Below are 121,896 nucleotides of genomic sequence, written 5' to 3' on the forward strand. Positions count from 1 at the left end.
TTCTTTTAGGCATTCGTTTCCACAAAAGTCCTGCTTCATCTATGTTATAAACTTGTTGAGAAGTATAACACATAATCCCTCTTCAATCTCTCTTTTGAAAGTTTTGGCTCCTTGATCTCCACTTGTGGCTTCTCACTGGATTTTAAATCTATTCAACCAGCCCTTACTAGTTTTAAATGGTTCCACATTTTTTTTTTTTAGGTGAGTTTTCTTCAGATCATCATATTGGCTAATCTTTCTCTCTCTCTTTTTTAAAAATAATATTTAACTTAACTGAATTCTGCACTAGATATTATCTTCAATAAAATTAGTTAATAAAGTCTTTCCATTTCAATCCTAATAGCCGGGCTAGACCTAGTTGCTTGCAGTGGAACAGCTATCTTTCCCACTGCTAAAATTAATTCTTTATTTTTTTTTTTTATAATTGTTCTTACAGTTAAACTTGCAAGTCTTAAATTACAGCACACATCCGCTTGTCTTTGACCGGAATCGATTTGCTTCAAAATGTCTAATTTGATTTTCAAATTCAGTCCTTTTCTTACATTTATAGTCTTCGTACTGCGCTCAGACCTTGTTGCTTTTTCATTCTTATCGGCCATTATTAACTCTTCGAAAATGTAACTGCGTTGGTTGCATTAATTATGATACAATGTTCAAGTAAACTGTCTGTTTTGCAAGATGTCTTATGCGGTATTGAGTGATGACTAGACTTCGGATAAATGCATATAACGCAAATATTACAAGCAATATACTTGATCATTTTTTAAAATGTTGATCTTGGAACTACGTAACAAGTCACTGTATTGCAATTAAATTAGCGTGCAAGAAAATTTCACTGAGCGCGGGAAACATTTTAATGCTGTTTTGCTATTCATTTTCAAGCTATTGACTCCATCAAATGAAACGATTTTGTTAAATATGCCAAAAATGCAATCTGTAAAAGAGCGTTATAGTGATCTGTGACAGCGTTATAGTCAGATAGGGGTTTTTGGTTTGGTTTTTTTTTTTTTAGGAGCATTAGCAACTAAGGCCATATTGCTCCAGGATATGCGGTGGTCATTCCCTGACCTTTCCGCATCCTCCGTATTTGGTGGTGACTGGCTCGAACCCCGGTCTAATCAAGAAGCGTGTGCTACGCATTGCTGCTCCTTCCCACCTGGCTACGGAGGTGCCTTCAGATAGGGGTTATAATATAAGAACAGCATTATAGCGAATCAGCGTAATAATGGGGGCCTGCTGTACTTAATTTATTGGTAAAATCTGTCAAAAAAAAAAAAAAGCCAGATTACACAACCACTCTCTATCTTGCAGCTGCTGATAATCATCTCCCCTTTGTTAAACAAATTTTTTAATTATATTCAGCAAATTTCGAAATCTCTGTAGAACCTTACTCCGACTCAGCCACCTTACATCTATGTGTAATGATCTGGTTCATTTTCATTGAGGTGCATTTTGAAAAGTCTCCTTTGAAGAGATTGTCCTCTGATGGAATTTGCGATTTTGAAAGCTATGTCCATAACACTTTTAGTATTTAATCTTTTGCTGGCTAACACTTGTTGGTGGATGATACAGTGGTAACTCAAAATATCTGGGAATTCATTATCCTTTTGGTACAATGCGATGAATCCGTTAAGATGCCACGTCATTGTTTTAGCTCCATCTGTTATTACTGATACAAGCTTAATAGTGGTAGTTTAATTTTTTTCAATAAAAGTTTTGAATACATTAAATATATCAAGACCTTCAGTTCTTCTTTGAACGAAATCCATACGAATAAAAAACGAGCAATTGAGCTGTATCACTGACGTCTGTAGATTCATCCAGTTGTAAAGAAAAGGACATACCATTAGCAATATGAACATGCAACTGTTCACTCACATTTTTACTCATTTTTTCAATGCGTCACGTCACAGTATTTCCCTCCATAGCCAGGTGGGCAGGAGCAGTAGTGCGTAGCACACGCTTCTTGATTAGACCGGGGTTCGAGCCCGTGACCACCAAATATGGAGGATGCAGAAAGGTCAAATATTGACCACCGCATATCCCTGGAGCAACATGGCCTTAGTTGCTAATGCTCCTAAAAAGCAAATAACAACAACAACACAGTATTTCAAGATAATTGCAGATCTTGAAGAGCACTTTTAATTTCATTTTTGTTCTTAAAATTTTCAAAAAGAGAATCTTTTTTTTTTCTAGAAATGCATCTTTGATGAATTGAATATCAGAAAATGGTTTGTATTTTTTTTCAAGAAGATGACTCACTTTAAATGATGCTACAGTTACTGCTTTAGATTGTAAATTAGGTGTCACAAAATTTTGTTGTGCGAATAATCTGGATTTAAGTTCTTTTAATTTATTTTTTCTAAGGTCACTATTAGGCAGAAAATCCGATTGGCATTTGCCATGGAGTGCGTTGAAGTGCCTTTCTAAATTTTCTTTTTTTTGGGTATAGCCACAGAAGCATTGCAAATCAAACATTTTTCTTTTATCATTACAAAAAAGTATTCTAGTTCCCACTCTTGATGAAAATGATACGTTTTACTCTTTTTTGTAGTATTAATTTTAAATCAAATCAAATTAATGTATAAGTACTGTTCAGTTATTAATATTAAGTAAGCTAAATAAGAATTCCACACATACGCTATGCTCTCCACAACGAACTGTGTGAATTTTCACTAGACAAGCCTAGTGGCTGCACAGCAACAAGAGTAGTCATGTGGTTCAACGGATTGGTGATAATCTTATGCAGTGGGGCCCTTAATAATAATAAAACATTTAGATTTTGATTAATCTAATTATTATTATTATTATCCATATGGTGCAAGGAAGCCTGAGGCTTCTGCTGCACCAGGCAAAAAAGAAAAACTTTCTGATGAATTACCCTGAGAGAAAAACGAGTCAGAAGTAAAAGGGAATCACCAAGAAATAGAAGAATGATGATATCCAGCTCAGGATCCTGGGTGTGCCAAGCTCATACTCACTAGATGTAAGGCCCTGGGGATCTTTTTTTATATATATTTAAAATTCATTGTGATTGAACGAAATTAAAGTTGCGATCGACTTGTTGGCCTCCCCTGCTATATACTATACTAAACTAACGCTATTTAGTATGGGATATAACATTATATTGTATAACAATGGCGGCAAGTTACGAACGGTAAACGGTTAATTAATACTTAGAACGGTTTTGGAACGGTTAATTAATACTTAGTGTCCGTAGATAAACCTACGGACACTAAGTATTAATTAACCTTTCCAAAATCTTGCTATCTAAATTCAGAATAAACAAAGCATCTTAACTAGGTCTATAAGCTACTTATAGAAAATAATTTAATATAACAATTAAGTCTAAATATAGTTAAAAACTTTGCATTCACTGGAGCTGCAAAAACTTGTAAAACACATGGATTGGATACCCTTATTGATTTTAATGTAATAATAAATAGAAACAAGCTGCATGAAATGAGGTTGTTTATGTTGTGCATCATGTAACATGGCTTCAGTTTCCCCATTCCTAATTTAAAGAAATCACTGGCCACTACTTTGAATCTTAACCAGTTTTAATAATTCTAAGTGCTAATTAACCTGTAATGATTAGTTATTAATTAATCACTTCTGTGGTTGCTTATGGTTACTATATTTCTGACATGCACTAAATATATTTCATGGATACTGAACCACCACAGGCACTCTCTTGCTTCTTAAAAGTAGAAAGAGATTGCTTTTGTGTCATAAAAATCTCAAGAAGCTTAGTGCATGATTAAAGCTGTAGTATAAAAAAATATTTTACACTTTTTTTTTTTCTTACTGTTTAATAATTTCTTCAAAAATTGCATATCTACAACTAATTAACTTATTTTTTATATCATAAATTGCCCCCAGCTACTAATGATATAAAAAATAAGTTAAGGCTTAAACAATAAAAAAAACAAAAATATACTGAAACAATTAAGAGTATAATAAATGATTTTATTAAATGAACACTTTATATATCATAAATTGTCTGTAAAGAAAAGCAGCATTAATTGCTTTTTTGTATCATCTGGACAAGTAACTGAATGCCCAATTGTGCGAGAATCCATATATATTTCATAATCATTTCCCCCAAGAGATGTTTTATCACCAAAAAAATGAATTGTTTCAAATCCATCATCTTTCAACTGTTTTAAACAGTATGTTTTGTCCCATCCATGTGGAAAAGCATCAAAACTAATCTGACCACCTAAAGGAAAAATACAGAGGTTTTATTTCAAGTAAAGGAAATTAAACATAATGAACAAATGTCAAACATAATTAAACATAATGAAAAAATGTTTTCATAAAAATATCTAAATAAATGCTATACAATTTACACAATACCCTACAATATAATAAATAAAAATTCATTTTGTGAAAATATAACACAAAATTACTTTATGTTATGGGATTCTTGCCAATTCCTTAATCACATGCACATCATAATGAGCATGGAAATTTGCAATAATTTATCTTATAGCTTTCATTGTGATCATCACACATCTCTTGACCAGTGTTCTGAAACCTGTGTGCCTTGAACTTTGCTGAAGCTGTATACCTTTAGTTATGCAAATTGCAGCACCCGGAGACTAGTCACCTGCAAGGAGATCTGAGTTAGGTGTTTAAGGCTTTGAATGGACTGAGTAAGATAAATGCCGAAGGCATCCTTCCTCTTGTTCAGACTACAGACATGAGTGGTGCATAATTTCAAATTAAGGATGGATGCAGGATAGATATATGGAAATTTGTCTTCAGCCAGCAGATAACTGATTGTTGGAACTAACTTTCATCTGGTTTTGTGGAAGTGGTAAGCTTGAATATATTCAAGAAAGAACTGGTCTTTTATTTTTTTTTGTGGCTGATGCTGGAACAAATGAGAAGTAGTTATAATGTTTACAAAGTTCTCATAAAAAACAGACACATTAATAAATTGCAAACATTATCGGATAGGTCAAGACATGTTCATGCGAATTCTAACACACTGTTGCGGGCCTTCAACCAAGTACATACGAGTTGGGTGAAACCCCCCCCCCACAGACACACAACGTGCTACCACAGAATACGTCAGCTAGTTCACAAACACCTCCTCACCCAGTATTCAACGAATCGACATATCAACAGGTTACAAATCTTTCCTCGTGTATGCTATCGCAGGACCAGATTTCACTTTTATCCAAAGGACTAATTATAATTTACCACTTCGAAAACTACCTAAAAAACAATGCGTAATTGATATTGAATTTGGACTTCGTAATGTTCCACAAAAAGATTTATTTATTCAACAAGTTAACCAAGTAGTGAATAACATAAAAGAAATGCGACTTCCTAAATTGAATACACATGACAGTTCAGCTTTACGAGAACTTCGGGGAAATAAGGACATTATTGTACAGAGAGCAGATAAAGGAGATACAATGGTAATACTAGATCAACCTGATTATATTAATAAGTTATATTCAGTTGTTTTAGATACCTCCACTTATCTTGAAGTAGACCCGGCACTGTTTACCAATTTGGTCAATCAATACAATAAAACATTAACCACGTATTGAAAAAACGACTACATTACTATGGCCCAGTTAAAGGAATTCAAGGCCAGAACATACAATATTCCTGCACTTTCCGGTCAGGTAAAATTACATGAGACTGGATTACCTATTCGATCTATTGTTTCCTACAGGAATTTGGCATTTTCATCCTTAGCCACACATGTATATAGCATTATAAAACCCTTTAGACAGGTAATACAACTTGGGATTAAGAACTATGATACATTATTTAATACAGTAAACCCCTGCTATTCGCGGGGGTTACGTTCCTGAGAAATGTCGCGAATACCGAAAACACGAATACTGAGTTATGGCTCTCATAGTAATAAAGGGGTTCCGTTCCAAAGTATGAAATATAGAAGAAAAACTAGTCTAAAATTTTGTCTATGTATGTATTATATGTACCTTCATAATGACTATGTACATAGACAGTACATAGTGAAATGCAAGCATATGGCATCGAAATGAAAATAAGAAACAATTTAATTTTAAATGTAATATTTATTAGAAATTTCAAACCAGCGGCTTTGCTAGCTAAAAAACTTATCCCGCCAGTGCTATCACCAGTTTCCCTAAAGTGCTGATAAAGGAGTTTTGCCTTTTCACGAATGATGAGTGAACTTAACAGAATTTTATTTTGAGTTCGGTCTTCTATTCACAGATTTAACGCTTTTCCATTTTTCTAATTTAACATCACGAGTTACAGAACAAATTTTTGAAGGAATTAGCACGTTTTCACGGACACTACGGCGGATTTTTTCTTCCGATTTCTTGACTGATCGTACCGTTGACTCATTGATTTTATAATGTTTTGCCACTGAGGAGACACTTTCACCATTAGAAATTTTGTCTAATAACTCAATTTTATTCGCTAACGTCATCACCTTCTTTGTTATTTTCAATTTCCCTTGTTATTCGTAGCCATATTTTTGTACGGGTTAGAAAGAACTTGTCCACAATAAAGTCACTTTCTTCCGTTAATACACTCGAAAAAGTCTGTTTTACACTGCAAAATGGTAGATTTATCACTTTTGTAAGCATATCAATTTATAAATTGATAAATTTATTCAATTTATAAGCATATAAATTAAAAGCAAATGATGAAACCTTCCATGACAAGCGCATAACACATACTGAACAAGGATTAGCGAGAAGCATCCACGCTCGCGATTTTGTCATCCCTCTCCCCCCACACCCACTGAGCACTGTTTTGACTGGGAAAGATAATTTTAGCCAAGCCCATCTTTTTTTTATGGCGGAAAATGTTCACAGCACTTTAAAATTCACGTTTTTTTTAGGTTTCATTTTATATTAAATCAGCGACCGCGAATATGCGAAACCGTGAATACAGATACCGCGAATGGAGGGGGTTTACTGTAATCTTAAAGACTGTAGACTTGGCGATAATGACAATTTATTCTCACTAGATGTTACCTCGTTATATATGAATGTAAATATTAGATATTTTTTGGGATATGTTAAATAAAAACTCGATACTGATTAATTATACGACGCTACCTATTAAGGAAATTTTTCACTTAATTAATCTGTTAGTTGAGGCCAACTATATCACCTTTCGAGACAAGGTGTACAAACAAATGTTTGGATTGCCAATGGGTTTGAGCCTGAGCGGTTTAATGTCAGAGATCTATCTCTCAACGATTGAGCATATACATCTGACACCTTTTCAACCCCCGTATCACATACTATGGGAGGTATTTAGACGATGTTCTAGTTATTACTGATAGTAGTACTATCCAAGACATTCACATTCGTTTAATAATATTCATTCTAGACTCAAATTTACATTGGAAAGGGAGGATACGGATACAAAGTCATTAAACTTTCTAAATTTCACGCTTACTCGGGACTCGAATAAAATCCAATTTAGCATCTATTGAAAACCTACAAACACCAGTATGCTTCTACATTATAATAGCTATCACCCGTTCACCTACAAAAGATCGATTATCTTTAATCAATTTCTAAATGCCTATAAATATTCAACGATGGAATCTGCTTTAGACTCAGAAATACAAATATTAACTAGCAGGTTCTTAAACGGGTTATCCCCTTGCCACAATAAACCGAATTAGGGTACAGGCTAAGGATAGGATACAAAATACTATACCAACCAACAGTAATATCAAAAAATACTTTATTTCTGTCCCATAGGTTGAACAGTGGCACAAACAGCTTAATAGATTCTTTAAAGATACCGAATTTAAAATTGTGGCCAGGCCAATACGGAAATTACACACTATACGAATCGCTCGGTTCTTTCCGCGTTCACAACACAAATTAATGATCTGGTATGCAACATTTCTTGCAGTGATTGCGACTCGTCTTACCAAGGTTCGATGCGATTTTCTCTGACTATTTGTGTAAATCAACATGATGCCTCAGTTCATGCTTCTCATTCAGCAGCGTCAGAATTAGCCTTTCATGCCATTAACGAAAAACATACCAGTACTTTTTTATTTAATGAGGCCAAAATACTTAATGTTCAATGTAATTATACGTGACTATTAATTGCAGAAACCGTAGAAATTAAATTACACAAGAATTCTGTTAATGTTCGGCAGCCATATTTGATCTCCAATCCGTGGACCTTTACGTGCATGCGCGAAGACAAGTAATCACTATTTAAGTTTCAGGTTCAACCCTATTCGGCAATTTTCATTCCTGTGATCACGACATACGGTCGAAAAGCGTTGTCAGCTTCAGGAAGGAAAATCATTTTGAATATTTTCATTAGATTCTTTTTAATTGCATTAAATTGATTTTTAATTGTGTTAAATTGATTTGAATTGTGTTAAATTGGTTTTTAATTATTTATTTTTTACTCTAATGTAAGTTTTTGATTTTTTCATTTTAATTTCTGGAGAGTATCATACGGAAGTGTTCTACGTACTATATTGAGGTAAACTCCTGTTATTATTTTACAAATATTAATATCAATGTAGAACGTATTGAGATTACAGCTCTGATTCATACTATCTAATATAAGATTATATATATTAGATATAATTAACTAATTATATTGGAAGATATAATTACAATATTATCTAATAGTATAAAAGACACCTAGCTTTTATCTTTGTATTCCAGTAACAATTTTTGTGTGGTATAAGATTATTTTTTAAGTTAGACATAATTAGTTGATCAAATTGTTTTTACTTGTTTTTAGGGGCATCGGTATTTAGACTACATTGCTCCATTGCATATTGTGTCTGTACATGGGCCAATTTGCATGTTGTGTGGGCTGAAAAATGTGGAATAACTCATGGAAGAAAAGTCTACTCCCAGAACAGGAGACCATATTTAACTCTAGGGGCTCACATCTGGTGAGTATGGGCTTGGCACACCCAGGGTCCCGAGCTGGATATCATCGTTCTTCTCTTTCTTGGTGATTCCTTTCTACTTCTGTCTCTCTCTTTCTCACTCTGAGGGTAACTCGGGATTTTTTTTTGGCTGGTGCAGCATAAGCCTCAGGCTTCCTTGCACCATGTGGCTAATAATAATAATAATAATCTCACTACAGTACTGACTGAAGAGATCTTTAATTCCTTCAGTCATCAATGGGATTCAAACAAGTAACTAGTGGCAAAACTACTGATAAATTCAGTTGATAAATTCATGTTTATTTTATACATTGAGTTTTAACTATTGTTCTTTTATGTGGGGCAGTACACTGTTGTTAAAAAATCTCAAGCAGTACCTGACTTTTTAATTTTGGTTGGAGCTATTTTAAGTTAAAGCTGGGTGTAATTTAATTTCTGCTGTTGCTGTACCAAAAACAGATATTAAATTTTAAATTTTTATTCCTGTATGCAGGATATCCCAGTGGTGTGCTGGTGCACGCTTGCACCAGCTTGTGCAAGCTGATAGTTAAATTTTCACGAATTTTGTGAGACAGCTGTTAAACCAACAATGGCTATAAACTTTAGAGTGGAATGCACTTCAATCCACAATGGCTAGTGGCATTTGGGCGATAAGCTTGTATATGGTGACATGGAAAATCCAGCCAGGGCATGCTTTTGGCACCCTCTTTGCTTTCTTCCCCAGCCCCTTCCCTATATGGCAACCTGTGTAGGAATTATCTCCAATAGCAATTTTACAGGAATATTATTTCCAACATCTGCTTAATTTTGTCTAGGCTGCTTCTTAAGGTAATGATATTCCCATGCTCAACAATTTAACCCAGGGGCTCACATCTGGTGAGTATGGGCTTGGCACATCCAAGGTCTTGAGCTGGATATCATCATTCTTCTCTTTCTTGGCGATGCCCTTCTACTTCTGACTCTCTCTCTCTCTCTCTCTCTCTCTCTCTCTCAGGGTAACTCGGGAATTTTTTTTGGCTGGTGCAGCATAAGCCTCAGGCTTCCTTGCACCATATGACTAATAATAATAATAATAAATAACAATAATCTGTTAAAGATTTTGTGTTTCTAGAATTGCTGTGAACCTGATATGGTCATTACCCTAAGAAGAAGCGGCCCAGGTAAAATTAAGTGAATGTTTGCTGATCATGGAATTTGTTTATACTTTCGGGCAGTTGTAATTCTCACAAATCTTAACAACCAACCTGACAGTCATCTGGATGTGAGGAGCGAGCCACAAAAATACTATCCAGCAAATATCAAATATAAAAAAATGACTATTTTATTATTATTGTTTGAAATTTTTGTATCCCTAATCGTTGTAAATCAGTAAAACATACAATAAATATATACAGTTGATTCCGGTTATTTGGGATACATTGGGACTAGTGCATTTTGGCCCGATTAAGCGGCTGCCCCAATTATCCGAAGTTTCACGTAAATAGTTAAAAATACAATGAACCCCCCCCCTTTACAACTGGTTCAGTGTACAATCAAATCACGTTATGACGAACTCACCATAGTAAAGTACCGTTCACTATACGATGTGCAGTAAGCGCCGGTCATTGTGATCATGTTTGTGAATTGAATTTTAATTCTATTAAACAGCGATTGTAATTAGCAAAAATAGGAGGAAGAATATTATCCACAGGCTATAAAAGCAAAGATATATTAAGCACAAATTTACCCTTTATTACCTTACCAATTAAAAAATTAAATGATACGTGAAATTCGGAAGAATATACGTGATAATTAATATGTACTGTAATATGTACATACTAACTAAATTAGTTCACATTTCTGTACACTGACATTCGTGGGTGGGGGTTAAAATTTAAAACAGTAAAAAGATAAGCAATCAATAACAAAGAACACGGCACACACAAATTGCAAGTAACACGATACGCACAAGTGAGAACGGAGTAACAAATTACGAAGCTTTAAAAATAGGAATGAAGAGAAGATTCTGAAAATTATAATTTTTTTTATATGATTCAAGATTCCATGGAAGTGTAAACACATTTCAGTATAACAACTCACAGAATTCCAACTGTCGGTGTTATCGCAAATTCAGTAAGATCGAGTTTACTATCAGTTTATGACAGATTTCACTAACAGAAAAGCCCAATAAACAGGTGACTGCTAATTGTTTTATGGTTGTGACCTCCAAAAATCCGACCAAACTACGTGGTACGGTCAGAGAAAATCTTAGGGTAATCTCCAGTGGTGCGGTCTCCTGCCCCGATTAAACGCATTTTGACCCAATTAAGCGAAGTAAAATCTGGCTATTTTCTCGACTGGGTTCTGTTTTTTAAGATTTGCCCCAATAAACCGGTGGCCCAAATAACCGGAATCCACTGTATATACATATTCTTGGTCTTGTTTTTTTTTTTTTTTTAAAGAGCCGGTTGTTAAAAATTTACCAGCACACCACTGGGATATCCCCCGAGGCTGTTGTGAAAAAAATTTTGCAAGTAGTATGTGACTATAACGGAGCTCTTTTATATGTGAAAGTTGTGCATTTTTGCTGGTGAACAACAATCAAATTGTCACCATGGTGATTTGTGATCACTGCCAGTATAAGAAGATACCTGTCTATTATGGAATACAATGCTATAATTTTATGCTGCAGACTTGTAAATGTGCAATTTACTGATACGAACTGCATTTATTTGCTATCAGAGGCTTTCTTCATCTGGTGTAAATTTTCAAATGGCAAAGTGGTTACAAACGTTCTCACTGACAACTGGTTATATTGATTATTGGTGACCATTTAAAATTATAATATTTCAAACATTTAAAAATATAGCCACTCTCTGATTTACTTAATACTCAACTAACGAAAATTCGACTTTACATAAGTTTTTGCTGACCAGTACAAACTTTAAAAAATCAGGAAACGTATTTTGCATCTGTAAAAATAAATGGAAGTATCGTAATGTGAACCCAATGACACTTTTTTTTTTTTTTTTTTGCTAATTCGTTCCAAGACCTTGGAAGCTGAAATTTTTGCTATATAACTAAGCTATCTCTCTACAAGGTAATTTTTATAATGGAAATGCACTATGCTTTCATTATTATCATATGTTCCGTTATAAGGATCAATTTGGATGCCTTTGTTATATTTTTCTAAAACACACTTTTAGAGGTCACTACCATAAAACATTAAAAACAATTTGCGCTTTCCGGTTTATTGGGCTTTTCTGTTAATGCAATCTATTATAAACAGGTAGTAAACTCGATCTTATTGCATTTGCGATAATACCGATAACTGGAATTCTGTGGGTTTTTATGTTACAGTATTATGGTGAAATGAGTTCCCCTTCACTGAAATCTTCAATCATATAAAAAACAAATAAATTTTCAGAATCTTTTCTTCATTTCTGTTTACTTAATACAGTGGTGAAGGGAAAACGACCAACAGAAAGTGCAAGTGGTGGCAGTGCTAGGAACCGAAAAAAAATTGATTTAGAAATGAAGATGATTAATTGAGAATGACGAAGCAGGACAAAGTTTGTCATCTATTGCACGGAATTGGGTCTTGCTGCTTTAATAGTGAATACTATTTTAAGGGACAGTGTGCGTATAAAAGAACATGTTAAAGGATCAACGCATTTAAGATCAACGGTGATAACAAAACAGTGTTTGGGTACTATATCGAAGATAGAAAAGCTATTAATAATATGGATGGACAATCAGATTCAGAAGCGAGTGTCCCTGAATCTAATGGCCATTCAAGCAAGAAGTATTTATGAAGATAATGCAAACCCCAAGCCAAGTTCGTGACAAGCAACAGATGGTTTAATAGATTCAAGCATCACACTGGTTTCCATGACATTAAAACATACAGTGAGATTGCCAGTGACAATTCCACAACTGCAGAAAAATTTTGTGATGTGTTGGAAAAAACCCCTTCTAAATCTCCACGGCGGTGTATTTTTCAGCTGGAGAGTTATTTTGGCAACGATGCTCGAAAGGTTAAACTTGCTGATGTTATGCCCATCTCTTCTCTCTTTTTGTAATTTTATAATTTTCAAATTTTGTACACTTTTGTAATTTTTCCTGTGCATGAGATAAAAAAATTGCACAAATAATTCCATTTACATGTTCATCGAACATTTCTTTTTTGCTTCAATCAAATTTGCGAGTGCTGCATAAGCATTTAGGGAAATTCCTACTTACGTAGCGTTCTGTGGAGCACAAACCTTACGTAAGTTGAGGAGTGGCTGTATAACATTAATTAAGACAGGTTAAACAAATCTGCAAAATGGTCAGTTAGTAGATCATATTCAAATTTTGTATCAAACCAGTTTCGTTGTTGCTTACATTAATGTTCATACTCATTATGGGACTGCTCGCAATCAACTGCTTTTTGTTGTTGTATACAATGTTACGCTGGTGAACAAGCTAACACACTCTTCTGTTATGCTACATTACTGAATGAATGTCTTCGTTCAAGTGGGAAATCTTACATAAAGGGAAACAAGGTTTCCTCTATGTAAAGTTTCCCACTCAAATACATAAGCATGCATATTTGAAAATGGCAATCAGTTCAACAAAGGTTTAGAAATACACCACAAAAATTCTACTGGCAACTTATTTTCCTGCTATGTGTTCATTGGCCAGAATTGCTCTATCAGTCAGTTGGTTTAATGTGTGATGTTTACCAATTATTGTCAATCAAGCAATATGACAAAATCTATATGGCTGTTAGGATATGTGGCCCTATTTTATACTGAAAATCCATGTGCAATCTATCAATGAAAGCTAAAACTTTTGTCACCAGAGCTCTTCTTTGTTTCATATACAACAGCAGGTAGCTGGTATAAACATTCCCATTTTGGCAACTTAACCATATCACCCACCAGCCAGTACTCTGTGAGTCAAACTACTGTTGTTAGCATCAGGAACTGCATTTGCTTCACAGCATAATATTCAGAAATTGTAGTCATTAATATATTATGATGGTCCAAGAGAATATCGTACATAAGTCTTTTCAAAATTGTTTAATAATGCTGCGAGATGTTGCCCACAGGCCACTGTCAATAATTTAAAAGCTGTATCAGAATGAGAAAACGAGTTCTTAAACAAATGTGAAGCATTGGTTTAAGAACCACATGGCAAAAATTATGATTTTTTAAAATTATTATGTTTTAATATATATATATATATATATATATATATATATATATATATCTGGAGGTAATCTAATAAAAAATATATACAAAATAGAATGCAAATATATATACTGATTTTCTGAACACAGTATTTTTTGACCTGTGATGTTGAAAAATTTAAGTTTCTTTATCACAAAAAGACCATAAAAAAAATTTCTTACCGATTACTCTTAAGTATGAAACCCCCACATTCATAACAGAAATTTCAGATTATACGATCTTAGAAGTAAAACTAAAACAACCTATAATTACATCATGAATTCATCATAACTATAATTACATTATAACAGTCCAGTGACTAATCCTAATACAGAAAATGTGTTTTTTGTTTCAAATCTTACCTATAGAATATGCCAAACCTAAGTCTTGAAATTCCTCTCGCAGAGCAGTTACAAACTTTTCTCTGATTTTATGTTCCTGAGAAATAATAAATAAATTATATTTATAGCGTAAATAAAATAATTTGTTAACTTCAAAAGTTACTTAAAAATTACATATCACCATATACTTACAAATTTTAGTCAGGTTACCAACTTGGGTATTATAAAACTGCATTCATATATTTTATAATTATATAAAATTCTGTTATCTTATATATTTACAATTGGTAATATATAAGATATTTAAAAATTTAAGTGAGCTTTTCTACATTAAAAAATACTTTCAAATTCATAGAAATTATAAGAGTGCATATCAAACTATTCTGGATGCCTATGGGTTACCAATACAAGTCATGTGTACCTTACTTCATTGTGGTAGTTGACAATTATCACACAACCACAGCTATGGGTAGTCACCTTCATTCTTCTCTCCCATATTGGGAGAGAAGAGTGAAGCATGAATGAAGAATGACTAATCCTATATGGTTTTTTGGGTTGTTGTCGTCGTTGTACAACATGTGTGTTCAAGGCTGATTTGCAAGTTGTGTGAATGGAAAAACCCAGAACTCAGAGGAAAAAATTTTGCCCTCCATCTAAGATCGACTTACTACAACCCTGATTGAAGGTGCCCAAAAGAATTCCTCCAGTAACATATGGAAATTTAATATCAATCAGTAACCATCACAGTGAGCCTATAGTAGTTACTCATCAAATCAATATTGGGATGGCTATGTGGTGACTGCAAGTCTAAAAAACTAAAGGGTCAATCTGTATGGCAATCATTTCAATGTATGATCTGATACTTAATATCAAATGCTAAAAGGTTTGAAATTTAATATTAAATTGTATACACAAAGGAGTATTCCAAAATAACAAGAAATGGATACAAAAAAGTCCTCAACAAACAGGATAGTTTTTCTATTTATTCTATTGCAAAATGCTTTCCCATTAAGTGCTGACTGATCTTAATCATTATGTCAATCACTTAAACTTAATGATGTTATGATCTGTTATACCCATGTGCCAATCAGTTTGTTGGTCACGCCCACATTCTTGTAGCTATCAAAAAAAGGCAAGCAAGTTTTAGCAGTGACACTGCTTTCTAAAACTCACCCCCCCATCAAATTTCATAAAATACACAGTACAATGTTAAGCTAACAATTTACACCTCTTGCATTAATTATCTTTCGACTCCTGCTTATACAGTATACTGTGGCTACATAAATTGTATCACTTATAAATTTTTCACAAATTAAGCATTAGAATGGAATAATTGTTCCTATGGACAGATAGGATTTTCCTAAAAACTGACCAAAATTTTTAATCATAAAAAAAAAAAAAAAGCTAAGGTAAAGAAAGCCAATGTGAGAACCACTGCAAACTATGGGAAACGTACCAAACAAACTGGTTTGCTGCTACCACAGTTTTGCCCTACATTCTCGGTAAACAGACAGTGCATATTATCAGTTATTAAAAAACATTGTGCTATTAAAAAGCATATCACTGATTTCTTTGTATGTTTTTAAGGTTATTTCCTAACCTAACCTTAAAGGATAGGTTTCTTTATTTTTTGTTATATTCCATAACCTGACCTTAAATGTTAGGAAATAATAGAAAAAGAATGAAAGATTCACATATATACACGTATCATAACGTCAATCAATCACTTAATGCTATGATGTTATTGTCTGTTGCATCTACATGTTTGTTTGTTTGTTATTTGGGTTTTAGGAGCATTAGCAACTAAGGCCATATTGCTCTGGGGATATGTGGTGATCATTCCCTGACCTTTCCGCATCCTCTGTATTTGGTGGTCACGGGCTCGAACCCCGGTCTAATCATGAAGTGTGTGCTACGCACTGCTGCTCCTGCCCACCTGGCTATGGAGGCTTCACCTACACGTCAATCATTATATCCTTCTCGACTTCTACTGCCACTACCGATAACATGCACAGTCTGTTTACTGAGAATGCAGGAAGGAACTGCAGTAGCAGCAAACCAGTTTGTTGGTAAGTTTCCCATAGTTTGCTGTGGTTCTTGTGTTCGTTTTCTTTACTTTGCCAAAAGAAGTTTTTCTAAAGGCATTATACAACTTCACTTCTTAATAGTACTCAATTTCTATTCATATTCAATTTTAACTGCCTTAATAATGGCTACTTTTAAGTGGGCCATTCAGGTAGTATAATCTGAAACTTACGTGGTCACACACATCTTGAAAGTTTGTTTGTTGCTGCTACAGTTGATAGTGGCAAAATATACTGAAGCTAGCAACATTTCAAGAAGCGAACACTAGAGAAATAAGCTTAAAAAATTTTAGGGGTTGTGTCAGGGTATTAAACTATACAGGAACACTTAGTCTTAACTGTGTCTACAGTGAAGTGATATAAGGAGTGTTGTTAATAAATTGAGTGGATTCAAACTCTTGGAAAACTAATATTGACAAAACAGAACTATTGGAAAAGTGTGTCATCCCATATTTTGAGATGATGAATTCCATTATGGTATGAATGTCTTTAGGAAGAACAGACAAGACAGAAAGTGTAGGGGGGGGATCGAGCCTCTTATCAAAATCTGCTTGAACAAGACTAATATTTTCCCAAATTCACAACTTATGCATAGAAAGGTAAAATGGCAGTGGAATGCTACTGAAAAGATTATCACGAGAGCTTCTCCAAGCAGATGGAATGGGACGAGCAAGCCTGATTGTCTTATGTTTGTTATTTGGTTTTTAGGAGCATTAGCAACTAAGGCCATATTGCTCCGGGAATATGCGGTGATCATTCCCTGATCTTTCCGCATCCCCGTATTTGGTGGTGACGGGATCGAACCCCGGTCTAATCAAGAAGCGTGCGTTACGCACTGCTGCTTCTTCCCACCTGGCTACGGAGGCGCCAACTGATTGTCTTATGGGTGATTTCAATTTATCCTACCTTTTAATGAGTGAAGAAAACTCTCCATGGGAAACCAAATTTGTAAATCAACTAGATGATTGCTATTTGTATTAGTGTTTTAGAGATGGTAATAGGGGTAAAAATATCCCAGAGAGACAGAGAGCGAGAGAGTTCTTAAAGGCAAAGGAATGGTATTTAATTTCAGGAAAGGAGATTATGACACTTGAAGTGCTACATGGCCTCTATCAACAAGGGAGATAGCACACAGTGTAAATACATTAGAATTATGGTATACCTTTAAAGCTATAATCACAGAAGTCATGAATGCATATAGCCCATTAAGAAAATATATCACAAGGAGAATTTCTAGCCAGTTTAACTGAGCAGAACATGATGGCACAGAAAGGTTACAGAGTGATAAAAAGTACCAAAGCCTATAATAGCTACAAATTAATTTGTAACAATGCCACAGAAAAGGTTAGGCTAATCAAGGTGGATTATGAGAAATCACTGGCTAAGAGAGCAAAGTTAAGGGGCAAAACGTTTTTCACATATATGAATACAAAGAGAAAAACAAATCAGGTCAGACCCCAGTGTAATGGATGCAAGAAAGTCTTAGATAACCCAACTGATATTGCAGATGAACTGAACAGGTATTTTGTGTTGATATTTATAGAAGAACCATTCAGAGTTGGATGGGGGGGCGGAACAATGTGAGTGAAGTATGAAATTAGAAATACTGAAATTTTAGAAGATTATCTGTTAGGAAAACTTTTGAACCTTAAGGCAAATAAGGTTCCTGGAGTTGATGTCATTTACCAAGTAATTTTGAGGAAGGTAGCAGATGAGTACAGTCAAGTATTACAGCTAATTATGAGGGCATCAATGGACTCAGAAGAGATTCCCTTGGGTTGGAGAAATGCCAATGTATTACCAATACACAAAGCCAGTTCTAACAGTCAAGTCGGTAATTACACCAACCAATCAGTCTGACTTTGGTAGTAGGGAAAATCATGGAGGCAACGATCTGGAGTGTAATACAGGATTATGTAGACAAAAAAGGAATTCTAAAGGAAACAAATACAGGCACTCCCTTGACTTACATAATACTCGACTTACGAGTATTATGTAGCAGAAAATTTACGGAAATTCAAATTTACGTAAATTTTTGCTGGCCGGTGCAAACTTAAATATAATTGTGGAAATGTATTTTGCATTTGTGAAAATAAATGGAGGTATTGTGAAAATATTGCAAAGTGAACCCAATAGCACATTATTTTATTTTATTATTTTTTTTTGTTAATTCGTTCCAAGATCTCAGAAGTTGAAAATTTCACTATATAACTAAGCTATTTATCTCTCTAAAAGGTCATTTTTATAATGGAAATTGCACTATACTTTCATTGTTATCATATGTTCTGTTATAAGAATAAATTTTGAATGCCTTTGTGATATTTTTCTAAAACACATTTCTGGAGGTCACTACCATAAAACATTAAAAACAATTTGCACTTTCCAGTTTATTGGGCTTTTCTGTTAGCACAATCTATTATAAATGGGTAGTAAACTTGATCTTATTGCATTTGCGATAATATCAATAAGTGGAATTCTGTGGGTTTTTACGTTACAGTATTATGGTGAAATGAGTTCCCCTTCACTGAAATCTTCAATCATATAAAAAAACATAAATAAATTTTCAGAATCTTCTCTTCATTCCTATTTACTTAATACAGCAGACTCTTGATTTACCAGGATCGGATTAACTGGGACATTTCAAGACTAAATTTAAAAAAAAATCAACCAAAAAAACATAAAATTCAAGTAATAACTAGAATAGGTATAAACAGATGTTTTGCAAGTCATAAATAAGAGACAAGAAGCGGCATTATAAGTTGTCATTGGGAGATTAGTGTACCTATTATCTTGAACCCCCCTGCTGTCCTCACACCCACTGCTCAAAAAAAAAAAAAAAAAAGAAGAGACAAATGTTTAGTTTGTTTTAGTGCGTCGCATTGATTGTTGTGTTCCGTCGCACCGCAAAAGGACAAATTTTGTTTCATTAATTCATTATTATTATTAGCTATATGGTGCAAGGAAGCTTGAGACTTATGCTGCACCAGCCAAAAAAAAAAAAAATTCCCAAATTACCCTGAGAGAGAGAGAGAAGGGAATCACCAAGAAACAGAAGAATGATGATATCCAGCTGGGGACCCTGGGTGTGCCAAGCCCATACTCACCAGATGTGAGCCCCTGAATTTCCTTTTTTTTTTTTTTTTTTTTTGTTTAAAAATTGCAAAAATGACAGGCAAATGCAAGAGTTGTGCTTTCAATTAAAGAAAAACTTGAAATTATTCAAAAGTTTGAAAATGGTGCATCCGTCAAATCAAATGAACCATTATAATGTTGGTGACCAAAGCATACACGACATTGGAAAAAATAAAGAGAAGCATCATATTGGGCACGCGAGTAGTGTGTGTTATGTTTGTTCGTTTTTTTATCTATTGCCATACTTCTTACTTAGGTTGCTGAACATTTTTCTATACAATACGTCCCCAACTTACATTACGTTATTTATATATTTTTTATATGACTCAAGATTTCAGTGAAGGGGACACGTATTTCATTGTAATAACACAAAAACCCACAGAATTCCAGCTATCGGTATTATTGCAAATGCAACAGGATTGAGTTTACTACCCGTTTATAATGAATTGAAGAACTCTTTATTGCATACAAATTGTTAGTGCATAAGAATTGCACTAACAGAAAAGCCCAATAACCCGGAAAGTGCAAATTGTGTTTATTGTTTTATGGCAGTGACCTCCAGAAATGAGCTTTAGTAAAATGTGAGCTCACGTGGGGTGATAATAGCGAGTTTTTGCCTTAACCCTCTGATTTATTTTCAGAAAATTTAATTTTGACCGTTATCATGGTGCCAACTAAGAGAATAAGTGACAGCAGTACTAGTAAATCTATTAAGAAAAGGAAAGCGATCAAGTTGGATCAGAAAATTAAAATAATAAGGATGTATGAAAATGGCCAAGCATTAACAAGTATTGTGCAGAATTCATATTTGTCAGTGGCAATGGTGAACACAATCATAAAGGAGAAAGACAGATAAGGCCTTAAATGGGTTGAGCACGCTCTGAATTCTGATGGGATCCTTCCACTTGTTCAGATTACGAACCTAAGGGGGCATAAATTCAAATTAAGAAAGGACAGATGTGGAATAGATGTGCGGAAATTTGCCTTTAGCCAGTGGGTGGTTAATTGCTGGAACAAACTTCCATCTGTCGTTGTGGAAGTTGATAGGTTGAACAAATTTAAGGAAGAACTGGACAGGCATTTGGAGGGAATGGTGTGTTTTTTTTTTTTTTTTTTTGGCTGATGCTGCATAAGCTCATACACTTGCTTTCTTGCATCACATGCTGCTGCTACTACTACTATTAGCAGAAGCAATCGGCACCAATGAAGCCAACTATAATAACCAAGTTTTTATAGTTTTTACAGTACAATAACATGCGTTTTTTCTTCCTTTTGTTTTCTTTTCTTATCTGTCACTCTGGCTACTTCACTGCTGTCCCCAGATAAAGTTTTTAATTGAACTAATTAAAAATATATAACTATTTTTCTTCATTCTTCTGAGGATATTATGTGGTTTTTGTAATTATGACATATCAAGGATATAGTACCAATATTTTATTATTCATTCCCGAGTTACGTAAAAAAAAACAAAAAAAAAAAGACTTATGTAAGTACTGGAACAAATCTCTTACCTATGTCAGGGACTTACCGTATTTTTGGATTAACTGGGAATTTTTTTTTACCATCTATTTTCAGAAAATCGAGAGTCTACTGTAAAATGACGAAGGGAAAGGGACCAACAGAAGGTGCAAGTGCTGACAGTGATAGGAAATTAAACAAAATTGATTTAGAAATGATGATGATTAATTAAGAATTACGAAGCAGGACAAAGTTTGTCATCTATTGCATGGAATTAGTCTCGCTGCTTCAACAGTGAATACTATTTTAAGGGACAGTGCACGTATAAAAGAACATGTTAAAGGATCAACGCATTTAAAATCAACAGTGATCACAAAACAGCATTCAGGGTGTATTGAAGATGGAAAAGCTATTAATAATATGGATGGAAAATCAGATTCAGAAGCGAGTGCCCCTGAATCTAATGGCCATTCAAGCAAGAAGTATTTATGAAGATAACGATAAGTATGGCAAACCCCAAGCCAAGTTCGTGGCAATCAACGGATGGTTTAATAGGTTCAAGCATCACACTGGTTTCCACAACATTAAAGAATACAGTGAGGGTGCCGGTGACAATTCTTCAACTGCAGAAAAATTTTGTGATGTGTTGGGAAAAACCCCTTCTAAATCTCCATAGCCCTCAACTTCCGCAGTGGCGTATTTTTCAGCTGAAGAGTTATTCTAGCAACGATGCTCCAAAGGTTAAACTTGCTGACATTATGCCTGTCTCCACTCTCTTTCTGTAATTTTATTATTTTGTACACTTTTGTAATTTCTGTACCCTGTAGAGTCACTTTCCAATTCTGGTACTGGAGCAAGCTTCTTTCAATTTGATGATTTTTCTTTAATCAAAAAAGATCACCACAGTGGGATATATCTTGGAATCACTTTGATTACTGCATTTGTAGCAAGTGAAATTACCCATTTTTCAGAGCTATTGCTACCTCTTCTTTCCCTGTCCATGCAATTTCACTAGCGATGGCTCTTATTTTTGTCTCCCACAACCATATTTTTCTGCTATTTTGTTATTGAGAAAAGTATGAGGGGTAATCATTCAATTTGTGGACTAGTGCAAGATTTTATGTTTACCGTGAGAACTTTCCATAACTGCTGCTAGAGGCACTCTCCTTGATCGCTACTGAGCAGACTCTGTGTGTGTGTGTATGCCAGTACTTGTCAAGCTAGTGTTGTGTGTGTCACTGATGATCATTTTGAAGCAAGTATCATGTCGGACATACAGATTGAACAGCGATATGTAATTCATTATTGTGTCAGACAGGGCTTAAATGCATTGGAAACAGTTAAAAGAGATGAATGAAGCATATGGTACTAATACCTTGGTAGGAAGGCCATATTTAAAGGGCACAAGTGATTCAATGAAGGCTGTTGCAGATGACCCACGACCTGGCCAGCCTTCCTCCTCAACAACCTCTGAGCAAATAGCAAAAGCCCAGGAAATCTTGGATGAAGACAAGTGAATACAAGGAAATGGACATTCTAACAGCTAACTCTTTGTGAGTTAGCTGTTAGAATGTCCATTTCATACAGTAGTGCTCACAATAATGTGAAAGATCCCCTGAAAATGTCGCAAATCTGTGCCCGCTGGATTTCACACAATTTGACTACAGAGCAAAAACAGCAAAGAGACTTGTGCATAGAAATGCTTAATCGTTTTGAAACAAAGGATAAAAACTTCTTAAACTGAATAGTGACTTGTGATGAAACTTAGATTTTTCATTATGATCCGGACACAAAACAACAGTTGAGTGAGTGGAAGCATTCTGATTCACCAAGACTTAAAAGAATTTTGAGCTTCTCATTCAGCTGACAAACAAGTGGTTCTTGTGCATTTTGACATAAAAGGTATTTTTGTTACACATTATGTACCTCGTGGAACAACTGTGAATAAGGAAGCATACTCTAAGGTTCTCAGAGTCAAACTTCGCCATGTGATTATATTAAAGGAGGCAGCAAAGGAAGTAAGCAAACCCTTAGCCATAATTATGACAGCTTCCTTGGACTCATGGGAGGTCCCCGTGTACTGGAGGTGTGCAAATGTATCACCAATTCACAAAGGAGGTTCGAAAGGTGACACAAGTAACTAGACCTGTTAGTTTAACTTTTGTTCTGGGGAAAATAATGGAATCACTGGTTAAAGAAGAATTGCAGGATCATCTAGACAAGACTGCAGTAATAGTCAAGACACAGAATGGGTTTGTCAAAGAGAGGTCTTGTCTGACCAATTTGACTGGTTAAAATGATTTGGTCACAAAGGAACTGAATGCCAAAAAATAATTTTGATATCATATACTTGGATTTCAGGAAAGCTCTTGATACTGTTGCACATGGAAGACTGCTGTACAAATTGGAGAGGTATGGCATCAAGGGTAAGCTGCTACAATGGATAAAGGGATGATTGAGTGGGAGACAACAGAGAGTGGTAATCAATGGACACTGCTCTTCGTGGACAAATGTTATTAGTGGAGTTCCCCAGGGTAAGGTGTTGGGCACATTGTTGTTTTGCATATTTATTAATGATACTGATGAAGGTATATCAGGTTTAATGACCAAGCTCGCAGATGATACAAAGGTTGGCAGGGCTGTTAACGACAGTAATGACAGTATGCTACTCCAACTGGAACTAGATAAGTTGGGAAAATGGGCTGAGAAGTGGCAACTGGAGTTTAACATTGGTAAATGCAAAGTACTGCATATGGGTAGCAATAACCAAAGAGAAACGTACCAACTGGGTGGTACTACACTCAGGGAAGTCTAAAGTGAAAAAGACCTGGGGGTAATTGTGCAGCCAAATATGAAGTTCGCTGAGCAGTCCAGACGGGCTTCCAGGGCAAGTCACGGAGTCTTGTCAATGATATATTGGAATTTTGCTAGCAGGGACAGGGAGGTGATAATTCTGTTATACAAGGCAATGGTTAGGCCACACCTAGAGTACTGTGTAGAGGTCTGGAGGCCTCATTTTAGGAAGGATGTCGAGTTGCTAGAAAGAGTACAAAGAAGGGCAACAAGATTGGTGTGAGGGGAAAAAAGGGGTGCTCTTACCAAGAAAGGTTTAAGTTCTGCAAATTGCAGTGCCTGGAGAGTAGGCACCTGCAAGGTGATCTGATTGAGGTGTATAAGGCCTTGAATGGGTTGAGCAAGCTGAATGCTGATGGGATTCTTCGGCTTGCTCAGACTAAGAACCTGAGGGGGGGGGGGCACAGTTTCAAATTGAGGAAAGATAGTTGTAGAATAGATCTGCGGAAATTTGCATTTAGCCAGTGGGTAGTTGATTGGTGGAACAGGCTTCCATCTTTTGTTGTGGAAGCTAATAGCCTAAATAAATTTAAGGCTGAGCTGGACAGGCATTTGGAACGAATGGAGGGATGAAATGGGAGGGTTTTTTTTTTTTTTTTTTTTTTGGCTGAGGCTGCATAAGCTTGCTTTATTGCATCGTATGCCTCTACTAATGCTAATGTTATACTACAGATCCTTACTCACAAAATATACTGGGACCATGCTATAATAACGGACAAGACAATGCCACACAAAAGGCCAGACATAATCGTCATTGACAAGAAGGAAATGGCTACGTACCCGGATGGTGTTGGCACCGGCAACCTTCAACAGATAATAAACAAGTAATGACCATTTCAATCACAATGTCAACCACTAGCATGGTGTCAAAGAGCCTCCATAAGAAGCTACAAACAACAGGCCAGAGAACACTTACATGATCCTGAACACTTGTAGGCTAGTCAAAGAGTTGCTTGACCAATAATAACCAGACATAACAACTATTGCATGCTCCTGGTAAACAGTACTCATTATGGGATGGGGAAAACCCATTAGGAGAAGAAAGAGATGATAATGGCAACAAAGAGACACAATAAGCCCAGTGGTTATGATGCCAGACCACCAATGTAATGGACCAGAGTTCAAATCCTGCCACAAGAAAAAAAGAAAAAAGTGAGTCACTTCATTGACAAAAAAATGGATAATCGATTCTACCTGCTCCAAGGTTGAAGTGATGGCTGAGGCAAGGTGGCAACATCTGGTGTCACTACCAATAACTACCACCCACCAGTGGATTCAAAAGCCAAAGCTAAACAGGTCCACTTCAATTGCTGAATGAAGATGACAAGTAAAAATACTAAAAATACTGTATTGAGCATTGAGAACAATAAAGTTGTCACTTGCATTCCGATAAGTAAAAATCTGTGTAAGCATATACGCAAAAGATGCAAGGAAAAATTGATCTCCAATGTGGCAGTTATGGGGCAAGCCTACAAGAAATACTGCAACCCGTACATGGCCTGCATATAGCACTGCAAGGCCTTCAATTCTGTATCTCATAGCTGGCTGACTGAGACACTGAAGATCTACAAAGTCAACCTTACACTGACACACCCTAGAAGCCACCATGATGAAATGGAGGACCACCATCAAGACTGAAGATAAGACTGACTGTTATCAAAAAAGGAATCGTCCAGGGAGATGCTCTGACCCTACTGTGGTCCTGTCTGGCACTCAACCTGCTGTCTACCATGCTCAACAATAGTAAGTGTGGATATACCCAAAAATATGGGAGGAAGAACCTGTACACCCTCTCTCACCTGATGGGTGATATCAAATTCTATGCAACAACTCCGACAGCTACTCTGAATCACTGAAGAGTTTAGCACTGACATTAGGATGCAAATGGCCTAGACAAAAGCGAGACCCATGTATTGCACCAGAGAAATCCAATCAACTGAAATTACGAGCTGAATACCAGTGAAGAGATTAAAGCCAAGACAGAGGAAGTGGCCTACAAATATCTGGGGGATGATGCATTCTTAACAGTTAGAACACAAGGAGATCAAGGCCGGCCTCACTGAGAAATACCATCAGAAACTGAGGAGCATGCTAAAATCAAGCTGAATGGTAAGAACACAGTGAGAGCCATTAACAGCTGTGCAGTCCCAGTACTAACATACTCCATCGGGATCATAGATTGGACCACATTGAACTGGAGGAAATTATAAGAGTGAGCAGGAGAATGATGACCAAAAGCTGCCAATGCCACCTGAGGCCACCATGGAGAGACTGACTACAGCCCCAGAAAGGAGGTTGGTATTTGACAGAACTCACTGAACAACAGAAGGTGATTAAGAACTTGAGGGATTACTTCCTGGAAACATAGTGCCAACCTACTAAGCCATAACACACACACACACACCGTTCAACCCCAACAAGGAGATCCTATTTACAGGCAGAAAGAAGAAACAATGACTAAATGATGGGCAAAGAAGGCACTCAATGGCAGACACTACAATGACCGCCATTAAGACTATATAGATAAGATTGCTTCTAATGCATGGCTGAAATGTGAGAGGCATGCTCATCATTCAAGACCAGGTAATCAACATCAGGAACAACCAAGAAGTACAACATCCAAGGACCTTGGAGTGACAGACAACATGTGCTGATGATGCCACCTGGCCCCAGAAACAATCCAGCACACCACCATGGTATGGATCACACAGGCGGAGTACACCCATATACACAAACAGGTCACCAAAATAATACATCAGAAGGCAACAAACAACAGTTAATCAAAGAAAGTGTACCACATTACAATTACAAACTCCAGGTCATACTATTGACCATTACCCACAAACTATACTGGGACTGTTCCATACTAATGGACAAGACAATCTTGCACAACAGAACCCTCACTGACAAGAAGAAAATGGCTACCTACCTGATTGACTTAGAGATGCCTGACAGCAGCAACCTAAAGAAACCTACGATGAAAAGATCAGAATGTACACTGAGTTAAGACAGCAAGTCAAAGAAATGTGTCATGTGGAAGAAGTAATGTCCATCCCGATCACTGTATCAATCACTATTCTTATGGTGCAAAAAGTCTCCATAAGAACCTACCTGCAATAGCAAAGAGCCAGGATCCTGAACACCTGTGGGACAGTCAAAGTTCCTCGATCAACGGTTATAATAATAATACTAACTGGACATATCTAATCACCCCATGCACTTGGTACTGGTACCAAGTGCATGGTGGTTGGTGGAATCATAGGGTGGAAAAGGTCCTACAAGAAGAAAAAGTCATAATGATAATAATAACAAGAAAAAAGAAACACTAACAAGTACAAGTACTACAAGCTGGAGCAGGTGAAGCAGAAACAGATGAGATCGCAATATCCAAAATAGAAGATGAATGAAAGAAAGTCTTAGCAAAATCTGAACGAATGGACCCAATGAAGACCCACTTCATACCGAAGCAGAGACCCAACAGAGTACTGTGACAAGTCACAGTCCACCTCAATAAGTGAATAATACTAGACTATCTCAACAACAACAATGAAAGAACACTAGACACCATCTGAACAGCCATTTACTGTGCCACTGTAGCAGCCACCAGGGTGAACGGAAAGGAAACCAAAGACCATCATAACACAAAACGCAAAGATAAAGAACCACCAACCTGGAAAAGAAAGCTATAGTGAACATGGGCCAACTGACTCAATATAAATGGGTAACAGAAGTAAGAAGCTGATCAGAAAAGTGAAGGCCATTCCCAAGAAGAACAATATCCACAGCAAACACAAAACCTATAACAAGAGGAACAACGAATACCTTGACACCTTCAAGCAGACCCTCCTGGCACTCAGCAAGAGACTTCGCCGTTGCAAGGAGAGTACCCAGAGGAAAACAGAGAGCAGGATATTTTATGAAAACGAAAGCACCTTCTACAGGAAAATCAGACAAGAGAAAGAGGAAGGTAATGGCCCCATGACTAGAAGGTACTTGAGAAGCCTGTGGAGCCAGCAAACTGACCATTGTGCATCTTCGGGAGGAAGATGCACAATGGTCGATTAGGAAGTCCCACAACTGACAAACCCCAGGAATAGATAATATCCACAACTAACAGTAAAGTTAAGCTGCACACACACACACACACACACAGGCACATAACAGTACAGTTCCACCAGATAATAATAAGGCGCCCTTAACAATTCCAGTCTCTGACTCAAGGAATCATCTACCTGATGGCTAAGACAAAGACAGCACAAACCTGGCAAAATACAGGCCAATCATCTGTCTCCCAACCATGTACAAGATCCTGACCAGCTGCATAATTAAAAAGATAACAGACCACTTGGAGAGCCAGAACATCATGGCCGAACAGCAGAAGAAATGTAAGCAGATGAGCAAAGGATGCAAGGAGAAATTGACCACTGATGCTGCAGTTATGGAGCAAGCCTATGCAAGAAGCACCACAACCTTTACATGGCCTACATCGACTACTGCAAGGAATTTGATTCCATGCCCCACAGCTGGCTGATAGTGACACTGCTGATATACAAAGTCAACCTGACACTAACACACTTCTAGAAGCAACCATGGCAAAATGGAGGGCCACCTTTAAGGTCAAGAACACCACGACCAGACTGATACTCATCAGAAGAGAAACCTACCAGGGTGATGCCCTGAGCCCACTATGGTTCTGTCTAGCTCTCAACCCAGTGTCCACCACGCTCAATAACAGCAAGTATGGATACACCTTAAAAGAAGCGAGCAAGAACCTGTACACCCTCTCTCACCAGAGGTACATGGATAAAATCAAACTATGCCACAACAGAGAATCTACTCCAATAGCTACTCTGGATCACCGAAGAGTTCAGCACTGACATAAGGATGCAATTTGGCCTAGAAAAATGCAAGATGCATGGACTGCATCAAGGACATCCAGTTGACAAAATTACCAGCCGAAGAGATTGAAGTCATGACAGAGGGAGAGACATACAAATACTGAGGATGATGCAGGCCCACCAGTTAGAACATAAGGAGTCAAGTCCCACCTGACTGAGAAATACCATTAGAGGCTGGGAAGCCTGCTAAAAATCAAAGCTGAATGGTCAGAGCCATAAACACTTATGTAGTCCCAGTACAAACATACCCTTTTGGGATCAGAAGAGGAATCTTCCTGGGAGATGACCCGACCTCATTGTGTTTCTGTCTAGCACTCAACCCACTGTGCTGTTGTTAACCCCATTCTCAATAACAGCAATATAGATATACTCTAAAAGAAGGGAGGAAGAACCTGTACACTCACTCACTCACTCTCTCTCTCTCTCTCTCTCTCTCACACTTGATGGACATGGATGACTGCAAACTCTATTTAGCAACCAAGAATCAACTCCAACGGCTACTCTGGATCACTGAAGAGTTCAGCGCTGATTTCAGGATGCAATTTGGCCTAGACATATGCAAGACTCGTGGATTGAATCAGGGAATTCCTGTGAGCTGAAACCCAGTGAAGAGATTGAAGCCACAACAGAGGGAGAGACATACAAATCCTGGGGAGGATTCATGCTGAACAGCTGGAACACAAGGAGTTCACGGCCCATCTCACTAAGAAATACCATCAGAGACAGAAACCTGTTAAAACCAAAGAGTTGAATGACAGGAACATTGTCAGAGCTATAAACACCTATGCAGTCTGAGTACTAACATACTCCTTTGGGATCACAGATTGAACCAACACTGAACTGGAGGAGATTATGAGATTGACCAGGATAATGATGACCAAAACTGCCAACACCAAAACCCATTGAGAGACTCCCCAGAGCCCGGAAAGAAGGGGTGAGAGGGAGAGGTTTGACAGACTTCATTGAACAACAGAAGGTGATTGAAAACCTGAGTGATTAGTTCCATGATAACACAGACAAATAGCACACACCACGCAACTTCAACAAGGATCCCACTCACACAGATAGAACAAAGACAGAAAGATGGGAGAAGGCACACCATGGCAGCCAATGCAATGACCTAATCAAGGACTATATAGATAAGACGGCTTCCAACGCATGACAGAGGGAGAAGCTTATGAGTAGGAAGCTTTTCCCGAAGACTGGAGGATTCATGCTTGCCATCCAAGGCCAGATAATCAGCCCAGGAATTTCCAGAAATACATCTTAATGTGACAGATGACACATGTCAATGATGCCACCTGACCTCAGAAACAATTCAGCACATCACTGCAGGGTGATCACCCAGAATGCTCTCTGAGACATGACAAGGCTGCCAGGATAATAAAGTCAGGTCTCCATATTTGCGGGGGTTATGTATCAACACTTCCTGTGAAAATCTGTACTCTTGCCCAAATAGCCCTGGATGTTTTCCATGTATGCCTAAACACTTACAAAACCATTTACAATTAACCAAAAAATGTTTAAATGTGTTTAAAAGGTTTTAATTGTGTTTTTCAATAATAACTAACCTTTTAGACCTATGTTTTGAAAATACTGTATCAAAATTTTATCACATAGTTAAGAACAAGGCATGCACCAGGGTATTCACTACAGGATTCATTACTCCTAAGTAACAGGGGTCTCAGATGCTGGAGGAGGAGGAGGGTTGGCTGATGTCGAGACTTCTGGTCCACAAGTAGGCATTATGTAGAAGTTGTCCTTTTCAGGAACGTGATGGGAAGCTGCTGCTGCTTCTTTGTTTGAACTCATTGAATATGGCTGTGTATGGTGTAAAATATCATTGAGGCTTTCCAATGCACGAATCATGTTGTTGTAATATTCGTAGAAGTCCACAAGGCATTTGCCGTCACGCATTGCCTGCACTGGGTTTTCCAAGTCAAACTTTTCTTGGCATGGTTTTCCTCAACCTTGTCCTCATCCTCAGAGTTGGAAGAAACAAGCTCGTTGAGTTCATCATCCATTAGTGTTGTTGCCTGTCCCTCAATTAAATCATTGATGTCCTCCTCCTCCAAGTCCTTGAAACCTATGCCCCTTATTCTCCTGGCCAACTCCATTATTTCTGTGATGGTTTCCTTGCAGTTTTCATCTGGAATGGTTTGTAATTTGTCTGGACTGAAGTCATGCACAATCTTGGGCCACAAGTTCTTCCAACAGGCATTTACAGACTTGTCCTTGATGTCTACTAGCAAGTATTTTACTAGGAAGAGACTGTCAGCTATGGTGAAGTCCTTCCAAAACTGAATAACATTGAGGTTGTCATAGCTGTCCATGGCCTCAACAATTAGGTCCAAATTTATCACACCTCTTCATGGGGTTGGCCTTAAAGGCCTTAATTACCCCCTGGTCAAGTGGCTGGAAAAGGGAGGTAGTGTTAGGGGGTAGAAAGACTACCTCACAGTCTTATGCATCACTTGGGTGTGGTGGGGCATTGTCCAGCAGGACTTTAAATGGAAGCCCCTTTTCCTCCAGGTATTCCTTGACTTTGGGGATGAAGCAGGTGGAACTAGTTCAGGAAGAGGTTCTTTGTCATCCAGGCTTTTGCATTCCACATCCAGTACCTAATCAGTATATTCTTGTTACATCCTCTTGTGTTCTGCATGTGGAAAATTAGGCCAGGCTTTGTCATATGACCTGCTGCATTGCTGAAAACTAGCAGCATAACCTGATCTCATGTCACCTTGAATCTGAGGCCTTCTCTTACACAGCTATATAGGTGCACAGAATAATGCCATCTCATCGGCACTGAAAACCTGTTCGGGTTTATATCCCTTCTCCTCAATGAGCTTCTTGAGTTGTGCAGGGTAGGCCTTAGCAGCCTCATGATCAACTGAAGTAGACTCACCTGTAATCTTTATATTACAGAGTGAATAATGCCTCTTGAATTTCTGGAACCTTTGCTGGCAATGAAAGTGGTTTCTGCAGTGTTGCTGGTACAGGGGGTGTGTGCTTAAACTGTTGTAGAAAACGAGGGCCTTAGCAGAAATCATACCAATGTTCACAGGCAATTTTTTCTTGTGCTGGTCTTTGATCCAAATGAACAGTACATTCTCTATTCTTAACATCTCTTTATCACGTACACAAGCTGCATATTTAACAATAAGAATTTCACCAGTTTGCACTGTCTCTCTGATCTGTTTCTTATGTATCATACGGCACTTTCATTGATACTAAATATATCGATACTGCATACATGAGTCCTTCTCAACATTAATCTAGAATCCGCACCTACTCGTTCAAATTATCACTTTCTTGGCCCTTTTAGGCTTTTATCCATCACTGGAAGCACTTTGTTTAGAACCCATGGGTATTCTTCTAAGCATAGTAATATTTTAAGCACAAGTAGCCTAACACAGACACACACAACACATGGTGACAAGCCATTCTACTCAGATGACACTCACTGTGAAACTGAAGACGTGTGCCTCACCATCACTCAGGGTGAATGCAGCAAGCAGCAGCGAAATTTTTAGTATGATAAATTTCGCAACCGCCAATGCGAAAACACGAATAGGGAGACATGACTGTACATCAAAAGCTAGTGCAAAAATATCAGTTGATCAAAGAACGTGTACTATATGACATGTGTGAACCCCAGGCTGTAACCCTACTCACAAAATATACTGGGACAATGCCATAATAATGAACAAGCCGATTCGCACATAACCCTCAATGGAAAGAGGGAAATGGCTACCTGATTGACATAGTGGTGCCCAACACCAGAAACTTCCAGAACACCTATGAGGAAAAATCAAGAAAATACACATAGCTAGGACAGGAAGTCAAAGAATTGTGGCATATGTAGTAGTAGTAGTAGTAGTGGCATGTGATGCAAGAAAGCAAGTGTATGAGCTTATGCAGCATCAGCCAAAAAAAAAAAACACACACCATTCCCTCCAAATGCCTGTCCAGTTCCTCCTTAAATTTATTTAACTTGTCAACTTCCACGACAGATCGAAGTTTGTTCCAGCAATTAACCACCCGCTGGCTAAAGGCAAATTTCTGCACATCTATTCTACATCTCTCTTTTCTTAATTTGAATTTATGCCCCCTTAGGTTCGTAATCTGAACAAGTGGAAGGATCCCATCAGAATTGAGCTTGCTCAACCCATTCAAGGCATTATATACCTCAATCAGATCACCACGCAGGTGCCTAGTCTCCAGCCACTGCAATTTGCAGAACTTAAGCCTCTCTTGGTAAGAGGATCCCTTCCTTCTCCTCACTAATCTTGTTGCCCTTCTCTGTACACGCTCAAGTAAATCTACATCCTTCCTACAATGAGGCCTCCAGACCTGTACGCAGTGCTCAAGGCGTGGCCTGACCATTGCCTTATACAGAGGGACAATCACCTCCTTCTCCCTGCTAGCAAAATTCCTATATATCATTGACAAAACCCCATGACCTGATCTGGCAGCCTGTCTGCATTGCTCAGAAAACTTCATATCTGACTGCACAATTACTCCCAGGTATTTTTCATTTTCTACCACTTTAAGTGTAGTATGACACTGTTGGTACGTTTCTCTGGGGTTACTTCTACCCATATGCAGTACTTTGCATTTGTCAAGGTTAAACTTCAGTTGCCACTTCTTAGCCCATCTGCCCAAATTATCTAGATCCTGTTGCAGTAGCACACTGCCATTACTGTCATTAAGAACCCTGCCAACCTTTGTATCATCTGCAAACTTCGATATTAAGCCTGATATACCTTCATCAATATCATTGATAAATATACAAAACAAAAGTGGACCTAACACCGAACCCTGTGGGACTCCACTAATTACATTAGTCCAAGAAGAGCAGCACCCATTGATTACCACCCTCTGTCTTCTCCCACTTAACCATCCTTTTATCCATTGTAGCAACTTACCCTTAATACCATTCTGCTCCAATTTGTACAATAGTCTTCGGTGCGCAACAGTGTCAAAAGCTTTCCTTAAATCCAAATATATGATATCAAAATTATTTTTTGCATCCAGTTCCTTTGTAACCACATCATAATATCCAATCAAATTTGTCAGACAAGAAATGGCCATCCCACAGTGTCAACCACCAGCATGGTGGTAAAGTGCCTCCATAAGAACTTAGCAGCAATAGACCTCACAGAGAACACTTACATGGAACTCCAGAAAGCTGCAATTCTTAACACCTGTAGAACAGTCTGAGATTTCCTTAAAAATTAATAGTAACACGACATAACAGCCGCTCCATGCACCTGGTACAAGTATACCCATTGTGGGATGAGGAAAATACCCAGCGGGAGAACAGAGATGATAACAATACAATATATTTTTGTTTGTTATATCTGAAATTTATTACATTTCCAACTTGTTAAGTATTAGCAAATCCTTATCAACAAGTTGCTGAATTATATAATACAAATAACAAATTTAATTACATTCTTAGCTGGTCTCCCATTGAAAAAAAAAAAAAGGAGGGGGGGATGATCATATTGATCCCTGGTTTAAAACATTGTGGTACATATACAAGTATTAAATACAATCTAATAATGCACATATAATAACATACATTAATATCACATTCATCCCAAAATGGAATGGGGTTTTTATTTGATTATTTACCATTTTCTACAAATTGGAGAAATTAAAATACAGTGCCTGAACATGGCATGCCTAAACCTGAAGACTTTGGATCAAACTCTGAGAGGTGGAAATTCTACTAATGGAACTGCACATTTTGTTACATGGCTAATATACACCTGCTAAATTTTATGTGTGTGTGTGTGTGTGTGTGTGTGTGTGTTTTTTTTTTTTTTTTTTTTTGATTTGGTAGTTGTTGGCGCATCGGCTTCTGTGGCCATATTGCACCTCCCAAGGTTTTTGCAGTACTTTGATCCAAGCCCGAGGCGGGAATCGAACCCGTGACCTTTGGGTTGCCGGGCAGGTACTTTACCCACTCGGCTAGCCCGGTCGGCATGTGTGTGTGTGTGTGTGTGTGTGTGTGTGAGTGAGTGAGTGAGTGAGTGAGTGAGAGAGAGAGAGAGAGAGAGAGAGAGAGAGAGAGAGAGAGAGAGAGAGAGAGAGAGAGAGAGATACTTAACCAAACATGCTGTGTACTAATACATACATTTAATTCATCCAAGAGAGACTGCCACTGTCAAGTACATATAATTATTGTATGATATGATATTTTAACCTTCAACGTTCAAAGAAATACCTAGTTGTCATATAGGTATTTATATCAAGTTTTTCTTATGAACTGATCACTTAATGCTAAACAAATAATGTGATGAGATATTTGTTCATGTAATAAGGAAATGCAATAGTTTGTACCGTTATGCAAACTATGGCATTAATCCAAATTTTGATTGATTTAACATTTCTTTGCCTCTCAAAAGCATGCCTTGGTACAGGTATGGTGGTTTTAAACTACTTTCTTAAATTGTTCACAATTTTAAATTTATTAATTCTGTATTTAAAAAAATATTAATTTACAATTCTATTTAAAATTTCTATTTTTTTAATTTAATTTTATTTATTTTATTACTTCATGACAAATAGTCTGAGGATTTGTAAATTAATCTTAGTTTGCACTTCATGTTCATAAATTTTAGTCTCTTTTGCCACCTGAAAAGGATATCTTGTAAAAGTACATCCTTTATGTTTTGTATTTATAATTATGAACTTTAATGATCAGTCAAAAGTACAAATTGTACTTTTGACTGATCATTATAGTACTTGTACTGTATACCTCGTCAGTCAAAACTGCTGTACTTGTACTGTATACCTCGTCAGTCAAAAGTACAAATTGTACTTTTGACTGACGAGGTATACAGTACAAGTACAGCAGAATCTTGATTTACCGGGACACTTTAAGACTCCAAATTAAAAAAAGAAAAAAAAAAAAAAAGAAAAAAAAAAACACCGACCAGAAATCATAACATTCAAGTAATAACTAGAATAGGTATAAACAGGTGTTTTGCAAGTCGTAAATAAGCAACAAGAAGCGGCGTTATAAAGTCATCATTGGGAGATTTATTATCTTGCAACCCCCGCTGCCTTCACACCCACTGCTCAAAAAAAAACAACAACACATGTTTAGATTGTTTTAGTGCATTGCTTTGATTGTTGTGTTCCATCGCACCACAGAAAGAAAAATTTTATTTGTTATTTGTCAGGGATATTGAAATTTTTTTTTTTTTTTTTTAGAAATCGTGAAAATGATGGGTAAATGCAAACAAGTTGCACTTTAAATTAAACAAAAACTTGAAATTATTCAAAAGTTTGAAAACGGTGTGTCTGTTAAATCTTTAATGAACCATTATAATGTTGGTGACCAAACTAGACGCAACATCAAAAAAAATATATAAAAATAATGGGAAGCATCGTATTGGACACGCAAGCAATGCATGGTAAATTTTTTATCTATCACCATATTTTTTACGTAGGTTGCTGAACATTTTTGGATACAGTAAGTCCCCAACTTACGTAACTTTGAACTTACATTAATTTTTTTTAACTCAAATTTTTTTTCTTTTTTAGGATTGTAAAATTTAAAACAGTAAAAAGATAAGCAATCAGTAACGGCGATCACGGCACGCACAAATTTCACAAGCGAGATATGGAGTAACAAACTTAAAAATAGGAATGAAGAGAAGAATCTTAAATTTATTTAGGTTTGTTTTATATGACAGAAGATTTGTGAAAGGAACACACATTTCACCATAATAATGTTGTTGTTGTTGTATGTTTTACGGTGCAACGGCAGCTATAGGCCATTATGCGCCAAACAATGGTAGGAGCTAACAGGCGTTATTAAAAGTGAGATATGTGCATTATGTGAGATTTAAGCATTGTATTCTGTCATAGCATTTTATCCTTTTTAGGAAAGTGAAAACTGCATCAATATCAGATCTGTCATCTAATATTTGTTGCAAAGTAGGTGTGATTTGGGCTGCATAGTTTAATAAGAAGGTGGTCTGCCGTACTCCATTATAGAGAGAGCAGTCAACAATGATGTGCTGGACTATGATTTGAGCATGGCAGTTCGGACAAGAAAGTGGGTCTGAGGAAGAGAGAAGATAAAGGTGAGTAAGGTGTGTATGTCCTATTCGTAATCTTGCAAGTGTGACTTCTTCCTTTCGGTTCGAGTGGAAACTAGATGTCCAAGACTGGAGTTTCGGTTTAATCCGAAGGAGTTTGTTGCCCTCTTGGTTTTTTCCAGGTGGTTTGCCAGTAATTCATACTTCGCTTTGTTATAAGACTTTTATAATCGGTGAAAGGAATTTTGAAAGAGTCATCAATTGGTTGCACAGTAGATTTGGCTGCATGGTCAGCACTCTCATTGCCCGGTATGCCAACATGGCCCATAATAATGTAAAATCCCACAGAATTCCAGCTATCGGTATTATTGAAAATGCAATAATACCGATAGCTGGAATTCTGGAATTGAGTTTACTACCCATTTATAATGAATTGCACTAACAGAAAGCCCAATAACCCAGAAGGTGCAAATTGTTTTTATTGTTTTATGGTGGTAACCTCCACAAATGTGTTTTAGTAAAATGTGAGCTCGCGTGTGGTAATAATAGTGAGCTTTTGCCTTAACCCTGTGAAGTTCTTTAAAGAAAATTTGATTTTGACCATTATCATGGTGCAGACTAAGAGAATAAATGAAAGCGGTACTAGTAAATCTATCAAAAAAACGGAAAGAATCGATTTGGATCAGATAGTTAAAATATGGATGTTTGAAAATGGTCAAACGTTAACAAGTATCGCACGGAATTCAGATTTGTCAGTGAACAGTGAACACAATAATAAAGGACAAAGCCAATACAAGAAAGTATCAGCACCAATGAAGTCAGCTATAATAACCAAGGCTACGAAATACATATCAGTTTTTACAGTAAAATAGCCTGCATTTTTTTTTTCCCTTTTATGTTTTCTTTTGTTATGTGCCACTCAGGCTACTTCACCACTGCCCTCAGATAAAGTTTTTAATTGAACTAATTAAAAATATATAACTATTTTTCTATATATATAACTAACTAATTGAAAAATATAACTATTTTTCTTCATTCTTATGAGGATATTATGTGGCATTATGCTACTATATCTGTGATATGCCAATTAATTTTGGCATATCACAGATATAGTAGCAATATTTTATTAGTCATTCCCGAGTTAAGTAAAACTCGACTTACGTAAGAAGTCCTGGAAGGTATGTCAGGGACTTACTGTATTTTTGGATTAACCGGGAAATTGATTATCCGGGATTTTTTTTTACCATTTATCCCGGAAAATTGAGAGTCTGCTTTACACAATACCTCACTTAAAGACAGAGTTAGTTTATTCAAAAACAAGTTAACTGAAATATTGTTAAGTGAACGATTTGTCCGTACATTTGTCCATGTTATGAAGATAGATGTGTTCCTTGAAAAAAAAATTTATGTAGTGAATTTTAAATATAACAGTTATTAAAATACAATACAGTAACAGTGAAATAAGTAGGTTTACCTATTTTGCATAAACTAGTAATAGTAATAGCCTAGCTATATAACAGTGTAATAATAAAAGAGAAAATGAAATTGTAGATAGTTGGTTTGTTTAATGTGTAATTCCCATTAGGCATATCATTATGAAAGAAAGGATAATTGTTTAAAAAAAACCCCTTTTGTTGCTGTTTTTATTAATCATAGTTGGTCACAGATAATGAAGAATCTGTTGTACATGCAAGCGATTGAGGTGGTTTAAAAATAAGGCTATGACATCTGTTTACTGTTCTTTTTATTTTCATACAAAGTTGGTAGTATTTATATATATATATTTTATGTCTCTGCCAACTCTGCTACTGATTTGTGGCTTCATTTTTCTCGAAAAGATGGCCACTGCAGCTTCAAAGTGGATAAAAGTCTTTTGCATGTCCTTGGCTGCTATTAATTTTCAAGGCTGCAAGATTAGAATTTCTTCAACCTTATCTTGCATTCTTTGGCTTTCAAGTTCAGGGAGTTCTTTGGTAGTCAAATTTTCACCATGTGATCTGAGTAAATTAACTACATCAGCTTCCTCAACAATATCCAAGCTATCCACTTTTGCAATTTATATATCATGTGCTGGATCCAAGATAATTTTGTATACAAGTAGGCCATAGTTTTCTCCAGGATCAATTCACACTTGATACACTATCTACTTTCTATGCTGCTTCTTCAATTCGTGAGAATTTTGGATTAATTTTAAAAGACCTCTTAAAATGAAATCAATAAATCAATCAAGTAAATACAGAACAAGTAAAAACAACATACACACACCTTCTACTTACCAAATGATTCTTCATTTAGGCAAGAGATATTACAATGATGCTTTATTTGCATTCAGCTTGGGTGCTGCTATTTGGTTGTGCACTGTTTTTAAGAAATTATTTTTAAGATGTCATTATAACAAGGTGAGAGATGTGATTTAATGTGAATATAAGTAGTAATTTTCAAGTGTCATTTGAAATTTCAAGTGAGTTATCCTTAACAGTATAACAGAAAATTGTCTGAATCGACTCATCAACATACTTCACTTTCTGCAAAATAATCAATACTTTTAATCTGTATTATTATTTTGGCAAACCCTACTGTTCCAATATTATTGTATAAACAAAAAATATTATACATAAATTTAGGGTGGAAGTTTGAAGAGTACATGAATGGTACACAGTATAGCATCTTTGTAGGTTGGAAGTAGACTATGTTATCATTGGCATTAGCATTAGCATTAGCAGAGGCATTTGATGCAAGAAAGCAAGCTTATGCAGCATCAGGCAAAAAAAATAAATAAATAAAAAATAATCACTTCCACTTCACCCTCTGTTCGTTCGAAATACCTGTCCAGCTGAGCCTTAAACTTATTTAGGCTATCAACTTCCACGACAAGGGATGGAAGTTTATTCCACCAACCAACCAACCACCCGCTGGCTAAAGGCAAATTTCCTCACGTCTATCCTACATCTGTCTTTTCTCAATTTGAATTTATGCCCTCTCAGGTGATTATTCTGAGCAAGAGGAAGAATCCCATCAGCATTGAGCATGCTCAAACCATTCAAGGCTTTATACACCTCTATCAGATCACCTCGCCAGTGCCTAGTCTCCAGACACTGTAATTTGCAAAACTTAAGCCTTTCTTCATAAGAGCACCCCTTTGTTCCATTCACTAATCTTGTTGCCCTTCTCTGTACTCGTTCCAGCATCTCTACATCCTTCTTGAAATGAGGCCTCCAGACCTGTATACAGTACTCTAGGTGTGGTCTGACCATTGCCTTATACAAGGGAATAATCCCCTCCTTATCCCTGCTAGAAAAATTCCTATATATCATCGACAACACACCATGAGCTACTCTTGCAGCCCGTCTGCACTGCTCAGAAAACTTCATATCTGCCTGCACAACCACCCCCAGGTCCCTTTCATTCTCTACCGCTGTCAGTGTAGTACCACAGAGTTGATACGTTGCTCTGGGGTTGCTGTTTCCCATATGTAGTACTTTACATTTGTCAATGTTAAACTTCATTTGCCACCATCACCATCTAATGCTTGGCTAAGTATTGGTACTTGATTTCTTAAAAAAAATCATTCAGTAATGTTTTCAACCGTGATAGGTATTTCTTCACGAACTGTTATAAGTACTTCAGCACATCTTTGAAAGAGAACAAATTATTTCAGCCAGACCAATGGCTTCCTCACATTCACCATAATCTTCTTCAACTTGGTGTTAGAAATCTGCATAGCAGCCTTGCAGGTGGTAATGGACTTTAGATGTCAGAGCTAAATAATGGTGGAAGGAATTTCCATTATATTACTCATTACTTCTGTTCCCACGACGACAAGTAGTATTATCAACAAACAATAGAATCTTCGAATTTTATTTCTTTAGATGCTGGATCACAGTTTTCATTCTTCTGAGACTAGTTATGCTTCTTCTTTTGGCTTCTGTAGCCAGGTGGGCAGGAGCAGCAGTGCATAGTACACGTTTCTTGATTAGACCGGGGTTTGAGCCCGTGACCACCAAATACGGAGGATGCGGAAAGGTCAGAGAATGACCACCACATATCCCTGGAGCAATATGACCTTAGTTGCTAATGCTCCTAAATAACAACAACAACTCTGTGCATCCTTTGCCAAGTATTTCTTGTAATCTGCCTTCGCCTGCCTACCCTCCTTTGTAACTGCATTACAGACTAGTTTATATCTGCCATAGGCTTCTGTCTCACCTGATACTTTATATGCATCCCATACTCACATTCTTCTCTGCCACGAGCCTCATTAGTTCATCTGACATCCATTTAGGCCTAAACCCTGAATAGTATTTCTTAGTTGGAATGAAAAGCCTAGTAGCCTCCAAAATTAAGTCCCTGAAGGCTTCCCATTTAGAATTCAATGTTAAGTTGATCCCATTGTACAGAATTTAAAAACTTCTGAGACCCCTGTAGTAACCTTTATGAAAGCAAAAGCCTTTCCCTTTAGTCTTGATGGTAGTTACATCTTTAAGTAATTCCTGCACCAGTACATTGTGATCACTGTCACCCAGTGGTTCCTTTATCTGCAAATTCTTAATGAATGAATAATTACTGCTGATAATCAGATCAAGAGTATTACTCCCTCTGGTTGCCTCTCAAACATGTTGCTATAGAAAACAGTCATCCAATAAATCCAAAAAAGTCTTGCTACTGTGTGAGTGAACAACCCACAAATTCCATTCAATATCTGGAAAGTTAAAATCGCCCATTATAAGACATTCTAATTTACTGGCACACTATTTCTCTGCCCAATTGCTCATTATACTCATGAGATTTATTAGGCCTATAACACACACCTACTCTCATTTTTCCTTTTCCAGTACTTATGTCACACCAAACAGACTGAACATTGCATTGCATTGCATTGTCCACCAACATAAATTGGATGCACTTCCTTAGATTTTGTGTGTTTCTTAACTAACAGCATAATGTACACATTGTTCTCCCAAAATTCCAATTCTGCACAGCTTATATCTGTGTGACACCATGTCTCTGATATCCCAACAATATCTGCCTTTGATGACTTGACTAGCACTTCAAGCTCATCAAATTTATTAACTGTACTCCTAGCATTGGTGTACATGCAAGTATACATGCACCTGTTTCTACTCTTAGTTACCCTAACACAGACTGCCGACTGGGCTAGCCAGGTGGGTAAAGTGCCTGCCTGGCAACCCAAAGGTCACGGGTTCGAATCCCGTCTTGGGCATGGATCAGAGTAGAAAATGCAAAAACTTTGGGAGGTGCATTATGGCCACAGAAGCCGATGTGCCAACAACTAAGAAAAAAAACATAGCCTATGTATTTATTTGTTCCACTACGACTCCTGGAAATCTCAATTGCCTTGCTTTCCATGCTGCTGCTCATTCCAATAGAAGAAGTGCAAGAATCACTTTTGCCTCTGCCTGCGGGCACTGTTAACCTTTTAGTTTGTGTATCCCCCCCACAAGCTAGCAGTTTTCCACTCACCTACCATTGCCTCGATAGCATCGGCAAATATTCTTGCACCCTTTCTATTTAAGCGTACTCCATCCCTGTTGAAGCAGTCTCTCCTGTCAAGAAGCACAGACCAGCTAAAAAAAAAAATTTTACCCCTTGGGCCTTGCACAATCTCTCCATGGCCGAATTGATTGACAAAGCTCTCATCTTATACTCCCTCCTATCGTGTCTGGGCAGAATTGCAAACACTTTCACATTCAACCGGCGTCTCCGTAGCCAAGTGGGCAGGAGCAGCAGTGCGTAACACGCGCTTCTTGATTAGACCGGGGTTCGAGCCCGTGACCACCAAATACAGAGGATGCGGAAAGGTCAGGGAATGACCACCGCATATCCCGGAGCAATATGGCCTTAGTTGCTAATGCTCCTAAAAACCAAATAACAACACATTAAACCCTAACTCACGCTTTTTTTTCCAACATTTCCGTACTTGCTGAGTAAAGCTGCAGATCTCTTACTCTTAATGTCATTAGTTCCAATGTGTACAACAATATCACCTTTTGTGCCCTTGAAAGATATCTGCTCTATAACGTCATCAACTTTTGCCCTTGGTCCTGTTCCACCTATCCTTCTTGCATAGTATATTCCCCATCACCAATATATGGATTTATGGTCTGGGAAGCGGATACATTTGTGTGTAACAGGTAGCAGCTGTTACAAACAAAAAGATAACAGAATGTAAGTGGAAGAAGAATACAAAATTGTACAGAATATACAGAATAGGTCTTGATGGGTGAATTGATGGTTTTCTTATCTTTAGTACTGCTTGAAAATGTCTTTTGTGCATAATTCTAAAAGTTTACAGAAATACCAGAAAATCTAAGGAAAGAACAACAGGGATTATTTTTTTCAGAGGAAAGATGTGCTACTAAAAGAGGGTAAAATGAAACCCACCCAAATCATACATTTACTTCACTTAAATGTCATTGGGACCACTTTTCTGCAATATCAAGGCAATATGATATTTCTGAAGTTTTTAAAAGCAGTGTGCAATTCTTTTAAAAATTTTAAATGTATAGTGGTTCTTCATAATGAATTAATTGACCTTGAAAAATAGAACTTCCTCTTTTTCCCCATTTTCATTATATAACCATGTGAATCACATCAAAAGCTTCAGAATGACCAAACTGCACATCTTTACAAAGATGAGCAGATTTGGAATCTGCTCATCTTTGTAAAGTTATAGACTTTAAAATTTGGAATTTTTCACAAAATTCCAAATTTTAAAGTCTATAACTTTAAAATTTTACTCAATAAGTTAATTTAATGCATATGAGTCTTGATGCATAATAATCTTAGCAAAAATTGAAGAGTATCAATGTCATGAGCTTTGTTTAATTGGCATGCAGTAAACCTTCAGTGTTAATGAAATGCAAGGTTTCTTACTGAAAGAATCAGCCAAATGTTTTGTAGTCATTTGATAATGGACAACCTGAATAATCTGTTCCAAAGGTCATTCTGTGAATGCATAGCCACTCTTGTCTCTATTATTTGTGACCCCTCTCTCCTTTCAGCCACTATTCTTCGATTATTCAAATAAGAGCCACCCTGGAATATCTGACTAGAGCAACTGCCACCTTAAGACCATTGCACTACCAGCTGTGTATTAATAGTCACAAAATGTAACTAAAACTCATTTGAAGTTCATAAAATTGCTTTCTTTGCTGGTGAACCGAATGCAGCAGTGTACTTTTATTATTTAGTCATGTGGTACAAGGAAGCCTGAGGCTTATGCTGAACCAGCCAAAAAAAAAAAAAAAAAAAAATTCCCGAGTTACCCTGAGAGAGAGAGAGAAAGAGAGAGAGAGAGAGAGAGAGAGAGAGAGAGAGAGAGAGAGAGAGAGAGAAGTAGAAAGGAATCACCAAGAAAGAGAAGAATGATGATATCCAGATCAGGACCCTGGGTTTGCCAAGCCCATACTCACCAGATGTGAGCCCCTGGGGTCTGTGCATTGCTGCATTTTTAGTTCTTTTAAATATGTAACACTCACATGAAAGTGTTCATTTGCCTAGATATGTATAAATATGCTTAAAATGCATATTTATATATATATCAGTGCTAAAAAGTCACCAAGGGCTATGTAATCTCTTTTTATTATTTAATGATCATTTCATATCATAAAGTATAAAATTATGATGATTCTATTTATATATTTATTTATCAACCATTACCTTATCATACCAAGCAAACTGTTCCCTTTCAATCTGTGAGCAGCTTCTTCCAACAGGACATATATTGATAAGTCCATTACGGAACTCAATGAAGTTGCCTCTAATTGAATATGAAACACATCAGTTAAAATTAAGGTTAAGAAAAAGCTCAGCATACTTTAAGATGCATGTATTTTATTAATATTAAATATAAAAACATTACATTATTATTATTTATTAAATTTTAGGATGGCAGCAACATAGGAATTACATTACGTAACAAATTTTCAAAGTTTATGTTTATCTGCATTTCTTGGTGTTCCTTTAGGAATTCAGGTATCCTTCAGAATCAGCATACCCAATTTTATAAAATAAATACCTTTTTTTTTTTATTTACCCAATTTTTTAGTTTTTACTTTTTTTAAATACTCAGTTTTTAGCTTTTGCAGAGCAGTAATGGTTTGCCAGGAAATGGTGGGGGACAAGTAAATATACAATAATACTATGTCAGATTTATTAACAATGCTTAACTTCTATACAGAAGAGTATTAATTAACTGGTTAATTAATTATATTAATCTAAAACTAATTGCTGATGGAATGGAAGGCTGTACTATGTGTGATGCATATGCAAACCTGACAGCTGGACAACGGCATAGACGCCAATACTTCATGGGTGGTGCCTACATATAAAAAATAAAAAATAATAATAATAAAAAAATATTGTAGTGGATACAGCCACAGGAACTGGCCTGGGGTCTTTCTGTGTGACAAACAGTGAACTAAGTGCTCTTAGATATAGTGAGATTGAGGCAGCAAGCTTGATTTTTCTATTTGTTTGCTTAAGCCAGATTAGGTGCCCTACCTATGTGTTGTCTGGGAGGGGCTGATAAATGGGCATTGGAGACATACTAATTGGTAGGCTTAAAGGGGTGGTTAACATTTGTGTTAGTATTTTCATGCTTGTTTCAAAGCTGATTTGCATTTGTTTTTAAATTTGAGCTGAAATTTTGGATTGTTTATTCTTTTGATCATATTGTCCTGTTGATGAATCAACCTACAGATGATTGTAGACACGTTTATATACACTGTTTTACCTGTTTATTTGGAGTTTTGTAACATTTTGTAGAGAGTTGTGATTCTCACAAAAGTTTTGTGCAATTATATTTATTGTTTTGTACTAATATGTCTAGGAGATCAAATACAGTTCCTGGACTCTAAAAACCAAAAATTAGCTAGAAGAAGAAGCAATGGACAAAATAAATCCAATGCATTTAACACAGCAAGACTGACAGAAGGTGATAGAGGGTAACAGGAAATAGGGAAATTTTAACCGAATTGATAAACAATCCATCTCAGCTGCAATAGACTTGGTGCACTACCTACAGCATCTCCTAGTTTAGTGAGATCAACATCATTACCTTCTTCTTATGAGACTGAGAATGGAAGACAGTAAAACATACTGAGAGGGCCATTCCCTTAAAAGGTAGAGGATGAGTACAGTGGCTAAAAAAGGAATCTTTCTTGGTCTTGATATTACTGCTTCCTCTTTAATAAAGAGGTTTTTTTTTTTTTTTTTCCTTAGTTGTTGGCGCATCGGCTTCTGTGGCCATAATGCACCTCCCAAAGTTTTTGCATTTTACTCTGATCCAAGCACGAGGCGGGATTCGAACTCGTGACCTTTGGGTTGCCGGGCAGGCACTTTACCCACCTGGCTAGCCCAGCCGGCTAATAAAGAGGTAGATCAGGATTAAGAGATGTAGAAACAAATAACAGAGACTATTATGTTAATGAGAAAAATGCATAGCAAGTTACTAACAAAGTGTAAAGAAGACTTTCAAATTTATGTAAAGACCGAATGCGATTGCGATCCTTGATAAATAAGATTGTAACTGAGAAAGTATAATTTCATACCAGTTCTACTGTTATTCCCGTTGTGAATTCCGAAGGTTCCATTCAGGCAGTGTTGAAAGAACTTTCTCCAACTTGTGGGAAAAATAATGAGGTTCAGGAACAAACTGAACAAGGAAATGAATATTAATTCTATGAGCAGAGTGAGTCTATAATGGAGAAGCTGAATAATGCTAGTTCATTAATGATCTTGTATTTTCCAATACATTTTTTACAGCAGTTTATCAGTTACTGCTGAGTTTGCTTTCTCCCATGCTAATCCAATATTGTATTAGACTATCAGGGAATTCTACGTTTACTGAAGCACATGGGAGTAAGTTCACAACTGAACTCCAAAAAGCAAGTAGCTCATCATGATAGTAGGCTTTCAAGGCTCGAATAATGTCCTGATCCATGGGTTGAATTAGTTCAATTGTGTTCTTGGGCAGAAATGCAACTGAGATCTTGCCATCTTTTGATTTCAGGACATCAGCTGAAGGATGAGCTGGGCAAAGTGTAAAGTGTTTAGGGTCTGATGGCAACAAGGGTGTCCCCCATCTCCACGTAGTATACATTGTCGTGTGTTACAGTACACTGTAAAGGCCAGAGATTTAAAAATGTATGGATATTGTTAAGTGTAGTGCCGTGTACCATTGTTCATCTAGCCATTTAGCTGTTGGACCACTGGGGCCCACTGTTGCCCACACTTAGCCCTGTGGAGGCAGACCAGGTACACAAGTATTTTAACTAAGTACTCTGGCAGGTCCTGCCACCTAGTTTCCTGATATTTCAGTGGCTAGGACCTAAAAACAAAAATTGAAAAAAAAAAAAAAAAAAAACTCAGTAGGACTGAGCACTAAAAAGGTTAGAAGCCGAGAGGAATACTTGTACAATGGAATTTGAAAGTTTTTTAAATTTAGATTGTGTGGGGTTACGCTGTGAAAGTGAACAGAGTAAGGGAGAGACTGAAGGCTGGGGGAGGAAAGAGGAAATAAGCGGTCGATAGAAAAGGTGCTGGAGCTATCTTTATAAATCACAAATAGAGATTTCATGATAACTATCAGGGAATTCAACGTTTACTGAAGCACAATGGCTTTAGTTAGTGATTTTCAGTCTTGTTTGCACACTGTAATTCTCTCTTTTTCGGTTTTCATGCTCCTTTTTTTGGGTGCCTTTTTAATATCAGTGACTTGCTGGGAAGAAGTTTATAGTACAGCGCTTTTTATCACAGCCATACAATTGTTCATCTGTGAACTCACCACCTTGAATCATATTATGCAAAAATCCAGGAAACACTTCTGCTGCAGTAATGCCGCCAGATTACCATATGTTAACCTACAAGACTAACATGATATATACCACGATGAAGCTTCCATCTCCAAAGCCACCCTTCAGAAGCTTTAAATGTATCATCATCTGCACCAAGTAGCTTATGAAATTTAAGTGCCTGTGCTTTCAAAATTAACCCATTTAATAATATTCCACTACACTTCTGTAGATACCACTTGTATAAGCACTGTTTTTCACAAAGTCTAGTTTTATTTCTTTGGAGACCTACTTCATCTTCTACAGAGTCTATGAATGAAAGCAATTTTTCTTCCTCTTTTATCCAACTGTGGATGCTCCTTCTGCAGTTCCACACTCACAAAATATACTGCATTTATTTTGCCACTCTTAACTCTTTCAATAATCTTTAACTTTATTTAATGCATATTTATTTCTGACAACCTAGAATTCAGTCTGTGTTTTGAGAAAATTATATCAAAACCAAACTGTCTGCTTTATCCAAGTGCCAAAGTGAAGTGATGTGATTTCTCCATAAATAACTTGTCATTTCACGTATAGTTTTGTCTCCAAAACTATTATATTATATTAATTTATATTCTTTTTTTCTATTATAAGTGTAGCTTCTAGTCAAACAAAGAATATCATGTGCTGCTGGTTACAAAAATTTACTTTATAACTAAATGTAATGCACTTGATGGATGGTAGGTGTATTCCCCTCCAGAGAGAGGATCAGGAGATAGAGATAGGATTACTCTTTATAATTAGTGTTCCACTGATATACTCTTTTATTGCATCCCTAGTTGAGGGAACAAACTGAGTGTTTACATTAATTAGTCTGTGACGTGTTCTGTTATTTACAAAAATTACTCTGTAACTGAATACTGAATGTATTGAAGTGAATATAGTAGCTAATTTCCCCTCTTGGAAAGTAGATACAAGTACATACAATATTCACTTTTTCCAGTTTCCAATATAAAATTAGTTCATTGAACATGCTAATTTTTCATAATTTGTTTTGTGGGATATGATTACACCTGTGGTATATCTAAAATCACAGTATGAAAAGGCAGTATAAAAAAAAAAAAAAAAAAGAAAGAAAACCAGAACGTCTTATAACAAAGAATTTCAATTTTCCAGATATCGACATGTTAACACTTTCGCTGCTACTTTTCTGACTGTGGTTTCAAACCTGGGACTGAAAAACAACAAGATTGAGTTAATCTGAATTGGAAAGGGTAGAAACATTTTTTGAGCTTTCTTCTCGCTGTGAAGAATTAATCAGTCCCTGGTGAAGACCCTTGACAAAAATATCTAGCTTCTATCAAATTGGAAAGTGGCAGTAATCATGACTGATGTACAATTTACTTAAAGATATAACCACTATGAAAGAAGTGGCCAAATGGAAGGGTTTTGCTTTCATAATGGTAATGATAATGGTCTCAGAGTTCATTCCATTCGGCTGACCAACTGATGATATCACCAACAGAAAATTCTAAATGAGAAACATTCAGTGAAATAATCATAGAAGCTACGATGCCTTTTATATAAACTAAGAAATGCTGAGACCTAAATGAATGTCAGATGAACTGATGAGATTTGTGGAGGAGAAAAAAAAAAATTATCAAGTGATACTGAACCCTACAGTAAATATAAAACTAGTTTGCAATCAAATCACAAAGGAGATGAGGGCAGCTAAGGGAGATTATGAGTAGTATGAAAAAGAATGAAAAAGAAAAGTAGCAAAGGCTTCTTTCCTTATATAAACACTAGAAGGAAAGGGATCTGCTAGATACGAATGGTATAACTGTTGATGCTCAGGCTGCTGACAAACTGAATAGATATCTTGCATCTATGTTCACATGCAGAGAATGTTTTTAGGGATGAGGATATCAAAAGCATATCAAATTCTAAGAGGGAACTAAATGAATTTTATGATAACTGAAAGGAAGATGGAAGAGGGGTTGCTGAAGCTCATCGTAAATAAGGTACCTGGGGCAGTGGGATCTATCCAATTATATTAAGAGGCAGAAAAAGAGGGAAAGCAAAAGCTTTAGCCATGACTGTGAAAGCATCTTTGGATTCAGAGGGGGGAGGGATTTCTATGGACTGGAGATGTGTGAATGTATCCCCAATTCAGAAAAGGGATCAAAGGGTGAAGCGAGTAATTACAGATCTGTAAGTTTGACTTATTTTCCTAGGTAAAAAAAAATATATATATATACAGGTTTAAGAAATAATGAAGGACCATATACATAGAAATGTAGTTATACTGCATTCACAGTATAGATCTATTAGGGAAACGATATTTTGTGACCTATCTGACTGGATACTCTGATGAAATAACAAAGGAACCAAATGCAAAAAATAATTTGAGTCATATACATAGATTGCAGAAAAGCTTTTGACACTGTTCCACATAAAATTCTGCTGTACAAAATGGGGCAATGTGGCATTAGGGGCAAGTTACTTCTATGGATAAAGGAGTGACTCAGTGGGAAAATGCAGAGAGAGAGAGTAATTATCAGTGACCACTGCTCTTTTTGGACTAGTGTCATGAATGGAGTTCCTTGAGGTTCAGTGCTAGGGCCATGGTTGTTTTCAATATTTATTAATGATACCGATGAACGTAAATCAGGCTTAATGTCTATGTTTGATAATGATAGAAAAGCCGTGGTCAATGAGAGTAATCAGAGTAAATAAGATGACCACTGCTCATCTTGTAGAGAATAAATTTATTTTCTCTAGTACAAAGCCATGGTTAGGCCACATCTTAAGAATTGGAACAGGCCTGGAAGCCTCAATTTAAGAAGGATGTGGGTTCTTTGAATAGGGGCATAGAAAAGCAATGAGAATTAATTAAGGAAAAGAAAGGGCACTCTTGCCAAGGACTTCAGTTTTTAAAATTGTATTATCTGGAAACTACACCTATACAAGATCTGATTGAGGCATTTAAGGTTTTGAATGAAATGCATAAGCGAAATGTTGATGATATTATACTCTTGTTCAGAAAACAAACATGGAGGCAGGGGCAGTTGGCTGTTAGAAAAAACTTCCGTCTGGCATTGTGCAAGTGGATAGTTTGAATAAATTTATGAAGCATTAGACAAATTTTGTCTATTTTTTCATTTTATTTTTTATTTTATTTTTATGTTTTTTATTTTTATGGGCTGATGTTATATAAGTTTGGTTCCTTGCATCAATTGCCAAAATAATACTAATATTAAAGTTTACTTTTAGCCAGCATGTTGTTAATTAATGGAATAACTTACCACTGGGGATAAACTTATTCTAGTAATCAAGAACAACACTGACTAAACATCGATATCTACAAAATGTCAACCTCTACCCTCTGTGGGTTTACCCACAGATATTAGGCTTTGGACTGACATCTGTGGCAGGCTCTAGATGACATCTTGTGCCGGGACTAACAGTGTGTGGCAATTCAAAGGTCACACAAGGAAGGAAACGTATAGGTTGTTTATTTTCTTTTTATTTTTAGATTTTTTTTTTTTTAGTTATTTATTTTACCATTATTTTTATTCTATTTAGTTTTGGCAAGTGAAACAAAAGTTGGCTTCCTTTGTACTATGTGGGTAACAGTAATACTAAAAATTATTCCATATGATATTTAAACAGCCTATATATAATTTGCATGATACTATCTCTATGCCACTTCATAAGCCCTGCTCATTGCTGATAAGGTTCAATGTCATATTGAATATTGTTTTTGATGCTTACAAGAGTAAACAAAAAATGGGCTAATACCCCATTAATTTCTTTGAATAACTGTATGTTTTCTCCCAAACTACAAGTATCCATGACTTTTGGCAGGATTGTATAGATCAGGGGTGGCTAACGAGTCGATTGCGTCTTTAATTTCGGTTGATCACGACGAATTTTAAATATACAGTCATCCCTCGATTTGTGCAGTCAGGTATACTACAAAAATTTTATATTGCGCAGCAGCTTTCGCTACCTGCGTGTTATTATTATTATTATTTTTTTTTTTTATGAAGCTTCAAAAATAGGTATGAAGATCAGATTTTGAAAATTTATTTTTGTTTTTTTTTTTGCATGATTGAAGATTTCACTGAAGGAGAAACACATTTCACCACAATAAAGTAAAATCTCACAGAATTCCAGCTGTCGGTATTATTGCAAATGCAATAAGATTGAGTTTACTACCCATTTATAATTAGATTGCACTAACAGAAAAGTCCAATAAACTGGAAAGTGCAAATTGTTTTTATTGTTTTATGGGCGTGACCTCCAGAAATAGCTTTAGAGAAATATCACAAAGGCATTCAAAACTGATTCTTATAACAATATAACCAAACAGAGCAATAAATGGTGGTGTGTTTGTCCGGTTATTTTGGAAACAACTTCCTCATTCGGAAATTATCTTCGTCAATTATCCTACGTTAGCTGTTCAGACAGAATATTTTCCCGGTTCACGCAACTTAAAGTGTTTTAATCGGTAAGCATTGCTTTTGCTGTTTTAATAACTGGACAGTACTTATATGTTAATTTAATACCTTTTGATTTAAAATGAATACTACGAAAAAGAGTAAAATGTATTATTTTCATCAAGAGTGGGAACTAGAATACTTTTTTGTAATGGTGAAAGAAAATGTTGCTGTTTGATTTGCAATGCTTCCGTGGCTATACCCAAAATAGGAAATTTAGAAAGGCACTTCAACGCACTCCATGGTAAACACCAATCAGATTTTCCACCAAATAGTAACCTTAGAAAAAATAAATTAGAGGAACTTAAATCCAGATTATTCACGCAACAAAATTTCTTCATGACACTTAATTTACAATCTAAAGCAGTAACTGTAGCATCACTTAAAGTGAGTCATCTTCTTGAAAAAAATAAACTATTTTCTGATGGTCAATTCATCAAAGACACATTTTTAGAAAAAACAGATTCTCTTTTTGAATTTAAGAACAAAAATAAAATTAAAAGTGCCCTTCGAGATGTGCAATTATCTCGAAATACTGTGATGCGACGCATCGAAAAAATGAGTAAAAATGTGAGTGAACAACTGCGTGCTGATATTGCTAATTGCGTGTCCTATTCTTTACAACTGGATGAATCTACAGATGTCAGTGATACAGCTCAGTTGCTTGTTTTTATTAGCATGGGTTTCAATGATTCTACCACTAGAGAAGAACTGCTGGGTATGGTTTCGTTAAAAGAAAGAACTAGAGGTCTTGATATCTTTAATTCATTCAGACATTTTATTGAAAAAATTAAATTACCACTATTTAAACTTGTATCAGTAACAACAGATGGAGCTAAAGCAATAATTGGGCATCTTAATGGATTCATCGCATTGTGCCAAAAGGATGATGAATTCCAAGATTTTTTGAGTTACCACTGTATCATCCACCAACAAGTGTTAACCAGCAAAAGATTAAATACTAAAAGTGTTATGGACATCGCTTTCAAAATCGTGAATTCCATCAGAGGACAATCGCTTCAAAAGAGACTTTTCAAAATGCAACTCAATGAAAAAGAACCAGATCTGATATTACACACAGATGTGAGATGGCTGAGTCGGAGTAAGTTTCTGCAGAGATTTCGAAATTTGCTGAATGAAATTAAAAAATTTGTTGATCAAAGAGGAGATGATTATCAGCAGCTACGATATGGAGTGGTTGTGTGATCTAACTTTTTTTGGCAGATTTTACCAGTAAATTAAGTGATCTGAATTTGGAATTACAAGGAAAAAATAAAAATGTGAGTGACATGATTAGTAGTACTTCTGCATATAAATATCAATTTTTGGCAATGACTAAGGATCTCAAAGAAAAAAAATTCGACCATTTTGCAAATAGGCAAGATCATTTGCAAAAATATCCTGTTTTTGAATTTAACAGTGAGAAATATGTTTCTGAAATTCAGAATGTTGTGGACTGTTTTAAAACCAGATTCAGTGATTTTAAAACAATTGAAGATATTGTTCAATATATTTCTTATCCATTTAACATCGACTTAGATACGAAACAAATTGCAGAAAAAAATCGCTGCAAATTTTCACATGGAGAAAATATTACTTGAAAATGAAAGTATTACATTGCAAAACCATATCTTCCTAAAAGCCAGATCATCAGAAAAAGAGTTTTGGAAATATGTTTGCAGGGAAAAGTACCCATATGTAAAAAATTCCAGTGAACTTTTAAATTCCTTGTAAATTCCTGCAGATGACATGAAGATACAAACTTCACATAAACTAAAATTTTAAATACGTATGAATTTAAAATAAGAATTCTGAACTGTATTGAATTTTAAAATTTATAAACAACATTTTTCAATATGTGCAATGAAATTTTGAGATGGTAGATCACGGCACATTTTGAAGGAAAAAAGTAGATTGCATCACAAATTAAGTTGGCCACCCCTGGTATAGATGCATGTGCATGCATCTATACCAGGCATCTGTCTATATACAATAACCATTCTATATAATCATTCTATAATATGGAAGAATTTAAGATACTGTAAACACTGATGATATATTAAGGAATCCTTATGTGTGGTGATGTAATGACTAGATCGTAGATATAGCTTAGCTTAAATTTCAGCACTCACTGCTTAGTAATCCGCTTAGTTTGTTCAAAGGTTCACCACGTACATGTAGTTATGAAATTTTTAACAATTTAAAGAAACTTTAAATTTAAAAATTACTAAATTATGAGCTTTAAAGATTTGCCTAAGAAAGGAAAGTGCACCTTCCATTCTATGGTTGTCTAATTAGAAATTACGTATTAAAATAAATTAAAGTGAGTTAAACAGCTAATAGCCGTGCATGAGCAACTTTCAAAATCGTCTTCAGTTTTCTATAGTGGACTAACTGAAGACGATTTCGAAAGTCGCTCGTGCGCGGCTATTAGCTGTTTATCTCACTTTAATTTATTTTAATACATAATTTCTAATTAGACAACCATAGAATGGACGGTTTCCTTTCTTAGGCAAATCTTTAAAGCTCATAATTTAGTAATTTTTAAATTTATAATTTCTTTAAATTGTTAAAAATTTCATAATTACTATGTGCGTGGTGAATCTTTCAATAAACTAAGCGGATTACTAAGAGGTGAGTGCTACGCTAAGCTATATAGTAAAATTAAGCTAAGCTACATCAACTATCTAGATACTGTAAACAATAATAACAAAAATATAAATTGCAGCACCTACGTATCCACTTTAAACATATTCACATGGTAGGAATACAAGTTTTAAAATCTAAGAAATTTTATATCTAAAATGGAAAAATTTCCTTATTCTATATAATCCTTTTCAATTAAAAAAAAAACACACTTTACCTCTTGGATGGAAGGGAGATTTTGGACATGTAATGAAGACAAAAATTAATGAACTTCTGTAACTTTTCTTCACCCATAAAATTTAAGATACTCTATAATAATAAAAAAATAAATAATAACTAACTAACAAAAGTGGCTTAAGAATATACTATAATAGAATGATTACCATATTCATTAGAGTTTAACATGCACCTTAAAAAAAGCATTCTAATTTTAGTTCACCAAAAAACTTTAAAATGATACAGAATAGTCTATCACAAGATATTTTAATTTAGCACAGTTGTAAATAAAACATTAGTAAAAGGAGAAAAGTGGCATGTCCCACCAAATTTCAAAAAAAAAAAAAAAAATTCTTTTAAGAACAAAAAGAACAATGAATTCTTTTTTTTTAAGTTCTAATCTTTTAATCTTTTTTTTTAAGTTCTGTTCTAAGTTTTAAGTTGCTAATCAACTTTGGAAAAGTAAAATTTTTCTACTTTTACTTTTCCAAAGTTGATTAGCAATTTAATATCAAAACTTAAGAAAATTGCTAAAAATGTTATCTATTACCCAAGTAGTGTCCCCCAGTTTGACTGGGGGACACTACTTGGGTAATAGATAACATTTTTTGCAATAAAGATAGATGGGCTAAAAGAACCAAGGTGTAAAATGCCGGGAGCAACAACTGATGATGTTTCCAGCAGATCATCAGATTTTGAGGGGGAGGGGTTAAGAGAACATCATTATTAATCTGCAGACTAATGATATTAAACATAACCTCATGATTTTCTTGATAAATACAGGATCATGCTAAAAAAATGCTGCAAATCACGTCAATGTGTATACATCTGCAATTCTGCCCAGATGCAACAGGAGGGATCAATCCCGGGGGCTCACATCTGGTGAGTATGGCTTGGCACACCCAGGGTCCTGAGATGGATATCATCATTCTTCTCTTTATTGGTGATTCCCTTCTACTTTTCTTTCTCTTTCTCTCTGGGTAATTCAGAAATTTTTTTTTTTTTTTGCTTTGTGCAACATAAGCCTCAGGCTTCTTGCACCATATGGCTAATAATAATAATAATTATTATATGATGAAAGCCTTGTGGATTAACTAATGAATTAAGAGACTCTGCATGGCTTTTGAGGAGAAATTTTATATCAGTGTGGTCTACACTAGTAGGGAGAAGGCATCTTTTTTGTAGAGATGGTATTCATTTGAACAAAGGTGGAGCAAGAATTTTTGCCAGTGTCACGGAGGATATTTAAGGGTTCAGGAAAACTGTTAGCTGGGGGGGGGGCATATAATACAGATACACATGTATCTGATGATATGATATGCACACACAAGAATTCCTGTTGCTGCTACAATCGATTGGCAAGCTGTTCTGATATCTTCAACATTTCAAGTGAGAGGGAAGACAAAGCTAGGGAAACAAGCCTATATAATTCAAGGGGTATGCCAGGGTAAGGAGAATATTTAGTTTTAGCTGTTCTACAGTAATGTCAAGAGTGATGTCAACAGAATGAGTAAATTCAAACTCCTGGTTAGAACAACTAATGATGACATAATAGTTAACAGAAATGTGGTGCCACCTGGAAATTGAGAATGAGTTCCTCTATAGTATGTACGATGTATTCAGGAAATGACAGGGAAGATAGAAAAGGGGTGGTGGGGTCATGCTTCTTATTAAAACTGGCCTGAGTGCAAAAGGAGCTTTTGGTGAGCTAGAAGTTATGCCTGCCAGCATGGAATCTGTATGGCGTGAGTTAGTTGTACATAAAGGTATAGTGACAGTGGGAGTAAACTGCAGAATAGAAGAATGTGAAGAGTATGATGAGTCTCTACAAGGAGATAGAATGGCCAAGCAGTGGCAGCTCGTGACTCTGATGTACGGGGGGGGTTCCCCCGTACAACTTTAAGAACTAACTCTGACTCTGATGTACGGGGGGCCCATACAACTTAATGTACAATTTAATGTATAACTTAAAAACAGCACCCCCCATTATGGGGGGGGGCTGTTCTTAAAGTTGCATTAAATTGCCTTGGTTATAAGACATGTAGACATAGATAGTAATAATAATAAGCATTAAAAATACAAAACATTAACTGGACACTTACCATTAACAGACTTGGGTAATCTTGACATTTTATTTAAAAATAAAATCCATTCTTCTGTTTTTATTTGTTGAAAATAGATTAATAACTTTTTCCATTCAAGTTTGGTGTACTGTTCAAATTGGCACTGCTCGCTCCACAGTTCCTTTGCCTCGTTTTGTCACCTCTAAAAAATGCATATTAGCAACCTGTCAACTAGGCACTGACTGAACCACTGGGACCAAAATGTGGAGCTGTGTAGTGCACAGTTCTGCCTACGGTTGAACTTCAAAGTTGAAAATAATTTAGTGTTTTATTGAAATGATTATTGGAAATAGAGGATGAATATACTATAGGCATGACCTGTTAATAAAAATATTCATTGCGTTGCACTGTTCTTCACAAAATTTCATATAACTCCATTGACTGTATATTTAGATTTAAAAAGCTGGGGTTGCTGCAGTTCTGCAGTGACTACCAACGAGCCACCCCTGTGGCCAAGCAAGTATGAATTTCTTATTATGGATGATTTCAATTTGCACCTAATTGATTAGAATAATTGGGAAGGATACTTGCACAGGGAACAAAATTTTTAAATAAACTAGATGATTATTATTTATACCAGCATGTAAGAGAAAATACTGGGGGTAGGAATATTCTGCACCTCATCAATATTCATGGATCAGATGACATCACAGGCTTACAATACAGGAGCCATTGGCTCTTAGCTGAAAGATGAAGAAAGTTAAAAAGTTAAAGGTAAAGGCATGGGTTTCAATTTCAGAAAAGGGGACTAGTCGGTTTAAGACAATACACGGCATCTATGAATTTTGTGAACTGCAGAGCAAGGGCAAATATATTAGAATTATGGAATACCTTTAAAGCAATAATCACAAGCCATGAATATATATATACCATTAAGAAAATATAGCATGAGGAAGATGCTAGGTGGGATGAATAGGAGGTGGCCAATATAATATAGCAAAAAAAAGATGGGATGGATAAGTTACAAAATGGGTACTTTTCATCCCAAAGTGATGAAAAGTACTGACACCTATAACAGCTGCAAGTTGATCTGTAATAGTGCCACAGAAAAAAGTTAGAGGACAAGGCAGAGTAAAAGAAAAAACTGGCTGCGAGAGCAAAGAATGGGTATGAGGGGTTTTTAATGTTTGTGAACACAAAGAAGAAGAAAATGAATCAGATTAAACTCTTATACAATGGGTATAGGAAAGTCTTAGATAACGTAGCTCATGTTGCTGGGTTAAGTAAGACTTTCCTAAGTGCTGAAATGAATAAGTACTTCACATTGTTCATTACTGAGAAAATTATTGCACAGCCTGTCCTCAACTTAGTGTTGAAGAGAGGCTGTCAAGTGAAGCTGAAAAGCATGAAATTAGTGATAAAGTTTCAGATTATTTACTAGAAAAACTTTAGTCTGATGGCAGGTAAGGCTCCTGGAGTTTATGGCACATAACCAATAATTTTAAGGAAAGTAGCCAGAGGCTAGTTATGAAGGCATCAAATGTATTGCCAATGCATAAAAGCAATTCTAAGAGTGAAATTAGTATCTATAGATCGAATACTTTGACTTTAGTGGTAGAAGAAAATATTTGAGGCAATGATTAAGAGTGTAATCCAAGAAATTTAGATAAAAATAGCATTCTGAAAACATAACATGGTTATGATAAAGGGAAACCATGTTTGAGTAACCTGGAAAGCTATTTTGACACAATTACTCATGAGCTAGATGTAGGGAACAATTTCGACACAGTTTATTTGGATTTTAGCAAAGCATTTGACTCAGTCCCACATGAAAGGTTACTATATAAGCTAGGATATGTTGGGATTACTGGCAATATTCTAAGAAGATCATAGGATAGCAGCAAGGCAGAATGTCTGACAGAGTGTTGTGATAAAGGGCATTCTTCAGATTGGAGTAATGTCAGAAGTTGTGTCCCTCAAGGACACAACTTACACTTGTTTCTTGGACCACAGTTATTTCTGATTTTTATTATTAGTAGTATTAGCCATAAGGTGCAAGGAAGCCTGAGGCTTATGCTGCACTGGCCAAAAAAAATTTCTGAGTTAGAGTTCTGGTTTTTTTGGTTTTTGTTTTTTTTTTAGGAGCATTAGCAACTAAGGCCATATTGCTCCGGGAATATGCCTGACCTTTCCACATCCTCCATATTTGGTGGTGACAGGCTCTAACCCCGGTGTAATCAAGAAGCGTGTGCTACGCACTGCTGCTCCTTCCCACCTGGCTATGGTGGCGCCTCTGAGTTTGAGAGAGAGAGAGAGAAAGAGAAGAAAGGAATCACCAAGAAAGAGAAGAATGATGATGATATCCAGCTCAGGACCCTAGGTGCGCCAAGCCCATACTCACCAGATGTGAGCCCCTGGGGTTATAAATGATATTGACAAAGGGATAGAAGGCATGATGTCAAAGTTTGCAGATCAAGTAAAGATTGGAAGAGTTGTTAATGATCAGGTCCAAGCAGTGCTCTTTCAGGATGACTTGAACAGGCTTCAAGAATGGTAAGAAAAGTGGCAGCTATGTTTTAATGCTGCAAAATGCAAGATCTTACAATTGGGAATAGCAACCCTAAAATAGCCTGTACAATAGTTGGGAATGAAATCAAAAACTTGGGAAGAAAGGGACTCTCTCAGCAAGCAGTGTAAACAGATAGCCAGGAAAGTACAGTGTCCTACTGATTTATTGAACATTAGCCTGTACAGATGGAGGTCATAATCACACTATTTTTTTTTTTTTAATGAAAACCCTGAACACGAGAGGTATTAGAACCTATAGTACTTAGTATCGTGTGTGGATTGGAGGTTGAGAAGACGAGAAAGAAGATATTTGTTGACATTAGACTTGAACTTCCGTAGACCGTAATTTTCAGGAAATACATATGAAGGAAGATTGTTCCAGAAAATGGCAATTGAATGAATAAATAAGTAAGATGAAAAGTTGGTTCTGTGAGTTTAAAGTTGGACAGTAAATGAATGTTGGCTGGTGGTGGCACGTGTTCAGACTGTTTTGAAAGAGAGCGGAAATTATAGAAGCCAATTCAGAAGAACAGCACTCATTGAGGTACTTGTAGAAAAGGCATGCAGCAGAAACATTACATCTATGAGACAGAGTGGAGAGACTATGTTAGAGATGAGTCATTAATTAACCTAACTGCCCTCTTCTGAAGGGAATCTAGAAGCCTGAGAGAGGTTTTGGAGGCACCACCCCAGATGTGGGAACAATATGAGAGGGCACTTTGGTCGCAGAAGACAACAGTCGGTGGATTTTTGGCTGCTGTAAAGGGATATGTATTTTTGATAGTTTTACTGTATTCCTCATTAATTAACATACTACATCATGTTTTACAAAGATATTAAATAGCTTTAGTAAAGTGTATTTTGTGATGTTTACATTGTGATGGGTGTGCCAGTTTGCTGTATATGCCAGAGATTTAAAAGTGTATGGATATTGTATATGTGTAGTGTTGTGTACTGTTGTTCATCTGGTCATTTAGCCACTGGACCCCTACTAAGGCCCAACATTGCCCCACTTTCACCCCATGGAGGCAGACCAGGTACACCAGTATTATAATTATTTACTCTGGCAGGTCCTGCCACCTAATTTCCTGAGATTTCAGTGGCTAGGACCTTAAAAAAAAAAAAAAAGAGAGAGAGAGTACACATATACATACCTAAAAAATGCATATACATATACACATTAATTGGTATAGGTTAGTTTGGGTGGTGAAGGCGCTAGAATGAGAAGCTGAGAGTTTTGGGCGAAATTTATTTTGATGGTTAAATTTGGATTGTGTGAGATTTTCGCTTGTGTATAGTTAGAGTGGGTGGAGGGAGACTGAAGATTGGGGGAATATAGTCAGAAATAAGGAGCCGATAGGGAAGGTAGCTCCAGATTGCAGTGGGGCATGCCCATGCCCCACCAGAAAGAAGAGAAGGGTGGTGGGGGTTGCAGGAAACAGGAAGCCATCTCCCTCCCCCACTGGGGAAGGGGGGGAATAGTGGGCCAGACAAGGGAGCTGACCCAGATCACCAACAGGGCATGAACACCTGTGGCTGTGAAGTGGTCGTCTATCATCAGTGGCCTACCATACAGGGCTAATGGAATTTGTTCAGGTTTTCTTGTCAGGTCCCTACAACGACTATGCAGATTCTTCTTCATCTTTTGGTGAGAGTCGCTTGTGGGACTGAGTCCCGTCCGTGTGTCAGTTGGGAAGGATTTTCATCAGGGTTGAAGGTCTGATCATGTCCATTTGGTGTCTGTGCAGCGCAACAGCTGCTTGGTCGTTAGTCTTTATATTGGGCAATGCCCCAACTGTGGGTTAAAAGAGTCAGCTTTTCAGGTGTGACTTTTCCACACCTGAGTTGCTGCTGCATTACTGTGCAGATTACTTCCAAGTGGAGAGGCAAGATTCCCGTGATAACTTGTAGTGCATGTGTCGATACTGTATTGCATGCTCGGGTGATGGTTAGGAGGATCAGTCTGTGTAGTATGTCCAATCGTCGACGATTCACCACTGTTGAGGCCTTGTGATACCAGGTGCCAGAGGCATATGTAATTGTTGGGATGATGGCTGCCTTGTAGAGGAACACAAGGTTGTTGTTGTTGTTGTTGTTTGGTTTTTTAGGAGCATTAGCAACTAAGGCCATATTACTCCGGGATATGCGGTGGTCATTCCCTGACCTTTCCGCATCATCCGTATTTGGTGGTGACGGGCTCGAACCCTGGTCTAATCAAGAAGCGTGTGCTACGCACTGCTGCTCCTTCCCACCTGGCTACGGAGGCGCCGGAGGGAACACAAGGGTGCGCCTCTTAAGTCCCCAGACTCGGTGGGTGACCCTGGTAAGCATGGCTACATAATTTTTAATCTTTGTGTGTATATAGTTGAGGTGGGTGGTAAACAATCTGTTTCTGTCTAGTATAATTCCAAGGTATTTAAGTTCAGTGACAAGCTTAACGGTTCTATCATTGATTCTAATTTGGGGCGGTCTGGTTGGGGTCAGGAAGCCTTTTAGGAGTATGGATTTTGTCCATACTCCATACACCTGACCATTACGTCTTCGTTGACGAAATGGTCAGGTGATGTCCCTCCACCCAGTCTCGGAGGGTGGTTAGTGCTTCGTTTGCGATTATAATTTGCTTATGGCTGCTAGTGTTAGTTAGCTTCTCATTTTGAATTTAACTAATGATTTTTGTTAGTTACGACTCCCGGTGTTAGCGCCAATATTGTTGAACTAGCCGCCATATTATAACTGATAAGAAATAGAGTAATGTATATATCTTGAACTTATAGTTTAAGGTAAACGCAACACTAGATAACATAATGTGAAGCACTGTATTAGGACCTGTTATGCTTAGTATAGTATTATCAATTAATCAAAAATATTTATTAATATTATTAAATTTCATTGTTAATTAAACTGTATTTAAACGGAAATCATGACCCAGTCTAGAGCTGCAAAGCAAAGATCACAGACTAGCAAGAGTGCTGTGACTCTGGGGAGAAATGAAGGGGACAATTCTCCTACGCATCACAGTCTCAAAAAAATGTGCAAAATGTGAAATGTTTACTGAACTTTCTAAAATAGGACATGATTTAGCCATGGAGGATGTCTTTGTGTGTGCTAGATGCCTAGAGTGTCAAGAAATTAGGAGCCAACTCAGCGTCCGGATGGGCGTCTATGAGAGCTTGAGGTGTAAAGTAAATGCCCTCGAAGAAATTAATATGAGAGGCCTATCAAGCTCTCAGCTGCCCAGCTTAATGGCAAAGCTCACTCCTGTGCATCAGGTAACACAGAGGCAATCTCCAAGGAAGAATGCGTTGGTTTCACAGTAACTAATTATTGTTGGTGACTCTATTGTCAGCAAGATGGGGAATATACTATGCAAGAAGGATAGGTGGAACAGGGTATGTCTGCAAAGGGCAAAAGTTGATGATGGAGAGCAGATATTATCTTTTAAGGGCACAAAAGGTGATATTGTTGTACAAGTTGGAACTAAGACATTAAGAGTAAGAGATCTACAGATTTACTCAACAAATACAGGTCAATGTAGAAAAAAGTCACAAGTTAGGGTTGAATGTAAAAGTGTCTGCAATTCTGCAAAGACGCGATAAGAGGGAGTATATGATGAGAGCCTTGTTGATCAATTCGGCCCTGGTGTGCATGGCTCAAGGGGTAGAATTTTTTTCAGCTTGTTCTGTGCTTGTTGACAGGATAGATTGCTTCTACAGGGATAGGGTACACTTAAATAGAAAGAGTGCAAGAATATTTGCTGATGCTATCAAGGCAGTGTTAGGTGGGTCGGAAAACTGCTAGCTTGGGAGATACACAGAATAAAAGGTTAACAGTGGTCGCAGGCAGAGGAAAAAGTGATTCTTGCATTGCTTCTATTAGAATCAACAGCAGCATGGAAAGCAAGGCAATGGAAATTTTCAGGAGTCATAGGAACAAATAAATACATGGGCTGTGATAGGGTAACTAAGGGTAGAAACAGGTGTATGTATACTTGCAGGTACACAAATTCTACGAGTATAGTTAATAAATTTGATGAGCTAGTCAAGAAGTGCTAGTTAAGACATCAAAGGCAGATAGTGTTGGGAAATCACAGACGTGGTGTCACACACACATAAGCAGTGCATAATTCGAATTTGGGGAGTACAATGTGTACAGAAAGGATAGACAGGACAGGAAGGGAGGAGAGGTTATGCTGTTAGTTAATATTTAAAATAAATAAATGCACAAGGCATAATACTTTAAGAGTTTGGTATCTATATAATATCGGTGTTTAGATACACCATAGATAACTCTTAATAAACTACAAAGTAGTTGTTGTGGGCATCATTTGCTGTTTCTCATATTGTGCTCTGCCTTCACGACGAGTTGCCATGATATTGCACTACTTCGAATAAGTAACTCTTCACTAATAGAGAAGACTATTGTTACTTATTCTCAGTTGAGTACCACCACCCAGACAGCACTGTTTCACGGCTATTGGCCGATCATCAGTGGGTGGGCAGGTACCCTGGTAATGCAGACATGACGACCCAGTTGTGAAGTTAATCACACAATATGAGAGATGCCAAGAGGTGTAGATGTCAATATTTAAAATAAATAAATGCACAAGGCATAATACTTTAAGAGTTTGGTATCTATATAATATCGGTGTTTAGATACACCATAGATAACTCTTAATAAACTACAAAGTAGTTGTTGTGGGCATCATTTGCTGTTTCTCATATTGTGCTCTGCCTTCACGACGAGTTGCCATGATATTGCACTACTTCGAATAAGTAACTCTTCGCTAATAGAGAAGACTATTGTTACTTATTCTCAGTTGAGTACCACCACCCAGACAGCACTGTTTCACGCTGTTAATTAAGAAACACATAAAATCTAAGAATTAGCATTAGTAGAGGCATCTGATGCAAGAAAACAAGCTTATGCAGCATCAGCCAAAAAAAAAAAATAATAATAAATAAATAAATAAAAAAATAACCACTTCCACTTCACCCCTCTGTTCATTCGAAATACCTGTCCAGCTGAGCCTTAAACTTATTTAGGCTATCAACTTCCACGACAAGGGATGGAAGTCTATTCCACCAACCAACCAACCACCTGCTGGCTAAAGGCAAATTTCCTCACGTCTATCCTACATCTGTCTTTTCTCTCTCTCTCAATTTGAATTTATGCCCTCTCAGGTGATTATTCTGAGCAAGAGGAAGAATCCCATCAGCACTGAGCATGCTCAAACCATTCAAGGCTTTATACACCTCTATCAGATCACCTCGGTGGTGCCTAGTCCCCAGACACTGTAATTTGCAAAACTTAGGCCTTTCTTCGTAAGAGCACCCCTTTGTTCCATTCACTAATCTTGTTGCCCTTCTCTGTACTCGTTCCAGCATCTCTACATCCTTCTTGAAATGAAGCCTCCAGACCTGTATACAGTACTCTAGGTGTGGTCTGACCACTGCCTTATACAAGGGAATAATCACCTCCTTATCCCTGCTAGAAAAATCCCTATATATCATTGACAATACACCATGAGCTACTCTTGCAGCCCGTCTGCACTGCTCAGAAAACTTCATATCTGCCTGCACAACCACCCCCCAGGTCCCTTTCATTCTCTACCACTGTCAGTGTAGTACCACAGAGTTGATACATTGCTCTGGGGTTGCTGTTTCCCATATGTAGTACTTTACATTTGTCAATGTTAAACTTCATTTGCCACCTCTCAGCCCATCTGTTCAACCTTTCCAGATCCTGTTGCAGTAGCATAGTGTCAGTAGTGTCCTTGACAAACCTGCCAACCTTCGTATCGTCTGCAAACTTGGACATTAAGCTTGATATACCATCGTCAATATCATTTATAAATACAGAAAACAATAATGGACCCAATACTGAACCCTGAGGGACTCCACTAATAACATTAGTCCACAATGAGCAGTGTCCATTAATTACAACTCTGTCTTCTTCTCCCCCTCAACCACCCCTTTATCCATAGAAGCAAAAGGAAGCTAAGGAAGTGCATCCAATTGATGTTGGTGGACAATGCAATTATGAGTCTGTTTGGTGTGACATAAGCACTGGGAAAGGAAAAATGAGCGTCATTGTGTGTTATAGGCCTAATGAATCCGATGAGTATAATGAGCAATTGTGCAGAGAAATAGAGTGGGCCTGTAAATCACAATGTCTTATAATGGAAGATTTTAACTTTCCAGATATTGACTGGAACTTGTGAGTTGGTCAATCGCACACTAGCAAGGCTTCTGTGGATTTATTGGATGACTGTTTTCTACAGCAACATGTTCGAGAGGCAACCAGAGGGAGTAATACCCTTGATCTGATTATCAATAGTGATTCTTCATGCATTAAGAATTTGCAGATAAAGGAACCACTGGGTGACCGATCACACTGTACTGATGTGGGAATTACTTAAAGATGTAACTACCATCAAGGCTAAAGGGAAGAGCTTTTGCTTTCGTAAAGGTGACTACAGGGGTCTCAGACAGTTTTTAAATTCTGTATGGTGGGATCAACTGATGATGTTACCAACGTTGAATTCTAAAGAGGAAGCCTTCAGGGACTTAATCTTGGAGGCTACTAGGGTTTTTCTTCCAATTAAGAAATACTTCTCTAGGTTCAGGTCCAAATAGATGTCAGATGAACTAATGAGACTCGTGGCAGAGAAGAAAAATGCATGAGATGAACATAAATTGTCAGGTGACACAGAAGCCTATGGTAGATATAAGCTTGTCTGTAATCAAGTCACAAAGGAGGTTAGGCAGGTGAAGGCAGATTACGAGAAATCTTTGGCAAAGGATGCAAAGAAAAACAACAAAGAGTTCTTTACTTAGGTCAACTCTAGAAGGAAAGGAATGAATCAGATTGGACCACTTAACATAGATGGGGTTAACTATTGACGATTATGCTCAGGTAGCTAATAAACTGAATGAGTATTTTGTATCTACATTCACACATGAGGGGAATGCCAGAAGTTTATCAAACTCTAACAGGGAGCTAAGTGATTTTGTAATAATTGAGAGCAAAGTGGAGGAGAAACTGCTGAAGTTAAACCTAAATAAGGCACCTGGGGTGGACGGGATCTATCCAGTGATATTAAAGGAGGCAGCAAAGGAACTAAGCAAACCAATAGTCATAATTATGAGAGGTAAACTTCCTTGGACTCAGGAGAGGTCTCTATGGATTGGAAGTGTACAAATGTATCACCAATTCACAATTTGATTGGATACTGTGATGTGGCCACAAAGAAACTGAATGTCAAAAATAAGTTTGATATCATATACTTTGATTTCAGGAAAGTTTTTGATACTGTTGCACATGGAAGACTGCTGTACAAATTGGAGAGGTATGGCATTAAGGGTAAGTTGCTACAATGGATAAAGGGATGGTTGAGTGGGAGACGACAGAGAGTGGTAATAACGGACACTGCTCTTCGTGGACAAATGTTATTAGTGGAGTTCCCCAGGGTTCGGGGCTGCACCCATTGTTGTTTTGTGTATTCATCAATGATATTGATGAAGGTATATCAGGATTAATGTCCAAGTTTGCAGATGATACAATGGTTGACAGGGTTGTTAATGACAGCAAAGACAGTATGCTACTCCAAATGGATCTAGATAAGTTGGGCAAATGGGCTGAGAAGTGGGAACTGAAGTTTAGCATTGACAAATGTAAAGTACTGCATATGGGTAACAATAACTGAAAAGAAACATACCAACTGTGCGGTATTATACTCAGGGAAGTGGAAAGTGAAAAAGACCTGGTGCTAATTGTGCAATCAAATATGAAGTTTGTTGAGCAGTGCAGACAGGCTCCCGGGGCAGGTCATGGAGTCTTGTCAATGATATACAGGAATTTTGCTAGCAGGGACAGGAAAATGATTATCCCATTGTACAAGACAATGGTGAGGCCACACCTAGAGTACTGTGTACAGGTCTGGAAGCATCATTTTAGGAAGGATGTAGATTTGCTAGAACGAGTTCAAAGAAGGGCAACAAGATTGGTGAGGAGAACAAAAGGGTGCTCTTACAGAAAGGCTTAAGTTCTGCAAATTGCAGTGTATGCAGAGTAGGCACCTGCGAGTTGATCGGATTGAGGTGTATAAGGCCTTCAATGGATTGAGTAAGATGAATGCTGATGGGATTCTTCCTCTTGCTCAGATTAAGAACTTGAGGGGGCATAGATTCAAATTGAGGAAAAACAGTTGTAGAATAGATGTGCAGAAATTTGTTCTGAAGATGCTTTGCTCAATTAATTCGCATTTGTCAAGCAGTGCAGTTGTGTTTCCTTTTGTTAATAGCATCATGTGAAATGATCCGTGAATAACGTCATGTGAAAAGAAAAAATACAATTTAAGCTTAATAAAATCAGTTTTATTTTATTCAGTATTTTCATTTCGCGTGACGCTATTCACGGATCCACCTTCAACACCATAGAGCTAATGTCGTTTTTTTTTGGCTGATGCTGCATAAGCTTGCTTTCTTGCAACGTATGCCGCTACTAATGATAATGCTAATATTCCATGATTGGATGGATTTGTGATTTATACAGAGTGAACAGCTGTTTGGAAGAAAAGTAATGCCGAGAGCGAAAGAGAAAACCAACTTTTTTAGATGCAAAGCAATATTTGTAATGTGCTTATGCCAAGAGAGGTTAGAAGTCAGGTTAATCCCCAAAAGAGATATATCATCTTGCCTAGAAATCAGAGTGTCACCAAAGATAAGCATAGGAGCAGAAGAATCCTTTTTCCGAGATATAAGACAGGACTGAGTTTTAGAAGGATTGAAATCAACTAAGTTGTCTTTGCCGCACTGTCGAATTACCTGAAGATCGGCATTTAGGGAATTGGTAGTGGATATTCGAAAAGTTTAAGCTGATGGAGCAGGGCAAGGTTTCTCAAACTGGAAAGTGAAATACAATGTGCTACCATCAGCAAAACTATGGATAGGATTTCTGGTCAATGTAAGGTCATTAATATACAAGAAGAAAAGAGTGGGGGAAAGAATTGAACCTTGGGGGGGACACCAGGATTAGTGTAGAAGTTAGAAGACAGAATCATCACCCTCAGTAAGCGGTCAGAAAGAAAACTGTATAACCAATTACAAAAAACAGTTGGCAATCCATAAGATGGAACCTTGTTTAGAAGACCTTTATGCCAAACACGATTGAAAGTCTTTGAGATGTCAAGAGCAGCTGCTCATGTTTCACTGAACTTTTCCACTGAGTTTGTCTAATGGGTAATTGTAAGATCATACTTGGAATAGTGTGTTTAAGTATGGAGACCTTATTAAAAAAAAAACCATTGTGCTTCTTGAAAGGGTCCAAAGAAGGGCAATTCACATTCCAATTATAAAGAATTCCACAATTAGGAGCCACCACAAATTCGAATTACAGGGGAAGAGGTTTAGCATTAGCATTAGTAGAGGTATTTGATGCAAGAAAGCAAGCTTATGCAGCATCAGCCAAAAAAAAAAAATTAAATTAAATTAAATTAAAAAAATAATAAATAAAAAAAAAATAACCACTTCCACTTCACCCCTCTGTTTGTTCGAAATACCTGTCCAGCTGAGCCTTAAACTTATTTAGGCTATCAACTTCCACAACAAGGGATGGAAGTCTGTTCCACCAACCAACCACCCGCTGGCTAAAGGCAAATTTCCGCACGTCTATCCTACATCTGTCTTTCCTCAATTTGAATTTATGCCCTCTCAGGTGATTATTCTGTGCAGGAGGGAGAATCCCATCAGCACTGAGCCTCCTCAAACCATTCAAGGCTTTATACACCTCTATCAGATCACCTCGCAGGTGCCTAGTCTCCAGACACTGTAATTTGCAAACCTTAAGCCTTTCTTTGTAAGAGCACCCCTTTGTTCCATTCACTAATCTTGTTGCCCTTCTCTGTACTCGTTCCAGCAGCTCTACATTCTTCTTGAAATGAGGCCACCATGCCTGTATACAGTACTCTAGGTGTGGCCTGACCATTGCCTTATACAAGGGAATAATCACCTCCTTATCCCTGCTAGAAAAATTCCATATCATTGACAATACACCATGAGCTCCTCTTGCAGCCCGTCTGCACTGTTCAGAGAATTTCATATCTGCCTGCACAACCACCACCAGGTCCTTTTCATTCTCTACCACTGTCAGTGTAGTACCACAGAGTTGATACGTTGCTACCAGAGTTGATATGTAGTACTTTACATTTGTCAATGTTAAACTTCATTTGCCACCTCTCAGCCCATCTACTCAACCTTTCCAGATCCTGTTGCAGCAGCATAGTGTCAGTAGTGTCCTTGACAACACTGCCAACCTTTGTATCGTCTGCAAACTTGGACATTAAGCTTGATATACCATCATCAATATCATTTATAAATACAGAAAACAATAATGGACCCAATACTGAACCCTGAGGGACTCCACTAATAACATTAGTCCACGATGAGCAGTGTCCATTGATTACCACTCGCTGTCTTCTCCCCCTCAACCACCCCTTTATCCATAGCAGCAATTTGCCTTCAATGCCACACTGCTCCAATTTGTGCAGCAGTCTTCCATGTGCAACAGTATCAAAAGCCTTTCTAAGATCCAAGTATATAATATCAAAGTTATTCCCTGCATCCAGTTCTTTTGTAACTGCATCATAGTATCCAGTCAAATTGGTCAGGCAAGACTTCCCCTTAACAAAACCATGCTGTGTCCGAGCTATAACTGAAGTCTTGTCTAGATGATCCTGCAGTGCTTCTTTAACCAGTGCCTCCATTAATTTTCAGGGAACAGAAGTTAAACTCATAGGTCTATAATTACTTGTGTCAGTCTTTGATCTTCCTTTGTGAATTGGGGTCACATTTGCACATCTCCAGTCCATGGGGACCTACCCTGAATCCAAGGAAGCTCTCATAATTATGGCTAAGGATTTGCTTACTTCCTTTACTGCCTCCTTTAATATAACTGGATAGATCCCATTCACTCCAGGTGCCTTTCTTGTGTTTATCTTCAACAATTTCTCCTCCACTTTACTTTCAGAGATTACAAGATTCTCTAGCTTACTGCCAGAGTTGAATACACCTCTGGCCTTCCCCTCCCTGAATAAATCCTCTTGTGTGAATGTCGATGCAAAATATTCATTTAGTTTGTTAGCTACCTGAGCAGGATCATCAACAGTTGACCCATCGATATCAAGTGGACGAATCTGATTCATCCCCTTCCTTCTAGAGTTTACATAAATAAAGAACTCTTTGCTGTTTTTCTTTGCATCCCTTGCCAAAGATATCTCGTAATCCACCTTCGTCTGCCTAACCTCCTTTGTAACTTGGTTACAGATCAACTTGTATCTATCACAGGTTTCTGTGTCACGTATTAATTTGTATGTATCCCATGCATTTTTCTTCTCTGCCATATGTCTCATTAGTTCATCTGACATCCATTTAGGCCTAAACCTTGAACAATATTTCTTAGTTGGTATGTAAAGCCTAGTAGTTTCCAAGATAAGTTCTTTGAATGCTTCCCATTTTGAATTTGCTGTTGGTAATATCATCAGTTGGTTCCACTGTATAGAAAGGGTGCAACAATTTTTGCTGATGCTGTCGAGGCAGAATTAGGTGGGTCGGAAAACTGCTAGTTAGGGGGGTTACAAGGACTAATAAATTAGCAGTAGCCACTGGCAGAGGTGGAAGTGATTCTTGCACTGCTTCTATTGAAATGAGCAGAAGCCTGAAAAACAAGATGCAGGATATTTCAGAGACTGCTGGGAGTCATTGCAATACAAGTAAACACATGGGTTGTGTTAGGGTAGCTAAGAATAGAAACAGGTGCATGTATACCTGAGTGTACACCAATGCTAGGAGTTTGGTAAATAAATTTGATGAATTTGAGGTATTGCTCTAAACATCAAAGGCAGATATTGTTGGGATATCAGAGATGTGGTGTCACACAGATATAAGGAATGCGGAACTGGAATTTGGGGAATACAATGTGTATAGAAAGGATAGACAGGACAGGAGGGGAGGAGGGGTTATGCTATTAGTTAAGAAACACAAAATCCAAGGAAGTGAAGCCAGTCGACATCGATGGACAGGGCAGTGTTGAGTCAGTTTGGTGTGACATAAGCATAGGGAAATCAAAATTGAGAGTAGGAGTGTGCTATAGGCCTAATGACTCTGATGAGTATAATAAGATATTGTACAGGGAAATAGAGTGGGCCAGTAAATCAGAGAGTCTTATAATGGGGGATTTTAATTTCCCAGATATTGACTGGAATTTGTGGGTTGGTCACTCGCACACTAGCAAGCTTTTGTGGATTTATTGGATGATTGTTTTCTACATCAGCATGTTCGTGAGGCAACAAGAGGGAGCAATACTCTTGATCTGATTATCAGTAGTGATTATTCATGCATTAAGAATTTGCAGATAAAGGAATCACTAGGTGGCAGTGATCACAGTGTGTTGAAGTGGGATTTACTCAAGGAGGTAACTACCATCAGAGGTAAAGGGAAGGGTTTTTGTTTTCGTAAAGGCGACTATGATGGTCTGAGACAGTATTTAAATTCTATACAGTGGGACCAACTGATGATGTTACAAACAGCAAACTCAAAATGGGAAGCATTCAAGGAACTAATCTTGGAAGCTACCAGGCTTTACATACCAACTAAGAAATATTGTTCAAGGTTTAGGCCTAAATGGTTGTCAGATGTTGCATGAGGAGTTATTCAGGAAGGAGAATGATGTAGGAAAAGTAAACATTGGCAGTGAGCTAGATGATTTTGTAATAACTGAGAGGAAAGTGGAGGAGAGATTGTTGAGGATAAACATAAAAAAGGCACCTGGGGTGGATGGGATCTATCCAGTTATATTAAAGGAGGCAGCAAAGGAAGTAAGAAAACCCCTAGCCATAATTATGAGAGCTTCTTTGGACTCAGGGGAGGTACCCATAGACTGGAGAAGTGCAAATGTAACCCCAATTCACAAAGGAGGATCAAAGGCTGACACAAGTAATTATAGACCTGTTAGTTTAACTTCTGTTCCAGGTAAATTAATGGAGGCACTGGTTAAAGAAACACTGCAGGATCATCTAGACAAGAATTCAGTTACAGCTCAGACGCAGCATGGTTTTGTTAAGGGCAGGTCTTGCCTGACCAATTTGATTGGATACTATGATGTAGTCACAAAAGAACTGGATGCAGGGAATAACTTTGATATTATATATTCGGATCTTAGAAAGGCTTTTGATACTGTTGCACATGGAAGACTGCTGCATAAATAGGAGCAGTGTGGCATTGGAGGCAAATTGCTGCTATGGATAAGGGGATGGTTGAGTGGCAGAAGACAGAGAGTGGTAATCAATGGACACTGCTCAACGTGGACTAATGTTATTAGTGGAGTTCCTCAGGGTTCAGTGTTGGGTCCGTTGTTGTTTTCGGTGTTTATGAATGATATTGATGATGGTATATCAAGTTTAATGTCCAAGTTTGCAGATGATACAAAGGTTGGCAGGGTCGTTAAGGACACTACTGACGCTATGCTGCTGCAACAGGATCTGGAAAGGTTGAACAGATGGGCTGAGAGGTGGCAAATGAAGTTTAACATTGACAAATGTAAAGTACTACATATGGGAAACAGTAACCACAGAGCAACGTATCAACTCTGCGGTACTACACTGACAGTGGTGGAGAATGAAAAGGACCTGGGGGTAATTGTGCAGGCAGTTATGAAGTTCTCTGAGCAGTGCAGACGAGCTGCAAGAGTAGCTCATGGTGTCTTGTCAATGATATACAGGACTTTTTCTAGCAGGGATAAGGAGGTGATTATTCCCTTGTATAAGGCAATGGTTAGGCCACATCTTGAGTACTGTATACAGGTCTGGAGGCCTCATTTCAAGAAGGATGTAGAGCTGCTGGAACGGGTACAGAGAAGGGCAACAAGATTAGTGAATGGAACAAAGGGTTGCTCTTACGAAGAAAGGCTTAAGTTTTGCAAATTACAGAGTCTGGAGACTAGGCACCGGCGAGGTGATCTGATAGAGGTGTATAAGGCTTTGAATGGTTTGAGCATGCATCAATGCCAATGGGATTCTTCATCTTGCACAGAATAATCACCTCAGAGGACATAAATTCAAATTGAGGAAGGACGGATGTCGGATAGATGTGCGGAAATTTGCCTTTGGCCAGCGGGTGGTTGGTTAGTGGAACCAACTTCCATCACTTGTTGTTGAAGTTGATAGCCTAAACAAATTTAAGGCTCAACTGGACTAGTATTTCGAACGAACGGAGGGGTGAAATGGGAGTGGTGTGTTTTTTTTTTTTTTTTTTTTTGCTGATGCTGAATAAGCTTGCTTTCTTGCATCATATGCCTCTACTAATGCTAATGCTAATTTAAATACTGTCTCAGACCTCCGTAGTCGCCTTTATGAAAGCAAAAACCCTTCCCTTTACCCTTGATGGTAGTTACCTCTTTGAGTAAATCACACTTCAGCACACTGTGATCACTGCCACCTAGTGGTTCCTTTATCTGCAGATTCTTAATGCATGAAGAATCACTACTGATAATCAGATCAAGAGTATTACTCCCTCTAGTTGCCTCCCGAACATGCTGATGTAGAAAACAATCATCCAATAAATCCACAAAAGCCTTGCTAGTGTGCTAGTGACCAAACCACAAATTCCAGTCAATATCTGGGAAATTAAAATCTCCTATTATAAGACTCTCTGATTTACTGGCTCACTATTTCCCTGTAAAGTTTTTTTTTTTTTTTTATTATACTCATCAGTCATTAGGCCTATAACACACTCCTACTATCAATTTTGATTTCCCGGTGCTTATGTCACACCAAACTGACTCCACATTGCACTGTCCAGCGTTGTTGACTGGCTGTACCTCCTCGGATTTTATGTGTGTTTCTTAACTAATAGCATAACCCCTCCTCCCTTCCTATGCTGTTTATCCTTCCTGTACACATTGTACTCCCCAAATTCCAGTTCTGCATTCCTTATATCCGTGTGACACCATGTCTCTGATATCCCAACAATATCAGCCTTTGATGTTTTGACCAACACCTCAAATTCGTCAAATTTATTTACCAAACTCCTAGCATTGGTGTACAAGCAAGTATACATGCACCTGTTCCTATTCTTAGCTACCCTAACACAACCCATGTGTTTACTTGTACCACAATGACTCCCAGCAGAGTCTGAAATCCCCTGCATCTTGTTTTCCAGGCCACTGCTCATTCCAATAGAAGCAGTGCAAGAATCACTTTCACCTCAGCCAGTGGTTACTGTTAATCTGTTAGTCCATGTATCCCCCAAATCTAGCGACCCACCTAACACTGCCTCGATAGCATCAGCAAATATTCTTGCACCCTTTCTATTTAAGTGTATCCCATCCCTGTAGAAGCAATCTCTCCTGTTAACAAGCACAGACCAGGCTGAGAAAAATTCTGCCCCTTGAGCCTTGCACTATCTTTCCAGGGCCGAATTGATTGATAAGGCTTTCATCATATACTTCCTCCTATCGTGTCTGGGCAGAATTGCAGACACCTTCAAATTCAACTCTAATTCACGACTTTTTTCAACAGTGACCTGTACTTGTTAAATAATTCCACCAGTTGTTGTTGTCGTTATTTGGTTTTTAGGAGCATTAGCAACCAAGACCATATTGCTCCGGGGATATGCGGTGGTCATTCCCTGACCCTTCGTCATCCTCCGTATTAGGTGGTCACAGGCTCAAACCCCGGTCTAATCAAGAAGTGGGTGCTACGCACTGCTGCTCCTGCCCAACTGGCTACGGAGGTGCCAATTCCGCAGGTCTCCTACTCTTAATATCATTAGTGCCAACGTGTAAAACAATATCACCTTTATATATTCTCATCTTTATCCAAATCTTACATAAAGAATTCAGCAAGACGACTGCAGATGTTTGTAGAACTAGTGAGAGAGGAAAGCATGTAACCTTGAATTATAAACACCTAATTTGAAACTTCACAACAATGTTGGCATTTCATATCAACTGCTACTGTTCAAGCAATAACTGCAAAGTTGTTGATGGGTTACCTGACACATTCTCATATGCTATTACTCCACAAAAACCTAAAAATCACAGCAAAAAATTTATTATATTTTTTAAGTAAAAAAATTTTCAAATTTTTGTTCACTGATTAACTGTTAATGAAGAATTGTTATTTCCAAAAGACATCTGTTCTTTTGCCTCCACTGGGCTAAAAATAAAATTGGTCACCTGACAGGTGAACCGGTATTGGTACAATTAGGTTGGTACCAGAGCTGGCTTACCACTCTGGGAAGGTTAACTTTGGGCTAGGCCATTATGTTTGTTATTAGTTAGTTAGTTGGACTATTAGTTGAACTGACAACTGTATTGCAGGAGGAATGGATCACCCTCCTGTTATCAATTATTGTTTTGGAGTCTACTGATGAGCATACAATGTTTAACTAGGTAAAAGATGGGCTAATACACTATTAAATATTGTATCAATAAAAGGTCTAGACAACATGCAGATGTCTTACTTTTGCCAATATAAAGACGTAAATACCAATGGGCAGGTAATTATTTTTTAAAACTAAATAAGTTAACTCGGCTGATAAAAGTAAGTTTAATTAAGTCACGTCAGAAAAAAAGTAACTTAAGTTACTTCCAAGTTGTACTTTAAATCTTCACCTTATACTATATAATTTTTTTAAAGTAAATAATACTAAAACTACTAGAGGAACATGAGAAATGAAAAATATGCTTATGCATATTTTTAATTTCTCATGTAATATTGTAATTATTGTAGAGATATTGTAATTATCCCATATATTTGCTAAATTTCATTAACTGCTACATTTCAAAATTTGCATCACACAATTTTCCTCATCTGCCTTGAAATAGTGTCCCTGTACCAGTATATATTCTCAATATCCCACATGGGCCAACAATACATTTTTGTATTTCCTGCTGACACCTAATTCATCCTTGAGTGTTGGCAATTTATTTTCAGCCCAGTTCATTTTAAATTTGGGCACAATGGCTGCTGCAATGCAATACTCTTTCTGATTGAAGGAACTTGAAAATCTAAACTAAGTCATACTTACATATTTTGTTATTTAAAACAATGTTTAATAAGGGTTATAAATATTGGTTGTTTACTTATGTTTGTTTTCTCTTCCTTCAATTAATCAACCTCTATTATCTCCTGGTGGGCCAAACCTCACATGTCATGCCTTCTTTGAATTACTAGTAAAATAAACACTTACCCCGATAAATAAAAAAAAAGGGAAAGACTCTCAAATATCTTTAAATTAAATACATAACATTTTATTATATTTTATTTCATTTCTAATTTTGCATATTTCTATTGTTTAAAAATTACTCCTATATTTTCTGAATCACTGGAAAAGCAACCCCCCCATCCTTCCCATTTATTTACCATTCAAATTACCAACCACAAGGATTGACTGAAACCCTGATACCCATGACTAGTGAGGAATATCTGGACTGAAAGAAGAATAAGGGGGGGAGGGGAATATTCATAAAATAACCACTATTTCATCAGACATATGAAACAGAAATAAAAGAGAAGAAACTATTTAAATCTACAGTTACACAAAGCTAAGTGAAAAATATTTACTTCAATTACCTCTTTTCCAATTAGTTTTCCATTCTTATAAGCAACTAAGCCATTTTCTGCAAATACATAATCAAAGCTGGAAGTTACTGGAAAGAAGAAAAAAAAAAATAAAAAAAAAAGGTCCATTTATTTTCCTTAACAGAGGAACATTGAACACCGCGACATCAACTTAATTTTACAACAGTGAAAAATAAAATTAAATACTGTCATAACTTGCACAGAACAGATGGAAAAAAAAAAAAAAAAAAAAAATTTTAAACATATGCAGCTAGTTTCCAAGAAATAAATTAATTTTTCTTTCATAAAAAATAATTTATTTCAAGGAAAAGGCTCAAACAAAAGAGAGACAGAAAAACTTTGCTTTTTATTTCATATTTGATTTCATCTGTTTTAAATTCAACACAAACAGCTATTCTGAAAAATAATTTTTGTTTTGTGATTAGGGGCTTAAATTTATAAATTACTCTTCGTGCTCTTGAACATGCATAATGGGCTCTAAGGAGATATCAAGGTGGAGTTTTTCTGTAAGCTACAATCTTGGTAGCCCAAAGATAGATTACTCCCAATGAATGCTTATGATCTGCTTTCACAACATGGCACTCGCCTGTGTGTCACTATAATATGCCATACATATGGTAAGTAGAAGGTTATCCAGTTTGAGAGAAGAGGTAAACTAATAAAACTAGGATTAGAACCTAGTTTTAGATTTTCTAGCTAGAGAAGATGACATTTATTAAACGTGTTTGAAACATTTGTTTCACTGCATAAAAGTGAGGTAAGATCAGAGGTGAGCTATAGTGGGCTTGCAAAAGCCCATTGTTTTTTTTTTTTTTGAAAATTTGTGAGCCAATTTTTGAGACGATCATTTATTTTACAAATGAAATCCTGAATGCAATTATTGAGTATCTAGAGCTGAAACAACGGTGGGGCGAGTGGGGCCCCATTCTCAGCATTTTAATGGCACCGATCGGTTATGTATTTTAAAATTGCTTCATTTTTGACTTAATTACAGTCAGACCTCTGTTTAACGAACTTCTTTATAGCAAATTTTTTTGATTCCCCCTTGGTAATTACATTTAAAATAGTTTCCGGTGAATGAAGAAAATTTCCATGTAACAAATGGGTTAGGAGAGAGAACTTTGTATGCATTGTTCTTACCTCTGGCCTTTGGGCAATTTAGGTAATTAGAAGCGCGCGAGTTAAGGATGAAAGGGATTACCATTTCGCAATGTTAGTGGTGTCCATAAAACCTATGCAGTCACAGACTGAGAAGTCAATATGCTTTCCATAGCCAGTCAGAGGATTAAGAAGATTCTCGACACAGATTATAGTCTCTGATCAACCTGTGTTGTGGTTCCCCTTTACTCGGAGAAGTGAGTGATCCTTGCCTTCCAGTAAATGTCTCCTGTCTATGTTTACATGGTCACGGTAGCAGAATATTTGTGTGATTCCGACATTTTTCACTGTATTCACAGAACTAGTGGGAGTAGCAACATAGAGGGGGGGGGGGATTGAGGCAACTAAGATATTATATAAACTTTACAAAGAAGAAATGCTGGCAGATTTTGAAACTTCATCGAGGCTTTCACTGTGCAGAAAATGTTCTAAAATATAATGGCATACAGGAAATAAAAAAATAAAAAAAAAAACCCTGTATCACCAATCTCAAAAAACCAGCTCAAATTAAAGATGATTGCTAAAGAACTTGATGTGGATACTATAAAGATCGGTCATGTGTTCGGGCCACGATGGGCAGCTTGTAGTTTACGGAAGGCAATTGAGGGTTGGAGGAATTATCCCGCTTTGTGCAAACATTTTGAATCAGAAAGTTAATTAAATATTCTGGATTATTAAACCGATTTTTCAATCTGAAATTTCTTAACGATTTAGCATTAATGATCGACATCCTGCAGGAGCTCTCTTACCTTAACTAGAAACTTTACAAAGTCGCAGCATCACTATAGTAAAAGCAGATAAATTAATTATTCCAACTATCAATGCTATCACTAATTTCAAAAATTCTGAAGGAAATTATGAACCTAAAACTGAGAGCATGTTGAAGTTGAAAGAATTTGAAGGAATCGAAAGTAAGTACACATTTAAAAAATTACCTTGTGACATGTTATTAAGAATAAGTTATTAATGCAACAGAGTAATTTTAAATTAAATAAAGAAAATTATACTACTGACAATGAGGAATTGAAAGAAATTTTAAACATATGCTACCTGGAATCGTGGAATAAGAAAGAACTTTCGTCTCCGTGGCAAGACAGTGGAAAACGAATAAGACATTTAAGTTTTCTGATAAAATATGAAATAAAAATTAATGATTTTAGAGATTTTGTCGAAGACAGTTTATCTTTAAAATCGAGTGAAATTCTCTCTTCAATTATAAAAGCCAGAAATATCTTTGAAACCACTGTGATTAGCAGTGCTTTCAGCGTAATGAATAATATTGTATAAATGAATGAATAATGTTGACCATAATCAAAATGGAAAAACCATTGTTTCAATTTGATTCGGATCGTTATGTCAAATCATTCCTCTGTAATCATCACTCAGTTACTGAGCAAAGCAGAAGATCGACAACAAATATTAATAAAATAAATTATATATGGCAATTTTTAGAATAAATCTTTCTTGAATATTTCTGTAATAATTTTCTTTATGTAATCTGCAATTTAACCCCGGGGGCTGACATCTGGTGAGTATGGGCTTGGCACACCAAAGGTCCTGAGTTGGATATCATTATTCTCTTTCTTGGTGATTCCCTTCTACTCTCTCTCTCTCTCTCTCTCTCTCTCTCTCTCTCTCTCTCTCTCTCTCTCTCCTCTCTCTCTCTCAGGGTAACTCGGAAATTTTTTTTTTTTTTTTTTTTGGCTGGTTTCAGCATAAGCCTCAGACTTCCTTTCACCATATAGCTAATAATAATTATTGTGTACCTTTTCTAGAAGAGTTTGTTTTTTATATATTTGTTTTTATATTGTAGAATGTTTTGTGATATGGGAAATATTTCGTGTTATTTTTTATTCGCAATATTAATTTTATCATGAAAAAAATATGTATCCATTATATTTCCCTAGTTGTTAAAAAAAAAAGAAAGATGAATAAAAAAGTGGCGATGTACCAAGCACGCGTGGTAGAGGGTTTTATGTGAATCCTTCACGTTTCTTTTAGGTATTTTGATTTGGACATTGATTATGAAATAATAGAGCTTTTTATTGTAAATATTTTATTGAACATTCACAAATTTTTATAATTTCTGGAAGACAATGTCTAGAAAATAGCATCGATTGAAGTACCGACCTTGTAGTTGAAACAACATACGCAGCTGTTCGGGGCACCTAACAATGGAATGTTACGAAAATGCAAGACGAAAAAATAAATTGTTGACAAATATTTGTATTGTTGCAGTCATACTTACTTCAGGAAGTATGATTGTGATGTTATACTATTAAAAAAAATCTAAACAGTTAGAACTCTAGATACTATCGTATCTAGGTATCACTGTAAAGAGGGGAGGGTGGCATGATGACCAGGCTGACTCGAGATATCATACCAGTCACGAAAACGTGTCACGTGTTCTAATCACACTACCAGTGAATGCTCGGTGCAGACTAGTAAGTGTGAACGTGGGAAGTGCCTCTGGCGGAAACGTGCCACAGAAGTGATGTCATCCGCAGCAGGAACCCCAAGGATGTTTCATCAAAAAGTCAGCAAAACTGCGAGCCCATCGTTAAAATATTCACAGCTCACCACTGGGTAAGATTGGTGGGACTTTGGGTTGCAATTGAATGATAAGAATCTGGTGTTTCCTTAGTATTTTGTGTATTCATTGATAACATGACTGACCATAAGTACTGTATTACAGTGATGACATTAAGGAGAAACCTTTCCTCCTAAAGGATGTGCCTAGGTGAACTTGATCTAAAGTTCATTTAATATGAAGATTGTTGTTATGCTAATTTTTCTGGATTAATTGCCACTGAGGCATGCATTTCTTCAGATTATTAGCACACACTTGGTGTAGAACTTGTCACGAGTGGCAAGACAAGTGCTGGGACGAATTTTGCAAATAATGTGTTTTGCACTGTATTGTGGGTTGCAGAAATGTTCAAAATGCATTTGTTAGATGGGATATATATTTCTGTGAATGAAATCCAATAAAAAGACTCCACCTGATATACTTAATTGGCATAAATATCTTCCCAAAGGGTAAAATGTGTAATTAATGGAAATATGAGAAATAACACAAATGGCAATCACGGCAACCAAACATACATTTTATTGCATTTACGTGTACAAACTGAAATGCAAGTTAATTTAATAGTAATTTAATACTTATCAGCAACATAAGTCCTCAATATTTCGTTGTTCCTCCTAGAGCTGCAATTACAGCCTTGCAACAATCTGGCATAGAGTTAATCAACTTCTGGATGTACGGTTGCCCAATTTTATGGTACCACACACTTAAAATACTCTCCTGCAGCTGAATCTTACTTGGTGGCTTCTTCTTCTAACCAATTTTAGACGACATTATGTACCAGCAATTTTCAGCAGGGTTCAAATTTGACTGTTGCCAGGCCAGTCCAACACAGTAATGCCAGCATTTCGGAGATATGACTGCATACACCTTAAGGGAGAAAAACTAGGGAAAACACTGGTGTAAATATGTTTTAAGCCTTGTGAGACAAGAAGACAAACTCATCATTAAATCTAAATAGCATAAAACTTACCAATTTTTCTGTGGCAAGACGCTGAGTCCTGTTGAAAAATGCAGATTTGGACGTCTGTGTGGTGATCCCTAATAACGGATTTCAGCACTCCTTCAAGATAGCAGTGTAGGTTTCTGCAGGGGAATTTTACAGTCGGTGTTATGCAGTCAGGATGGTATGCCCCTGATTTTCGTCTTCTGACATATCGCTTCCCATCCGAGCCATACAGGTTGAATTTCGATTCGTCAAAAAAGATGACTGTGTCTCATTGCTCTTTTGTACATGAAACATGCGTTTCAGCCCAAATAATGTTGCTTCTTCCTCATTTGTTGGGTCAACAAAGGCTTCTTCTTGGGCTGATAGGCATGCAGACCACATTCCAAAAGCTGTCTTTGGATAGTTTGTGCACTTGTTTCAACACCAGAGGCCATCTCAAAGGCCAGTTTTAGATCAGGAGCACTAGTATGGCAATTACGAAGGCATAGCCATTTAAAATATCGATCTTGGGAAGGCATAGTCACTCTCTCACGGCCTGATCCAGGTATTCTCTTCACATCACCGGATTCACACTTTAATATCAGCACCTGGGATACTACTGACTGGTGGCAGCCTATTTTATCAGTGATAGCATGCATAGAACGCCCTTCCCGGGACAGAGCAACACTTTTTTTTCTTGGTGTGAACGGAACATATGGAGCCATGCTTACACCTCTGCAAAACAAGATAGTAATGAGCCTGTATATCCTTCCAATGCCATATTTATAGAAATGGCTGATGCAATACCTTGCAATTACTGTCTGATGCAATAAAAATGTTATCTGACCTTTGCTTTGTGACAAACAAAATGACTGTAATCAAACAATATCTTACACGTTTCCCTACATTTTTTAAGGTGAATGCAGTTTTTTTTTCCGCCACTCTGTGTGCTTTGCCTAAGTTCAGTTAAGATATTTATAGAGGTGATTATTCCCTTTATTACTGGGTGAGAACATGGAACTCAGAACTTAGGGTGCACTTAAGATTCTAAATAAATTATACTCTTTTGTACTTTGAGGATTCAATATAATTCAGGGCCTCCTAACTGCCGGTTTTTTTTTTGTTTTTTTGCAATATATTTGCCGATAGACAATAAATTTAAACTCATTCAGTATATACAGGCAGTTCACACTTTACAAGTTTTTTTTTTCAAGTATCAACAAAATCAAAAATATGAACATTAATTGCCATAAATAAATTTCTAACATTCATAAATACTTCATTTCAAACCACACGTGTAGCTATATAATACAGTACTACTATGCATGCGTTTCTTTAGGCAGACGAGAGCATCTCATTAACTCACATAACATAAAGCAGTTATCATGCTGACATTACAAAGTGGTTATGTTGCTCTTCATTTTTGCTGTATTGTCTTATTTCAAATTTATCCGGCTTATTAAGGGGGATAAATCTGAATGGGGTTTGGAATAAACTCTTTTTCAGTTTATTGATAATTTTGAAGGATTTCAAGAACCAGCAGAGATCATACAAAATTAAACAGAAGCAGTTGTTAATATTGCTAACCATTTGCAGCTTGAGGTTTCTACAACTGATCTGCTTCAAGTACACAATGGAGAGCTCACAAATGAAGACCTCTTTGAAATGGCAAAACACGAAGATGAGGAAGGAAATTTAATAGCTGAAACTCCTGTTCATTCCTTCACTCTCAAGGGGCTTGACAAAGCTTTTTAACACATAGAAAAAGCAACTGAAATTTTCGAGACAAGATTGAAATTTTGGGTGCACTAGAAAAGTTGCTACAGATTTAAAAAATGCTTATGCATACTATCGTAAAATTTATAAAGAAAAGAGAAAGCTGTCTTGTAAACAAATGACCCTGGAAGCATTTCTGAAGAAGACTACTCCTTGTGCTTAAAACAAACCAACAATGAGTGCCAAACCAGCAATGAGTGATGAACCATCAATGAGTGTGCATTTAGTCGATGATGAGGAAGAACAAACATTCTTTAACATTTATATGATATAAATAATTTTTTATTATTATAATTTGCTTGATTTTAAAGGCTATGTTTTAATTTTTTTGGATAAAAAAAATCATTGTTATGAATGTAACCCCTGTTTTGAACATTACGTCTATGGTAAATAAATTCCTGCTTTACGAGTTTTCTCTTTACAAGCGTGTGCTAAGAATGAATTAACTTGTCAAGTCGGGAACTACCTGTATATACTAAACTCATTCGGCAGTTCATACTCTAATGTGATGTTAGGAAAAACTAGAGCCATTGCAAAAATAGCTGTTGCTCTTTCACTCATCTGTATATACTACAAAGTAGTTGGGAAACTGATCCACTAGGGCAGTTCTTTAAACAAAATTTTATGAAGCAAATTTAACACCCCTGAATTTTTTAATTATTTGACAGACCCACTCTTTTGGTTCCTTATAACATGATAAATGGAACAGAGTTTCAGAGCAACCTTGTTTGTGGATTGGATTAAGAAGGAGGAGCATGCAATACTAAACACAAGTTAACCAAAGCCAACTAAAATTAACTGTGTGAATTATTAGCTTTTAAAAAGAATGTGTGTGTGTGTGTGTGTGTGTGTGTGTGTGTGTGTGTGTGTGTGTGTGTGTGTGTGTGTGTGTGTGTGTGTGTGTGTAGAGCTTCTGAAATGAGCAAAGAAATAAATTTCATAAATTTTTAATGTATTATACAATAATTGAATTTTAATCAATTATATCTATATGAGGCATAATGAAAATGCTAGGGAAATGATTTTGAAACCAGAACTTACACCATTGTAGCAAGTTGTGACTTGTCAAATGTTCGGTGACTTGTCTAAACAAATTAATGCATGAATTACCTGTTTATCTGCAGTCAGTTTGAATTATTACATGTTGAATAGAAGTTGTTTTGTATGTTTCACAGCATTTTAAAATGAGGGATTTATATTAGTGAAAAACGCAATAGAAGCATGCAAAATGTTAAATATAACATTTAGGAAAGGTATCACATTTTCAAATACTTCTCTCCGAGGCTAGGAAAGTTTAAAGAAGGCTGCTTGTCCATCAAAAATGATCCATTCTCTGGTCACCCTACAACTTCAAAAATTACTGATTCAATTGCTCATACTTATCATCTGATCAATTCCAATGATCACAGAGAGAAGTTCTCACATGTCAGGATCAAGTGCTGTTGCCCAACCACTTTTCTTCCATTGTTACTAGTGACAAATCATGGATGTATGCCATTTTTGATTAGCAGGTCATGGCCATGACCTGCTAATCAAAGAGCCAGTCCTCTAAAAGGAAGACTCCTTCTCCAAGGTCCAAAAATGCACAACAATCACAGTTTAATGTGAAGATGTTTTATCTTATTTTCTGATTCATAGGACATTCTTAATTTGTCCCTTGTGGCCAAACAGTGAACCAGGACTACTACAAACAGTTCTATGGTAACTGCACAATGCTGTTCAGATAAAACAGCCAGAAAGTGGGCTCTAAGTAATAGGTGATTGCAATAATCTATGCACACTCAGCACTTTCCATTCAAGAATTTGAGAAGCACTCCATCACTGTGGCCCTCCATCTGCAATACTCACCACACTTAGTTCCCTGTGATTTTTTTTTTGTTTCTAAAGATTAAAAGGTTAGAGATTTACAACTACTGAGGGAATTATTCAGAATGCAACATAGAACTGTAAGCAATTCCTAATAGAGCTTATCAGGAATGTTTTCAGAAATTACAGAAAAAAACATTAAATCTGTGTACAATGCTAAGGAGATCATTTCAAAGATCTATCCAAATATTTGCTAAACTTCAAACTTGAACTTTTTGGATCAAACCTTCTACATGAAATAAAAGGGAATCAATGAATACAATGCTGATATGATGCCAAAGTTTGGCAACACTTTGGAACACAACACTGTCCTTGGAAAACTCTGCACTAGGGTATAGTAGCTTCAAGAATTCATGAAGTTTTAATATAGCCAAGGCTTAATTCTGTTAACAGATGTTAGAATTTCATGCCTAAAGGCTGATTAGCGGATGGGTGGTTTTGGTATAAAGCAGGGGTGGCCAACAAGTCGATTGCGACTTTAATTTCGGTCAATGATGACGAATTTTAAATATATATAAAAAAAGATCCCCAGGGGCTCACATCTAGTGAGTATGGGCTTGGCACACCAGGATCCTGATCCTGAGATTCTTGGTGATTCCCTTCTACTTCTGACTCTTGTTTTCTCTCTCAGGGTAATTCAGAAAGTTTTTCTTTTTTGCCTGTCGCAGCAGAAGCCTCAGGCTTCCTTGCACCATATGGTTAATAATAATAATAATAATAAATATATTAGTAAAAATCTAAATGTTTTATTATTATTAAGTGCCCCACTGCATACGATTATTACAAATCCGTTGAACCACGTGACTACTCTTGTTGCCGCGCAGCCGCTAGGCTTGTCTAGTGAAAATTCATGCAGTTCGCTGTGGAGCGCATAGTGTATGTGTCAAATTCTTATTCAGCTTACTTAATATAATAGTGACCTTAACATTAATAACTGGACAGTACTTATACATTAATTTGATTTAAAATGAATACTACGAAAAAGAGTAAAACGTATCATTTTCATTGAGAGTGGGAACTAGAATACTTTTTTTAATAATAAAAGAAAAATGTTGTTTGATTTGCAATGCTTCCGTGGCTATACCCAAAAAAGGAAATTTAGAAAGGCTCTTCAACGCACTCTGTGATAAATGCCAATCGGATTTTCTGCCTAATAGTGACCTTAGAAAAAAATAAATTAAAAGACCTTAAATACAGATTATTCGCACAACAAAATTTCTTCGTGACACCTAATTTACAATCTAAAGCAGTAACTGTAGCATCATTTAAAGTGAGTCATCTTCTTGAAAAAAAATAAACTATTTTCTGATGGTCAATTCATCAAAGGTGCATTTTTAGAAAAAACAGATTCTCTTTTTGAAAATTTTAAGAACAAAAATGAAATTAAAAGTGCTCTTCAAGATCTGCAATTATCTCGAAATACTGTGACATGATGCATTGAAAAAATGAGTAAAAATGTGAGCGAACAATTGCGTGCTCATATTGCTAATGATGTGTCCTTTTCTTTACGACTGGATGAATCTACAGACATCAATGAATCGGCTCAATTGCTCGTTTTTATTCGTATGGATTTCGTTAAAAGAAAGAACTAGAGGTCAATATATTTAACGCTTTCAAAAATTTTATTGAAAAAAATTAAATTACCACTATTTAAGCTCGTATCAATAACAACAGATGGAGCTAAAACAATAATGGGGCATCTTAATGGATTCAATGCATTGTGCCAAAAGGATGATGAATTCCCAGATATTTTGAGTTACCACTGTATCATCCACCAACAAGTGTTAGCCAGCAAAAGATTAAATACTAAGTGTTATGGACATAGCTTTCAAAATTGCGAATTCCATCAGAGGACAATCTCTTCAAAGGAGACTTTTCAAAATGCAATCAATGAAAATGAACCAGATCTGATATTACACATAGGTGTGAGGTGGCCGAGTCGGAGTAAGTTTCTACAGAGATTTCGAAATTTGCTGAATGAAATTAAAAAAATTGTTGATCAAAGGGGAGATGATTATCAGTAGCTGCAAGTTAGGGAATGGTTTTGTAATCTGCCTTTTTTTTTTTTTTTTTTTTTGTCAGATTTTACCAGTAAATTAAGTAATCTGAATTTGGAATTACGAGAAAAAAATAAAAATGTGGGTGACATGATTAGTCGTATTTATGCATATAAATATCAATTTTTGGTAGTGGCTAAAAGAAAAAGAATTCGATCATTTTGCAAATATGCAAGATCATTTACAAAAATATCCTGTTTTTGAATGTAATAGTGAGAAATAAGTTTCTGAAATTGAGAAAGTTGTGGATGATATTAAAACTAGATTCAGTGTTTTTAAAACAATTGAAGACATTGTTCAATATATTTCTTATCCATTTAATGTCGACTTAGATACAAAACAAATTGCAGAAAAAAAAAAAAAAAAAAAAAAACGCTGAGATTTTTCACATGGAGAAAATATTACTTGAAAATTAAATTATTACATTGCAAAATGATATCTTCCTAAAAGCTAGCTCATCAGAAAAAGACTTTTGGAAACACGTTTGCCAAGAAAAGTACCCAAATAAACAAGTAATATAAAAAAAAAAAAAATTTTTAAGTCAATTCCTACTTAGGTCAACAAAGAAAAATTTTATTTTAGTTACTTTTTATTAAATAATTACAATTAATATAAATATGTATATACATATGACAGAATCACAATATTAAGTGGCAAAATAGAAAGCGAATTTCTTTGCAATTTTCCATTTTCCTTTCTATATATGGTGTTGGACTATTATTTTTATTCACATGTTTCATTTTCCATTTTGTTCCCTCCTTGACTCAGACTAGAACCCAGAATGAAAAAAGAATCTGAAAAAGAAATTTTTTCCCAGCGATCTACACGCTTCGCCACTGACGGTATTTATTCCTAAATTTATATCCTGCTAAATATCTTATATAAGAGAAATTTTTTTCTCCCATATAAAACTAAAATTAATTAATTTAATTTAATTAATGAATTAATATTTGAAAAAACTGTATTAACATCAAATATCATCCACTACAAGTTTTAAAAAATTTATTTGAACTTGAGTGGATGAATAAAAAGTATTTTATTAACGATTGAAAATTTGAACAAGATATATATATATAGGGAGAGTGTGAACTAATACCAGGAATTGAAAAAAAAAAAAAAAATGCAGTGAACTTTTAAATTCTTTTTTTTGGTTCCACATATCTATGTGGATCGGACTTTTCGTATTTGAAACAAACAAAGAATCGCTCTACTCTTATGGACTTGCATACAGAAAATTCTTTACGTAGTAGTAGTAGTGGCGTGTGATGCAAGAAAGCAAGTGTATGAGCTTATGCAGCATCAGCCAAAAAAAAAAAAAAAAAAAAAAAAACACACCATTCCCTCCAAATTTGGTTTTGGTTTTTTTTTAGGAGCATTAGCAACTAAGGCCATATTGCTCCGGGAATATGCGGTAGTCATTCCCTGACCTTTCCGCATCCTCCGTATTTGGTGGTGACGGGCTCGAACCCCGGTCTAATCAAGAAGCGTGTGCTACGCACTGCTGCTCCTTCCCACCTGGCTACGGAGGCGCCCCCATTCCCTCCAAATGCCTGTCCAGTTCCTCCTTAAATTTATTTAACCTGTCAACTTCCACAACGACAAATGGAAGTTTGTTCCAGCAATTAACCACCCGCTGGCTAAAGGCAAATTTCCGCACATCTATTCTACATCTGTCTTTTCTTAATTTAAATTTATGCCCCCTTAGGTTCATAATCTGAACAAGTGGAAGGATCCCATCAGATTTCAGCGTTTGGCCTTATCGTAGTATATCCCCGATTTTTACAGATAACATGAAGACACAAACTTCACATAAATTAAAAATTGAAATAAGTATGAATTTAAAATAAGAATTCTGAATTGTATTAAATTTTAAAATTTATAAACCACATTTTTCAATATGTATTGATTAACTTTTTTAACCATGTACAATGAAATTCTTGAGATGGTAGATCACGGCACTTGAAGAAAAAAAGTAGATCGCATCACAAATTAAGTTGGCCATCCCTGGTATAAAGCATTGTAATGAGGCTGGTCTTTGTTGATAAAAAGGGAGAGTTCAAGTGCATCAGCATATAGACTATGTAGATAGACTATCTGGCTGCTAGGGCAATGTATGTTATACTATGATGAATGAGATCAAGGCAGCTAAGGGCAATGGGTCCTGTTGAGCTATATGATGTTGTTCCATAATAGTTTAGGTCTTATTAAGGCCATAGCAGGGTAAAGCAACTGGCATCCCACTTAGTTGCCAAGAGAACCTGAATAATGTTTAGTTTTTACTGAGAGGATTTTCTTGACTAAAAATATAAAATTTATGGTCTAAATCAGACGTGGGCCAACTCCAGCCTTGAATGTGCATAATCCGGCCTGTGGTCATTTTCAAAATATATATAATTAATGGCCCGCAGAAGAATATATATCATGAAATAATGTTTATTGTAATTTTTATTATATTTGCTGTTATTGAATTGTTTTTAACATTTTGATTGCATGATGTCTATAAATCATTTGAATTTGTGCCATATGTCATGACTTGAGTAAGCAGCAGTGTTGCCAAATGATACAAAAATATTGTTTGGCAAGTAATCAAATGTAAATGCAAGTAATCTCACACAAAAGTAGATCTCTGGGATACACACAAAAAAAAATCATACCCCTACCTGCTTAATCTATTTGTCCCCACTAATAATTCTTTAAATTTATTCAAACAACCCACTTCCACAACACCAGATGGACGTTTTTTCCAATAATAAATTTTTTTTCCAATAATAAATAAACAATAATTTTTTCCAATAATAATAAAAATGTGCTGAAAGCACATTTTTGCAAATCAATCGTGCAACAATCATTTTGCTATTTAAAATTTTTATCCTCTAATGTGTCTTGTCTGAAAAAAAAAAAAGTATGTACACTATCAAAATTTAGTTCACATAATCCATTTAAAGCTTTAACCACTTCAATCAGATCTCCTTGCAAATACCTAGTTTCCAGGCAGTGAAATTTGTAGGACTTGTGTCTCTTAATAGGATTTGCTTTTGTGTCACTGACTAATTTTGTTGCTTTTCTCCACATCCATTCAAATAGATCCACATCATACAGAAAATGAGGTTACCAGACCTGTAGACCAATATTCAACATACAGCCTAACTACTGCTTTATACAATAGGATAACCATTAACTTGTGCCTCCTGGCAAAATTTCAGTATATCATTGAGAAAACTCCCATGAGCTGTCCTAGCAGCCTTTCTACTACTCAGAGAACCTCAAGCCAGTCTGTACAATTACCTTTAACTCTTTTTCATTCTCTACCACATTGGTTGTGTTACCACCCAATTAGCATGTTATTCTTGGATTACTGCTATCCATATGCAGGAATAAGGAAGTGATTATCCCCTTGCATAAGGCAATGGTCAGGCCACACGTTGAGTACTGTATACAGGTCTGGAGGCCTCATTTTAAGACGGATGTAGAGCTGTTGTATTGAGTACAGAGAAGGGCAACAAGATTAGTGAAAAAACAAAGGGTTGCTCTTATGAAGAAAGGCTTAAGTTTTGCAAATTACAATGTCTGGAGACTAGGCACTTGCAAGGTGATCTGATTGAGGTGTATAAAGCCTTTATACACCTGATTGAGGTGTATAAAGCCTGATTGAGGTGTATAAAGCATGGTTTGAGCATGCTCAACATTGATGGGATTCTTCCTCTTACTCAGAATAATCATCTGAGAGGGCATAAATTCAAATCGAGGAAAGATGGTTTTAGGATAGATGTGCGGAAGTTTGCCTTTAGCCAGCGGGTGGTTGATTGTTGGAACAAACTTCCATCTGTCATTGTAGAAGTTGATAGCTTAAATAGATTCAAGGCAGAACTTGACAAACATTTGGAGTGAAGGGATGGGTGAAATAAGGTTTTTTTTTTTTTTTTTTTCTTGGCTGATGCTATATAAGCTTGCTTTCTTGCATCATGTGCCCTTGCTAATGAACACCCTTTTATTCTCTTCACCAATTTGTTTGCCCTTCTCTGCACCCATTCCAGCAGATATACATCATTCTTAAAGAGAGGCCTCCAGACCTGTATACAGTAATCAAGATGCAGTCTAACCATGGCCTTATACAGAGGGATAATCACTTCCTTATCCCTAAGTTTCTATATTTCATTGACAAAACCTCCATGAGTTGTCCTGGCAGCATGTCTGCACTGCTCAGAGAATTTCATGTTTGACAGCACAATTACTCCCAGGTCTTTTTCATTATCCATTACCCTGAGTGTAGTACCACCCTGTTAATAAATTACTCTGGGATTACTGCTACCCACATGCAGTACCTTGTCAATGTTAAACTTCCATTGCCATTTCTCAGCCCATTAACCCAATTTTCCTAGATCTTGTTGCAGTAGCTCACCCTGATGATTGTTGTTGACCACCCTGCTAACTTTTGTATCATCTGCAAACTTTAAGACATTAAGCCTGATACACCTTCATCAGTATCATTGATAAATATTGAAAACAACAATGGACCAGCATTTAACAGTGGAGAACTCAACTAATAACATTAGTCAATGAAGAACAGTGCCCACTGATAACCATTCTGTCTTCTTCCACTTAATCATCCCTTTATCCATAACAGTAACTTGCCCTTAATCCCACATTGCTACAATTTGTACAGCAACAGTACCAAAAGCCTTCCTGAAAGTATATGTCCAAATTATTTTTTGCATTCAGTTTCTTGGTCATTGCATCATAGTAACCTATCAGATTGGTTAGACAAGACTGCCCCTTGGCAAATCCATGTTGCGATTGCAATATAACTGCACGTCTGTCCAAATGGTCCTGCATTGCTTCTTTAAGTGATTCCATTATTTTTCCTGGAAAAGATGTTAAGCTAACTATGCATGTAGCCTTTTGATCCCTTTTAATGGACTGGGGATATATTTGCACTTTTCCAATCCACAAGGACCCCCCCCTGAATACAAGGATGCTCTCGTAATCATGACAAAGGGTTTTGGTACCTCCTTTGCTGCCTCACTGAATATAACTGGATAGATTCCATCCACCCCAGGTGGCTTTTTTATGTCTATCCTCAACAATTTCTCCTCCACTTTCCTTCCAGTTATCACAAAGTAATTTAGCTCCTCATTAGCGTTCAATAAACTTCTAACATCCTCTTCCCTAAAGAATTCCTCATGGGCAAGTGTAGATGCAAAATACCTATTCAATTTGTTTGCAACCTGAGCAGGGTCATCAACAGTGAACCCATAGACATCAAGTGAAATACTGTATATGGGTAGCAGTAACCCCCAGAGAAATGTAACAACTGGGTGGTGTTACACGAAGGGTAGTAGAGAATGAAAGAGACCTGGGGGTAATTGTGCAGTCAGATATGAAGTTTTCTGAGCAGTGCCAGAGTAGGTCATGGGGTCTTGTCAATGATATAAAGGAATTTTGCTAGCAGGGATAAGAAGGTAATTATCCCCTTGTATAAGATAACGGTCAGGCCACAACTTGAGTACTGCATACAGGTCTGGAACCCTCATTTTAGGAAAGATGTAGAATTGCTAGAATGAGTACAGAGACGGGCAACAAGACAGGTGAGGGGAACAAAGGGGTGCTCTCATGAAGAAAGGCTTAAGTTCTGCAAATTGCAGCATCTGGAGAATAGACACCTGCAAGGTGATCTGATTGAGGTGTATAAGGCCTTGAACGGATTGCGCAGGCTCAATGCTGATGGGATTCTTCGTCTTGCTCAGATTATAAACCTGAGGGAGCATAAACTGAAATTGAGCAAAGACAGTTGTTGAATAGATGTGAGGAAATTTGCCTTTGGCCAACGGGCAGTTGATTATTGGAACAAACTTCCATCTATTGTTCTGGAAGTTGATAGTTTAAATAAATTCAAGGAAGAAGTGGACAAACCTTTGGAGCAAATGGATGGGTGAAATGGGAATTTTTTTTTTTTTTTTTGGCTGATGTGAGTGCCTCTACTAATGCCGATGCTAAAGTGGGCCCAATGTGATTCAGCCCCTTCCTTCTACTGTTAACATAAGCATAGAAGTCTGATGTTTCTTTGTATTCTTTTCCAGAGACTTCTCATAATCTGCCTTAGCTTGCCTCTTTTGTGAGTTGATTACAAACTGATTTATATCTACCATAGGCTTTATATCACCTGATAATTTGTACACATCCCATGTAGTTTTCTTCTCTGCCACATGTCTCAATAGTTCATCTGACATCCATTTAAGTCTAAGCCTTAAACAGTATTTCTTTGTTGGTATGAAAAGCCTAGTAGCTTCTTTGATTACTTCCCATTAGAATTTGCTGTTAGTAACATCATCATCATTAGCCATTTTCAATCCACTGCAAGATGAAGGCCACTCCAAAAACTTTCCAGTTCCTTCTGTTTTGTGCAACGGTCATCCATTTACTGCCTACGAACTCTTGAATTTCTTCTGACCATCTCCATTGTTGGTTGCTTTCCAGGTTTTCTTTTAGCTCCTCTTGGGTACTATTCTGTTATTTTCTTAGTCCATCTGTCACCATGTCTTCGAGCTATGTGTCCTGCCCAAGTCCTTTTCTGTTCTTTAGTTTTGATAAGAAAGTCCTTTATTTGAGTCTGCTGCCTAATCCATGTATTTCTCTTCTTATCCAATAGTCTGATTCCTTATATAATTTGTTCCATCCTTCGCTGTACAGTTTTCAGCTTCTCTTCCATTCTTTTGGTGAGTATTTAAGTTTCACTTCCATAAATCATGGTGGGGTGTGTACATTGGTTCATTATTTTAAGTTTCAGAAAATTGGTTGTTTCGGAAAAATGCTATCCATCCAAAATTTATCCTTCTCTTGACTTCCAGCCATTTATCATTATTACAGCTAATGACTTGTCCAAGATAAGTATATGAATCCACCTTTTCAATTTATGCTCCTTCAATAATTATATCCCTTCCTGTGGCATACTTGTTCATCATTAGTTTTGTTTTAGCCACATTCATGTTTAGTCCAAAATCTTTACTAACTCTGCATAACTGATTAAGATTTTCCTCTAATTCTTCAGGATCATGGCTTATGATCACAATGCCATCTGTAAAACTTAAATGGTTTAGGTACTCTCCATTCACATTGACTTCTTTCTGTCCTCATCAGGTATGTTGTACGTATTGCTAATTTGTGATACATACAAATTAGCAATACATACAACATACCTGCTGTATGTATTGCTAATTTGTGATCCATCTTCCCTACTTTAGGCATTATTCCCTTGCTCCTTATATAATACTTTATAGTAATCTTCTGCTATTTGAATTATGCTTTCTCTGCTATTTATAAGTATCCCATCACTATTCTTCAGATTCAGTATCATTTTTCTTTATGTATTGATTCGAGCCCGTGACCACCGAATACGGAAAGCTCAGGGAATGACCACCCATATCCCCGGAGCAATATGGCCTTAGTTGCTAATGCTCCTAAAAAACCAAATAACAACAACAACTTTCTGTATTACTGCTCCATGACTCTGATTTAAGTCCTTTGTTTTCCCTTAATGCTTGTTCTACTTTTCTTGGATTAAATCTTCTTATATCCTCTGAGTCTCTTTGCACAACTCAGTATACTCTATTTTGTCCTTGTCAGTGTTTATCTTGCACTTCATTTGTTGTCTTCGGTTCACGGTATGGCAAGTGTTTCTTGACTAATGTTTTCTTCTTTGGATTTCTTTTTACCTATAGGTTTCTTGGCTTTATCACTTTCAGAAAGTGTATTCCTCATTGAAATCTTGGTCCTGAAAGGTTTTATTGAGCTAAGTTAAGGCAATTAATGGAAAATGAAGCCAACATATCTTTAAAAGTAATCTGGATCCCTCCTTTGAGGGTAGAGATTGCCTTGTAACATGTAGTGCATTAGTGTCACTTGTAGACTAAATAAAGAAACTGGTACTTTATTTAATCTATAAATTGTAGAATAGACTATAAATTTTGTCAATATCTCAATTCTTACAATGTGTGAACTATTGCAATGAAACTGGTGTTGGTGATTTCATTGCAATTAACAACTGTCACAATTAATTCTTAATTTTTTGCCAGACTTTATCTCTAAAATACTGTACTGTTACACCAGTTCATAGGCAATATATGTGTAACACTGTGCAGCTAACATAAGTATATATAAGTTATTTTAGCATTAGTTTATTGGAAGTTACAATAAATTTCATAGAAATTCAAATTATTTTTTATTTAAAAAATATATTCAGAATATTTCTGTTTTTAAAATATAAAAATATCTCTGAACAAATGTTTTTCACCATTCTCTCCCATTTGTTCTGCTATCTTTGCTAAATCAGAACCTCCTACTAAACCCAATTTTACATTGCTTTTCATCTGTTGTAAGAATGTCCACATCTCTAGGGATATTTTCTGAAAGATAAAAATGAAGGTTATTGGATTTTAATAAAATATGAAGATATCAATACTCTTCTTATACACAGAGTGGTCACTTTATTAGGTATATCTAAACTTTTCTTGAAATTAAGTACTCTTTCATTAATACCATCACACATTCATATCAAGCAGTACAGAGGAAGTGGGCAGATACATAGCAATGCTGCAGTGCATGAATGGACAATATGAAAGATTTAAGTGACTCTGAACATGGCATGGCAGTCAGTACCAGTATAAGTATCTTGGAAAACACAACCCTTCTGGAGTTTTCATGCATGACCATGTTTTGGGTATATTATGACTGGTCCAATAATACTGGTCAGCAAAAAAAAAAAAAAAAAAAAAAACCCTTTTTTTTTTTTTTTTTTTTTTTTTCCTAAGACAATTCAGGGCGATTCTTGTAGATTTGATGTTGCTGAATATTGCTGCAGCACCCAAAAATTTTAAGGGAGAAGGGTTTAAAGTCAAAAACTAAGTTTCTAATAAAAAAGATTTCATATATTTTAAGAAAAATGTTACTGTAATACATTATATATATTGAACAATGGGGCGATTAACCTTAATTCTATTTACAAAAATGTTTATCTGATAACAAAACACTTATTTTCTCATTTTTTGCTTTTTATAAACACTGGTCAACATGCAAAATGTTACGAAAATGAAAATATTCAATCTTGACTAACTTTATGCTGCTGAACACAAAAATAACATTAAAATTTGTCGATTGGCTCTTGTTTTCAAATTACAGTTGGGATCTCATATAAGCAAGCTACTCTACATTATCAACTACGTCTCTCGGCATAAAGCACGGCAACACTGCATTTTCAGTATTACCACGCTCTTATCATGAGATCGGCAACTGTCACCTCACTCGGCATCATGTGATAAGTTGTTGTGTCAAATTCATTTTCAACTCTGTTGACGACGCATTTGAGGCAACCAGTAATCCTCAAATATGACTAGGTACTGGGTGATTTGTTCTCAGTTAACGGTTGTCCTCTGTGAGATTCCAGTATTTGTGTCACATGTAAGATTACTATGCCCCATAATTGTGTGAGTAGTCCGGATGACCTCTGTTATGTACGTGGAGAAGTCACATTAACTTCAAGAAAGTGTCCCTTAACTTGAGCCATAAAAAAGGCCTGCTTCTTATACTTTGGGTGTAAATTAGACGATGAGAACAAAAACTGTTCCACACATGCTGCACTACCTGTTTATCAAACTCAATGCATGGGTGAATTGAAAGGGATGTTTTATTTCAAAGTGCCCAAGTCTGCTGACGAGGCTAGTGGGAGCCAGACATGTTCAAAGCCGCTAAGTGGATTTTCTTATTTACTGATTTGAAATTATTGTTTTTCTAAAACTTTTGATTTAAATTTAGTAGTATAGCATTATTTTGTGATTTTCTGATTAATCTGGTGTATTTATTCTTTACTTGGCCTTGTATTTGCATAAAAGTATCAGTAAGGGTATCATATCCACATGTTACAAGTTGCAGCTCGGCTGAACGAGAAGTTTTTTACCATATTTAGCCGCTTTATTGACAAATTAATACATCAAATTATTTTCTATAAGTAGCTTATAGACCTAGTCAGGATCATTAGTTTATTTTGAATAACTTTCAAATCTCGCGATTTGAAAGTTAATTAATACTTAAGCGTCCATACTTGCGCCATTGTTATACGATACGTTATATCCCGAATTAGACAGCGTTAGTATAGTATAGTATATAATATAGTCAATTAATCAGCAAAATCTACTAATTTTGTTAAACTTCGTTGTCAATTAAATTGTACTTTTAACTAAATACATAACGACTTAGATTACAAACGAAACATAATTAATTAATACATAACTTGATATGGAAGTTATATAAACAAAACTCGTAGAAAATATTTGATACTGAAAAATATATATAGCATTATAACTGTGTTGGGATACAAGTTTAGGGTTATAATTTTGTGCTGAAATTGAAATTTTATTGAAATTAAATCGAAATCATGACTCAGCCCAGAGCAGCAAAGCAAAAGGCTCAAGCTAATGGGAGTGCTGTGGCTCAGAGGATAACTGAGGGGGGCGTTGCCCTCTGAATCACAGCCTTTTAAAATGCACTGCTTGCATGATGTTTGTGAAGCAATCAGGCACGGGACATGATATTGCCATGGGGGATGTCTTCTTGTGTGCGTGATGCAAGGAGTGTAACGAAATCAGGAAACATCTCAACGTTGTTATGGGCCTATATGAGAGCTTGAAGGACAGGGTGGATGCCCTCGAAGGATCTAAAGCAAGGGGCCCATCAAGTTCTCGGCTGCCCACATCAATGACAGTGTCTGCACTTGGTCATCACGCAACACAGCGGCAACCTCCAAGGCAGAATGCGCTATTACCACAGGAACTAGTAGTTGTTGGTGACTCTATTGTCAGGGAAATGGGGAACATGCTTTGTAAAAAAGGATAGGCGGAACAGGACCAGGTATGTCTGCCAGGGGCAAAGGGTGATGACAGTGTAGGGCGGATATCATCTTTTAAGGGCACAAAAGGTGATATAGTTGTACACGTTAGCACTAATGATATTAAGAGTAGGAGACTGGCAGAATTACTTAACAAGTACAGGTCACTGTTGAAAAAAAGCCGTGAATTAGGGTTGAATTTGAAAGTGTAAGCAATTCTGCCCATACACGATAGGAGAGAGTATATGATGAGAGCCTTGTCAATCAATTCAGCCCTAGAAAAGATTGTGCAAGGCTCAAGGGGCAGAATTTTTTTCAGCCTGGTCTGTACTTGTTAACAGAAGGGATTGCTTCTACAGGGATGAGATACACTTAAATAGAAAGGGTGCAAGAATATTTGCTGATGCTATCGAGGCAGTGTTAGGTGGGTTGGAAAACTGCTAGCTTGTGGGGATACAAGGACTAATAGATTAACAGTAGTCACTGACAGAGGTGAAAGTGATTCTTGCACTGCTTCTATTGGAATGAGCAGAAGCCTGGAAAACAAGATGCAAGATATTTCAGAGACTGCTGGGAGTCATTGCGGTACAAGTAAACACATGGGTTGTGTTAGAGTAGCTAAGAAAAAGAACAGGTGCATGTATAATTGCATGTACACCAATGCTAGGAGTTGGGTAAATAAATTTGATGAATTTGAGGTATTGCTCAAAGCATCAAAGGCAGATATTGTTGAGATATCAGAGATGTGGTGTCACACAGATATAAGGAATGAAGAACTGGAATTTGGGGAATACAATGTCTAAAGAAAGGATAGACAGAATAGAAAGGGAGGAGGGTTATGCTATTAGTTAAGAAACACAAAATCCAAGGAAGTGAAGCCAGTCGACATCGCTGGACAGTGAAGTGTCGAGTCAGTTTGGTGTGACATAAGCATTGGGAGATCAAAATTGAGAGTAGGAGTGTGCTATAGGACTAATGACTCTGATGAGTATAATAAGAAACTGTACAGGGAAATAGAGTGGGCCAGTAAATCAGAGAGTCTTATAATGGGGAATTTTAATTTCCGAGATATTGACTGGAATTTGTTGGTGGGTTGGTCACTCACACACTAGCAAGGCTTTTGTGGATTTATTGGATGATTGTTTTCTACATCAGCATATTCGGGAGGCAACTAGAGAAAGTAATACTCTTGATTTGATTATCAGTAGTGATTCTTTATGCATTAAGAATCTGCAGATAAAGAAACTGCTAGGTGGCAGTGATCACAGTGAGCTGAAGTGGGATTTACTCAAAGAGGTAGCTACCACCAGGGGTAAAGGGAAGGGTTTTTGCTTTTGTAAAGGTGACTACGATGGTCTGAGACAGTATTTAAATTCTATACAGTGGGACCAACTGATGATGTTACCAAAAGCAAATTCAAAATGGAAAGCTTTCAAAGAACTTTTTTTTTAACCAAATTTAGTCGATTTATTAACCAATTGTTATATCAAATTATCTTCTATAAGTAGATTATAGACCTAGTGAGGATCCTTAGTTTATTCTAAATTGAGATAGCGAGATTTGGAAGCTAATCAATACTTACGAGTCCGTAGAAGTACCGTTCGAGAATTCCCGCCATTTTTACACGATAGCATAAGCTTAGTGTAGTATAGTGCATAATATAATATTGTCAATTAATCAGTAAATCTATTAATCTTGATAAACTTTATTGTCAATTAAATTGTATTTTAACTCTATATATTTATAACGACTTAATCGTAACAAATAATTAATAATTAATAATTAATAACTAAACAAACTATAGTGGTACACGTGATACGGAAGTTGTATAAAGGGAACTCGTAGAAAACACTAGATACCGAAAAAAAAAAAAAAAAAAAATTAACATAACTGTTTTTGGATATAACTTAAGGATTTAATTTTTGTTTTGAAATTTTATTGAATTAAATCGGAATCATGACTCTGACCAGAGCAGCAAAGCAAAAGGCTCAAGCTAATGGGAGTGCTGTGGTTCAGGGGAGAACTGAGGGGGGCAGTTGCCCTCTGAATCACAGTCTTTTAAAATGCACTGTTTGCTTGATGTTTGCGGAGCAGTCGGGTACGGGACATGATGCTGCCAAGGGGGATGTCTTTGTGTGTGCACGATGTAAGGAGTGCAAGGAAATCAGGCGACAACTCAGCGTTGTTATGGGCCTTTATGAGAGCTTGAAGGACAGGGTGGATGCCCTCGAAGGAAATAAATTGAGGGGCCCATCAAGCTCTCAGCTGCCCACATCAACGCCAGAGCTTGCACTTGGTCATCAGGCAACACAGAGGCAGCCCCCTAGGCAGAATGCGCTGGTCCCACAGGAACTAGTAGTTGTTGGTGACTCTATTGTCAGGGAAACGGGGAACATGCTTTGTAAAAAGGATAGGTGGAATAGGACCAGGGTATGTCTGCCAGGGGCAAAGGTTGATGACGTAGAGCGGATATCATCTTTTAAGGGCACAAAAGGTGATATAGTTGTACACGTTGGCACTAATGATATTAAGAGTAGGAGACCGGCGGAATTACTTAGCAAGTACAGGTCACTGTTGAAAAAAAGCCGTGAATTAGGGTTGAATTTGAAAGTGTCTGCAATTCTGCCCAGACACGATAGGAGGGAGTATATGATGAGAGCCTTGTCGATCAATTCGGCCCTGGAGGGATTGTGCAAGGCTCAAGGGGTAGAATTTTTTTCAGCCTGGTCTGTACTTGTTAACAGGAGAGATTGCTTCTACAGGGATGGGATACACTTAAATAGAAAGGGTGCAAGAATTTTTGCTGATGCTGTCGAGGCAGTGTTAGGTGGGTCGGAAAACTGCTAGTTGGGGGGGATACAAGGACTAATAGATTAACAGTAGCCACTGGCAGAGGTGGAAGTGATTCTTGCACTGCTTCTATTGAAATGAGCAGAAGCCTGAAAAACAAGATTCAGGATATTTCAGAGACTGCTGGGAGTCATTGCGGTACAAGTAAACACATGGGTTGTGTTAGGGTAGCTAAGAATAGAAACAGGTGCATGTATACCTGCGTGTACACCAATGCTAGGAGTTTGGTAAATAAATTTGATGAATTTGAGGTATTGCTCAAAACATCAAGGGCAGATATTGTTGGGATATCGGAGACGTGGTGTCACACAGATATAAGTAATGCGGAACTGGAATTTGGGGAATACAATGTGTATAGAAAGGATAGACAGGACAGGAGGGGAGGAGGGGTTATGCTATTAGTTAAGAAACACATAAAGTCCAAGGAAGTGAAGCCAGTCGACATCGATGGACAGGGCAGTGTCGAGTCAGTTTGGTGTGACATAAGCATAGGGAAATCAAAATTGAGAGTAGGAGTGTGCTATAGGCCTAATGACTCTGATGAGTATAATAAGATATTGTACAGGGAAATAGAGTGGGCCAGTAAATCAGAGAGTCTTATAATGGGGGATTTTAATTTCCCAGATATTGACTGGAATTTGTGGGTTGGTCACTCGAACACTAGCAAGGCTTTTGTGTATTTATTGGATGATTGTTTTCTACATCAGCATGTTCGTGAGGCAACAAGAGGGAGCAATACTCTTGATCTGATTATCAGTAGCGATTCTTCATGCATTAAGAATCTGCAGATAAATGAACCACTAGGTGGCAGTGATCACAGTGTGTTGAAGTGGGATTTATTCAAGGAGGCAACTACCATCAGAGGTAAAGGGAAGGGTTTTTGTTTTCGTAAAGGCGACTATGATGGTCTGAGACAGTATTTAAATTCTATACAGTGGGACCAACTGATGATGTTACCAACAGCAAACTCAAAATGGGAAGTATTCAAGGAACTAATCTTGGAGGCTACCAGGCTTTACATACCAACTAAGAAATATTGTTCAAGGTTTAGGCCTAAATGGTTGTCAGATGAACTAATGAGACAGGTGGCAGAGAAGAAAAATGCATGGGATACATACAAATTAATGGGTGACATGGAAGCCTATGATAGATATAAGTTGGTCTGTAACCAAGTCACAAAGGAGATTAGGCAGGCAAAGGCAGACTACGAAAAATCCTTGGCAAAGGATGCAAAGAAAAACAGAAAAGAGTTCTTTACATATTTAAACTCAAGAAGGAAAGGGATGAATCAGATTGGTCCACTGGATACTGATGGTTCAACAGTTGAGGATCCTGCTCAGGTGGCTAACAATCTAAACGAGTATTTTGCATCTACATTCACGCATGAGGAGTTATTCAGGAAGGAGAATGATGTAGGTAAAGTAAACATTGGCAGTGAGCTGGATGATTTTGTAATAACTGAGAAGAAAGTGGAGGAGAGATTGTTGAGGATAAACATAAAAAAGGCACCTGGGGTGGATGGGATCTATCCAGTTATATTAAAGGAGGCAGCAAAGGAAGTAAGCAAACCCCTAGCCATAATTATGAGAGCTTCTTTGGACTCAGGGGAGGTACCCATAGACTGGAGATGTGCAAATGTAACCCCAATTCACAAAGGAGGATCAAAGGCTGACACAAGTAATTATAGACCTGTTAGTTTAACTTCTGTTCCAGGTAAATTAATGGAGGCACTGGTTAAAGAAGCACTGCAGGATCATCTAGACAAGAATTCAGTTATAGCTCAGACGCAGCATGGTTTTGTTAAGGGCAGGTCTTGCCTGACCAATTTGATTGGATACTATGATGTAGTCACAAAAGAACTGGATGCAGGGAATAACTTTGATATTATATATTTGGATCTTAGAAAGGCTTTTGATACTGTTGCACATGGAAGACTGCTGCACAAATTGGAGCAGTGTGGCATTGGAGGCAAATTGCTGCTATGGATAAGGGGATGGTTGAGTGGCAGAAGACAGAGAGTGGTAATCAATGGACACTGCTCAACGTGGACTAATGTTATTAGTGGAGTTCCTCAAGGTTCAGTGTTGGGTCCGTTGTTGTTTTCGGTGTTTATGAATGATATTGATGATGGGATATCAAGTTTAATGTCCAAGTTTGCAGATGATACAAAGGTTGGCAGGGTCGTTAAGGACACTACTGACGCTATGCTGCTGCAACAGGATCTGGAAAGGTTGAACAGATGGGCTGAGAGGTGGCAAATGAAGTTTAACATTGACAAATGTAAAGTACTACATATGGGAAACAGTAACCCCAGAGCAACGTATCAACTCTGCGGTACTACACTGACAGTGGTGGAGAATGAAAAGGACCTGGGGGTAATTGTGCAGGCAGATATGAAGTTCTCTGAGCAGTGCAGACGAGCTGCAAGAGTAGCTCATGGTGTCTTGTCAATGATATACAGGAATTTTTCTAGCAGGGATAAGGAGGTGATTATTCCCTTGTATAAGGCAATGGTTAGGCCACATCTTGGGTACTGTATACAGGTCTGGAGGCCTCATTTCAAGAAGGATGTAGAGCTGCTGGAACGGGTACAGAGAAGGGCAACAAGATTAGTGAATGGAACAAAGGGTTGCTCTTACGAAGAAAGGCTTAAGTTTTGCAAATTACAGAGTCTGGAAACTAGGCACCGGCGAGGTGATCTGATAGCGGTGTATAAGGCTTTGAATGGTTTGAGCATGCTCAATGCCAATGGGATTCTTCATCTTGCTCAGAATAATCACCTCAGAGGGCATAAATTCAAATTGAGGAAGGACGGATGTCGGATAGATGTGCAGAAATTTGCCTTTGGCCAGCGGGTGGTTGGTTGGTGGAACCGACTTCCATCACTTGTTGTTGAAGTTGATGGTCTAAACAAATTTAAAGCTCAACTGGACAGGTATTTCGAACGAACGGAGGGGTGAAATGGGAGTGGTGTTTTTTTTTTTTTTTTTTTTGGCTGATGGTGAATAAGCTTGCTTTCTTGCATCATATGCCTCTACTAATGCTAATGCTAATGCTAACTTATCTTGGAAGCTACTTGGCTTTACATACCAACTAAGAAATATTGTTCAAGGTTTAGGCCTAAATAGATGTCAGATGAACTAATGAGACATATGGCAGAGAAGAAAAATGCATGGGATACATATAAATTAACACGTGACACAGAAGCCTATGATAGATATAAGTTGATCTGTAAACAAATTACAAAGTAGGTTAGGTAGGCGAAGGCAGATTATGAGAAATCTTTGGTAAGGGATGCAAAGAAAAACAGCAAAGAGTTCTTTACTTATGTAAACTCTAGAAGGAAGGGGATGAATCAGATTGGTCCACTTGATATCAATGATTCAACTGTTGATGATCCTGCTCAGGTAGCTAACAAACTAAATGAATATTTTGCATTGACATTCACACGAGGCGTTATTCAGCGAGGGGAATGCCAGAGGTGTATTCAACTCTGGCAGTAAGCTAGATAATCTTGTAATAACTGAGAGTAAAGTGGAGGAGAAATTGTTGAAGATAAACACAAGAAAGGCACCTGGGGTGGATGGGATCTATCCAGTTATATTAAAGGAGGCAGCAAAGGAAGTAAGCAAACCCTTAGCCATAAATATGAGAGCTTCCTTGGACTCAGGGGAGGTACCCATAGACTGGAGATGTGCAAATGTGACCCCAATTCACAAAGGAGATCAAAGGCTGACACAAATAATTATAGACCTGTGAATTTAACTTTTGTTCCAGGAAAATTCATGGAGGCACTGGTTAAAGAAGCACTGCAGGATCATCTACACAAGACTTCAGTTATGGCTCGGACACAGCATGGTTTTGTTAAGGGGAAGTCTTACCTGACCAATTTGATTGGATACTATAATGCAGTCAGAAAAGAACTGGATGCAGGTAATAACTTTGATATTATATACTTGGATCTTAGAAAGGCTTTTGATAATTTGCACACAGAAGACTGTTGCACAAATTGGAGCAGTGTGGCATTGGAGGCAAATTGCTGCTATGGATAAAGGGGTGGTTGAGAGGGTTGGTTTGGGTTTTTTTTTTTTTTTTTTAGGAGCATTAGCAACTAAGGCCATATTGTTCTGGGATATGCGGTGGTCATTCCCTGACCTTTCTGCATCCTCCATATTTGGTGGTGACAGGCTCGAACCCCGGTGTAATCAAGAAGTGTGTGCTATGCACTGCTGCTCCTTCCCACCTGGCTACGGAGGCGCCTTGGTTGAGGGGGAGAAGACAGAGAGTGGTAATCAATGGACACTGCTCATTGTGGACTAATGTTATTAGTGGAGTCCCTCAGGGTTCAGCGTTGGGTCCATTGTTGTTTTCTGTATTTATAAATAATATTAATGATGGTATATCAAGCTTAATGTCCAAGTTTTCAGACGATACAAAGGTTGGCAGGGTTGTTACGGACACTACTGACGCTATGCTGCTACAACAGGATCTGGAAAGGTTGAGCAGATGGGCTGAGAGGTGGCAAATGAAGTTTAACATTGACAAATGTAAAGTACTACATTTGGGAAACAGCAACCCCAGAGCAACGTATCAACTCTGTGGTACTACACTGAGAGTGGTAGGGAATGAAAAGGACCTGCGGGTAATTGTGCAGGCAGATATGACGTTCTCTGAGCAGTGCAGACGGGCAACAAGAGTAGCTCATGGTGTCTTATCAATGATATACAGGAATTTTTCTAGCAGGGATAAGGAGGTGATTATTCCCTTGTATAAGGCAAAGGTTAGGCAACACCTTGAGTACTGTATACAGGTCTGAAGGCCTCATTTCAAGAAGGATGTAGAGCTGCTGGAACGAGTACAGAGAAGGCAACAAGATTAGTGAATGGAACAAAGGGTTGCTCTTACGAAGAAAGGCTTAAGTTTTGCAAATTACATTGTCTGGAGACTAAGCACCGGTGAGGTGATCTGATAGAGGTGTATAAAGCCTTGAATGGTTTGAGCATGCTCAATGCTGATGGGATTCTGCCTCTTGTTCAGAATAATCACCTGAAAGGGCATAAATTCAAATTGAGGAAAGACAGATGTAGGATAGATGTGCGGAAATTTGCCTTTAGCCAGCGGGTAGTTGGTTGGTGGAAGACTTCCAACCCTTGTTGTGGAAGTTGATAGCCTAAATAAATTTAAGGCTCAGCTGGACAGGTATTTCGAACGAACGGAGGGGTGAAGTGGAAGTTTTTTTTTTGGCTGATGCTGCATAAGCTTGCTTTCTTGCATCATACACCTCTACTAATGCTAATGATATGGAGGGAACCAACAAATCACATCACAGACTGGGGTTCACATCCGGTGAGTATGGGCTAGGCACATCCAGGGTCCTCAGCTGGATATCATCATTCTTCTCTTTCTTGGTGATTCCCTTGTCTCTCTCTCTCTCTCTCTCTCTCTTAGGGTAACTTGGGAATTTTTTTTGGCTGGTGCAGCATAAGTCTCAGGCTTCCTTGCACCATACAGCTAATAATAATAATAAGGCTCTGCCTTATTCTTTGGGAGTTCGATATCCCTGATGAGGTTATTAAGCTCACTTTCTGTGATGTTATGGTATCTACCAAAACGGTAGATACCTTGACATAGATGGCTGCTATTAGAAAAGGGATGACAATGAAGAATAAATACCCAAATATATCAGCTGCAATTCATTCCATGCCTAACAGTGAAGCACTACCTATTCCTGAACCAGCTGACTGTTTTTCTGTACACTCTGATGAAGACACTGATGAACATCAACTTGATGTTCATCAGTGATGATATAAACGAAAAAGTACAGCAGCCATCTGTGTCAAGGGATCCACCATTTTGTCCAAACTTTTATCCTTTTGAACCACATAAGATCACAGAAAGTGAGCTTAATGACCTCATCAGGGATATCAAACTCCCAAAGAATAAGGCAAAGCTTTTGGCCTTGAGGCTACAACGGTGGAATCTTCTAGATCAGCGGTTCTCAAAAGTTGAGCCCATGCCTCCGCTGACCTGTAAAATTTTCTTGGCACTTCCCTTGAAGTAAAACATCTATAATTGTGCAATTTCTAAATTTTTAATATGGTAATACAATAATTCAGACTTGTGCAAGGTCAAATAACATGCAAAAATACCAGAACCAATCGCTCACAGTAATCAGATCCCATGAATACGGTCAGGGAACACTATGCGTTCTCTTCTTCAAAAATACCCAAATATTTTCTATAATTTACATTAATAATACAGATCAAATACTTAGATATCTAATAGTAAAGAAAATCATTCTTAATACATTTTTAATATTTTCCATGAAAATCTTACATAAACTATTATATTGTCCACGATGCACCTGGTAAATTATGGCATCTCCCCAGGTCGCCGCAATGCACAATTTGAGGATCAAGATATCGACGAGGAATATTACAACTTTCTGAAAGTGATAAAGCCCAAGAAACCTATAGGGAAACAGAAATCCAAAGAAGAAAAAATTAGTCAAGAAACACTTGTCATGATGAACCAAAGACGACAAATGAAGAGCAAGAAAAACACTGACAGGGAGAAAATTGAGTATACTGAGTTATGCAAAGCCATTAGAAAGAGACTCAGAGAGGACATAAGAAGATTTAACACAAGAAAAGTAGAACAAGCATTAAGGGAAAACAAAGGATTTAAATCAGCAGCCATGAGCAGTAATACAGAAAGACAAATGATACTGAAACTGAAGAATAGCGATGGTGTACTTATAAACAGCAGAGAAGGCATAATTCAAATAGCAGAAGACTACTATAGAGAATTATACAAGGAGCGAGGGAATGATACCAGCAGTGGGGAAGATGGATTGCAAAGTAGCAACACATACGACATACCCGATATTCTTCCTGATGAGGTAGAACACGCATTGAAGAAAATGAAGAATCGGAAAGCCCCGGGCGAAGATGAAGTTACTGTAGAGTTGTTAAAATTGGGAGGAAGAGACATAACACAAAAACTGGCAAGGCTCTTCACAAAGTGCATTAGAAAAGGTGTGATGCCTAAGCAGTGGAATAATGCAATCATAGTTTTGCTGCATAAGAAAGGAGATAAATCAGAAATTGGAAATTATAGACCAATTAGCTTGTTATCCCATATCTACAAGTTGTTCACAAGGGTCATTACTAACAGATTAGAAAGAATACTTGATGAGAATCAACCGAAAGAGCAAGCTGGCTTTAGGACAGGATTCTCAACTATGGATCACCTTCACGTAATATCACAGCTAATGGAGAAAGCAAATGAATATAAAACACCATTATGCCTGGCATTTGTGGATTATGAAAAGGCATTTGACTCCATACAGCATAAGGCAATGTTTCAGGCACTGGAAAGACAAGGCATAGATACTCCATATATTATGATTTTGAAGAAAATATATGAGAGTGCTACATCCTTTATTAGACTAGACAAAGACAGTAGCAAATTTAAAATCGAGAAAGGAGTTCGACAGGGAGACACAATATCTCCGAAGCTGTTTACTGCTGCCCTTGAGGAAGCTTTCAGAAGATTAGACTGGTCGCAGAAAGGAGTCAATGTGAACGGAGAGTACCTAAACCATTTACGATTTGCAGATGACATTGTGGTCATAAGCCACGATCCCAAAGAATTAGAGGAAAATCTTAATCAATTATGCACAGTTAGTAAGAATTTTGGACTAAAGATGAATATGGCTAAAACAAAAGTAATGATGAACAAGTATGCCACGGAAAGGGAAATAATGATTGAAGGAGCAGTAATTGAAAACGTGGAGTCATATACCTATCTGGGACAAGTTATTAGCTGTAATAATGATAAATGGCTGGAAGTCAAGAGAAGAATAAATTTTGGATGGATAGCATTCAGGAAATATAGTCACATACTGAAGAGCAATATCCCAGTTTCTCTGAAACGTAAAATAATGAATCAATGTATACTCCCCACCATGACTTATAGAAGTGAAACTTGGGCACTCACCAAAAGAATGGAAGAGAAGCTGAGAACTACACAGCGAAGAATGGAACGAATCATATTGGGAATCAGACTGTTAGATAAGAAGAGAAACACATGGATTAGGCAGCAAACTCAAGTAAAGGACATTCTTATCAAAATTAAAGAACTAAAATGGTCTTGGGCAGGACACATAGCTCGAAGACATGATGACAGATAGACTAAGAAAATAACAGAATGGTACCCAAGAGGAGCTAGAAGAAAACCTGGAAGACAAAGGCGGAGATGGATAGATGAAATTCATGAGTTTTCGAGTAGTAAATGGATGGCCAGTGCTCAAAACAGAAGGAACTGGAAAGTTGCTGGAGAGGCCTTCATCCTGCAGTGGATTGAAAATGGCTGATGATGATGATGATGATGTTCTAGATCATTCTGTGAAAGTAACAACATTTCGATTTTAGACTATTCATGACAGTGACAGCATTTCAATTTTAGATCATTCTGTGAAAGTGACCATTCCCAGAGATGGACAGTAGTACGAGTTGATTATAAGTTGTGCTCCCTAAAGTGATTTAAATGTAGTGATAAATCTAGTTTGCTACCCAATCTTATGGATATCATCGTGTAGTTGTCATCCAAAGCTTTCCAATGATACAGGTTATGGAGGCACCAGACAAGTAACTTTTAATTTTAATTTGTATATGAATGATCATGTTAAAGCCAAAGCAAACTGCTGCCATTGTCTGACTGGCTGAAGGTCAATGCTGGGAAACAAAGGGTTGACATATATTTAAAGTTAATTGCAACAGTCATGCTACCTTTGCCTTGGTCACATTATACTGCCTTCAGCAATAGTTGCCCACCCACGACCATCTGTTTTTACTCCCTTCCATAGCGGCAGCACTTGTCCGACAAATGCTATTGTTCTCTCTCAGACCCTGCAGAATTGTCAACTGACTGTCCCACCCCAATAATTCCCATAGCTTCGCTCCTCCCACGCAACCTGTGGCGGTCAGCCCACAACCTCACTGATTGACTGCTCAGCCTCTAATTGTGCCACAGATGTCAATTGTCAACTGAGTGTCCCACCCCAATAATTCCCATACCTTCGCTCCTCCCACGTGACCTGTGGAGGTCAGCTCAAAACCTCGCTGATTGACTGCTCAGCCTCTAATTGTGCCACTACTCATCCTTGTGCCCATTCTATTTTGATGAAGGAGATACATCTAACCCCGCTTATCTGTATTTTACTCGATTACCTGGAACGCTGCAAAATGCCCAAGGGAAACAAAAGGTAAAGCTGACAAACCAACCCCTACATTGCAGTTGGCCACAACAACAGAAATACAAGAGGAACCCGATGATGTGAGGCCCACTCCAGCCCCTAAACATAAAACAAAAAACTTACAATGCCCAAATCTGACAGGGAAACTAGAAGTCAACAGGACCTGAAGGATTCTCAGGAAATCCACCATCTGCAGACTGAACTGGGCAAGGATGCCTAACTAGAAGAGAATACTGATCCCCTGGACCCAGAAGGAACCATCCTGGAAAATAAGATAATCTTAAGAACTGAATAAGAAAACCTATCAAAGATTCAAGTAGTAAGATAACAACTGGACTTAGTGGGCAAATTGTCACTATTTGGCCAAAACTGGAGACCTCATTATTACAAACCAACATAAAACGTGAGAGAGCTACAGTGAAACTGGAGGCCCTCCTGGAGGGAGGAACAAATCAAATGCAACAGCGTGCCACTCCTATACTGATGTGCTGAGGATGACAGAAGCTAAGACTTCTGTAAAAAATGGACCACTACTCAGGGAAAAAAACACTACTCCAGCAGTCCAACTTGTTGGTCCTGCAACCAACAAATCCAAATCGATAAGGAAAATCTATAAGGAAATCTATAAATCTATAAGGAAAATCAGGAATACTAGCATCGTAATAGAGACACAGACACACCAGGAGGCCCAAGAAATAACGAACAACCTGAAGATCCCCACGCTTGACCTTACGGCATCAACACCCAGGAAAATGGGACCGTCAATCATTATCTACAACCTGTACAAATATCTTACACTGGACCAACTAGTGCAGGAAATGTACTGTAGAAACCTACAAACTCAACTACCAGATCAAGACTTAAAAAACTAATTCATCCAAAATACTTGACCAAGTCTAGAGTAACAAAAACTGGATAGTTGAACTTGCTCCAACTGCCTGGCAGGTGCTTACCAACCAAACTGAGTGAACATCAATTGGGGCAGCCACAGATTCAGGAAACACGTTGCTGTCCCAAAATGCTACAAATGCTATAAGTTCAGGCACACCGCCCATAACTGCATCCAGATTGTCAACTGTCGTCACTGTGCTGAGAAAGGGCAAGTTCTGAGAATGTCTGAGCAAATTATAAGGGAAACAAAATGGACCGCAACCACTCCATCAGGGAAAACAAGTGTCCCACATACAGGGTTGTTAAAATTAAAGTATCCCTATGTAGAGAGCTCTCGAGCGAGTTCTAAAGTTCGCACTGAAGAGAAATTTGGACAACAGGTACAATAATAGAATGCACTTGCCATTTATTGGAAAAAAAAATTAGTTACAAAATTTGTCACTATATGGTGCTTGCACAAATCACTTGAACAGCACTACAATTGTTCAACGTGTCCTCCATTTTGGTCAACAACAGTTTCCATTGGAAGAACAGCATTTTCTACAGCAGAATATAACATGTCAACTGGAATAGCGAGCACATGAAGTCTAATGCTGTCCTTCAGATCTGCCAGAGTTTGACATCCTTTCTGATACACCTGCAAGGATGCCTAACTAGAAGAGAATACTGATCCCCTGTTTCATTAAATCTCCCATGCAACCAGAAGTCGCATGGGAGGAAGTCCAGTGATTGGGGTGGCCAAGATGTTTGGAAACAACGGCTGATGACCCATTCATCTGTAACGTGTTGCCTTAGCAATCTTTGGACACAAAGGTGGATGTGGGTTGGTGCACCATCTTGCATGAATATGGTATCCTGAAGGCACCCACGTTGTTGCAGCTCTGGTATTGCAAAATTTGCCAACATTTCATATCTCTGTACAGTGACGGAACAGGTGCGGGGTCCAGTAGGTGTTACCTGTTCAAAAAAATACGGCCCAATCATGAAGGTGGCCATAAATCCACACCACACTGTCACTTTTGGAGAATGCAACGGGACCTCTTGGATAACTTGAGGATTTTCTGTTGCCCAAATGCGACAGTTGTGCGTATTCACTTGTCCATTTAGGCAGAAGTGGGCTTCATCACTCCAAAGGATGTTCCAGGGCCAAGTGATATCCACTGTCATTCGTTACAGAAACTGAAGTGCGTATGTGAAACAAACATGGTGATCTGCATCACCATGCTTTAGCAGGTGCATCTTGTAAGGACAGTACCACAACACCTGATGCATTACTAGCCTTACAGTGGAATATGGCATGTCCACTTCACGAGAAACAGTTGGCACACTTGCACTACCACATGGAGATTGACTTGATAAATCCACAACAGCCATAGCCATATCATCAACATGAGAGGAGTCCACTCATTTTCGACCTCTACCTGGTTGAACACCAAGATGTCCTGTCGCTTCAAATTTCACAATCATTTTGCAGGCAGCAGAAACAATCATAGGTCCAACTGACGCCGGAATTCTCTGATAGCCGCAGCTGCATTGTTGCTGTTCTGATAGTACAGCTTCACTAATAGCACCTTTTCCTGCAACATTGTTGGCATTGCTGCTGTAGTGCAGCCAAACCTCTGTATAATTTAGACTGCTTTGCTTTTATACAGTACAGTAGAGTTGTGGCAATAACTTAATTATGCAAATAACGTAAGTTATTTGCATAATTATAACTAAGATAGTTACGCACCATACAGTGACAAATTTTGTAACTCCCCCCCCCAGTAAATGGCGAGCGCATTCTTTGTTGCACCTGTTGTCCAAATTTCTCTTCAGTATGAACCTTAGAACTCACTCCAGAGCCCTCTACATAGCGATACTTTAATTTTAACAAACCTGTAGATGAAACCTAAATAGTCTCTACCAAATAAGAATCAGCTAGGGGGCCACCCGCTAAACAATTTAATTACAGAGTCAACAAATTCCTACAAATAAATGCACAGTGGGCCTGAGCTGTTGCTAACAAGTTAGGACAAGGACTGAGGAAGAAAACAAGGACATATTAATTATGTCCTCGTTTTCATTAGCAATAGTCACATTGTGTAAGGAAGCCTATGGCCTACGCTGTACCAGCCAAAAAAAATAAAATAAAATAAATAAATAAAATAGAATTTTTTAAAAATTTTAAATAATTAGACAAGCTATGCAACCTGTTCCCATAGGTAATTATCCAGCTGACCTTTGAATTTTCCCAAACTATCAGCCTCTACTACCCATGTAGGTAACTTATTCCAGTAATTTATAACTTGATGGCTAAAATAAAACTTCCTGCAATCCAGTCTAAACATCTCTCCCCATAACTTTGAAATCCCCAATCAACAAAGGAGGATCAAAGGGAGATGCAGGTAATTATAGACCTGTTAGTTTAACTTCTGTTCCAGGGAAATTAATAGAGGCACTGGTTAAAGAAGCATTGCAGGATCATCTAGACAAGACTTCAGTTATAGCTCGGACATAGCATGGATTTGTTAGGGGAAGTCTTGTCTGACCAATTTGATTGGATACTATGATGTAGTCACAAAGGAACTGGATGCAAAGAATAATTTTGATATCATATATTTGGATCTTAGAAAGGCTTTTGATACTGTTGCACATGGAAGACTGCTGCACAAATTGGAGAAGTGTGACATTGGAGGCAAATTGCTAGGGATAAAGGGTTGGTTGAGTGGGAGAAGATAGAGTGATAACCAATGGACACTGCTCTTTGTGGACTAATGTTATTAGTGGAGTCCCCCAGGGTTCAGTGTTGGGTCCATTGTTGTTTTCTGTATTCATTAATGATATTGATGATGGTATATCAGGCTTAATGTCCACGTTTGCAGATGATATGAAGGTCAGTAGGATTGTTAATGACACTAATGACAGTACGCTGCTGCAACAGGATCTAGAAAAGTTGAGTAGACAACTGAGAGGTGGCAAATGAAGTTTAACATTGACAAATGTAAAGTACTGCATATGGGAAGCAGTAACTCCAGAGTAACATATCAACCGTGTGGTACTACACTGACAATGAAAAGGACCTGGAGGTAATTGTGCAGGCAGATATGAAGTTTTCTGAGCAGTGCAGACAGTCTGCAAGAGTAGCTCATGGTGCCTTGTCAATACAGGAATTTTTCTAGCAGGGATAAGGAGGTGATTATCCCCTTGTATAAGGCAATGGTCAGGCCACACCTTGAGTACTGTATACAGGTCTGGAGGCCTCATTTTAAGAAGGATGTAGAGCTATTGGAATGAGTAGAGAGAACGGCAACAAGATCCGTGATTGGAACAAAGGGTTGCTCTTACGAAGAATGGCTTAAGTTTTGCAAATTAGAGTGTCTGGAGACTAGGCACCTGCGAGGTGATCTTATTGAGGTGTATAAAGTCTTGAATGGTTTGAGCATGCTCAATGCTGATAGCATTCTTCCTCTTGCCGAATAATCGCCTGAGAGGGCATAAATTCAAATTGAGGAAAGACAGTTGTAGGATAGATGTGCGGAAGTTTGCCTTTAGCCAGCGGGTAGTTGATTCCTGGAACAAACTTCCATCTGTCATTGTAGAAGTTGATAGCTTAAACAGATTCAAGGCAGAACTAGATAAACATTTGGAGCGAGTGGATGGATGAAATGAGAAGAGGGGGGGGTTGGCTGATGCTACATAAGCTTGCTTTCTTGCATCATGTGACCTTGCAAATGCTTATGCTAATCATGGCCCCTAGTTCTAAAATCATTTATAACCTTGAAAATTTCATCCTCATTCATTTTACTTATGCCTCTCAGAGCCTTAAACACCTCGATGACATCTCCTTTAAGGTGCCTAGTTTTCAAGCTCTGCAACTCACGTATTTGAAGTCTTTCCTCATAAGGATACCTTTTTGCCAATCTCACCTACAAGAAGCACAATGTCTTTCTTTAGGTGCAGTCTCCATACTTGAACACAGTATTCCAAGTGTGGTCTAACAACGGCCTTATATAATGGGATTATGACGTCCTTATCTCTACTAGCAATTGTTCGTTAAATCATTGATAGGACACCATGGGCCATCCTTGCAACCTGTCTACAATGCTCAGAGAACTTCATGTCTGACCATATCGCAATATCCAAGTCCATTTCTTCCACTACTGGCTTTAGTTCAACTCCACCAAGTGTATAAGTTATTTTGGGGTTACTTTTCCCTAGGTGAAACCTTACACTTTGCTGGATTAAAGCATAGCTGCCATTTTTCTGACCATTCCTGAAGTCTGTCTGGGTCACTCTGAAGAAGCTCTGCTTGGCAGTGATCATTAACTACCCTACCAATCTTTACATCATCTGCAAATTTAGAGATCATGCCCTCTATCCCTTCATCGATGTCATTTATGAAAATCAAAAACAACAGTGGTCCTAATAGGGGAACCCTACTTCTTAAATCAACCCAATCTGAGGAATAACCATTTATCACAACCCTCTGCCTCCTGCCCTGAAGCCACCCAACTATCCATCTAAGGATTTTTCCTGTGATTCCAACCTGTTCCAGCTTATAAAGCAACCGCTCATGCGGGACTGAGTCAAATGCTTTGCTGAAATCCAAATAAACAATGTCGAAATTATTCCCTAAATCCAGCTTTTGAGTGACCCTGTCAAAATAGCTGACCAGATTAGTTAAACATGATTTCCCTTTACAAAAAAATCATGCTGAGTATCATTCAGAATTTCATTTCTATCTAAATGATCCAAATTCCATTCTTGATCATTGTCTCCATGATTTTCCCTACTATGTTGGGCAATGTTGAGAAAAAGATCTGAAATTCTCTAGAATTTTTCCCAAACGTGATAAGAGGTACGTACGTGACAAGAGCTTTATCAATCAATTTGACCCTGGAAACATTTGCAAAGCTCACTGTGGTAGAATTTTTCTTTGCACAGTCTGCAATTATTAACAAGAAAGAGTTTTCAGATTGATGGAATACACTTAAATAGAAGGGGTGCAAAAATATCTGCTGATGCCACAAGGCAGTGTTGATGGATCTGGAAAGTGCTAGTTTGAGGTTAGGGGTACAACTAAGGTGACCATACGTCCTTTATTTCAGGAAACTCATCTTTTAGATTTATTTATTTTTTGAAAACCCACTTTTGTCGTCTATTTTTGTTTAGTCATTTAATTTTTATTGTACGAATGGAACCACTTAATACATGGTCCGATTTCAAGAAATCTTTTACTACTACTTACTTCTTATCACGTCATAACTCACTTAAAATGTTAGTGTTTTTTAGTATAACCGTCATAACACGAATGTTTTGGGGAAGACCTGACGTAGCGAGTATGCTTTGCATGGAAAAGGCATGCTAATTATCTGCTGCTGAAGATATCTATTCTGCTTTTGCTATTGTAAAAAAGTGCATACAAGGCTTAAACAAGTAAGATTTGGAGTAATAGTGCTGCTAATGTATAATTAGGTACTTTTGAAATGTGATACTCTTATCACGAGATTTGATTAAATTAATTTTTATTTTTTACCCCTTGGCACCTAAAAGAAAATGTGTTTTCAACGACAAGTTGCAGGAAGAATTTCCTTTCACTAAAAAAGCTAGTGCAGAAAGTTATGTCAGTGGTGAGAAATGTTCAGCTAATTTTAGTATCGGAAATAGTGGCAAAGCAGCCATTATACAGCATTTACAGACAACAAAACACAAAGAAGCTGATGGTAGGGCTTCATCAAGTAAACTAATAACCTTATTCTTCAGAAACAATACTTTTGATGACAAAGTGAAACACTTGGCCCTTTAAAGAAGCAACTTGGTATTATCACTCAGTGCAACATAACCATTCATTTCGTTCAAATGACTGCCCTTCAAAATTAATCAAAAAGTGTTTTGATGAAAAGTATTCTTGCGTTAGGACAAAAACAGAAGTTATTGTTCAAAATGTTTTTGGTCCATACTCTGTTACTTTAGTCAAAGCTGATTTATCTAAAGATCTAAAGTAAATTATGTTACCATTTATTTAGACTGTTCTAATTGCGGTAATATAAAGTTGTGCTTGATTCTTGTAAGGTATTTTTTTTTTTGTACCAAACCAAGGTGTTAAAGTTAAGGTTTTGGGTATGTAAACCAAGTGAAAATTCTGACATAATAACAACTTGCATCAAGGAAAAATTGCTGGACAGATATTAAACTACTGAAAAATTAATTGCTTTATGTGCAGACAATACCAATTGTAATTTTGGTGGTCTCCAAAGAAAAGGCAAAAACAACGTTTTCCATAAAATTCAAAAAAACCTTAGGCAATAAGTTGTTTGTGTCAATTGTGCCAGCCACACCAATACTAATGCAACAACTGCATTAGCATTGGTGTAGAATGCCTCCCAGTTGATATTAAAGTTGTATTAGTGAAAATTTATTCCTACTTTTACATCTACACAATTAGAATTGAAAAATTTAAGGAAATATGTAATGTTATACACGTTCAGTATAAAAAACTACTAGGTTACAGCAAAACTAGATGGTTTACTCTTCTACCGGCTTTAAAAACTTTCCAAGCCACTAAAATTGTATTTTTTGGAACAAGAAATATGTCTCTCAGTTCTCAAACTTTTTTAATGATCCGTTACCTGAATCATGGTTATTTTTCATTCACAGTCAAGCTTCAACTTTTCATCAACATATTCTAAAAATTGAATCTCAAGATATTTCTGTTTGAAACTTTTGACAATTTAAATGAATTGAAATTAAAGTTGAGTAAAGGAAAATATCAAGAATTTTTACCAATGAATATTAAGAAAACATTTCAGAATTAGAAGAAAAATAAACAACGTTTATGTCAAATTATTTAAGGGATCAGTTCAATCATTTTACCAAACCTGCATTGACTATTTGAACCAATGGGTTAGAGCCTTCCTAGAAATGGAAGTATTTGAATGGATCCTTTTGTGAGAAATTCTGTCGTGGACAAGGTTTCTTTTATTTCAAATAAAAGAAAACTGAATACTGACGATGGCGAGGTATTCGATGAAGTTTGTTATGTTAAAAATTATGTTACTAAGGGAAAACCCAAATAGCGGCGTGAAAATGAGGAAATGACCTGCCATCATAAATGGGTTGAAATATTTTATTGATAAACAAATATCTTTTAAAAATTGTAGAATTTTGTCTATGTCTCCCGGGATCAAATGCTCCTACTGAGAGAATATTTTCAGTAATAATATGTGGATCAGCGAGAAAATACAACTAAAAGTTGAAATAGTGGAAGCATGCCTTTATACTAAATGCAATTTTGATATGAGTTATTTCATTTTCTCCGATAAAATATTGTCACTGTAGGTATAACAGAGTAACAGTAGCAGCCACAAGCTGTTGTTGTTATTATTTGGTTTTTAGGAGCATTAGCAACTAAGGCCATATTGCTCCAGGATATGCGGTGGTCATTCCCTGACCTTTCTGCATCCTCCGTATTTGGTGGTGACGGGCTCAAACCCCGGTCTAATCAAGAAGCGTGTGCTACGCACTGCTGCTCATTCCCATCTGGCTATGGAGGCACCCCAGCGACAAGCAGTGGTGAAACTGATTTGATACTGTTTCTATTATAACATGCAGAAGCCAGTAAAAGGAGTGTAGGGTTATAAGGACACATATACATGCTTCTACACTAATACTTAGGAATATGAAAAATAAATTTGAATTATTGGTTAAGTCATCAAATGTGGACATTGTATGAATATCAGATATGGCACAATTCATGCATGGGGGGTGCAGAATTTGAATATGGCAAGTACAATGTGTACAGAAAGAGCTTTTTTTTTTTTTTTTATAAATTTTTAATCTACTAAGTAATTACAGCACCAAGGGTTAATCTACGTCACTCTCAAATCTCAGTAAATGTAGCTTAAAATTATGCAATTTTAACAACATTATCTCATAGTTTCACAAAAACTCCTTAAATTTTGAGAATTGAAAATTATTTTCTCAAAATAACATAACAGTTATTTTTGGAGCTGAATCATTTTAAGTTATTTTTAAAGTGAATGTCCAAAAAGCAAGCGTCAAACAATTTAAGAAAATGTTAGCCATTCATTCGAAGTTTCTGATGACACAACAAAATATACTAGAATCATAGACAAAATATGTGATCTTTTAAACTCAGTTAATCCCAGGGGCTTGGCACACTCAGGGTCCTGAACTGAATGTTATTCTTCTATTTCTTGGTGATTCCTTCCTACTTCTGACTCACTCGGGGTAACTTGGAAATTTTTTTTTTTTGGCTGGTGCAGCATAAGCCTTCTTTGCGCTGTAAGGCTAATAATAATAATAATCCATTTGGTTCAGGTTATAAAAAAAATCTCGTATACCCATGAATGAGACTGACTGGAAAAATGTATTTACTGGAAACATACATACTTTAAAATATGAAGAGAAGTCTAATAATAACCCCAGGTGCTCACATCTGGTGAGTATGGGCTTGGCACATACAGGGTCCTGAGCTGGATATTATCATTCTTCTTTTTCTTGGTGATTCCCTCCCTCTCTCTCGGGGTAATTCAGAAAATTTTTTTTGGCTGGTGCAGCATAAGCCTCAGGCTTCCTTGCACCATATGACTAACAATAAAAATATCCACTCGCAGCAACCAGCTCGTGGGGGAAGTAAAAAAAAAAAAAAAAGTGTGACAATATAAACTACAGGAGAAAGTGCGTCCAGTCCAAGGTACAAATCGACGCTATACTCCAGAACATGGTGCACCTTCAGCCTGCCATGGTCTTGGGGTGTTTATTCCCCCTCTTCCAGCTGTTTTAAAATAGGAAAACGATTTGCCGATTTTAAAACAGCGGCAAGGGTGGGACAAACACCCTAACTAACGCTAACCATAGCAGGTTATGCACGTGATTTTCAAAGGGGCACCGTGTTCTGGAGATTTACCCAAATCGACAATTCGGCTGAAACCACGGCTGACTGTCCTGTTTTCGGCCGAAAACCATACAGTGCGAAACTATATTTACTTGGAAGGGTAAAACTATATTTAATATAATTACGTATAGAAAATTATATTAATTATCTTTTTTTTTAAATTAACACTTTATATTACTATAAAACTATTCGAACCTTGCGCGGATTAGTTAGCGTTCCATCGACATCAAACAAGTATACAGTTCTTCCATCCATATCCTATATTGCTTCGAGCTGAAATTAAATGTTTTGGTTTCGATTAACACGATCCATTCACTTGCATCTGGATTTAATACTAGTTACAACTTCAACTTTCTTTTAAGCGATAGATTTTCTGTCCGTTCACGAGTAATTTCTAAACTACGATGCACAGTTTACATCCTTATAAATTAAACAAGTACGACAATTTATTTTCATCGAGATACAACGTGTCATTCAACGTGTGGCAAACGTACATCATAGCCATTTTCCAAGCAACTCCCTACTCATTCCACATGGTAAATATTGCATTTGACATTTTCCCTACCTACAGCCGTCGTAACACGATTAGTATAACCACCGTCCACCCCCACCGGGGTAGAAAAATAAAATCCCGAGTTCGAATCCTATCAATTACTCAAAGAATTTTTATGGTCCCTTTCCACGACGTGACTGAGTTTGTCGGGTTGAGGGCGGAGTAGCATTGTTTCTTCTCCTAGAAACTCGCGTTTTTCGTTAAGCAAACCGCCAGACACAATTTATAAACATACATAAGCACACGCAATTTCAAACATATTTTATACCGCGTAATATGGTCTAGGTTCCTAATAAGCTTAAGACTTACAACCAACCACACACCCCAAACATTGTCATGGAGATGCCTTTACGGCTAAACTCCAGATCTTGGGTACAAGTTGTCTCTGCGCAGTGGGCGTGGTCTTAAACAGAGATATTGTACGGTCGAGTTCTGTGTGAATGCCTTCACTATCGTTAGTCTTAGTTAGGATGTTTATCCTCCGCCTTACCGCTATTTTTATAGCGGAAAACTAGTTCCCTATTTAAAAACAACGGTAAGGGATATTTTGGTAAAATTTCAGAAACGGTACCCCTTTCAAAATGGCGGCGAGGACAGGAGGGGGAATTCGTGATTGACGGGTTGTGACTCCGCCCACTCACTGCGTTCCCCCTCTTCTCCTCGCCCAGCAGATGTCAAGTGACACGCGGCACAGCAACAAATATGGCTCATGAAAACAAAGGCAGATGTTTCCAGATGTTCAGGAGATTACGTCACACTGGGCGGAATCAGAACCAGTCAATCACGGCTGTATTGCTAGCAGTCTGGAAGGGGTACCTTCTAGTGTACTGAATTTTAT

General features: G+C 37.2%; 1 protein-coding gene across 3 annotated transcripts; it reads right to left on the reverse strand.

Annotated features, from left to right (window-relative positions):
- Positions 1-3,948: 3,948 nt before the first annotated feature.
- On the reverse strand, positions 3,949-121,133 carry Pmm2 (phosphomannomutase). Of its 3 annotated transcripts, none has more exons than XM_090377018.1 (7): positions 120,701-121,133; positions 96,021-96,132; positions 77,353-77,399; positions 55,094-55,185; positions 44,610-44,709; positions 14,466-14,541; positions 3,949-4,222 (listed from the first exon to the last, which is right to left on the reverse strand). In XM_090377018.1, the coding sequence occupies exons 1-7, from the start codon at positions 120,758-120,760 to the stop codon at positions 3,993-3,995; spliced, it is 717 nt and encodes a 238-aa protein (XP_090233144.1). In that variant the 5' UTR covers positions 120,761-121,133; the 3' UTR covers positions 3,949-3,992. The 3 variants fall into 3 exon arrangements, with proteins under 3 accessions (XP_090233144.1, XP_090233143.1, XP_090233145.1); XM_090377017.1 differs by having other exon boundaries at positions 77,353-77,429; XM_090377019.1 differs by lacking the exon at positions 120,701-121,133 and adding an exon at positions 120,001-120,104 and having other exon boundaries at positions 77,353-77,429.
- Positions 121,134-121,896: the final 763 nt, after the last annotated feature.

This window comes from Mastigoproctus giganteus, chromosome 7 (assembly GCF_048544385.1).
Source record: "Mastigoproctus giganteus isolate SK-2022 chromosome 7, ASM4854438v1, whole genome shotgun sequence".
Classification (NCBI taxonomy): Eukaryota; Metazoa; Arthropoda; class Arachnida; order Uropygi; family Thelyphonidae; genus Mastigoproctus; species Mastigoproctus giganteus.

What these genes read in the sequence shown, in the direction of transcription:
- Pmm2 (XM_090377017.1), bottom strand. Translation starts at nt 120,760, where the DNA reads ATGGATGGAAGAACTGTATACTTGTTTGATGTCGATGGAACGCTAACT. An exon ending in GAAAACTAATTGGAAAAGAG is followed by an intron (nt 55,186 to 77,352) that starts GTAATTGAAGTA and finishes TTATTATTATAG; the next exon opens with AGTATCTTAAATTTTATGGG. An exon ending in ATCTCCCTTCCATCCAAGAG is followed by an intron (nt 44,710 to 55,093) that starts GTAAAGTGTGTT and finishes ATATTCAATTAG; the next exon opens with AGGCAACTTCATTGAGTTCC.